The 144,179-nt window shown below is 33.8% G+C and overlaps 6 protein-coding genes and 1 long non-coding RNA gene across 9 annotated transcripts; 4 read left to right on the forward strand and 3 right to left on the reverse strand.

The window, feature by feature from the left end:
- Positions 1–2,161: 2,161 nt before the first annotated feature.
- On the forward strand, positions 2,162–10,226 carry LOC123677943 (golgin subfamily A member 1). Of its 2 annotated transcripts, none has more exons than XM_045614680.1 (7): positions 2,162–2,827; positions 3,015–3,232; positions 5,434–5,694; positions 5,910–6,155; positions 6,872–7,086; positions 7,141–7,369; positions 9,175–10,226. In XM_045614680.1, exons 1-7 carry the CDS (start codon positions 2,446–2,448, stop codon positions 9,553–9,555), a joined length of 1,932 nt encoding a protein of 643 aa, XP_045470636.1. In that variant the 5' UTR covers positions 2,162–2,445; the 3' UTR covers positions 9,556–10,226. The 2 variants fall into 2 exon arrangements, with proteins under 2 accessions (XP_045470636.1, XP_045470637.1); XM_045614681.1 differs by having other exon boundaries at positions 2,166–2,818.
- A 137-nt stretch (positions 10,227–10,363) lies between these two features.
- On the forward strand, positions 10,364–17,398 carry LOC123678019 (uncharacterized protein C05D11.1-like). Its single transcript, XM_045614785.1, has 14 exons — positions 10,364–10,479; positions 10,803–11,016; positions 11,085–11,326; positions 11,436–11,645; positions 11,747–11,869; positions 11,929–12,183; positions 12,239–12,505; positions 13,220–13,645; positions 14,420–14,837; positions 14,901–15,135; positions 15,306–15,489; positions 15,888–16,189; positions 16,929–17,081; positions 17,160–17,398. Exons 2-14 carry the CDS (start codon positions 10,845–10,847, stop codon positions 17,227–17,229), a joined length of 3,057 nt encoding a protein of 1,018 aa, XP_045470741.1. The 5' UTR covers positions 10,364–10,479; positions 10,803–10,844; the 3' UTR covers positions 17,230–17,398.
- Positions 17,399–33,686: 16,288 nt separating this feature from the next.
- Positions 33,687–94,734, forward strand: LOC123677690 (long-chain fatty acid transport protein 4-like). 2 transcript variants are annotated; one of them, XM_045614367.1, is made up of 10 exons: positions 33,687–33,925; positions 64,654–64,955; positions 79,809–79,959; positions 85,027–85,264; positions 88,671–88,908; positions 89,270–89,471; positions 89,527–89,719; positions 90,208–90,489; positions 91,718–92,029; positions 94,311–94,734. In XM_045614367.1, exons 1-10 carry the CDS (start codon positions 33,887–33,889, stop codon positions 94,463–94,465), a joined length of 2,112 nt encoding a protein of 703 aa, XP_045470323.1. In that variant the 5' UTR covers positions 33,687–33,886; the 3' UTR covers positions 94,466–94,734. The 2 variants fall into 2 exon arrangements, with proteins under 2 accessions (XP_045470323.1, XP_045470324.1); XM_045614368.1 differs by lacking the exon at positions 33,687–33,925 and adding an exon at positions 54,631–54,773.
- LOC123677691 lies at positions 92,471–95,463 on the reverse strand. The gene is made up of 3 exons (XR_006747122.1): positions 95,379–95,463; positions 95,179–95,321; positions 92,471–92,597 (listed from the first exon to the last, which is right to left on the reverse strand). It is a non-coding gene; the product is annotated as an uncharacterized LOC123677691 (long non-coding RNA).
- Positions 95,464–107,470: 12,007 nt separating this feature from the next.
- Positions 107,471–108,682, reverse strand: LOC123678641 (zinc finger MYM-type protein 1-like). The gene has a single exon (XM_045615774.1). It carries the CDS (start codon positions 108,680–108,682, stop codon positions 107,471–107,473), a length of 1,212 nt encoding a protein of 403 aa, XP_045471730.1.
- A 12,453-nt stretch (positions 108,683–121,135) lies between these two features.
- Positions 121,136–123,960, reverse strand: LOC123678333 (zinc finger MYM-type protein 1-like). Its single transcript, XM_045615316.1, has 2 exons — positions 121,667–123,960; positions 121,136–121,571 (listed from the first exon to the last, which is right to left on the reverse strand). The coding sequence occupies exons 1-2, from the start codon at positions 123,534–123,536 to the stop codon at positions 121,219–121,221; spliced, it is 2,223 nt and encodes a 740-aa protein (XP_045471272.1). The 5' UTR covers positions 123,537–123,960; the 3' UTR covers positions 121,136–121,218.
- A 13,339-nt stretch (positions 123,961–137,299) lies between these two features.
- LOC123677920 lies at positions 137,300–139,927 on the forward strand. The gene is made up of 2 exons (XM_045614659.1): positions 137,300–137,921; positions 138,761–139,927. Exons 1-2 carry the CDS (start codon positions 137,312–137,314, stop codon positions 139,519–139,521), a joined length of 1,371 nt encoding a protein of 456 aa, XP_045470615.1. The 5' UTR covers positions 137,300–137,311; the 3' UTR covers positions 139,522–139,927.
- Positions 139,928–144,179: the final 4,252 nt, after the last annotated feature.

Consider the following 144,179-nt stretch of genomic DNA (forward strand, 5'->3'; position numbering starts at 1 on the left):
CAAGCATTTCAATAAAAAACAGAAAACTCGAGTACAAATAGTACCTATATTTTTCATACAAGTTTAATCAATCATTCATGTCATGAACAGTTTCAATAAATAGTGACTTTAGAAAGTAATTTACACATCGGCTAATAAATTGGTTCCAATTTTGAAAGTTACAGTACAACTGTGATGTCAAAATTTTTCATATACTAAATGGATTCTTTGAATTTTATTTCTGTCTTATTATGATACGGCTCTTCCATTCACTAAGCTACACTATTTAAATTTATCAACCAGTTTTTTCTGTTTTCTTTACCAGTTTGGACACCACAGTTAAAATGATCCATAAGAGTGATTTAATAAGAATTTTGCAAGCAGGTTGGTATCCAGTGTCCATCAGTAATGCAACAATTTATGTAGAGCCTTTGGCGAAAAGGAATATGCCTATTTTAATGATCTTCAATGGGATCTTTTATGAGCGACTCTTAAATGAATAGATATCTCTTCATTGAATTTCCTGAAATGAGATAGCATTTCACTATAGTTTTACGTTATATAATCTGAATTTCAATTTATGAAATCATGACTGTATGCGTCCCTTCGTAATAATCGTAATTTCGAAAATTCAGGATCTTTCGGATACAAAAATGATGAAAATAATTTAAACTGGTCATTTCTATGATGAACCATAGCAATTTTTAGTGATATTTTTGTAACCAGAAATAAAGCCGCGACTAGACGTTCATGGCCTACTTCGATGTCAATAATTCCTGAATGGACTGTAATTGAATTGATTGGAAATACAGAGATATATCTTCGTAAAAATTCTCTATAAAATAAATGTCATCAAAAAAACGATTTTCTTATATGAAATGAATATATTCAAATCTGAAATATTCAGCCACACAAATTTGTCAATGAAATTCCAGTTACAACAATTGTTTTTCACTAAACAGAATACCAAATGAGAGATAATGGTAATTGATATATTTTCAACTGAATTTTGAACACCATCTGTTTTTAATGAGGACCCTTCGTCCCTCCGGAGTTCGGATATTCCATGATTCTTTGTATTTATTTTCAGCCGACAGTCACCAAAGAAGTTTTATGATTTTATTATGTTTAAGTAGGTTCGTTCTCCTAGATTCACGTAGAACCCCAATGAACAATGAATTGATTCATCGGAACATCCTTGAGTTTAGACATTCCCAACCGTCTCGGTTAGATTTTTTAAACTACTAAAACTTATCAAATGATTTCTTCCTACTAAAAACTTCCTGAAAATGCAATAATCTACTGAAAAATTGGATATTTACTAAATCTGGTCATACTGAGTTTCATTATATTTTGAGTATCTATGGACACTTTAGCTCAAATGATAGGTACACTGAAATTATCGTACAAAACGCTATTATCGTACATGCGGTATCGTACATAGTATTGAGCAGCAAATTATCGTACAAAACGATAATTATCGTACGAACGGCAACCCTGCCTGTATGGCTCATCGAAGCAAAACCACAGAATAGAGAGGTATTACCTCTCTATTCTGTGGCAAAACCTAGTGCCCGCTCAGTCACCTCTTTGGAGAAGGGGAGCGTAAGCATCCTTCACCATTTTGAGAGCCCTTACGTGCCCAATGAAGAGTCCTCCCCACAGATTACGGATGTTATCCGTAATCTGTGGTCCTCCCTCAAACCATTGTCCCTGCTCCCAGATTCTCAGAGCTCTTTTCACAACAAGATGCAAAGGAAGGAGACCATAGACAAACTAATCTACTACTAGTTATTACTAGTTTATCTATGAGGGAGATTATTATTAGTATTCTGTGAGGGAGACCTAGCAGGCACTCTATCGCTGCAGTAGGGGTTTATCTTAGAGCGCATGTAATACCTAGACACGTTTTCCTCTGGTATTTTGCTCCCACTCTAATCTATAGCTTTGGACAACATGAACAATTTTTTTTTGTTTTTCGACCTATTCAAATTTCAAACACAAATCACAAATATATCTGAATCTGGAAATCGGCCCTGAACACTGCTGACCATAGAGAAATGAAAATAATTTGTCTATGCTGCTGACTTTCCGAACTCGCCCATTATATAACTCATGTAATTTTCTCTGATTCTAGTAAATCGCCTTCTTTTCGTTTAACTGCACTCAATTGACATTTATTAGTTTTAATTGAAAGTATTTCAATTAAGATTTAATTTCCAAGAAAATAATGCTTATGTGGCATTTTTGATAACTCTATGAAAGAGACATTTGTCAAAGTGACATTTTACAGTCGTGTTGTTGAAAAGATGTTAAATTGAAAATTGAAGAAAATTTGGAGTATTTGGATGATTTAAAATGTCCCTGAGATGAAATTGATTCAGTTTTCCATACCTACTGAAAGTAATAACAAGATTGATATCAGTGCGTTGAAATAATGCGTTAAATAACTGAGTCGGTTTGAATATGTTTGCTTCGTTGAAAAATAAAATACGGGAAGAAACCGGGAATGATCTTTCCAAGCTAACAGCAAAAATAACTTCCTCTACTGTACAGAAGTTTGATTCCTTAAGAGGAAAATCATTCCAAGGTTCCCATTCTAGTATTAATTCTATATTGTCATCTGATGATCTTAAAGACGGAACAATAGATATAGAAGATGTGAAAAAAAGAGTTTCTAGAATCGAAGCAGATTTCAAGAGAAGACTAGATCAAAAAGAGAAAGAATGGTCTGAAATCATCAATGCCAAAGATAAACAGTTGGAGATTTTAGAAAAAGAAAAAGAGGAAGCCTATAAACAAATTGCAAATTTGAGAGACAAATTGAAAATTACCGAAGGTAATGAAGGTATTTAAAACTGGCACATCATAAAACATTCTTGGTATACCATATTCTTTTTTGTGTTTTGATAGATTCTTTGATTTATATTTTTCTTGATATAACGACAAGTTTTATAGCTGTATTTTGACAAATGGCTATTATAGGCTTTTTTATACAGAATTTATTTATGAAATTGAAAAAGCTTATTTTCTAGATTTCAAACAAAAGTTGGTAGAACATCAAGAAGATAAGGAACAGATAGAGAATTTTCAATCCCAGGAATTGTCAAAAATAAAACATTTAGTATTACTGCGTGATAAAGAATTGGCAGAAAAAAATGCTTCCCTTAAGGAAGCCCAATTGCAACTTGAAAAGATGAGAAGTGAAATGGCTAGACTGAGAAGACAGGAGGAGCATTTAAGTGATGTTCAGGTTTGTCTAATAATAAAATTTTGATTATAGATACTGCACTTTCTCCATTTTTCATCGAGAGTGTTGATATGGTTCCATATCAAATACTTTACATTCTGCTTTATAACGAATATATTTCAATATGCAAACTTTTTATGTAAATATCATCAATCGATTTCAATCAGTATTTATAGTAAATTTGAATACATTGGGTTGATATTTTCAATAGTTATTGGTAGGTAAAAAAATCATTCAATGTGAAAATGGATTCAATACATCAATTTACTATTTATGTTTTATCTATTCCAATTTTTTATCATGGAGATAATGTCTTTATTTAGGTAATATTTATCTTATCTATTTACATCAGCTCGTCAATATTGGGTTAAAACTACTAGAAATAGTATGTTTTGTTGTTTGAAGTATTTTTTTCTGAAATGCTCTCTAATAATGTTTTGATAGATAGAGAAATGAGCACAAATTCTATTTCATTTCAATTAACCATGACTTCAGATAAGAAAACAGAAATATTCAATGATAATTCTCTGAACAGACAATAATTTTTTCATTTACTAAATTAAATTGCAATACAGACATATTTTTTATATATATGAATCTGTCAAAAACTATAAAACTAAGATGAGGGCGTTTATGCATTTTACCTAAGAACTAACACTATGACTAGAAAGTTGGCCAACTTTTAACTAAGAACTAAGCTCTTAATTCTTCTTCTTCAACCATGACAGTGGCTACTATGGGTTCGCTTGACCATGTATCCAAAGCTCTTAGTTAAAATAAAAAAGTGCGCATCCACTCCATAGAATTTCAATATTGAGAAGTGACAGTTTCTACTCAATTCGTGATTATCGATGAAAAGTATTCGGTGTATCAGAAAAAAATTTGATTTAATTTTTAACAATCAATATCAACGTCAGATAGAAAGTAGTTTGAGCATGCCAGATTTCCATCACTATGAACTAACAAGATAGTGCATAAACGCCCCAGAATTCTTAGGTAGAGTTCTAGTAATTTCCTCCTCGGAATGGTGCATAAACCCACCATTACATTTTCAAGTTATTGTTTTGAGATGGTATCTAATAATGATGATTCTGGCATGAATCGAACATTTTGTTGATTCCCATAGTAAAGATTCGGTCAATTCATTTGCATATTCAGCTTCATTTGATGCTAATAAAAGAGAATCAGTTATTTTTAGTTCTATTAGATCCATTACCCTCATTTTCTTCAACCTATTAGAATTTTCCAAATGTGACATTCTTATTTATGCGATATAGTTTGCTTTGTACACCCTCACGCTCTCTGTTGTTCAAAATTGTCGCTTTTTTTATATAAAAAGTTAGTATAACAAACTTTCAATTTGCTTCTTAATGTTGCTGTATAGTATTTCATTATTATTTGACACACATGCCTTATCACAACCTATAGTATAATTTTTCATGTTTATGTTGTTGGTGTTGATTCAGAGAATTTTGATAATTTCAGATGTAAAAAAATACTTGTTTCTTTATTAAATTTCTAATGTTTGCGTACTTAAATAATTCTGAACTTTTTACTTTGACAGAACCACCTTAGAGAAGATAATAATGAGTTTATTAACATCTATTAATTACATTTCTTGTCGAAAAAAGTATGATTTATATTTTAGTGTTCATTACAAACTCTTCAATGGAATAATAAGTTTTAGATAGTAGCATTTCCAAATGCAGTTGTATTCAAGTTCTCAATTTCTTCTGGTAAGTGAATTTAAAATGTCATCAAGTTTCTTTATTATCAATTGAGACCTCATCTGAAATTGTCAATGAGTACTTGTTTGCACAAATAGGGTTATTATCGGTTAACTTATTCATTGTATTTTGTATTTTTCAATGAAATCAAAACAAAGACTTGTGCTTTGAAGTATAACTGATAACTTCTCTATCGTTATCAGATTTCATTGATCATCTAATAAGTTTCTGAATTACATAAATTAATAAATATATCAAAGAGTTATTAAAACGTCCAAGGCTAAGAGTTAAAAATCAACTTTTGACCACTTTGAACCATAGCAACACCCAAAAATTGTTTTAACACAATCAGGTTGTTATTTTAAATATTAGCACGTGACTTTTTTATTTCATGGGCTTCAGCATAACACAGGTATGTGCTTCCAGCTTTCAAATTATTATGCCCTTAAAAAAATTATTGTTTGATCAATTTTTTAGGATGACTTGGATGCTTTACGTCATTCAACTTCAAGGGATATGGCTTCTTTGGCATCTAATTTAACGGCAAGTGAAGAAGAAAGAAAACATTTAAAAGACCTTATTGTTATTTTGAAACAAAGGTTAGCTAATGAGACTTCTGCTGATGAACAGTTGATTTCTGAAAGAAAATTGCTAGAACAAAGGCTAGAAGAAGCACATGTACATTTAGCCGACATCAAAACATCGTGGAGTGATAAGATCACATCTTTAGAAACACAGGTAGAACTACTAATTTTATCATGTTATTCAATTAATACATGTTATCTCACTTAATTGGAAATTATTCGTTTCCCCCTCAATTCTTCTTTGATTTTGTTAAGAAGATATAGTAACGATAATCAACTGAAATTTGATTAGGAATTGGTTTGATCCAATTCATGCAGTAGTGATTACATTTAATTATCTTTAATTAAATAATATAATTTTCTTCAAAGGTTGGTAGGCTCAGTCGTCAAGCAGCTGAAGAGGGTACTGAAAGGAGAAGAGCTCTCCAAGAAAAAGAACTTCTATTTGAAAAAGTGCAACAATTGGAAGCTGAGCTAGAATATAATAAGTTGGATTTGAATAATAAAAATAGCAAAATTCTGAGGTTAAATGCTGATTTGGAAGAACTATCAGCAGAATTAAAAAGAGTCCGTGCTGAAAATGAGGAACATGTTTCATTTTTGAGGACTCAATTAGTGAGTCAACCATAATTTTCATGAGATATCTGTTTCTCTAAGTTTTCTTCTTAAAATATTGCTTCTGCATGGGCAAATTTTTATAATAGTGATAATAAGAAGTACTATTAAGTATTTTATTCTGTTTCAGTTATGTATTTTCAGCTTTAGTTACTATAACAAGTTATTTAAAAATATTGATTCATTTTAAATTCATTTAGTTCTTAGTTTGAATCAAAAATCAATTCAATCAGTTAAATGAGATTTTTGTTTAGTTCCTCAAATGGGTAAGTTAATAGAAGCTCATTTGGATTTGGTGAATTTATTAGATTGAAAATTCAAATATTATTTCTCTCCTTCAGTTTTCTTGACTTGAAAGATGTTGTTTTATTACAATTTTTTTTTTCAGATTTTATGAATGAAAGAAATCTTTATACTTTCTTATATAATTACTGTAAAACATTCCTTTTTTATAATAATTCTTATTTTCTTAGTTCTTCCAGTCAAGGTTCTTAATTGCACATTCCACTAAATTGTTTTTATTTCACAAATTTTGTTAATTTTTTCACATCCTATAAATTTATTTTTGTTCCTAATAAATTTTATTGAATAATTATATTGTTATTTTTTACATACCTGCAAACATTTTTTCCCTTCCTCTAGTTATAGTTATCATAATTTCAAAGATTTTTAGATGATTATGTTCTGCGGTTGAAAAATGCCATTTCATGTTTTAGATCAATTCAAACACAGAAGTGACAGTTGTGAAGAAGAACTTGGAGAATTCAGAGACCAAAGTTGAGAAGATTGAAGAAGATTTTTTGAAATTAAGGAAAACGATTGATGTAGAACATGAGTTGAATATATCCTTGAATGAAAAAATATCGAAATTAGAAGGAGAACTTCAAGAAGAGAAATTTAATTCTCTGAATGTTCAAAAAACTCTTTCAAGGTTAAAAAAGGAATTGGTTTCAAAGTTTCTGTCATTCATTGTTTTCTATTGTAGGGTTACTTCAGAAAAAAATGCAGCACTCGTGAGAAATGCAGAAATATCCCAGCAAATCGAATTGATAAAACAAGAAAAAAGGCGTCAAGATGCAGAATTCAATGAGTTATCAAATAAGATGAACCAATTAGAAGAAGAATATTCGAAAAATAAGGAAAGTGAAGCTTTAGAAAAGCAATTGAGAAATCAAATCAATGATTTAGAGGAACAAATATCGGATAAAAATAAAGTGAGTTATAAATGGATTTATTTATAATATATTTATAAAATCATGAAACGGTCAGGGGGTGAAGGATATTTTATTAATTGCATATAAAACAAAGTCTGTGGGTAAAAATTGAATGATTTAGTAAAAGGTATCAACTATTTGAATCAATATATATCAAAACTTCTTTACCACCTAGTTCTCTTATTGATTTTTATTATAGCCTTGTTTAGTGTCATATATCTTACAATATTTTGCTCTGGGGAGTCTGTGGTTCCTTCTTGAGAGTTTTTGTTGCACAGAAAAGAGTAATTCGTCTCATTTTTGTTTGAACCAACGCGCATCCTGTCGACTTATATTTGTCGCCAATAAATTACTGTCACTTCCACGTTCATACATATTCAAAAGTCTCATATACGCCAAGGATAATGAGACTTAACTGGGAAAAACTAGCTAGTAGTAGTAGTAGTGAGTTATGTGTTTTATGATCATAAAACACATAACTCACAGGTGCTTCTGGTTCCTAAACATCGGATTTAGTTTCAAACGTTCTCCACTTTATCAGGGCATTACATTGTTCAATCATTTGCCTTCCCATTTGAAATCTTTGAACAAACAACCATTCAAAAAATTCCTGTGAGTAATGTCAGTCTTAACTTGCGATTTCTCAATTATATTGGACCCAAGGTGTATAACAGGTTGCCATCGGAAATAAGAGCTTGCAAGAAGAACAAGTTCAAGAAACATGCAAAAAATTTATTTATGAAAACAGTTGGCAATTTGGGGGAATTTTTCAGTTGGACTGTTGGTGGTGAATTTGGACTAGACATTCTTGGTTGTGCTGTAGTATACTGCCTAAGACTCTTGAATCACATGTAGTGAAACTTTGAAATGTGAGAGTGAATGTCTGCACATACAGATGTTTTGACATCTAGGTGCATTCGTGGATATGTTTTTGGTGATTTGTGGGATATTGAGGTGGCGTGAGGACTGCGCCTCATAGAATTTTCATTTGTTTATGTTTTATGTATGTATTTGATTTGATTTGATTTGAAAAAAAAAAAGTAATAGTAAAGTTTATTCAATATCAAAATTTACATGTTATGTCAAATCATTCATTTTATAATATACTCGAACTTAAATATTCTTTTATGCTATAAAATGAACCATTAATTAAAAACTGTTCGATGGTTTGATCAAATTCATTCCGGAAGGATCAATAAATTATTACTATTTCAATACGATGTTGTGTATGTGGATACATGCGTGTGATAATGTTGGAGATGTAATATCTGACATCAACCAATTCCAACCCACAGATCGCTATTAAAACTATTATATAAAAATATCTACACGAAATTCTCCATCATATTCAAAATCCTATGTAACATAAAGTATTATACTTTATGTTACATTTTGACTGTGATGGAGAATTTTGTGTAACTTGAGAGATATTTTTATAGAATTGTTTTAATAGCGATCTGTTGTGTGTAATTGATTGATGTCAGATATTACATCTCCAACATTATCTACATACTCTCCACATACACAACATCGTATTGAATCAAGTCATGATTAAGGACAACCCCATTGTTTTAAATGTAAATTTAAAATAATTTATGTCCGAAACGTCGACAAGGTTCAACTGGGTTTGATTCACCTTTTGTAGAATAGTCCAATATAACCGTTATATTACTTACATTATAAAAATGGACATGAAAAATCCTCAAGATGTTGATTATTGGTTACAATTTTTATAAAAATAATAACTTCATCTTTGAATTTACAGCACCTTTTATAAGACTGATTTTTGATTAATTCATTTCCAGAACATTAAAACCTTAACATTGAGATTGGCTGACATGAAGAAAACCCTTCAGCAAGAATTGAGGACTCCTACAAATCATAATTATTTCACTGATGATACAAATACGGCAGCTATTTTAACTCCAACCCAAAGTTCTGTGAGAAATCATTCTCATAATATAAAAAGGGATGAAGAAGATGTCAATTTCAAATATTTGAAACATGTTGTGATCAAGTTTCTGACCAGTAAAGACTATGAAGCTCAACATTTAACCAAAGCAATATCTACTGTACTTAAATTTACACCAGAAGAAGAAAAGCTTATTAATGATACAATAGAGTGGAGGAGATCCTGGTTTGGAAGTAGACCTAAATTGTTACATAAATCCAAACCTATGAGCTGATGGTTATTGTGAATTTCTTGTAAAGATTTGATTTTGAAGTTTTTGGAAAATTATGCCAAATTAATGTATGTGCAAATGGAGCATTTAAAGAATTATTTGAATTGATTAAGAAGATGTATATATTATTATTTTTTTGTTATTTTACTATTAATGGCTGTTATTCTCTTTCTCATATCATTTTATTTATTTATAACTTATTGAAAATAATATAGCAACAATCCACTTATTCAAAGATAAAAGTTGTATAATTTTTATGGAGATGAAATTAGCTGAGATAAAACGCTGCCAATAAGACATTGTCAACAAAAAGATTAATGTGATTCAAACCGCAATCATTAACACTATAGTGAGAAGAAAATCAATTGATTGTAATTGTCAACATTCCATATGTAAAAAAAGTGTAATATAATAGATAGAATTTCTGAAATTTTGTTCATTTCATAAATGTTGATTTGATCAGTGTTTCCTAAGGAATAAGTTACCACAGTTTTTTTATATTTTGATTTCTTATGTTGAATATTTCAAAACAAATTGATATTGGTTTAGGTTGATTAACTTCATTCTACATTCTTGAAATTTTTCTACAATAGAGAGTTAAAAATTATATCCAATTTGTAAATCTTTATTTTCAAAGTGGTTATGACTATTATTAAAAAGATAATTCAATATAACTCGACAATTTTCTTGAAAATCCCCATCAAACCCCATTACAACCATAACAAAAAATATTTATTTCAGAACCAAATGATAACTATTAATGAATTTCGGTATATTTCATTTTGGAATATTATTTCACAGTTGAATTTAACTTTATTGAATTGGGGATATTGCCTTTTCACCGAATATGTCAACTGTCAACCTCTTAACCCAACACAAACATTTATCAGAAAATTCAAGATTCATTCAATTCACATTCAGTGATTGGTAAGCAATATTAAAAAAGTGCTCACTTAATAATAAATCTAAAGGATCTAAGATTCCGCTTTTTTTTTATATCCATAATTTTTATAGAATGATATAGAATCAACATCGAGGCTTTCAATCAATTAAAAATTGCAAGAACAGAATTAGTTTTAACTAAAAGTCTCAATTTTTAGGCCCTTTTGAAAAAACGCGTTTCTTACCCCTTGACCACATCCCCCCCCATAGTACTGTTTTGTCGATTAGTAGATAAGTTGAGTTGACAAATAATATTTACCAAAAAATTATGTTTGACTACTAAGGTTTTTTTTCCCCTCATATTACAGGTTGGATATACTTTTGTAATCTGGTTAATCTGTACTTTAACAATGCCGCCTGTTGACAAAACACCAAACGTCATCTCGAGTTCTTTTCAATTAGTTTACTCAACTAAGGCATACAATAAAATTCCTATATTTGAGTATGAATCTACCACAACAGGCTTGACTGTTGTTATCGCTGAAGTCGATGGGCCTATAGTAAACGGATTCTTCTGCATTGGTAGGTATTGCCCTATAAAAGGATTAATCTTAGATTAATATTAATAATGAATATTATTTTTCATTCAGCTACTGAAGCATTTGATGATGATGGTTTACCTCATACCCTAGAACATCTCATATTTTTGGGTAGTGAAGAATATCCATATAAAGGTGTTTTGGATTTGCTGGCTAACAGATGCTTTGCTTCTGGTACTAATGCTTGGACTGATGTTGATCATACATGTTATACAATGGAAACGGCAGGAAGCCAAGGATTTTTAGCTCTCATGCCTATTTATTTGGAACATATTCTTTATCCCACTTTGACTGTAAGTTCAATACCTTTTAATTAATGGTAAAAATCAATTATATATATTTTATGATATTGGGCTATATTCTATGCATTCAGTTACTTCAGGAAATATTTCTATAATTTAGAATGAAGGCTTTATAACAGAAGTCCATCATATAACACCTTCTGGAGAAGATGCTGGTGTAGTTTACTGTGAAATGCAGGGACGTGAGAATTCTGCTGAATCTAGACTTCATACAACATTATCTCGACTTATGTATCCAGGAAAATGTGGGTATTCATCAGAGACTGGAGGAATAATGAAAAATTTGAGAGAATCAACTTCCAATGAGAAGGTGATAATTCGAAATATTTTTCATGTAACAAATACATTTTTTCTCTCAATATTCAAAATTTGTATTGTTTACCTAATCTAGTCTGTATTTGTTTTTTTCAGATTAAAAATTACCATAAGGAGTTCTATCGACCAGAAAATTTGAAAATCATTATTACAGGTCGTGTTGAACATGAAACAATTTTCAAATCTCTATCTAAGCTAGAGGAAAAAATTATTTCTAAGGTTTGTGTTGAAATAGTTCGCTCATATATTCAGAACAAAAATGTGTTTAATTTTTTAAGGGAGATTTGGGTCCTTTCCAAAGACCCTGGCAATCACCAGTTTCACCTCTAGAGTCATCAACTGACATTGAGATAAAATATCCTGCTGATGATGAGAGTAACGGGTTATTCTGTATTGCTTGGAGGGGAGCATCAACTGTGAAAGATCAGTATACCGTCACAGCTACTTCTTTGATGTTGAAATATCTATCAGAATTTTCAGTGTCTCCCCTCCAGAAAGAAATGGTTGAAATTGAGGATCCTTATGCTAGTGAAGTAAGGTCTAGTGGAGAACACAGATCTTTGAAAAATTATTGTTGTAATTTTCCAGATAAATTATAACTTGTATCAAAACTCAGAAACTTGCAACTACCTCACCTTCCAGGATGTACCATTCATCAAATTAAAACACATAAAATCAAAACTATTTTCGATATTGAGCAACATTGTAGAGAATGAAAATATAGATATGGAAAGAATGGAGAGCATAATAAAGAGAAATAGACTAGAATGCACTAGTTACTTGGAGCGTGATCCGCACAGCTCTGTTGCATTTTTAATCATTGGTCATGTTCTTTATGGCAATACTAAAGAAGATGTGAGTTCGATTTAAGTTAACTTTTTGAATAGTGCTTTAAATTTTCATTTAAAACATGAAAAAAAGTTTTATATCATGTAAGAATCATGGATAGATCGATATTATTTTATGATAGTTTATTTTATATGGAATAAAAAATTTTATATTACTTCTGATAAGAATCGCAAATGTATCATATTTGATATTTTTACTGTCATATCCTTAAATATCTTAAATATCAGTTTTTCATTTATTTGGGTATTTTAATTTTTTTTTATTTGGATTTGGAATTTGTGTGGTATTATATAAAAACCAATTTCAAAAAGAACACCCTGTATACTATTACTTTTTTATTTCGGTTTGCCGTAGCTTCTTGATTATTTATGTATTAACTTCCTTGTCCTTTCTCTAGCGGTTTTCAAGTAATACTAAAATGATAAGTGCGTTTTCTCAAATGGAATTGCTTGCTTATCATAGGATGTAGTAATATTATACAGGGTGTTCAATTAGAAATATCAATGTTGTTTGTACTTTTTGATATAAGCCGCTACACCACAGCGCTAAAAATATTTGCGATCGATAGAGAAGTGGTTCCTACCTAACAAACCAAATTTTCAATAAAATCGTAATTTCTGTTCTCCTTAAATATATATCCCTGTATTTTTACAGGGTAATGAGTCACAACCCGTATATTTTGGATAAAGATATTTCATTTATGTTTCTTCCCTTTTACAGTTGGAACAACGAGTAAATCCCTTGATAGATTTTGATTCTCTGAAAAATGAACCCAAATCTTATTGGGTCTCCCTCTTGAAGAAATATTTCCTTGACAACAAATTTATAACAATTATTTGCAAACCTAGCAAAGAAGAGAAGCAAAAAATGGCTCAGGAGGAAAAGGAGAGGGTGGCTAAACAAGTGGAATTATTAGGCCAAGAAGGTTTAGAACTGAAGGGAAAAGAATTGGAAAAAGCCATTGAGTTCAATGAACGTGAACCCTCAGAAGATATGTTGGTGTCATTGACCATTCCCGAAATTACTTCTGTTAATTATCACAATATTGTGAGACTTAGGACTGATTCAAATGTTAAGAGGAGTCTAGATCTTTCGGAGACACCTGTTTTCACTTTCTTTGATGATGTGAATTCCAATTTTGTTTATGTGAGTATTGATAAAAAAATATTTTAGAAATACACTAACTTGACGTCAGGAGCTTTTAAGTGCTCGTCATTCATGCGCCTATTGCGCCCTAGGAGATCATAGAATTTCTGCCTATTCCAATTTGTTACGAAAACATTGGGTATTCTATTTTTGATACTTCGCTTGAGTTTCTCATAGTTTTAGAGATGATCAACTCGAAATGTGAAATGGGGTCTAATCGAATTTTTAATTATCTATTGCATATAAAGTATGATATATTTTATGTTGGTCAACTTGCCGATCAGTGTGTCCTTACACATATCTCGAATTTCATGATCTGCAAATGATTTTTGAATCTGTATTCAAGAAAAATCGGTAGGATTCGCTGTCAATCAAATATTGATATTTTTCTGATTGTTCTCTTGCATTTTTTTTAATTTTGGTTCCGCGGTTAAACGCGGTATTTTTAAATTCTCCCAAAAATAAAATTTCGAACTGGAACCATTAGTTAGATTTACCTATTACGAACTCAACAGAGGCATCGGAATCTTTTCTAATTTCATTAGCATAGGTTTTTTCATTCGAAAGTTTTACGGACCGGTCGGCCGGACATAATTAAATTTGAGTTGAACCATATCGTTTGAGACCACTCCTGGCTTCAAATTCGAAAAACTACAGACATTGTGATGGAATGATATACAAAGAGCTCTATTCAGGGGACAAAAGCTCAAAAATTGGCGTTCTGTTTCTGATTAGGAATAATTCAACCTAAAAATTTACTTTCTTTGTTTATAGATATATGCACTTCTAGACACTAAATACATACAGCCTGAAATTAGAAACTACCTTCCTTTATTCTTTGAAACACTTCTGGAATTACCAATCATGAAAGAAGGGCAGTTGATACCTTACGAAAAGGTAGTGGCTGAATTGTATAATGATACAGTTCAAAATTCAGCTCATTTGGGATCCACAAAGAGAGGTTTATTCAAATGTGGTTCAAATTCTACTACTGGTGTGATTATGTTACAAGTAGAATGTAGTCATTTTCAGAAAGGTCTTGAATGGTTGAAAGATATATTGTATAACACTGTTTTTACTGCTGATCGATTGAAAGTTACAGCCAAAAAAATGCTTAATTCTGTAGCTCAAGCTAAAAGAAGTGGCAATGATATGGTTTCTTATGCAGCTAAAGCTTTGTCCTTTTCCAAAGGTGATTTGATTTTGATTGATAACGAGAAATGTCGAATTTTATATTTCACAATGAATTTTTCAGATAGCAACATACTGAGGAATGGAGTAATTAATCAAAATAAATTTCTCTCTAGCCTTGTCGATAAACTTGATTCTCCTCAGGCTGATGAAATTGTGAAAAAATTCAATGCAATGAAGAATTTTTTGGCCGAATATAAGAATTTTTCTTTGTATCTGGCTGGTAACTTGAGAAATCTTCCTAACCCTGCACAAATTATCAAAGAGACATTCGTTCCCAGTCCTGAAATACCAAAATGGTGAGTAATTTTCAGAATTGGCAATTTGGCCTATTTATCTTTCATATTCTTCATTTTGCTAGTATGGGTTCTCCATTTTTTCAATGATATATAAAAATCATGTTGAATTCACTAAATTTTTGGGTATTAACTGTTATAATTCCACAACAGATATAAAATATATTTTTTAGTCTCACATACACTCAAGATTTTGAACTAATTAAATCAGGGGAAAGAGATATGCCTGGGTGCATTATAGGTATGGGATGTTTAGAATCATCATATTTCATACAATCTACAAGAACTATAACCAATCCAGAAGACCCCGATGTACCTGCTTTGAATTTGTTTTTACAATATCTGACGCAGGCTGAGGTGAGATGAAAAAAACACTGACATGAAATTGGGAGTTTTTGTACACTCTTTGTTCATTTATATTTAAAATGTATCCCTAAAAAAATTGATTTCTGTCTTAATCTGATATATTTCTCAAGCAAAATGCATATTTATAACAGTAAAGTAGTAAACTGTTCCATTCCTTTCACATAATAGCAATATAACTCCTTTTGTTGATGCCTTAGAGTAATTAACAACTTTCAGTTAGGCCCTGTGCCACACCTTGAAAAATGGACAATATGAAATTTTACCACAAACTCCCAATTTGCAAATTTGGCCAAAATCATTGTGCTCTGTTCTGTTGAACAAATGCACTAAATACTTCTGATCCTAGGCATGCAATCATTTATCTAATGTTTTTTATGATAAATTTGTAGGGTCCAATTTGGAAGCAGGTCAGAGGAAAAGGATTAGCTTATAGTTATTCAATGGTTGCTAAATATCAAGAAGGTTTACTTTATTTAGTATTTTATAGAGCTACAAATGTTGTTGGTGCTTACAAAGAAACTCATCAAATAGTAACTAAACAGTTGACATCTAAACAATGGGATGAAACTCTTTTGGATGCTGCAAAGAATTCTCTTATGTTTGAAATAATTTCGCAAGAGAAAACTATTGGAGATGTTGTCTACCTATCTGTTACTTCTCATTTGAGAGGAATAGACTATAATTATAATAGGTAAATAATATTTCTTCCAATTATAAATTATTGTGTTGTATAGATGTAGGTTATTGAGATAAAAAGAACTTGGCATAGATCCAAAATATAGCTAAATTCAAAAAAAGGCCCTATAAGCTGTTTAGGCTTCTAGATTCTTTCATGTCATTGGTGTGTCCGGATCTTCCATTTATTTAAGCAATGCCATGAGGTCATAACATGTTTTCTAGCATCGTTGCTGGATTTTTTACCATGAAACAATCAACAATTATTTGTAAAAATATTCTCAAGCTTTGAGTTTTTGAAAATTTCTTGGTTCAAGAAGTCATCATTATTTTTTACAATTAAAAAATTTGTTTTCGAAGAATGGAGTGAAAGTGTAAAAATTTGATGTGTCATTTTGTTTGTTACTTAAATTTGGCATTTTCATTTAATTCTTTCAAATTTTGTCTATAATAATATTTGAATAATAAAACACTATGCAGTGTCATGCTAATTCAATTTAAAAATTCAATTGTTGATTTTTAATATACTTGGAAAAAGGCCCCAGTCTGGCAACGACATTCAAAAAAGTATTTTGGCCAAAAATAAATATACACATCAACACATGGACAGGTACCTTATTTATGATTTTAACTTTGAACTCATCTAGAATTCACATTTTCCTACATCAAATTCAACTTAAAAGTTGTACTTGGTTTTACTAGAGCAAGGATATTCTTAAATTATTCAATGATGTAATTTCAAATATAATTTTTAGAAACCTCATAGATATGATAAAGAATGTAACAGTGGAAGATCTAAACAGAGTTGGTGAAAAATATGTGGCGCCTCTTTTTGATAGCAGAAAAGTAAATACCGCTGTTGTAACTGATCCATCAAGGATAAAAGAGATACATTCAGGACTTAAAGAGTAAGTTATCTACAATTTCTGGTATTTATTTATGGTTTATCAATTTTTCTGATTCATTATTTGGTTTGTTTTCTTTAGGTTTGAACTTGATTTGAACGTGTACCAATCATTGGAAGAAAGTTTTTTGAATGAAAAATGTTGTAAGTAATAAGAGGAAGAATGTTAATACATTCCAGAAGCCAGAAAATCAATTTTTTTTTCATTTGAACACTGTAATGTGATTAAACTTAATTATGTATTCACATTTGTACAAATATGCCATTATCCTGTTCATTAAAAGACTTGATAACCTCACAAATTATAATATTTGTATGTTGCCCATTTGTTATTTTTTAAATTTACAAATACATGTTTTTAACCCTCATCAGTTAGAATACAGTTAATTATTGCAGCATGGAGTTATTAAAATAGAGCAAATATAAAGCTAGTGCAGGTGGGCGATGTAAACACATTTTAATCAAGTTTATTAGGTGTGTAATGTTTCATATTAAGCTTGTTTTCTTCTTTTAGCTAATGTTGCCAAATATTATTGAAAACCTTTAAACGAGTTATTTGTCACGAACAAAGAAAAAAAACCACCTATACCTGCAAGTTTCTATATTTAAGCCTTGATTACCTTTGAAGCCATACGACCGGTTTTCATGATTCTTAAACGAATGAAATATGTATTCCTCATGGAAGATTTTGGAGCCAATAGTCAATTAATTCCTTTGGACAGAAGGTTTCGTGAGTTTGAAAAAAAGTAAATATTTGTTATTAAAGGAAAGCGATTCGGTATATATAGATGGCTGGCAATTTACCTTGTTTTTACCATATTTCATATAATACAAAACATGGGTAATTCAGACCCTCTTTTAGATTTGGTATCGTGCTTACTATGCATACTTTGAAAGTTAACGAGAAGTGATTACATTTAAATTTATTTGAGTTATTTCAAGATTTTATCGCAACATTAGATAAACTTCATGCCCTAACAGGGCATTTCGGGTCAGCTGATTTTGACAGCTATTTCATGTGGCCCATGTGGGGCAAATAAACCTGACGTTCTGAAGAAATCAACTTCATCTCTATTTGCCCTCATCGAACAACCAAAACCGAACAAAATGATGGCATTTTGAATAAAATTGAATCAGTAGATTGAAATAAGAATAACAGAAATAACAGAAGAAATGCTAAGCGAATTAACGGTTGCTTGCCCCACAGCATCCCCCCTACCAAGTCTGTGACGTCAACCCGAAATCCCTTTTTGTAAATAAAGGTTATTAGATGGGTATTTCTCTTTTGTGTACCGTATTATTTTATTGCTGGCCAATTTGACAGTTTCTAGCTAGGTTCGGCATTGCTTAGGTACCTGAAAGAATTCAATTTCGAATATTGAATCATGAATAAACTTTATTATTATTATTCCCGACTTTAGACTGTACGCGTAGGATAGAAAAATCTCATCGCCTCGCCGTCGACTTTCTCACTCCCTGCTAATTCATATTCATTCACTCAATCCTAGATATTTAAAATATCAGAAGGAAAGAACTCGGTCGTGTCCAGTCTATGTGGTCCCCCTGGTTCTCCTCGAACTTCTGGTCCTCTTACACGCGATCCTTGGACCTGACCGTCGCTTCCTAGGAATTTTCTCACCGTCCTTGCAGTACCTAAAAGAACAGCTTTTTTCATTATAATATTAGATATATACTCACTAGTCCTAGTCCTAGTTGATTGCTATTTCTCTTGAGATTTTTGAGTACTATTCCTGTTGTTGAGAATGTTGAAATGATAATTGGAATAGTTCTCGTTAACATAATTCCCCACTGCTGCTTTATCTGAAATTCGAGGTCCCTATATTTTGAAATTTTTTCGACCTTCTTTTGACGCATGTTGTTATTTGGTATTGCTATGTCGATAAGTATTGCTATCTTTTGATGTTTATCGACTAGCAGTATATCTGGCCTGTTGTGAGGGACTGTTTTATCAGTCAAAACTGTACGATCCCAGTACAGTTTATAGCGTTCGTTTTTCAGGATGGTTTCGGGTTGGTACTTGTAGTATGGCACTTTTTCAGAATGAATTAATATTAATTTGGTTGCCGATTCTTGGTGTAGTATCTTTCCTACTGCATCGTGTCTCTCTTTATATTCATTTCCTGCAAACATTTGACATCCTCCCGTGATATGTTGGATTGCCTCGTTCGTTGGACACCCATAACGGCATCAATCGTTAGTAATAGTTCGGTCCTTTATGATATGCTCGCAGTAATTTCTCGTTTAGATCTCGATCTTGGATGGCTAAAAGAAAAAGATCTTGGATGGCTAAAAGAAAGCCTTCCGTTTCTGGATACATCGCACCTGATGTGAGCCAATAGTTCGACGCTTCAATGTCGACATCATCCTGATTCACCTCGTTGAAATGTCGCCCATGTAGGGGCTTTTCTCTCCATCTTTGCAGTTTACTTGGATTGTCTAGGGATTGTATGGCAATTGCTCCTTGTGCAGTTGTAAATGTGTTGATTCGTCTGCTTCACAGTACTTTGTAGACCTCTGACGTGCCTGATTTCTCTTTGAAGTATGTTCATAGGCATTCCATTTGCCCATGTGCAAGTTTCATGATGTCTAGTAGATCTTTAGGATTTAGGAATATCTTGTCGGATGCTATGAACTTTGCCTTCTACCCTTTTTTTTTGTAGTTTATTTTGTTGTTCTTCCCTGGCTGGTTGCTGACTTTTAGGTTTTGGCTTCACATCTAGCACTGTTGCTATTGAAAATGCTGCACAGTATAATAAGGTGCAATGATTCGAGATTTTGGTAGTCAGGAAGAAACTTGGGTATAATCTCCTTGTTGGTCATGGCCAGAAGATGAGTTAGTTTCTTGGATGTCCTCAATCTTGGCAGAATCGGTCGCCTCAATGGATCTGTGCCCTCAAAATCTATGACGCATCTATCCATTGTGGCAGATTATCGCTCCAGTGGTTCTCCTTGGTCTTCTTCTGGATTTTCGACGGGTGCAGAATATACAGGGTGGCCACTTTCTCAATGGGATTGTATTGGTAACTTTTGAACCATAAGAGTTAGAAGGTCGGTCAAATGGAGAAAAAGTTGCATGCATAGAAGCATTATCAAGCAGTTCAAACAAATCGAGATTATCAGGGCCGGTTATTGAGATATCATAAGAAAAGTAAATTCAGTCATTTTGATTTTTCTTTTTTTCCCACATTACTTCAAATATTATCAAAAAATGTTACAGGAATTTTTTATTCGACAATAAATTGTTCTCAATTTGACGTAATCAGATTTCGAATCCAACGTTTCGTGCTCTCTGGGCCACCCTCAACCATGGGCGCCCGCAGAAATTTTTCTCAGGGGGGGCAAAAAATGAAAATTATTGAAAATTGATAAGGCGTTCATGATTGTCGTAAGCGATATCAGTATTCCGTTTCTTTTTATTTCTATATTTATATTCATAAGTGGGAGGAGGACTGTGCAAAATATAAATTATGAAGTTTTCCACTTCAACATTTTTTTTAAACATCAACAACATAGGGTGATGTAAAATAATACGGTAACTCTTTTCAATGGAACAATTTACAAAAAAATAAATATAGAAATATGGAGAACGAAATGAAATAATTATTATAATTGCTGATAAATAAAGAAAAAACAACGAGTAATAACGAAATAAAAAATATATACATATATGCTCGATAAAACTATGTTCATAAAAATAATAAAAGAATAATAATAAATCTTGAAATATATAGTGAATGACGCAAACAATGGAGTTTAAAACATTATACTAAAATATGATTCAAAATAGCACTCCAGAATGTAAAAACAACAAACAAGTATATTATCAAAATTAACAAATCATAAATTGCAAAAAACAACTCTTCTTCTTCTTCCGGTCCCATATACAACTTGTACGTTGGGGTCAATGTCCCATCTCTTCAATTAATGGCTGCCAAAGTTAGCATGTTGTTCTCCGCCATTCGGAATAACGTCTCTGCATCCTGCACTCCACACCAATCTCTAATATTTCGCAGCCAAGAGTGTTGTTTTCTCCAGGGGCCTCTCCTTCCCTCTATTTTACCCTGGATAATGAGTTTAGGGATAGAGTAACGGTCTCCTCGTAGGATATGTCCCAAGTAAGACACCTTTTTCTGCCTTACGATGTTCAGCAGTTGTCTTTCCACTCCGGCTCGTCTCAATACCTCCTGATTTGTCAGATGGTCAGTCCAAGGTATTCGTAACAATCTGCGCAACGTCCACATCTCAAATGCTTCTATGCGGTTAAGGGATTTGACTTTCAGAGACCATGTTTCTGACCCATATAGGAGCACTGGCCACACGTAGCAATGAACAACTCGCAGACGTAGTTCAAGTGGTAGCGTTCTCTGAAGCAGGAGATTCTTAAGTTTTGAAAAAGTTTCCTTTGCCATTCCAATCCTTAGCTTGACCTCCTCATCGCAGTCCCATTTTTCGTTAACCACGGCGCCCAAGTATTTAAATCGAACTACTCGTTCGATATCTTCGCCATTTAATGATAGAGTAGCGTCTTTTATATCTTTTCGGCTGACAATCATCATTTTCGTTTTCTTGATATTAATGTTCAAACCAAATGCAGTGCCTACCTCGTTAAGCTTGTTGAGTAGAATCTGCAGATCTTCTATGCTATTTGCTAGAATGGCGGTGTCGTCAGCGTATCGGATATTGGTAATAGGTTTTCATAAAAACAATATTAATTCTGAAGACAAAATACTTAATCGCTATACAACAGAGTAGGCATATTTATTCTGATCTAAAATTTAATTCTGCGCTGAAACTACGCTCTATAGCACGAGTAGTACTTACATGGAAATGTAAGGAGAAGAATAAGGCATTCTTTGACAGCAGGAGAAAATTTACATTGTCCGATAAGATCTTCAATTTTTATGTTTTCATCCATTTGTGATTTAGATAAATACTCATTCCAAATGTTCAATTCACTTTCTAAATTTTCAATGTTATACATATTGCCGACCTTAGATGCGAAAGATTCAATATCTAGTAATTTTGAATTCTTTGGCAAAAAATTGAAGAAAGAAAAAAGCATTACATGTTCTTTCGAGAATCTCGTTTCAAGGGCTGAAATCAAATGATCTCCATATGGAATGAATATAGATTTTTCGAAGTAATCTTCAGCTGAATCTGCTTCATAATTAGATCTGTATATTTGTCTACCGCAAATTCGTGGTTTTGCAATATCTATATTGAGACTCTGAGCAGCAGTTGATGCTTTGGAAAAAATTTCTGTGGAGCATGCATCATCTGAGCGATGTTTTCCACATATTTCTATAACTAAATTTATATGACGGTGAAAATCTACAAAATTAATAGAAACACCTTGTAGTGTATTTGCTATTGGTTCCAATATATTTGAATATTTACTTGCTTCAAACAAATCACAAAAGTGAAAGAGTTTATTGCAGCCCATAACTGAGCAGCTCTTTTTGTTGATGAAGAATTCATTGAGATTTCTCCAGATTTTATACCAAAAAGAGTTTTGAATATAGTATTGAAGTTTTCAGCGAAAACTCGCAAAGATTTATATTTAGCTGACCAACGAGTTTCACAAAACAAAGGAATATTTGGAATGCCAATGCTATTACGAATCTCAGTTATGTTGAATTTCAAAAGATCACTAAAATTTCCAGAGTTCTTGTTGCTCTCTCGTATAGGCATATCTTGAGTTCCGCAAAAAACTATTGTTTTTATAATCTGTAATTTTTTTTCTATTTTCTCCAATACTTTTTTTCTTACCTTCATCTATTAAAGACAATAGGAGAGTATATATAAGATGGATTTTTTTAAATTGACACGCATGGATTGCGTTCGGTTCCACGATTTGTCTTCATCCAAGAAGTGCTCAAAGCGTCTAAAAAAGTTTTCAATTCAAAAAATTTAAAATACCTATGCCGATTATGGATATGTGTATAGTATATTATGGATGTATTTATAGTAATTCCATTGAAAACTGGAAAATTGTTGTGAATCCATTACTTTCCTTCTTACCTTGCCCTTTGGATTGAGAAAGTAATATTGAGGGTGTTGTGCTGAAAAATGAGGTAATCAAAATCTCAGGGGGGGCCATGGCCCCCCTGGCCCCCCCTGCCCCCCCCCCTGCGGGCGCCCATGCCCTCAACCTCATTTTCTTCAATACGGACCTGTATATTTTATAACACTTTTCGAAATAACTTTTAACGCTGAATTCAACGATATATCATACAATGTCATTCAAAGTTGATTTTCAGGTGATTTTGACCCTTATCCAAATTTATTTGGGTCGGATCTGTATATTACACACTGGCGTAGCCAGGTTTCAGTTTCGGGGGGGGGGGGGGTTACATATTATAAAAAAAATCTTATGTTTTTCTTTTTAAATATATCAACTTTAAAAGAGCCAACCCATTCAGTCTATTTTCACTATTTTTATTTTTCAAGTATGTTTTGAGAAAAAAAGCATTTTCAAAATCACTTTTTGAAATTTAATTTATTTCTTTACATCGATTCCTATAAATATATTTAGGAAAAAAATACCGTCGTAGTATTTATACAACAGGTCAACAGAGTACTCAAATTCAAATTTATGAGTAGAAAGTTTATATGCAAAAAACCGGTAAAAATGATAGTTATCACTTTTTTTGCATTTTTTTCAATGTTTTATCATGAAATTTTGGTGGCAAACTTCAGATTCGAATTCTATACCCCAGAAACAGAGATAATAAATGGAAGAAATTAAAACTACCCCATCAACTGAGTTTTAGCAGAGATAGATATAATACGCTAATTTTGAACTATCGTTTGAGCCAGGTTTTTCGGACAAAAACTTTATGGAAGAAAACGTCAGAAGATTAAATTTTTTTTGTATTTTTTTTTAATGTTCCGTCACAGAATTTTGGTGCAAAACTAAGATTCGGATTCAGAACAAAAAAAAAAAGGTGTTTTTTTTAGAGCTATAGAACTTTAAATTGCAATGAAACAACGATGGATTATTCGATTGATATGAATTTTATTTATCCGCAAGATAATCTTGCATATGACCGCCACGGCTGGCTCGGATGTAGTCCAATCTGGACGCCCAATTTTCGATGACTTTTTTCAACATTTGTGGCCGTATATCGGCAATAACACTGCGAATGTTGTCTTCAAAATGGTCAAGGGTTTGTGGCTTATCCGCATAGACCAATGACTTTACTTAGACCCAAAGAAAGTAGTCTAGCGGTGTTAAATCACAAGATCTTGGAAGCCAATTCACAAAAAAAAATTCCAAAACGTGAAATTAGGCGGTCACCAAACGTGTCTTTCAATAAATCGATTGTGGCACGAGCTGTGTGACATGTTGGGCCGTCTTGTTGGAACCACAGCTCCTGGACATCATGGTTGTTCAATTCAGGAATGAAAAAGTTGGTAATCATGGCTCTATACCGATCACCATTGACTGTAACGTTCTGGCCATCATCGTTTTTGAAGAAGTACTGACCAATGATTCCACCAGCCCATAAAGCGCACCAAACAGTCAGTTTTTCTGGATATAACGGTGTTTCGACATACACTTGAGGATGAGCTTCACTCCAAATGCGGCAGTTTTGTTTGTTGACGTAGCCATTCAACCAGAAGTGCGCCTCATCGCTAATGGACGTAGTGCGCGATACGTATTCCGCACAGAACCATTATTTTCGAAATAAAATTGCACTATTTGCAAGCGTTGTTCAGGCGTTAGTCTATTCATGATGAATTGCCAAACCAAACTGAGAATAAATCACTCAACAGCTGTTAAATCGGTCGCCATCTTGAACAGTAATGCCAACTTAAAGTTATATACCTCGAAAAAAAACACCCTTTAAATAGAGAGGGTAATAACCCTCTGTATCTCAAAAACAGGTAATAGCAAAGCCAGCACTGTTTGAAAATATAAGAGTGTACTCGAACTAAGGGCGATGACAAAAAATTGGAAATTTCCACTTACGACTTTTTCAAATACAGGGTGAATTATGAACTGAACGAATTTCATTTTAAATAATGTTTGACTCAACTTGTATATAACAATAATTTTTATTGAGAATCATTCTAAAATTTTTACTTTATGGGTAAGCAATAATATTTCTTTCATTCAAGATTTTTCCGATGAGAAATGTTACTTTAAAGAAATACCATTTTCCAACTTCGACACCCTGTATTTCGAAAACTAGTTATAGGATTCAGTTGGACCCTGAGACATTCTTGTTCAGGAAGTCATATTCTACAAATTCTTTTCTTCATACCTATTCTAAAAATTCAGAAAAATTAAAAATTAAAAAAAAATAATTAAAATTGACAATTTTTCCATAATGCTGCTGACTGTTCCTTCCCAATTTTTTATTAGTGACAGTGTTCTGTATTTTCATATTTAACGAACTCATTGATATAATTCAGAAAATTATTGGGTCGTGAGCTCAAACAATCTGATCAACATCAATCTGATAAGTTCTTATTATGAAGAATCCAATTGTTCTAGTGAGAAAGCATAAATCATTTATAACTGTCAATTTGGGAATCGTTAGCAGAAAGATGAAACTTTCGCATCAGCTACATTGATACGCTCTAGATACCCAGATGTAGAAAAAAATTCACATAATTTCTTTTTATTTTATGGGGTTAACAAAGTTAAATAAAAACATGATGATCATTACTGATTGATTATTGATTCTTTTTTCATGTTGAAGCTACATAGTTAAATTTTTGAATAACTTACTCTATTATATGTATGTGTGCACCAGTAATAAAGAATTTTAATTGGTTTTATTGCAAATAACTGTTTCCTAGTTTATACTGAAAATATCTATAGCAAAAATAGCTTATATGTTTCATTTGCTATAAACAGTTCCCCCCTAGTTATAGTTCAACATTGAAAAAATGTTATGATGTTAAAATATCCAACACAATTTTACCTATACGCATGGGCGCCCGCAGGGGGGGGGGCAGGGGGGCCATGGCCCCCCCTGAGATTTTGAATGCCTCATTTTTCAGCACAACACCCTCAATATTACTTTCTCAATCCAAAGGGCAAGGAAAAAAGGAAAGTAATAGATTCACAACTATTTTCCGGTTTCAATGGAATTACATACTATACATATAATCCATAATCGGCAGAAGTATTTTTTGAATTGAAAACTTTCTTAGGCGCGTTGAGCACTTCTTGGGTGGAGAAAATTCATGGAACCGAAAGCACTCCATGCGTGTCAATTTGTTTATAAATTCATCTTATACACTGCGTCCGTAACCGTTAAAGTATGGAACAAAATTCATTTTTAGTTAAACAGACCATTTTAAGAAATAATCCTGAAACACGTCGATTTTTTATTTTAATTTACCGTATTTTAAAATAATAATCTAATATAAAGGGTGAATGACGTCAGCGTCATTTTTTTTGAAAGGAACACCCCAATTTGTCTCAATTTTCCGATTACTCTGGCTGAGGAGATTCCAAAAATGTATCACATATTGATTCCAATTGGTACAGGGTGGACAAAAATACAATAGTTTTGTGTGTGCTCATAAAGTGACGCGTAACATTCTTTATTAGTTAAATTAACACGACAATCATGGACGCCTTATCGTTTTTCAATAATTTTCATTTTGCCCCCCCTGAGAAAAATTTCTGCGGGCGCCAATGCCTATACGGCAAAATGATGATGATTTATCCATGTTAGTAGAATGTAGAATCAATAGCTAAAACTATAACCAGTGAGTTACATAACGTTATTGGATCGATTGAGTGAAGAAATTCTGAAAAAAACGTTCTCCTATGCAAAAAATTCTTTTACCAACGAAAACTATGGTCGTATTGAACGAATTGCGCTTCCAACTGCCTGAACACCCTCTGCTCTGATGGAGAAGTGATTGACGAGTTTGAAGACTATTTTGAAAGCTTATCTTTTTACAGAAAAGGTATTGGGGTACATACAGGGTGTCCCGTAAAGACCACGTCAAACCGAGGGAGAATGTAGATCAAAGGATAACCCACCTGCTATGACAAAATTCCCATTATAAAAGTCTTACCGTTTTCGAGATCTTTTTTTTTTTTGAAAATAATGAATTTTTGCCCCTTTCAATAGTCTTGTCCTTACGGTTGGTACAATTCTACATCTTTTTGGTTAATTTTTTCAGTAAAATATTGCTGAAGAATGATTTTAACGTCTGCATTAAAAACATCCTCCGAACATTTTAAAGGGGGGCTATGAGAAATAGTTTTATTGGAAATTTTGGTAGTGGATTATTTTGTTCATGAAGTTTAGCCCATCGTAGTGGAAAAAAAATGTACCGAGCTACTGCTGTACATTACACCAATAAATTGTCTATTTTATAGTGATTTCAAAGAGGTATCACACAATTCATTTGTTATTCAAAGAAAAAAGATATGGCTGTTTTTATCCAAATGGGTACGTTTCTGACAAAATCAAGTTTGTCAATTCTGTCAAGAAATCTTCGATATTGCATTACTTAGTGAACAATGGCAATTGTTTACGTGCGAAAATATTACTCGCATAATTATTCACCTCAAGGAAATTCAATTTTGCTGGCAAATTTTGCGAAAACATCATGCAGATCCAGATGTTTTCAATAAGATCATTTGGAGCGAATAGTCTCCCTGTACCAAGGATGGGTACATGAAGACCTAAATCCTCTGGACTTTTAATATTGGGGCTGCCTAAAAGACAAAGTATACGCAACACCCATACGTGATGAAGCCGAATTGCGGATGCGTTCTCTCAATTCGACTTCATCCCGCATGGGTGTTGCGTATACTTTATCTTTTAGGCAACCACAATAATATAAGTCCATAGGATTTAGGTCAGGTGAACGAGGAGGCCACAAAATTTCACCTTCTCTTCCAATCCACCGGTGGGGATAAGTTCTATTCAAATGAGCGGTAACTTCGAGTCCGTAATGTGTTGGGCATCCATCATGTTGAAACATGATGCCAGTGGCACATCTTCCAATAAAATGGGCAGCTGGTTGGTTGAAAATTCCAAATAATTGTTTGCGTTCGGTGATGGCGGCAGTTCAGTTAAATATTCCAGTCCATAATTGATCTTGAATCGATATTGTGATCTATCTTCTCTCACCTCGTGTGGATTTATAATATTCCAGCCATGCAAATTGTGGAGATTCATGTACCCATCCTTGGTACAGGAAGACTCGTCGCTCCTAATGATCTTATTAAAAAAATCGGGATCTGCATGATGTTTTCGCAAAATTTGCCGGCAAAATTGAATTTCCTTGAGGTGAATAATTATGCGAGTAATATTTTCGCACGTAAACAATTGCCATTGTTCACTAAGTAATGCAACATCGAAGATTTCTTAACAGAATTGACAAACTTGATTTTGTCAGAAACGTACCCATTTGGATAAAAACAGCCATATCTTTTTTCTTTGAATAACAAATGACTTGTGTGATACCTCTTTGAAATCAGTATAAAATAGACAATTTATTGGTGTAATGTGCAGCAGTAGCTCGGTACATTTTTTTCCAGTACGATGGGCTAAACTTCATGAACAAAATAATCCACTACCAAAATTTCCAATAAAAATATTTCTCATAGCCCCCCTTTAAAATGTTCAGAGGATGTTTTTAATGTAAAAGTTGAAATCATTCTTGAGCAATATTTTACTGAAAAAATTAACCAAAAAGATGTAAAATTGTACCAACCGTAAGGACAAAACTATTGAAAGGGGCAAAAATTCATTATTTTCAACAAAAAAAATCTCGAAAACGGTAAGACTTTTATAATGGGAATTTTGTCATAGCAGGTGGGTTATCATTTGATCTACATTCTCCCTCGGTTTGACGTGGTCTTTACGGGACACCCTGTATATCTTATTGTTCATCAATGATCTTCCAGAAAATTCGAGAAAGTTATTCATCGAAAAATCTAATTATCTGAAAGATGTTACCAAACTTTTGAGAGCGATCTTAATCGCTGATGATTTCTCATTAGCTGTTATAGCGGATACCATGGAGGAATAACAGGGTTTATGCGATCTCTTAGTGCAATGCTTCGTTCAATGGTGCAATTTTAATGCCATTATGATCAATGTGAATATAACGGAGTGCATAGTTTCTCATTGTCTAATGATGATAATAAGTTCATAAATTGACACTTCGATACTGTCATCTTATCACGGGAATGCACGAAATTCCTTGGGTTTCAAATTTTCAAGTCGATAGGTATTTGAAATGGGACGTACATATTGATTCGGTTTGTAAAAAACTATGTAGCTCATATTATGCGTTAAGTCGAGTTAAACATTTCCTTCCTCTGTATTCCCTTATAAGCATTTATTTTAGTTTAGTATACAGCCACCTTTCGTATAAAATCTTGCTCTGCGGAAATTCCTCCGATGTTGGTAGAGTCTTTTCAATTCAAAAGAGGATTTTGCGTTTGATGTCCAATATGTAGCTTCGCGGTCCTCTTATAGACCTATATCCTCAAAATATAGCATTTTAACAGTGGCATGTATTTTCATCTTCAGATGCAATGTTTATGTGAAGGAGAATGAGAGTAATATTGTTAAATTGTCAAGCTTTCATTTCCACAACACGAGAAATAGAGAATACTAGGGGTAATCACACCCCACAAGATTTCCAAAAAATGAAATTTCAGAATTCTCTCAAAGGCGAAGAACGAAAATTTTTTCATAATATGAAGCAATAATTTTTTCATTTAATTTAAAATCGACACGAAAGCAAAAAATCGGACCCTTTAATGGTTTATGACTTTATTATTGCTTTCAAGATGATTACTTTCATTGCTCTACAAGCACGTCTATGTTCGAGGTTTATTATTTTCCTTTATCTACCCGCTTTTTCGGCGCCCCCCTTGTTTAGCCATCTGTGATTCTGCATTCGTCATCGATACACTTATACGCTTAGACTATATAAGTCTGATATATAGTCTAAGCTTATCCGTTGTTTTAGGTTTTTTGTATCATTTTCGTCAAAAAATTATATTTAATTTTATATTAAATTATTTAATACTGCAGTTATCAAAGAACTGAACTGAGTTATTCGCATCGAATAATTGTCTGTGTTGAGTTATACAATTTAATGTGTTTCATTCAAATTGCAAATTATTTTCAAGACATCAGTTTTAAATCGACTAAACAGGGTGTTTCTAAATTGGAGGTACAAACGGAAATGACAGATTCCTCGGATCATTCCTATAACATGGTTCCGCAAACGATTCGTTTTCGAGATAGAGATATTTGAAGTTCAAGTTTTTTCTCATAGCACCTTCCCTTTACAAGATATTTAATTTAAATTTGGCATAGATATTCCAATTTGAAGTTTTCATCATGTGATTACATACGCTTCTTTCCACCAGAACTTTTTTTTGGTGAACCACTGGTCGTTTAGAAAATATTAAAAAGAGACTCTGGTCCAGTACTACACTTTTTGGTTGGTTCTTGCCAAACAATTCTTCAGTAATATAATTCAAATTATTATAAGATTCAGTAAACTGTGATGAATAAAATTGATTATTAGTTTTGGTACTTATTTACCCAATCTGATGTAGGAAAGATTAATAAAGATTCCATAAACTGTTATGAGCATCACAACAAACTAACAAAGTAGGACAGGTAAGAACAATCGAATCGGTAATAAAAAAAATGCCTTTATTTCGAGTAATTTTTGGTTCAAACTTCGGTTTAAAACCTTTTTTTTTCACATTACAAATATGAGTAAATGTTGTCGTTAACAAAATTTATTTCGATTACATCGATTGAGCACTATTGACTCACCCTGTATACATATACGTAAGAACATTCAAAAGAACTGAAATTTTTATGGTACCAACCTACAGTCTGTGTCTGGTTTTCATGCTGAGCCCTTGTTCTTCTAATCTACTTTCTCATTGATACGTATTGATAGCAAATAAATCGACAGATGTTGAAGATAAAGATAAACAAAGAAAACTATAATATATATATATATATATATATATATATATATATAAAATATAATATAATATATATAATATATATAATATAATATAATATAAATATATAATATAATATAATAATATATATAATATAATATCCAGGCGAACGATGCAGAATTTGAGGATTTCTACGTTTATGAAATGTCTCAGATCGGTGGCTCTACTTCTTACGGAAGACGAAGAAAAAGATTCACAGGATGGTACTCCCAAGAAAAAACAGAAGACGAAGACTATTAAAACTACTACTGCAAAGAAGAAAAATGAAAGAAAATATCCGAATCTGATATTTGAACAACTTCAATTGATAAGACAATTGAAAATAACCCTGAACACATAGAAGTAGATAACACGAATAATGTGACATCAATAACTGCTTCGGGAACAACTCAAAAAACAACCCAACAACAAATAAATAATAATCCAACTAAAAATATAAACAAATACTTTTATCTAAAAATGGATGAAATTAAATTCACAAAATACTCCAATTTATGGCCATCGATCTAGGGTCCATCAGCCTTTTAATTTACATTTTTTATTATAATTAAACATAATACACTTTATATCGTACAATGATTATTTAATTGGCATTTTACATTTTCTAACATACCTTATATTCCTACCAAATTTCATCAAAATAGGAGTAATAGACCTCGAAATATTGAGATTCTGGGTATTTAACGCTTGTGTATGAGCAAGCAAACCGTACATCCGAAAAAGCTGAAATTTGTATGAAACCATTCCGATCCGAATGTCAACCAATTTTACTAAAATATCGATTGAGAACAGTGGCGACGCCAGCTTTCAAAAAAAGGGTGGCCAAGTGGGGGCCGGTTGGGGGGGGGGGGTTTTAGTGAATCGAAATCATAGTTCTGCCTATCCTGTAATTATTTTAACCTTTGTATGTCAAATTCTAGGAAATTTCAAGGATCCCCCTGGCGTCGCCACTGATTAAAAATATGGCTATATGGGACCATATAGCCTTAGAATATAGAATGTTATTATTCTATACTCTAAGATCCAAACTGATCACCCATTGTTATGGGTAATTCAAATACTTATATCTGTTAATATAAGTATTTGAATTAAAATAATAATTTAAGAAGTTTCGGAGTAATTAAATTCTAAATAGACCCTTCTGAACAACTAACAAGTTGTAATTGGGTACTAGGCAAAGAAAGGCCATTCAACTGAAAACAACCATTGGTCAGGTCATGTACATTTATATGTATATTTCGGTGCATACAATGTATGCAGTGAAATATTTAGCTCCTTCATCAGGATGCAAAAAAAAATTTTACGTGAAAATAAGATTAAACCCTGAAATGTCGGTGAAGCAGACAATTAGCACTTACTTCTTATCTATCTCGGTTGTTGAAATGGACAGCAAGATATAAATATAAGAATTTAATCCATTCATACATAACCATTAGTCATTACATATTTGAAAATATTTCAATATTACATTTTACTTCTCTCGTGACCGATCTTACTTATACATTTCATTTTATTGTAAAGCTAGATCGGTCACTAGAGAAATAAAATGTGATATCGAAATATTTTTAAATAATGACTTATGTATAGATGGATTAAATCCTTATATTTATATCTTGCTGTCCATTTCAACAACCGAGTCAAAAGTAAGTACTAAAGTACTAAATGTCTTGAAATTGTCGGCTTCACCGTCATTTGAGGCTTATTTTCACGTAAAAATTTTAATAGAGTAGATTTTATTATTTTTCAGCATCCTGATGAAGGAGCAAATTGGAATCACCGACATATATAGATGTACTTGACCAATGCTTGTTTTTAGTTGAATGATCCTTCTTTGCCTAATACCCAATTAAATAACTTATTACTTTGGAATTTAAGGCAATAGGTACTCCTTGTAGATATAACTTCTAAACAACATTACCTACTGAATTTCCACCTGCGATTAGTTGCAATGGCCAAGTCGGAAAAACGTTCGATTGGTATTTTTCAATTTGATTTCAATGTTGCTTTTCTGCTGATTTGAGATATTCTCTGAGTAAGAAGAAAATAATACCTAAACAAAGAGCAAGTGCACAATTTGCACTGTCGTAATGATTTCAAATTATAGAATAAAAATGGACACATAACAAACATGCCTGATTCACGTCATTGTTATTCTCAATTTTTTTAAAGATCGTAAAAGTACGAAAAAAAAAATGTAACTCCGATGCTCCAAATTGTTACAAGAAAAAAAAATTAAATAAAAAAAATAAATAAATAAGTTCCATCATTTATTTCGGATCAAAACCAATATCGAAATCTAACCAAAAACTCTCTCCACAATAATTATCAAATTATCCCGCAAAATTTTATCCGATTGGCGAAGATATCATCGTACCTATTAGAAAGCGAAAACCGCATTACCGTCAGTTCAAATACCTATCGCACACTAAGAATTCGAGACATCTTCTGTGCGAGGAAATTTCTCTCATCAGCTTGCAAACATGCACCGATATAAATCTCAGCAACCGTTCAAATATCTCCCAGAACATCGAAATATGAAAGGAGAACGGTTTTGGAGGAAATGGTGGAGGGGTTCCACTTAGTCCGCCGTTTCAACTTGCACTCAACATCCTGATAGTTCACGAATAGGTGTTGGAAAACTCATGTCCTGCTCTGTTTTTCCATCATTATTTCGCGTCGGTATTTAAGGGCTGGAAGAATCACGTGTTTAAACCTAATCGAATTCCGAAATATGTCTTGTGATTTTTTCGGTTGTGTTTAGTGATATAATTCTGTTGATTTGAGTTCTTTAGTTTGAAATGGGTGACAGAGATTTAATTACCAATGGTTTGCAAAAGGTAAGAACAAATCTACGAACTCCCTAACTAATTTTTTCATTACTATGCTTTATTTTCATCTGAAGTAAGACGAATGAACTCGAACTATATCGACTAAGGAAATTTAAATTTTATTGAGGTAAAATTTTAATCAGATAAATTTTTGTCAATTCAACATGGAAAATGAATGAAACCATTATATTTTATAGATTATCGATGCGTTACATGACGTGAATGAATATAATTTCGAATATCTGAAATATTTAGTTCTTCTACTTCAATATACTAGCTGTACAAGGTGTACATTTTCTTAATTTCTAAGTAGAAGTCTATATATATTTGATTACAATTATACAATGAACACAAAAAGAATTAAATCTAAAAATAAATGAAAAATATCTAAATTGAAGTAGTCCCATCAAAAAACGAAGTCGAAAAACTCAATATCGCTGAAACGGATGACATTTTTGAAAATCCGAAAACGGGATGCTTTTCAACAAATATGCTGCATTGAAAAATTCTCCTCTATATCTCTTCTACGGCAATTTATTCATAGTTATGATCGGAAAAGAACTGAAAAAAATTTTTGCAATTTTTCGTATGTCTCGAACAGAAACCTAAATATAGCGAAATATTTGAAACAGTAATTTTTCAGAAACGTTCTGTAACTCGAGAACGAGTCAAGATATCTATGATCTGCTTTCTGATATCTTATTATTCCGAAAAAATAGATCGGGGTTCTCAATGATTCTAAGACTTCTAAGATGCTTTCAGTGAGCATCAAAAACGTATATTTTCATATCAAATATATAAACTTTTATTAAATACATCCGATTCAATTACACTGTCAACTTTGTATTTGGATAAGGTAACAGCTAACTATGTATTTAGATCTGCGGTTTAGAAGAAGATTATTTTATAGATTCATTCAATCTTTTTCTTTACGGATCACAAAAAACCTTAAAAGAGCTCCAAATTCAAACTTGTAACATTTTATTATTTCGGATAATAAACCACATATCAGAACATGAAGAGACGAAATCTTCATGAAAGAATTGTACACTGTAGTGCACTCTCTCAAAAGAGTAGTTAAACACATTTTTTCATCTCTGTTATCATGGAAGTAAATTTCAAACTTTCAAACATCTAATTTTGAAATGATATAAAGTTTCAGTCTCCGAAAAACTATGATTTTGTTTTGTAAAGAACTTATTTAAATTTGAGTTCTATCCTTTGAATATCAATTAATTAAGTATTCCATAGCAATGAGGGATTGTTTTATTATCTTGCTGAAATTTTAACTCCTCTATTATTCTTACTTACTATTTTGCATTGATCTTTCTAACTTCAATTCAATATTTCATTTTTGAAGTATTAAGCGCAGGAATTAACACAAGGAACACGAAATCTCGAAATGTGAAATATGTATGATGAATCCGAATAATTTTTTTAACGTTATGTTATACTTGATTTGAATAGTAAAATAAATTAAATAATTCAAACTGGAATTCTTATGAAAAAGTAAATTGATATTTAGCTTGAATACTATATGAAATTATCATTCTCTCATTTAGATGAACTAACTGACAACAATAAAATTATAATTGATATGTCATACAGTACTGTGGCATACAAGTGCGCAATAAGCGCATGGAGCAAGGAGCGATTAAAAACTCCTGAAAACAAGTCTTAATAACAGGTTTATTGTATTTGTATAATATTACAAATTCAATAAACCTAAAACTTTAAGACTTGGCATTTTATAAACCATATATACCTAATAATCGGTGTCAGAGGCTTAAATTGTAGGTATGTTTTGTTTTAGCTTTATATGAATTGAAATAACTACCAAAAGTTTTCTACGAGATATTTGATATATATAAACATAAATATTTTTATCGTAGAAACGTGTTGCGGGATTTTGGCCCTTAATATCAGTTCGGTGAAAAAGTGTTGGGATGAGTAACACTTGGTGGGAAACACATCTTTGTTTGTAACCAATTACCCTCATTATTTCTTTTATACATAAAAATATTTAAATGTGAAAATTTAGGTTTAATATGTGTATTCAAATTCATTGTTGAAATAATCTATTGAATAAACATGTACACTTACAGGTATACTAACTTTTTGAATAAGACTATTGGTCAGTAGGATTGTATGTTCAAAAAAAATATATATATTCGCTTATTCAAAATAAAAAAATGGAAATATTGAAAATTTCTTATAATGCATAAATACATCCTACTAAAGAATAACTCAACTAATTTGAAATATCTAGTAATAAATATTATACCGCGGGTTTTGAACCTGAGTTTATTTGTTTTCAATACACAATCGAGTATAAAATATTCCGTAATTGAGGTACACATGGTTTAAGATATTAGGTATAAATTACCTACACCATTATACATCTTCAATTACGTTGTATTGTTTCCAACAAAAAATTGTTTGAATTCAATGTTATGATTCTATTTTATTTTTTCCAAAAATGAACCTTTGGAACAAGGTATCCTTTGTTTAATATCCCATTGAGTTTCCACAGCTTATGTTCCGGAATGTTTAGAATTCAATATTCGAAAAAAATCTGTGGTCTTTCCGACTGCGTCAAATTTTTTTTTAACTATTGCGAGAGGTATATATTTATTTGAAATGGAAACTAAAATCAATTGTCAAGGAATCAAAATTAAAAATTTAATTACTTGAGACCTTGACAACTAGCAATCATGAAATTAAAGGCAGGTTACCTACGATGATACTGAATAAAACATTTTACCTCTCTAACTGTTCGCAGTCATGAATTTTTCGGATTTTAGAATGAATAGGCTGATCATAAGGTAAGCCTATTCATTATTTCATAATTCATAATTATTTCATAATGAATATAAATTCATTATTAGATGAAGGAAAGTGAGATTTTAGGGAGAAATAATAAATCATTATGTGAAAAATTCAAGAAAAAGCAGACTTCAGTAGCTTTTGGGCGCTCGACATTCATGAGCCTATTTGGAGTCCACAGGTTTGGCTACGTTTACCCATACATTGTATGAGATGTGATTTATGTTATTATTATCCGACTATGGTTTCCGTAAATAAATTTTGTTTTCTTGTTGATTTCAAAACCGCAGATTCGATCGAGATAAAAATTTGCGTTTGGATTTAACTATACCTAACGATAATTTCAAGCTACGTTGATCGCGTACTTAAAATCAAAAATATTCGAAAAGAATGTCGAAAAAATATTATTCACTATTTATATGTCAGAAAACCAAAAGAGATTGAATTTTGATTAATGATATGAAATAACAAAATTCATTACAAAATTATAATTTGAAAGGAAATACTCAATACTTCTGTAATAACAGATCCGATCGTGTTTGAATTTTGCTTTATATACAGGTGTCCCGTAAAGACCACGTCGATTCGAGGGAGAATGTAGATCAAAGGATAACACACCTGCTATGACAAAATTCCCATTATAAAAGTCTTACCGTTTTCGAGATATTTTTTTTTGTTGAAAATATTGAATTTTTGCGCCTTTCAATAGTTTTGTCCTTACGGTTGGTACATTTTTCCATCTTTTTGGTTAATTTTTTCAGTAAAATATTGCTGAAGAATGATTTTAACGTTTACGTTAAAAACATCCCCCGAACATTTTGAAGGGGGGCTATGAGAAATATTTTTATTGGAGATTTTGGTAGTGGATTATTTTGTTCATGAAGTTTAGCCCATCGTAGTGGAAAAAAAAATGTACCGAGCTACTGCTGCACATTACACCAATAAATTGTCTATTTTATAGTGATTTCAAAGAGGTATCACACAAGTCATTTGTTATTCAAAGAAAAAAGATATGGCTGTTTTTATCCAAATGTGTAAGTTTCTGACAAAATCAAGTTTGTCATTTCTGTTAAGAAATCTTCGATATTGCATTACTCAGTGAACAATGGCAATTGTTCACGTGCGAAAATATTATTCGCATAATTATTCACCTCAACGAAATTCAATTTTGCCGGCAAATTTTGCGAAAACATCATGCAGATCCAGATTTTTTCAATAAGATCATTTGGAGCGAAGAGTCTCCCTGTAGCAGGGATGGGTACATGAAGACCTAAATCCTCTGGACTTTTAATATTGGGGCTGCCTAAAAGACAAAGTATACGCAACACCCATATGTGATGAAGCCGAATTGCGGATGCGTTCTCTCAATTCGGCTTCATCACGCATGTATACTTTGTCTTTTAGGCAGCCCCATTAATAAAAGTCTATAGGATTTAGGTCAGGTGAACGAGGAGGCCACAGAATTTCACCTTCTCTTCCAATCCACCGGTGGGGATAAGTTCTATTTAAATGAGCGGTAACTTCGAGTCCGTAATGTGTTGGGCATCCATCATGTTGAAACACTTGAAACCACAGACTACGTCGCAGCGCCAGTGGCACATCTTCCAATAAAATCGGCAGCTGGTTGGTTGAAAATTCCAAATAATTGTTTGCGTTCAGTGATGGCGGCAGTTCGATCGGGCCCAAAATTGCACCATTAAATATTCCAGTCCATAAATTGATCTTGAATCGATATTGTGATATATCTTCTCTCACCTCGTGTGGATTTATGATATTCCAGCCATGCAAATTGTGGAGATTCATGTACCCATCCTTGGTACAGGAAGACTCGTCGCTCCTAATGATCATATTAAAAAAATCTAGATCTGCATAATGTTTTCGCAAAATTTGCCGGCAAAATTGAATTTCGTTGAGGTGAATAATTATGCGAGTAATATTTTCGCACGTAAACAATTGCCATTGTTCACTAAGTAAAGCAATATCGAAGATTTCTTAACAGAATTGATAAACTTGATTTTGTCAGAAACGTACCCATTTGGATAAAAACAGCCATATCTTTTTTCTTCGAATAACAAATGACTTGTGTGATACCTCTTTGAAATCACTATAAAATAGACAATTTATTGGTGTAATGTGCAGCAGTACCTCGGCACATTTTTTTTCCACTACGATGGGCTAAACTTCATGAACAAATTAATCCACTACCAAAATTTCCAATAAAAATTTTTCTCATAGCCCCCCTTTAAAATGTTCGGAGGATGTTTTTAATGTAAACGTTAAAATCATTCTTCAGCAATATTTTACTGAAAAAATTAACCAAAAAGATGTAAAATTGTACCAACCGTAAGGACAAAACTATTGAAAAGGGCAAAAATTCATTATTTTCAAAAAAAAAAAAATATCTCGAAAACGGTAAGACTTTTATTATGGGAATTTTGTCATAGCAGGTGGGTTATCCTTTGATCTACATTCTCCCTCGGTTTGACGTGGTCTTTACGGGACACCCTGTATATACATATAGATAATAAATATTACCACAGACATCGTTCAAAATTTCGTGTGGATAGCGTGGTGAAAGACGATACCACTTTACTTTTTCAAACGGGAATGCCCAATTTTTATATCATATCTTCATGAAATTCTGAGTTCGAAATACCCCACTTGTCATTATTCATCTGTGGTACTTTTTAGCGTAGGCCACTTTTTTCTAATAATTTCATGGTAATAATGGTTTAAACTGAAGATCATATCTTGAAAACCGTTCGAGATAATTGTACGATTAGTTTTTTGTCGAATTCCCGAATTTTCAAGTTTTATGCAAATCACCCTACACGTGGTCCGAAAGACACTGCAATTTAAAAAAAATGACCTGAATATTTTTTGGCTGTCGGAAACTCTAATGAGTATTATCTAGACATGTTGTGCCTAAAATGAGAAATTTTCGAAATGTTTCGCATTTCATATTTTGAACTGGGGCTCTGGCATCGAAATATTCGGAAGAAATCATTTTGACAAAATGAAATGGAGACTACGTGAAAAAACAAGAACATAGTCTGAATTCTCTTAAAGAGTTCGAATTGACTTAATATTTTCAGCTGGAAATGTTTCATCAATAATTATCGCTCATATGATCTGTTCAGATGCCTACTGTTTTCAAATCAACCTGCATCCTATTTCAATCTTATTGAAATAATAAAAAAGTTTGCAGATCATATGAGCGACAAATATTTTTGAGAGTTTTTCAGCTGGAAATTAGCAGTAATTTCGAATTCTTCAAAATAAAAAATCAGACTATGTCTTTTTCTACGTGATCTCTATTTCATTTTGTCAAATCGATTTTTAACGAATATTTTGATGATTCCTTTGATTTGGCTTATATCATCAATTGATATTACTAGTGGGGAATTTCGAAATCAGAATTTAGTGAAGATTATGATTATTATATGTATAAAAATTGGGCATTCCCTGTCAAAAAAACAGAGTGCTATCGTCTTTCACCACTTTCGGACCAGCCTGTAGAGTCAAAAATAATTTAAGGTTATGCGATGAGTACCTACACTGTTGATTCCGTCAAAATTTGAATCATTCTCAAGGCACAAAATTGACTCTTGTCTATAACTCTTCTTATCGACCGATCGAGCACTATTAAGTCACCCTTGTATACCTCTTCATTATACATAACTGTATTACTATAGTTTCCAAGGACGCAATTGGCGGATTGGTGCCGTTCGTTCAAAAGCTCCTACACGGCCGTTCTTTCCTCATATTTAAAAACTAAAGCGCTATTCGCATGAAAATGGGCTGAAATATTAGTTGCTGAACAGCATTTATCCTAACTACTTCTTTTAAAACCTGATCCATGAATTTCAAATAAATATTTCAGCAGTTATGATTAAAAATTTTGATTCGCATTTCGAATAACCTCGCTGAGTGATTTATATATATATATATATATATATGATTGATAGATATTTCATAATAAGACAGGGAGTGAATTAGGTAGAATGTGTATTGGTGTCAACAGTCTGAAAAGTGAGAATCTTCGATTATTGAGAAAATGTTTGCAGGCCCATATCTTCAAGTGGATAGCTGATCTGTTATTGATAATCGAAATGTGGCTGAGGCATTACTGTTAGTGGTGTTAGTGTTGGCATCTATTATTTAGAAAAAATATTGTTCAACTAAGCATTTGAGGATTTATGTACACGAACTTTTTGTCTGAAACTCACTCTGTCAATAGGTAGTCCAAAAACCTAAAGGGTCCGATTTAGGATTTGTTGATGATTCGATAATAAGATATGAAAAATCCCGAGAATAGCATCTTTGCACATGTTATAAATTTAAAGATATCCAAACCAATCAAAATTGGATAAGAATTGAAGAAGTTAAGGCTGTTACAAGGGCACAAACCGACAGATGAATAGACACAGTTCCGAAGTTGTCCAGGATAGTGTGAAATGCATTTTGCTAGTGTATATTTCTAGATTGGAGGCCAAAAATTCCTTCATCACAAAAGTAATCACAATGCTTGTTTTAACTCATTTTCATAAATTCATATTTAAAATCCAAATCTTATAACATAATAATATAGGATCATACTACGGAATTTTATTTTTTTCTTCAGTGCTGTACCAAACTTTCATTCTTAGAAAAAAGTGGGTTTCTCTTTTGTATCGTAATCGAATAATTCAATAGGTGCTTATAATTTGTACAACACCACGAGATTGTGCAAAACATCTCGTCTAAATGTACTTCATTTTAAGATACTGGTGTATCAAGACGAGAGGTAATTGTAGTTTTTCTGATCAATTATGCAAATCAAAGATGTGATTCAATCCCTTTACTTTGAATTGTTGACCTTCATTATAGAAAGCAAAAATAGCATTACCTAGTGTAAAAATTATTATTTGTATTGACACTCATATTAACTATTCTGCATATATCCAGTGGCGGATTCAAGATTTCTACAAGGGGGAGGGTTGATTGCGCAGAGTACCGAATTCACATGAAAGTAATACAGAAAGAAGTCTTTTTTCTTTTTTCAACATGAGTTGCGTCGGACGAAGACGAAGCATCATCACCTCTTTGGGTGATGTGCATCATCTTCGTACGAGAGAGGGTGGGTGCCAGCGCTGCTCTTGGGTCCGCTACTGTCTGCATCAATGAAACATCATAAGATAATGACACGCATTACGAGGAAGGGCCAGTGGATTGTATTTTGGAGAGATTAAGTTCATCAATTTTAACGACGATGACAACATGAATATTTCTTCACCTTATATGTTGAAGCCAGAATGGTCTCCAATATCCGATAACGGATTGGCACTATCAAGAAGAAGAATATGTTGAAGATATCCTTTTGTAGATCGCTATGTTCATCTTGGACGACTTCAATCAATCTTCGTTTTGGGTCACTAGCTCACTCGTTAAATAAAGTCTCTTCAATAGATTTCACATTTGAGCTTCGTGATATATACTTATGGAGTTCCCGACATTGCTTTTTGGATTACCCATAAATGTTGAAATCTCTTAGGGTGAGATCAATATGTACTGATTTTGGTACCTTTTTCTTGAGACCGTGATCCTCTTGAGTTGAAGGATATTTCTTGCTTGTAGGAGTGTTAAGGGAAGGAAATACTTTATCGGCGTTAACCAGGGCCAGTAGGAGTAATTTTGGCACCTGAATGAATAAAATGAAGAATTTGAATGTCCTTGCAATTGCGCTGCCAATTTCATTTCTCTAGCGTTTTTGCTAATCTTCTAGAGTTTCTTTCTTTTTCCTGACCTTCCTTACCTACAATGAATTCATAATAATAATACTTTACGTGCCTGCTTTAGCAGAAAAGTTAAATCGAATAAAACAAAATGTATGTCTATGTGTTTATTTACTTTATCGCTGTAGGTATATCAACTAGTTTTTGATTTCTTCGACGCCGATAAATATATTATATCTGAATTTCACATCCATATGACACTGCTTATGATCGAAGAATGATTTAATTTTCCAAATGTTGAATGTGTAAACATTGGCTTCCAAATAATTTGAAATAGAAGGTGGTGTTGTTTTTCATCTTTGAGTAATACATATTATCCCTCTTTCAATGAGGGGAATAGAAAATTCTGTTTATATTGGTTGGTCTGCCATGTGTTTTTTATTATACAGGCCGCTTAGTGGAGGCGGTTTGGAAATTCTTATTGCAGGGAATGTTGACAAACGTAGCGGAGAGTAACAATGTTTTTTTTAAGGATCAAGGATTAAATATGAAAAGGCGGCCAGTAAACTAGGCCGACTTGACCATATTCACCGTCGCCATATTGTTGTGCGACAATACCAACTACCCAGTGTTCCCAACGGAGAAATATTGAGTTTACTAGAAAAATACCGCTTATATCAAAAATACTATCAGCCATAGAGATTATTCTTCCACTAACTATTTCCAAAAATAGAGCGAAACCTTCATTTATACTCTCGGCCACAGTTAATTTGTATATTTCACTAATGTTTTTTTTCCAAAAGGTGAAATTTTTGCGAAATATTGTCCCAAACAAGCCAATCTGGAGTAGCAGCCAGAAAAGGTACTCCGGAATTCACACATAAACCACAATTATGAACTTTATATTGTGGAATTTTCCTAGTAAACTCAATATTTCTCCGTTGGGAACACTGGGTAGTTGGTATTGTCGCACAACAATATGGCGACGGTGAATATGGTCAATTGCCGCTCCTATTTCAGGAGTTTCAGGCGCCCCAATACGTTCTATTAGTGTGACGTCACACACCGCCATTTTGGTTCTCCTGTCAGTGTTTGGAATCCAAACAAATAAATTGCCATTCAATTTAGTACGGTGTTGTTGAAGGAATTGGCTTATTTTCATAAATAAGAGTATTTGAGGAACGATTTCAGTATTAATTGATAGACAGAAGGAACGAGGTTAATACCAGTGAGTTTGAATCCTGTATCATTCCCCAGATTTTGTAAAAAGCCGTGATTATTAGTTGAACTTCAAGTTCGAACTTACTGGCATTAATCTCGTTCCTTCTGTCTATCAATTAAGAGTAAAAACTTCCTTAAATAATCTTATTTACCAAAATAAGTCAATTTCTTCAACGACAACGTACTAATTTGAATGATAATTTGTTTGTTTTTGGAGTCCGAACACTGACTAAAATGGCGGTGTGTGATGTCATCACTAATAGAGCGTATTTAGAGGCGCCCGAAACGGTCGCTTCTCTGTTCCGCCCCTAACGCCGGCCCTGGCGTTATCACTCACTTAGATATCCATTCAAAAGTTCTCTTGTGAGTGTGATTATGTTAAAATTATAGATGAGTATGTAAAAACTATAACGAATTATAAGACTATAGTAACAACCCTTTTCCTATAATTATTTCATTTAGAGAATATAAGGCATGCAAAAGAGCGAACATATTTTAATTTTTTCAAAGGTTTCGATTGTTTCTAGTTCTATATAACCAGATAATTGCATAAAACAATTTTTTTTCGAATAACTTGAACTTGAATAACTTGATATTCAATTAACCTTGATTTTGAGAAAAATTATATTATTAACTACCTACTATCATTTGCATTAAGTCTTTTTGTCAGGTTTAGTATATATTTATGAATTTCTCTCTCGTGAATTGTGGGAATTGGGGAGCTCATATTTAATGATCTGAACTTTCTCCTAGATGCTATTCTCAACTTCATTCCAGATGATTGCTATTAATTAACCTTGGCCTGTCTCTTCCGGGTTATTCAAGTTGTTGTCATTGATTTTTTCCTGATCTATTATTGAATTTCAACAAAAAACTGTCAGGTGCTTGTAACGTAGGAACGTAGGATATCACATGAACAAAAGTATGTAATTTTCGAATTTTGAGCCGAGAGTGGTCTCAAACGAAGTTCGATTGACTGATGAATAATTTGACCGTCAGAAATCTTGTATGGGATGTGCTCGAGATGGGGAATTTTCATAGAAGGTTCTGAGTTAAAAAATATTTATTGATTTAATGGATCCATTTTCTTTCCTAATTCATCACCAGACACACTCATGGAGTTTTTCGTTAAGAAAATTAATGGATAAAATACGTCTAATGGTTTTGGGGTTATATCCATAGGAAATTTTGTTTCCTCAATAATTGGAAAACTCAAATAAAGAAAAATTGGCTTTCGGTGAATTTGCTCGAATTGTTATAGCTTAGCTGCATCTAATGAAGAACTTAACTAAGGTCAGTGACTTTCTGTCCTATACATAAATCCTATTATTCAGTTGAAAATTCGATATTTCTTTCCTTATAAATTAAGTAAATTGAATTAAAAATCTACATGGGTAATTGATGGAATGCAAATTTTAAGAATAAATCGAGCATATTATCAATATCTGAACATTCAATATCGAGAAGGGCTGAGAACTGAATTATAATATAACTGCAAGAGGTGCGATGCACCGGAGTTCAGGGGAGCCTCAGGGTCCCATTTCGAAAAAAAATGGTCGATTCTTCGGCACCCCCAAGCCACATAATTCTTAATTGTAGCATTGTACTCGATCTAGTGATTTTTATATTTCAACTTAATGAAAACTTTGGCCATTGTTTGTAATATTATTCGTGATTCTGTATGTTTTGATCTAAAATATCTTTCTGTTTTATTAAGAACAAACGATGCTGCTATATTTACCACTAATTTCTCAGAAGTGAGGATTACGAAATTGTAACCATGGAACAAATGAACTTAGTAAAGAAAAACGGAAATAAGAACTAAACAACGTGGTAATCACCCAAAAACCATCATATTATGGTTATTTAAGGTTTGATTCAGTGAAATGAAATTTTCTGAGTGTAGTATAATCGCAACCACATTCCACAAACAATAGCAATGTCAAAGCTTTTATCAAATTTTAAATGTATCTCAGTTTGTTTTCATATTTTTTGAATGACAAAAATTCCAGATTCCAGATTTAGATATAAAGAGATTGATATTTTATGAGGCATCAAAACAATACGGTTGTTATTTCTGTGTTTCTTGGAATAATCTATCCTAATAAACACAATTAAAGTTCAGAAGTAATTAAGCTAATGTAATTCCCAAATCAATTGTCAGAAGCGAATTAACAACTTCTGCTTTCAATAACAGATAGAAGGTAGAGATTACAGTAGTTATAATGATGATTAATTTCCAATCCTTCTCAACATCAATAACATTACCTAACATAAAAATATAATTGAATACGTTTAGGTATGTATCTGGTAATGTGTTACCACAAGGCAAAGATATAAAAAATAAACAATTATTCGTGAATTATAAAAACCATAAATCGCACACAGTTCTATCAACAAGAAAATAATATTTCATTCATAATTCATGTCATTATTACCAACCTGAAGGAATCTGATGATTTCAATATAAGCCGAAGAATTAAATCAGACACAGTGGAACTTCTTTCTCTTTTGCAGTTAGGCTATAAGCCTTTTACTGCTCAATCTCAATAATATTCACTTCTGGTGAGCTATTTTGATCTGCTATATCAGGTGGCACTATGCCACTCAAAAGGTTTGTGTAATCATTAAACAATCTCTGCGCCAGTCGAAGTTTGGCTTCAACACACTTCCTAGGGAAGGACCATCTTCGGTCTTTTATGCTTTCTAGGGGCTTTTTAATCATAGTCGCAAGCCTTCCTTATAAGAGAGTTTGCGTGATTTTTCATTTTACTGCAGGTCTTCACGATCATGTCTTTTAACTGGCCGTCTAGAAATGGTATTTGCAGGTCTACATATATCCGTACGTTGCTGACAAACCTTGGTGCATTTACGGCTCGTCCTAGGCTCGTATTCTGGGTATCCTCAATCCGGACAAGTCTAAATGGCCGAATAATGGAATTATAGAGAAGAAACTTGTTGAAAAGAGACATTTTGCTGGTTTTGCAAAGTAGCGGTTGCAACGCTGGCGCTGGTGTCTTTTTCTTTGTCACAGCTGATGTGACGTGTTGTTTCAAGTAAGCTTCTTGTCAAGTATCACTCCCAGATACTAGACCTCGTTTTTCCAATCTATCCTCCAGCGAACATTAAAACGTGTCCTTGGGGATCTTTCTTCTTTCCTCTGAAAAGAACGGCTTTGCTTTTCTCAGGGTCTCAATTCTCCATCGAGCAAACCAAGATTGAAGTCTGTAGACGTTTTGGGACACCACGAACTGGCAAGAATAGCAGTATCGTCAGCGTACAGTGCCATGGAGGTTTTCTCCGTTTTCGGCATGTCGGATACATATTTGTCTTGTAAACCAATAAGGTAGACAGCAGAGATCCTTGTCGAACTCCGGCTGAAAGAGACATTTCTGGATATAGAACTCCGTCAACTCTGGCTTTAAACTTGCGACGATGCAGGTAAGAGGTAGAACCTAGCCTCCGTTACTTGTTTGCGGTTATATCCATCCGTGATTTGTTCCACTACTCGGAGCACTTGTGGAGTATTGGCATTGATAACCGAACTGTTCCAACTGTATGATCTTCTTTTCTTCCGTTATCGCCTACAATTTTTTCAACATGACCGCTTCCGTAATATTGCCTATGAACGAGAGAAGACAGATCGGATGGTAGTTCTGCGAGAATTTAGCATCTTTGCCAACCTTGTGGATTGAAACCACGCGGTCCAGATTGTTTCAGCTCATTAAAAAAAGTATGAAATTAAAGACGTGTGTACAGGACAACGTCTGTCGGGTCCGCTAGTTAGTGTATATATTCATTGTCTAGAGTCTAGACCATTAATTGTACTCTCTTTTCAAAAGTTTTCTAAACCGTGGATATTCCCAACTTATTGGAAAATCAGCTTTGTAACTTCCTACATAAATCTGATGATAGGGATCAAGTAGAGAATGATAGAGGTATTGCGATCATTGGATCGCAATGATTGCATTGATACCGAAATCACTAGACAGTCTTGTCATTAGTTGCCTTTTTTGGCAGCACAGTCCAGTTTTGGCAGATGAGCAGCACGAACGGGAACGTCTAAAATCGACAAACTCATTTTAGTTTGAGCGCGCGTTAAAGATGGACACTAGTAAAGAGAAAATACGCTATAATTTATAGTTTTTGTTCGAGAAAGGCGAAAATGCAAGCCAGGCGACTGCAGATGTAAATAGTGTTTATGGTCCTGATACTGTAACAAATAATACAGGGCAACAATGCTAATGAAACTGACAGTGACTATGAGGGGACGTCATCAGTTCCCCAATACTTCAATCAAAATGAATTAAATGAACTCACTAGGGATCTCAATTTATCGAAAAAAGCTTCTGAAGTACTGGCTTCTAGGCTGAACGAAAAAAGTTATTGGAACAAGGAACCTTTTACCGTACAAGAGAAAAAGATCTGCTACTATTCTTTTCTCAAGAAGACAATCTAGTATTTTGTCATGAAATTAGTGGACTCATGAAAGAAATGGAACTTTCTTAATATATTCGAGATGATTGGCGCCTATTTATCGACAGTTCAAAGCGAAGTTTAAAATGTGTCCTTCAATATAATGGGAATAAATATGGTTCAATACCACTAGCTAAACGAAACTGCAAGAAGAATATAATACCAGAAGATAAGTATCACGATCACGAACATCAATGGATGATTTGTGTAGACTTAAAAATTATGAACTTTCTTCTAGGGCTGCAAAGTGGGAAATATCCGTGTTTATTGTGCCTCTGGGATAGTAGGGACAAAACACAAATATTGACCTCAGAGAGAAAACATGGAAGTTGGGGAAAATAATGTCATTAACGACGCTTGGTTGAAAGAGAAAAAATTATACATCCTCCGTTAAGTTGGGCTTAATGAAGTAATTTGTAAACGCTCTTGATAAGAATGGGTCATGTTATGAATTTATAGGGATAAAAATGCATCAGTTGAGCACAGAAAAACTCAAAACAGGGATATTTGACGGCCCACAAATAAGACAATTAATTAAGGATCCTGGTTTCATAAATTCAATGTATAAAGTTGAACGAGAAGCTGTGACATCATTTGTTGAAGTTTTAGAAAACATTTTTATAGGCAAACATAAGGCTCAAAACTATGTTGAAAGGGTTTAATAGTTTCAAATCCTTAGTGTGCAATATGTCTATTAAAATACACTATTTACACAGCCACTTGGCCGTTTTCCACAAAATTTAGGAGACATGAGTGAGAAATAAGGTGAAAAATTTCACCAAGATATTAAAGTTATGGGGGACCGCTACCAAGGAAGATGGGACATGCTCATGATGGCAGATTAGTGCTGAGGTATAATAGGGGACTATTTAAAAAACATTCAAGAATGTCGTGGAAAAGAAGCTTTTGAAGTGTTGAGTCACTATTTGATTTCTTCAATGTTTTTGTTTGTTTGTAAGTACGACATTATATTGGATTTTGTATAACTAAAACAAAAATTTCGTATCTACTTTTGTTTACTAACCTTTCGGATTTGAGTTAAAATAATGTAACTAATATTTCTTTAAAATTGTATATCTTAAAAAAATTTAACACCTAGGTAAAAATGATCCGAGGTTCAGCTCAATAAACCTCGACACTAAAACAGCTGTTCCCCTGTGAATCACGCGCAATTTTTGTTTCGTCGATTTCGTTCCGATAATTTTGATGTTGAAGATGCACAACCCACTGGAAGCCCAATTGTCGAAAATGTCGATAAAATCATAGACATTGTTCGATTGCCCAAGAGCTGAAGATTTCACAAAAAACCGTTCGGAATCATTTGCATAAGGCTCGTCTCAAGAAGAAGCTCGATGTATTAGTACTACACGAGTTAACGACAATTCTGGCTCCAGACTTCTACTTGAACAAAAAAATAAAAAGGAACTTGGTATTTTTGTAGAGTGTGATACACTGTTGAATTCATTTTTTTCTTTATCAACCATGAGGAGAACCGATATGGCGTCTATACGAAAAAAAAATAACTAACGCGTCTCTGAAACAATGGAAAACAGAACAAATCTGATGACCATCAGATATAGATAATGGCTAAAAACCAAATTTTGTGAAATTATCTCCAGAAACAAATGGATACAGAAAAAGAGAAAATCTCGATTTTTAGTTATATATCTCGGCAACCATTGGATATATTTTGGATTTGTCCGATATAGGATATTGGAGAAGTCCGATCCTGTGCAATATTTTTCTCGGAATTTTTTTTGCAACCTTTAATATTATATACCCATAAATCTGATAGAAAATGATATCTCGTGACTAGAGTCACGTTGGCATCTTTGATATTATTGAACTCTTCTTCTGAATAGGAAAGGATAAGAAACTGGTTAGTCTAAGTGCGGTTCTTTTATAGGTAGTTCTTTCTGAACCGATTTCATCATTCCTTTTTGAAACAGTTGTTTAATTCGAATATATAACGTGTCTACACTGTGTCCGTAAAGTATGGAACAAATTCATTTTTAGCTAAACAGACCATTTTAGGGAATAATCCTGAAACACGTCGAATTTTTATTTTAATTTACTGTATTTTAAAAGAATAATCTGATATATAGGGTGAATTACTTTCGAGTAATGACGTTACCGTCATTTTTTTTAATGGAACACCCCCATTTTTCTCAATTTTCTGTTTACTCTAGCTGAGCTGATTCCATAAATGTATCACATGTTGATTCCAATTGGTACAGGGTGGACAAAAATACAATAGTTTTGTGTGTACTCATAAAGTAACGCGTAACATTCTTTATTAGTTAAATTAACAATATTATCAAAAATACTTATTGTCTAGCGGCAATAAACAAATAATGACATCTCACAAAAAACTAGACGACTTGGTTTTTTTTGGAATTGATAACAAATAATTTCTTTCATATTCCTCCTGCAAGACCACAAGTACCAAACATGTTTGGAAACAGCTCATTATTATTATACACCTCTTCACTCGACGTAGTTCGCAAATCGAATATTGTCTATGCTCTTATGAATATTTTACCCATTCAAGGCATATTTACCATAGACTAACTAGTTTGTCTATGATATTTACTAAATAAATTATTTGTCAAACTCTTTCAAACTAGTTTGACACACGTACAGTTTGAATTTTCAACCTGTAACCATTTTCCAGTTTGACTTGAATTATTTTTCAGAAAGATTGACTTGAGTTTGACTCAATTTCAAATCAACCTCAAGTCAATCTCAAACATTCAAGTCAAACTTGTGCAACTCTAAAAATTACTGACTTGGCGAAGATTAAATTATGTAAAACAACAATTTCAAGTATCATGTAAAATTTTATATTGATCGCTCCACCAGAATCAGGGATAACTCAAGAAGAATATCGAAAAAAATAATGAATATTTCCGATTCGACCGATTTGAGATAATGAGTGTACATATGAAATAACAATTTCAAGCTGCGTGCAAAATTTCATGTTGGGTGCATCTTCAGAATCATATAAAATTCAATCAGAATATTGTAAAAGGGAATAATATTTTAGTGACAACAGGCCCCACCGATTTCAAATTCAGCTTGTAGATGAAAATGAAAATTTCAATATTTTTTTAATGACAGACTAAACTACCTTAAAATTCAATTTGTATATGTAAAATGATCACTTGTAGCTCTATTTTTATTCCGTGAGAAATAATATAAATTCTGAAACAATCGTTACAATTCATAAAATAATTAGGTTGACGATCTCTTTTCGTGCCATGCATATTAAAAAATGCGAGCCTTCATTGCATATGCGATCCGCTATGTTCTTTCCAAAACTTTTTTTTGCCGTTATTTGATTCTTTTTAACCCAGATCGAGGATGTGGGGCATGTCTTGGATGTTGATAATTGGATAAAGATTTTAATTGAAATAAAAATTCAGTCGATCAGCTGTCAACGCTAATTAATTTTCATTTCAAGATATAGAGCTCACAAAATACAATTACCACAAATTATTAATTCATACAAAGTGTTAAAATTTTTCTTTTTTAAATTAAATTATAAAAAAACACTGAAAGGTTCATTGAGAACTTTTCAGTCGATTTCTATGAAATTTTGTAGGGATGCCTAAAGTATTTAGAGGTTAATAAGACTTCCACAAGATTTGAAATGATGAAGGCCAATGGCGTTCAGGGGGCACCTTAACATATGTTTTCAACCGAAAAATGTAGGCCGTTGACTTTGAATCCATATATGATCTGCTGTCTGAAATCTTATTATTTCGAAGAAAGAGATCGTGCGTCTTTGAAAATTTTTTCCTGAAGTCTTATACATAGTTTTCGAGATGATTTCAGTGAGAATCGAATTTGAGACATCCGGTACCTATAACAAGAACATGTCTTCTCTGTAAAAAGAATTACATAGATGAATTTGTATGCATATTTTTATCTTATTGTCCTAAAACCTTCCGCTGATGTTGATAAATTTCAATAAATTCAGAGAAACATTTTTACGTCCATTCAAGGTGAGAAAATGTCAACGATCTAAGTGATTCCTCGGAGAAAGCGGAAATTCATAAACCTGATCTTGAATATTTCGACCTGAGCCGAATAATTTATTTCATTTTTACGTAACCATCCTTCAACAAATAATAATGTTTCGAGTTCAATGAGTTGATATCAGTGTTTGAAAGTTTCAATAATATGTTGATTTCTTAGATATTTCTTGGGTTGACTATATTCAAATTATTGTTATTGTTGCGTTGTTGAAACGTGTATCGTTCCATCTTTAGTAATGTCGTAGTTTTTATTTGACAAATGTCAAAAGATAAAAGCTTCAAAAGAGACAGTTGCCCAGATAGGGCTGAACTTTTCAAAATGAAACCCCTAATTGGAAAACCTTGTTTTATATCCAAATTATATGATTATATATTATATTATATTACTCCAAATCATGAAATCATGATTTTTGAATTTGTCTACTAGGAATGGAATCAATATTTTTATTGAAATTCGCAAATGTTGTCTTTTTGCGTTACCTTACTCAACATTAATTCTGACCTTCTAGTTTGTTTTTGCATCTTGGCATTTTTTTCACCCTCCCTGTAAATAATAAATTCGAATCAAACCAGTTCATTCTCCGAAAGATAATTTGTAATTAATTGGGTTATTTCATCAGAATTTTTTTTTATTTCATTTTGATTATATGGGAATTTTTTATTATTATTTATTATTGAGAAGGCAAATTTCATATAGGCATAACTTCGGAACGATCAAACGTATTGTGTTCATTAACGAACATAACTGAGATATTCGGACCCTGTAAATCGAAGTTGAAATGTACAGGATGAATACGAAGTTTTCATCAGTTTGTCGGAACCTAGATAAAATTCAATCAACAGACACCCAGGAAAATTATAGCCGGCTCTTCTCCTGCCTAGAACAAAAGAAAGAAGAAGAAGAACCAAAAATCACTCAGCATTATCAGATTTTTAAATAATGCTTCAATAATTTCATATCACCTCTCAACAATATAATATTAAAATATAAATATAAATTCGAAAGAGAATAATAAAATCAATAAAATTTAAATAGAATTATATTCAAATGAATAAACACCCACCAAATAATTCTGAGAAACCTAAGAAAATTGAAATCAGATAGCAACGATTTCACGAATAACAGAAAACGCATTCTGCATCCATTGTGTGGAAATAATAGAAATTAAGGTCACATTGGTGAACAATTGTGTTGGAGACAACTCAGCCATGACTTTTTATCATCTACTGACATCGATTTCTTCGTTAACTTTCATTTTGTGGATAAGAATAATGCGACTTTATGAATTCAATTAGAAGTCAGTTGCATGAAACCAAAAAGCGGAACTTATTACATTATTTGTATAATATATAGGTTTGAAGCAAATGAGAGAAATTCTCTAATTAACGATATTTACTAAATAATTTATATCCTGAACTGCATGCTCCTACAAAAACGCAAAACAAAGATGTCTCCAATATTTTTGCGCTTCATCATATCGGTTTATAAAATTTAAATTCACAATTAAACTAGCTTGAACACTGCATAATATGATTCACACTATTCAAATCAATTATTTTTGAGCGCTGTCTTTATATTTCATATTTTAAGCCAAGAATGTTCTCAAACGATAATGTTTGAGTCCCTTAAGACGAATTGTCCTCAAATTCGATTTTGTTTAGGAATTGTTTTTATTCAGGAGAATCATTCCTTCAGAACCCTTCATCAAAATAAACTAACCGACAACAATTATAAGTTTTAAACCTCATGCATATTTCACTCTAGTTCGAAAAAGTTTATTATCTTCACAATAATTTTCATATCTTTCAATTATTTTGATATTATTATTTTAACGTTACTACTCTATACTACTTATTGTAGCATCTTGAAATAGAAAAATAAATTTCCTCGAAAAATCTGAAAGTTAATCAAAGGTAAATAATCAGTTCAAATCTGCCAATTTGAAGAGATCGATGCTTTTAGCATCGATCATATAGGAAAACTGTTCAAAATAGGATTATCAAAAACAGAAATTTTTAATGCTGATAGGTGCCTACTTGTTTAGTATGCAAATGGCTTTGGAATATGAATAATGAAATATTAGTAAAATTCATCTGAGGAAATTAAACTTTCTTTCAATTGTATTAATGTATTTTCTTCCTTGACGCTAAATATTCAATATTCGAAATGATGAGGAATTGTCAGTCATCAATTTTAGACTGTCAATAATTTTCTGTTGTTTTCTCATTTGAATGAGATAAACGCCCTTTCAAAATGAAACTCCTTTCAAAGCTAATGAAATAATCATTCGAAATATTTTTCAATATTGAATAATTCAGAACGAAAGGAAAATGTTTCTAAATCTTATCACTAGTAGTGGTTGTCACGGAAGGGAAATCATCTGTATTTCAATCAAAATGATTAGGTAAATATGTCAGATACGATTGACATGATTCACAAGTCCTATTGAAAAATTGTTATGTGTTTAGGTCCCTAATTCAAAATTCAAGTTCAAATGAGTGAAGTGCAAAAAAGAAGTAACAGGAAAACTACGAATTTGTCCATTTCAGTGGTGAAAAAGAAAAGATTGAAGAGATAATGTGAGTTGAAATTTTTTGAAAATTCATATGAATATATATTTTTAAATTTTATGTTGTGGTTTATAACGAACTATAAAATACAACTCATAACACATAAATTTTGACAAGTGGTAGTATAGTACTAAACAAAATATTCTTCACATATTGAAAATATATATTTTATTGAATAACATATTTTCAATTATAAAAGTTTTGTGGATCAAAATAATATTCTTACGAATTAATAGTTTAACTAATTTTCAAACAGAATATCTTGAATTTGCCAAAGAATTTTCAACCAAACCATGTTTAAGACATGAAATCAATTTTTTTTCATAAGTGATTTCCAAGGTCACTTCCTTCATATACTTTTCTATATTCACCGATATGAAGTAATAATCACGTACAAAAAAAACATGCAATACACTTCCATTTCCAAAGTAATTTGTCTTAATGTCTACCTGACTACGATATAATGTGTCATTAAAACCAACTTGAGATGAAATTCCACATTGCTAATAGCTGTTATGATTTCAGAAGGTTATCGAATTCGAACTTCGAAGTGAATAAAACATCGAGTTTGACGATGATCTAGGTACTCTTTAGATCAAAGATAAACATTATCTATTGATAGAAACTATTGAAACAAGTCAAAATAAGATATCTAGAAGTACTGGTGTGTCCAGAAATTATATATTATTTAAGAATTTTCAAGCGATATGAACTCGAAATTGGCTTAACTGCCATTCACTGAAATCCACTGAAATAACTTCTAAGGTATAGCTTAAATGAAAAAAATGTTTTTTAAATTGAGATTTCTTAGTCTTTAGGGGGACATAGAATTCAGACATTTAATGTGACCTTGGAGTTTGTTTTCAAGATTGTTCAAGGTCAAGATGATTTTTTACAGGGAATATACATTTTTCTTTGCAGAATCTCATTCTTCGTAAAAAACTAGCAATATTTTATGTTTTTCGTTTTTGCCATAAAGTAAATAGTTGTGGTTATCGTTATATGATGTTTTTTTATGCTAAAAATTTATAAGAGATAAATAATGGTTTAACGTCTGTATATTAATAACATATTGAATTAATTTCACGACATTCAGACAATTTTTCAATTCTGGAAAAAGTACCTCCCACAGCGGGACTCGAACCCGCAACCTCCGAATGCGTCGGACTAGTAATTCGGAGGTTGCGGGTTCGAGTCCCGCTCGGGGAGTACTTTTTCCAGAATTGAAAATTGTCTGAATGCCGTGAAATTAATTTAATATAGAATTTATAATGAAAATCATGTATTCACAAACTACTGAGCATATTTGAAGAAGTGAGTATTCACGGAGGGAAATAATAAATCAAAAATAATTCTTTTAATTGAATGATGCGAACAAAAATGAACTCAATAGAATATTTGACCTATCAAATATTCAAGTTTTCCTTGATTAGTAATGCACGAATATGAATCTGTTCAAATTTTCAGAAGATTGATAAAAATTTCAATTAAGCAGAAAATATTGTAAGGAGAAATGAATGAATGGAAAAAATAATAGAGAATATTCACTATTATGTTTACCAATACAGGGTGGCCATTTGAAAACGAAACAGAAGAGATTACAGACGAAATAAAGTTTTTCGATAGAAATGCTCGGACAGGTCGATTTCTGTTTCGAGGGGGACAACTTAAGATGTAGGTTACGGACGCATAGCGCCTCAACCCTTGCTGCTACAACCCCCACCCCCAATTTTTGAATAGGGAAGATGGGGTGAGTGATACCTCAATTTAAAGGTATTTTTATACTGATTTCAGCACAGTAATTGTTTTTTCATTTTATGCATTAGTTCTCGAAATATTCATGCGTTAGTTAGTTAGGAAGGAAGCCACAGTCATGGTTGTTTTGAAGCTCAAAATGTCGATTTTTCACAAAACACTACAAGTGCCATGAAAACACCACTTAATTTCAAATACTTAGTTAAGAATATTTCGAGAACTAATGCATAAAATGAAAAAACAATTACTGTGCTGAAATCAGTATAAAAATACCTTTCAAATGAGGTATCACTCACCCCATCTTCCCTATTCAAAAATTGGGGGTGGGGGTTGTAGCAGCAAGGGTTGAAGCGCTATGCGTCCGTAACCTACATCTTAAGTTGTCCCCCTCGAAACAGAAATCGACCTGTCCGAGCATTTCTATCGAAAAACTTTATTTCGTCTGTAATCTCGTCTGTTTCGTTTTCAAATGGCCACCCTGTATAACCAATGCTTGCTGGTAACAATTTCAGAATTCGGCGTGCGAACACAGTTTCAACTCAAGAATCAGAAAACAAGCTACTTTTTATTTTTGAATATCTGCATTCGATATCCCTGATGACTGAGAAACTTTCATTCGGAACTTTTTTGATCCAGGTTCTTCCCAAGGAGTTATTTCAGTGGACCCTTTAATATCGATCACCCTGAATGAAGAACGTATCATATCCTATAGAAACTCAAATAAATTGTGTTTTGAATAGTCCTCTCCATACTCTTATAAGCATCCTATAGAAATGACACCAAAATTCGATTTGGGCGCCATAGGAAACGAAGTGGAACTGCAAAGTCACCACCCACATTTAAAACTTTTTCTAGTGTGGGCATATCAGTATATTTTTCTAGAAAGCTTACATGTAGCATAGCACTTATGAATATAAAACGTTTTTGATTGAAAAACCACATAAGAAAATACATTAAATATTTCGATATGAAACGTTCTTATATCTCAGCTCTTATCGGAAATTGCAAAAAAAGATAACATTTTTTTAATTGCTTTCTAAGTAAAGCAAGTATGAAAAGATGAAGAAAAACTCCCAAAAATTGAATGAAGAACGTTACGTATTCATCACCAGAACAAACATTTCAATTGTGCAGAAAAAACACCTTAAGTATTTAACATTATTAAAAAATGCTTTAGGAAATGTAGAAATTGTTTTTGTCGCTGTGTTCGCTGGGTTGAGCATTATTTATCTTTTAGTTTAGTTCGATGACTCCAGTTGTTATAGAAGAAAAATTCAGTGGTAGTCAAGGGTATCACTTCCTGAAGGCACTGCACTGGTGCACGGCTGATTTGGAAATAATTGTACTTATATCTGCTAGTTCAGTGAATCGTTTAAATGGGGATAATTTACTACTGAAATAATGATGCCATAAATATCGATGGAAAGTTATTATTACTATCAAAACATGGAATATTTCTGTATTTTCACAGTATTATACATCCGTTACAATTGCTTTTTACTCTATATATTCTTACTGTTACATTGGAGACTAATGAATGTGGAAAATTAAGGATATCGAAATTTCCAGAGAAAAATGCTTTAGGTATTTCATCAAAACGTCTCTAAAGAAGGCTAATGCTTTTCATCAATTCCATCTATTGAATAATTATATGCCAAAATCTCTTGTACAGGGTTTTTCAATAAGATGTTTCATTTTGGAAAGCCCTCTATCTGGGCAGCTGTCATATTTTGGAATTTGACAAGTGGAAACTAAGCCATTACTAAAAATTTTACGATATACGTTTCAACAACGCACTGAAATAATTAAAATTCATAAGAAAAATGGTGAAAATTTTACATTCACAGTTTGAAAAAAAAGAGCCCTTTTGGGTAATCGCGAAGTACCTACCTCTCAAGAACAACCAAGAAAACCTATACTTATTGGCTGTGGTGGCTATTTGGCAGATATACCTTCCGTTTTACAATGAAATAAATGAGATTTGGTTTATGCAATATACATATCAAAAGAAAACCTCTTGTTGGAAATTCGTTTATGAATACTACTGAGAGACATAAATATAACGTTGCTTGAATGTATTCAAGCCGAAGCTTGAATACATTTAAGCAACTTTTATCATAAAGTTTTGAACGAATTCAAAACTTTATGATAAAAGTCAAGCTCAGTGAAATGTCATTGAATTATCGAAATGTAGTGCTTGGTTATCGTCTCGCCTTGCTCTCTCGTGATGTTTCGCCAATTACGTCTCGCGAATCGGTGTATAATCGAATATCGTCTATTCTCATATGATATTACAACTATTGCCCTCAAAAAATTTCAACCAATCATATTAACGCATATGGTACAAATCACTTAACAACGAACCAATATTTTTTAATATCAATGCAGCGTGAAAATATCCAGGTATTTGTACGTGTGCTTTAGGTGGATAATAGTGGAATGGAGTTTGTTTTGTGAATTAGGGACTAGGCCATGGGCGCCCGCAGGGGGGGGCAGCCCCCCCCCCCCTGAGATTTAGATTTCCCCATTTTTCAGCACAACACCCTCTATATTACTTTCTCAATCCAAAGGACATGGAAAGAAGGAAAGTAATGGATTCTCAACAATTTTCTGGTTTTCAATGACAATCATGGACGCCTTATCGTTTTTCAATAATTTTCATTTTGCCCCCCCTGAGAAAAATTTCTGCGGGCGCCCATGGACTAGGCCCTACCTACTCCTGCGGGATCAAGTCGCGTGTTTGATTCTGGTTAATTTGGCGTTGCGTATCATTATTATTTTATGTGCTGAATCGATCACATTCATGTGATTCCATATTGACGGTAATCATTGAAGAGTGCGCCGGCATCAAAGGGTTTGTTGCGTAATTTAGAGAAGATTTTTCTCGAAAGCTGCCAATCATTTCATTCTCGATTGTTCTACATACGACGAGATAGTATCTACTCTAAAATTTGACTTTATTTTATTTTGAAACATCTACGCGACCCGGGAACATATTTGCACACTCAAGTTATGGTCAAACGTTGTCCATACCTGTTTTAAACCATCGAAAACATTCGGGATGATTGTCAAAGAGATTTTTTATATCACAGTAAGTATTTGGACAATGAATTGAACGAATTTTTTTCGGGAAATAGTCCATCATATACCCCTCGTGCTTGCCAACTGATCGAATATTCGGCAAGCACTCGGGATATAACTACTGAATATTCATGACCGTTAGATTTTTGTGATATTTTTATCCATATATATCTACTTTGAACGCGAAAAACTTAGCAGTTTCTAACCTTTTGCAATAAAATTTATATCAGCAATATGCAACAGACTCAAAATGGAATGCAATCACCATAAAACCGGTAATAAAAGCATTAACAAAAGATTAGGTAAAAGATTATTTTATGCAGTCAAATTCCTTCATGAGACAGTGACATTAATATGAAAGCAATGTGTAAAAGTTACAGAGTATTGATGTTTGTTTAGTAGGTATAACCTGTGACGAAAAGACAGTCTTTCGGTGGAAAATTCGAAGGTACTGCCTCCCATCACAACCAGTTATTTCCTTGTGTGAAGTAAGTAATAGTAATTTTATGAACGATTTGAGTGTTAAACGATTCATTTCGAATAGTTCGCTGTTTAGGGAGGTTTTTAGTGATTCAATTTCGATATAGAAGCAGAAGTATTTTATAGGAAAGTGAGTGAAATGTAGAAAATAGGATAATATTGGAAAAAGGATACCTACCCAATATTTACATGATTAACAACAAGAACAAGAACAAACGCTATTTATTGACCAAAGGTCAATTGGCATTACATGATTAATCATTTCAAGCAGTGTGCAAAATTTTGAAATCAAAAATATAGAAAATTCAGACAGAATATTGAAAAACTTCTAAGTAGATCAACAATTCTAAGCTTTATATGAACTGTGTTGACCTTGTCATCTGAATGGTGAATCAAAAATTCAAGCAGAATATCGAAATAAATTACTCAGAATTTTCTCATTCTCATCATCTGATTTTCTTAATAATTTTCTCCGTTTCAGTATCGTAATGAGTTCATTACAGTACTAAAAACAGTGCTGTGATGGACTCATTACATTTTTCGTTTTTTGGTTGTCAACACAGACTACCCTATTAAATTTCAACTCACGTCAATTGTCAATATAATATATCTAATTTGGATAGAGTGAATTGATTTTCAACATTATTATCAATTTATCTTAATTCTGGTAGTGTTAAACCGATTTCGTCAGGCATAATTCACGATTTTTTTTGCATAATTACAAGTTATTTCAAATTTTGAAACATAAGATTCAAATTCAAATTCCGTAATCTGTCAATTTTCCTAACAGTCACACCAACTGCCAATATATTATACAAAAGTTACTAGGATGTATAATCTGAATTTTTCGTTGAATTTCGACAGTATTTCACAAAACTCGACTGAAATAGAGAAAAGATTGTCTAATACTCGTTGCAGAAGGCAATTCCAACACTCATTGCATTCGTGTTGGAATATGATCCAATTCTGCAACTTGTTTTAGAATATACCTACCATTAGATCCGTGTATAAAATTCTTCTTCTTCTTCCAATGCATATCCACTAATGTATTTTTGCGATAACATTTTCCATTGCTTCTCTATTTCTTGCGGTATGGGTATGTATTGAGGATTGTATATCGTGTAATCCTGTCCACTGTCTGATGTTTTACCCTCAATCAGTAGGTGCAAAAATTGATACTTGTTGTTTCGTATAACGTGCCCTAGGTACGCTGTTTTTCTCTTCTTAATTAATCCAAATAATTCACGTTATTTGCCGACACGTTTCAGAATTTTTTCGTTCGTTAATCTAGCCGTGCAAGGCACCTTGAGGATTTTGCGATGCATCCACATCTCGAAAGCCACCAACTTGTACATTGTATGGAATTAGTGATGCCAAAATTCGAACTTTGAAAAATTCAAGAATATTGGAAAAGAATTAAAATTTTTCGTTGTCAAATTTTGTGTTTATCGCGTTATTACAACCATAGGATGAAAAAAAAACTTAAGCAAAATTTTTAACTAATAATATTTCACAACAGATCAGACTTAGTTGAGATTCTGCAAGTAAATATAAAATAACACTTCTTAACTTATTATAAGATTTCTTATCGACTGCGTCATCTGAATTATACAAAAAAAAATTAGGAGAATACTGACGTCAAATCAAGAACTTTTGAACGCTCGCCATTGTCTCATAGTGATGAGGAAGGGGCTTTCCTATTGATCAGCAGTATAGTAAGGTGTTATTGGACTAATTGTGTCCATAAATCAATTATAATGAAATGATTAAGCGAGACATATTAATAACTCAGCTTTTCACGGCTACATTCAAATAATAATAATATTTTCATTTCAAATTACCTACTTGGGTGATAGAGGATACTACCATAGGAATGTCATTGAAAATGTTCATATTTCACTTCATCTTGTTTAGTCATTAACCATTTCGCTAAGTTATTTCGTTTTGATTTGGAGCGTTATTTTAAAAAATAATTATTGATATCTGTAATGAGTATGAATAAATATAAATAAAAATGAGGTGAATGAATTTGTAGGGATACTGCAAATATTGTGTTAAAATGTTTTATTACTTTCTCTATGAACGCAAAATATTCCAAAATATATAAAAATATCTTATATCGGGTGTCCCAAGGTGAGTGGCCTATTAGATTATTATGGAAACTATTGATGGTAAAGATTTCAAATTTTGTGGATAGATATTTGGCCAGTTAAGGTACATTTTTAAAATAATTTCACATTTCCAGTGTTGCCGGATGTACGACAATTTGGCAACAACTTTGTTATTTTAAATGGGACATCCGGTATTTCTATTTTTTTATGATACTCCATAAAATATTAAATCTATTCACTCTTACTTTTCCATCCCTATCTTCAACGGTTTTTGAGTTATTAATTATTTTTCGAAATTTTAGATCAAATTGGCGTATTACGAAAATGACTCTAGTTCGCTCAATATTTGAGATTTAAGTCAGAAATTTTGCAAGTCGTTAGATATTGATCTGATCTGTGTCACTGCTTTTGAATTATGGTTGTCAATAATACAGGACGGACCAAAAAAAATCATCATTTACCAAGTTACAAAATAGTAAAAAAGTCTGTGTAAGTGAATAGAAAAATTGTAGAATGTGTTGTACTGATTCCAAAAATTGAAAAATATACTAGGTGTCTAATTTGAAAAAATAAACTTTTTCACAATTTTGTAACTTGGCAAATGATGATTTTTTTTGGTCCGTCCTGTATTATTGACAACCATAATTCAAAAGCAGTGACCCAGATCAGATCAATATCTAACGACTTGCAAAATTTCTGACTTAAATCTCAAATATTGAGCGAACTAGAGTCATTTTCGTAATACGCCAATTTGATCTAAAATTTCGAAAAATAATTAATAACTCAAAAACCGTTGAAGATAGGGATGGAAAAGTAAGAGTGAATAGATTTAATATTTTATGGAGTATCATAAAAAAATAGAAATACCGGATGTCCCATTTAAAATAACAAAGTTGTTGCCAAATTGTCGTACATCCGGCAACACTGGAAATGTGAAATTATTTTAAAAATGTACCTTAACTGGCCAAATATCTATCCACAAAATTTGAAATCTTTACCATCAATAGTTTCCATAATAATCTAATAGGCCACTCACCTTGGGACACCCGATATATAAACACCAATATAAAAAATTCAAATTACTACCTGAATCTGAAAAAAAAATTGGAAATAAATCATTTCAAATCATAGTGGCCAAACTTTGAATTCTTGATTCAATATATTATTTTGTTAGAGCTTGAAGTATTATTGATGATAACCGAAGATAACATTCCAAAAAAACTGTCTTGAAATTGTTAGTTTCGAAATGCGTAGAATCCTAACAAAATCGAATGAAAATTTCGTGTGCCCGCTGTTCGCCCACCAGAGCTCTTGTCGGAACTAAATGTGCCATTTGAATAAAATTTGGTGACAACATCCATTGTTGTTATATATAGGTAGTACCGCATTGATCATTCTAGTTCAAAGGCCGCCAACCTGAAATTTTCTCGCAAATGAGCTGTTTTAGGCCTGTCAACGTAGTTTTTGGCTCATAACTTTCAAAAGGTTGGTGTTGAACAAGAAATTAATTGAAGCTTTGCAAAGTAGATAAAATTTTCTACAATTTGTACTCAACTGCAGCTCTTTAAACGTTCCAATAGGTTTTGGGAAATTAGACTTAAATAACAATTTGGGGGATTACATTGGGCAACCGAGCATTTTCGAACTCATTTCAAGTTCATCATCATACATGTCTGATGATGAACTTGAAATACATACGTACATACTTTCGAAAATGCGAATTTTTGGTAGCAAAGTCTGGAAACTTGTTTTAATCTTTCACGGCAACACCTTCCCGTAAATTTCCAGGACAGCCAGGAACTCAATTGCTCTACTGACTCCAGTATGAAATTTTGGGTGAAGTTGAAGATATCGGCGAAATGCACCGCTTTTGAGTTAGTACAGTGACTTTATATTATATACTTTATATATATAGTATATAAAGTCACTATAGTTAGACGCATCATACAGCGTCATCTATTGACCATACATTGAAAAAACTCCAAGCCAAGAGAAGGCCCAGAAAAACGGTTTCGGCGTTGTATGGGACTTTGCTATTAGTATTTATTGATTGAAAGTTTCTTCATTCATTTTCTCTAGGTCGCTACTCGCTTTGCAGGTCAATAGAGTAATGTAAATTCTTCGAACAAGCGCGCAACCTTTTTCTGATTTTTCCCATTATTGCGCTTTTCAATTCAATCTAGAAAATTGATTCAATTCTCCTCAGAGTAATGAAAGTATTTGATTATTATCAGAAAAACAGTTTCAATATTCGCAAAGCCATCTAGGAGTCGATGGCCATACTAAAATATTTATGGAAAGATCACTTTACTAACCTTCTATCATCCGTGAGAACCACATACGATATTCTAGACAACGATGGCGCCACCGGCATCGATCGTTAACTGCGCTCCAATGGACGATCGGCGAGTTCTGTCGCCTTGCCAGAGAACGACCTAACCTAAAAATCGCCTTATTTTCAGACTGATAAGTCGCCAGACATCGAAAGCGGGAAAGTGGTGGATTTGGACAGCCAGCCAGGTAAGGAGTCTGCCGCCGCCACGTTAAGAAGCATCAGAAACCGACCAGTACGCGTGTTGCTGCGGCGTGTGGCGGTCATGGCTGTTATTGTAGCGATCCTAGTGTGCCTGGGGGCTGTTGTTTGGTACTTTATGGGATGGATGTCGCTGGTGCAGCTGATATTAGTGGCCCTTATCGCCTATTTAGCTTCGGGAAAGTACCGGTGGTTCTATGTGGCTGCTAGAACGGCGCCCAGGGACCTTAGGTAAGTTGAAAAGCGTTTCTGAACGTCTCAGGTGCTGGCTAATATTGGTGTTTAGTTGGGTCAAGGTTGTCGACCCTTTCACGTGTGTGGAAACATTTGATGTTACCTACTTCGGAGCCGTATTGCTGAGTTAGCTCTGGCTTTCCGGATAATTCTTGTTTAATTTCCATAGGCGTTTCGGATTCAGGAGGGTTTCTCTATTGAGGCACGCCCTTATAGGTATTAGGGTTCAATTTGCCTTATCTGGTTTATTAATTCTCCCATAAACTTATAGAATCCATAGAAATAAGGATGTGTATAGACTATTTACCTATACAAAGGCAGAACAAAATTCCTGCTTTGCCTAATTTACATTATTCGGGTTTTTCCAAATTTTTTAACTGCGGGTTCTTGAATTTTCTTTGAGGGAGCCTCCGTTTTTCCTCTCAGGCATCCTTTCAATTTCATATGAAATCATATATTGAATTTAAAATCACCAATTTATTCAATTTGACGTTTTGTCGATTTCATCAGAAATCGCTCTGAATTATTTGAAAGTATTAAACTCTATAGTAAAAAGACGATGCACTTCTTGAAGTCGAATTTTAGTTGCTATTTGTATTTTCAAAACTAATTGAGAGCGCCTATTCGATTTCAATAAAATTGGTGCTTCGCAATTTTCCAATTTACTACACAGAGTGGTATTTCCACTGAGAAAATATTTTTGTGTCAAAAATATGTCCGGTATGCCGGTCCTGGTGATGGCCCTGTCTATACACACTTCATTTCATTTTGAAATAGAAAATCCATCAGTAGGTAGTATGCATCTATCTGGGGATCAATTTCGAAAAATTCTTCACTAGAAAAGTAGATTTAAGTAGTACGAGTACATAATGTGAAATAAAAGTCTTAAAGAAATTACGATCAGAGTCTTGATTTTTCTGGAATAATAAAAATGAACCATTATGTAGTGTTTTCGTTCGAGCTCATGGAATTAATTATACGAAATGCCTAAGATGTACATTTTAATTTAGTAGGTCTAGATGCAATTCGACATATGAGATATGAGTTTTAAATTGGATGGATTCATATAATTTGAATAATAGAACTAGTCATTATTTTTGTTCTGTTTATATCTATAAATAATACATACTGAAGTTGTTTTATTTAACTTTGTTTAATTTGAATAATTATTCTAAAAATGAAATGAGTTAATATTCAAGTCACATCAAGACCTACAGGAAATATTTTTCCTGAATTTTGGACAATCCTAATGCATCAACATACCTACATGTCAGTATTCAACTGCAAATTATTCGAAAACTGGCAATATCGGAACAGGAACACCTCTTTATGTAAAACGATTCAATATTCAATGAAATGTGAAAATTCTAATGAATTATTAATATTCAACTACTTAAGTATGTCAAATAATTATAGAAGTTATCCATTTGAGCAGTAGTTTCCCAAAAATGCATTCTGGATATACCTAATTTCAGAGATTGATTACGCTAACTTGCCATTCGTTGTCAGTTCTTATCGTTTACCACAAAATATAAAAAACAAAATACATATAATTTACATTACCAGAAATGTAATTACTATGACAGCAAGAAACTAATCAATAACATACTCTTACCTATTTAGGAGTATACAATGAAAATTGTTCGTGTTTCACTTGATTTCTTATTTTTGATAATACAATGAAGATGAATTTTTTTTTTTTTGTGAAGTTTTACTCGATAAATTATTTTTCATGAGTTTATCGTAAAGTTTAAACAAAAGCAGCAGTAAATATTCCGTTCGCCTGCCGCTGAAAGAATTCTCTGGAAACTAAATAAATTACTTGTATGAAATTTTGTTCATAAGTAAATGATAAATTTACCTCCTTAGTTTGAGAATCCATAAATTTATGGGATTCCGGATGAATGATTAACATATTACATATGTTCATTATACTCAGAAAATATATTTCATGTGTTGAAATAATATGTCATCAACAAAAAATAATTCTGGAAAAAAAAACGAACGCAATGATATCTTCTGCGAAATAAAGGAAATATAAAGACAAAGGAATTTTGAATTCAAGTACGACTAAAGTCCTTTATTTGATGTAGGTTTCAGTTTTCATTGTTGTACTCTTTTTGTTCACGAGTATTCTGTGAAATAACGAAAATCTAAAAAAAACAAAAGAAATATTAATTAAAATACGATGGCATTGCCATTTTCAATGTTGGGATCTCTTTTCATTGTTGTATCTTTTCAGTATTTTGTGAAATAAAGGAAATATAAAAAAAAGAAAGAATGATCAATTAAAATACGACCAAATTGCTTTATTCAATGTTGGGTTAAGTTTTAATTGTATTATTTTTTGTTCAGAAGTTTTTTGTGAAATAATCAGATCTAATGAAGGTTTCAAATAGGCACACGGATTTTTAATTCGCTATTAAGATTCTACCTACATTACAAGTATTGTAAATCTTAATCAATAAATAGAAGAACTCAGAGTTTTCATATTTATATATTGATGGACATTTTTTGAAATGAAATAAAATAAAATTATTTTCAGAAATGTTTTAATGTTAATATGTTTATTTAGTGTCGAACTGTAAAATTAACCTGAAGAAGCCACAGTGTTGGCGAAACAATTGTTAACATTATAATATTCGTGGAAAGTAATTTGTTTTATTTCATTTCAATGTTTACGGTTGGAACTTGGGTTAGCTAACCAAAGTTTCTACAGGTTGGCAACTAATGATACAATTCATTGTAACAACTCTAACAATGATCATTTTGTCATCTACACATACTCATCTTTAATGCTAGCACGAGGTTACACTATTGACGTGCGAGATTCATCCAATTGGGACCCGTATTTGTGTGAACACATCTCAATTAATGAATCGTATCCTTTTCATGGATGGGCAAATTAATGGGGAAAAAATGTACGAAAAAGTGTTCCTTTCCGATGTTTAGAAGTTGATGCCTAGACTAAAAATAAGTATAATTATGAAGAAAAAATATACTGCAGATGAATTCATATCATCCTTTAAAATATTATTGCTCCGACCACCTTTCGTCAAAATATAATGCGTTTTAGATTTGATTCTCAAAACTTTAGGTTCCTTTGCTTAGAATTTTTCATTTTAATATTTCACAGAAAATTGGAATACATGAACGCAAATATATTTTTGCCATTTTTTATGACATAGAAGTCCGCGTTGAACAACGATCCACATTATATCTTCCAAGCCATCCTTTACAAACGTACGTAAATGAATAAATTTTCATTCGAAAAATAATAAAATTCTGATTACGTCTAATTTATAAACAGTTGTCCTTGCGATAACTAAAACAATAATATCATGGCTAACACCATAACATGGCAAGCAGCCAAAAAGAGAAAATCTTCAAATCTTTCTCCGGAAATTAGTAAAAAACCCAACAATTGAAATCAGTAATAGATTTTATTACCTAGACACAAACACAAATAATATTGATTCTTCACAAAGACCCCCGAATATACCGAAACCACCAGTCATTTTCAATGAGAGAGAAGTTGAAGTTATCAACTGTTGTTAGCAACGAACAATATTATTCGAAAACACTCTGCAATTATTGTATCATGATATTAACAGGCTAGATTTCTATGTGATGAAGAAATTATTTTTCATACATATCAAACCACACAAGAACAACTACAGGGTAGTTATCCGGAATCTTCATTTCAGCGTCTTAACAGACGACATGAAAACAGAAATAGACGAGTTAGGACATAAAATCCGAAATATCAGCAACATAAGAGACCAAATGAAAAATCTACTTCACTCTTTTATGTTGACTTAGAACCGGGAGAAAACAATAAAGAAATATACCAAATGTAATTCATACTAAATCAAAAAATAAGTATCGAGCGAAAACAGGAAATCAGGTATTAAGAATACGGAATTCAAAAACATACTGCAAAAGACCATAAATGTGTGTTAAATGTGGTCAACAATTCTAAAACTTGCACAAAGCCTGAATCCACTCCAGTAAAGTGTGCATTATGTTAAAGAAATCACCCGTAAATAAAGGATGTCAAGATGACAAATCTACAAATTTTTAACACATGCGAAAAACAACAAGACAGACAACCAAACATTTCAGAAACATACTCACCATTAGGGCAGTATCTGGTCATAACAACAACTAAACCAAAAAGATCTTAGGACATAGGAATGATGATTCGAATAGACTAACGTTGTGGTATTTGGATTTTGTTATAGAGGCCAAACAATGTGCAATATTTCTGGGAATATACTATATACCTCGACCAGAACTTGAAGTGATCCTCGCATGTCCATTCTGTATGCAAAAAACAAATTAGCTCCTTCTATGCAATAAGTAAAGTTAGAAATTCTATTCCCCTACAGTCACTTATGAATGTTTATTACAGTCTAGTGTATAGCCTCATTTTAGAACAGTCAACAATCCAATGTAAAAACCTATAGGCCCATAAGCTTCTCACTAACTTTGGGAAAACTGTTCGAAAAGTTGAAGAAGGTCATGGACCTAAACAGGCTACTTCCCGAACATAAACTGGGTTTTAGGGAGAACCACTCAGCAATACAACAAATACATCGTGTAGTGAACACTATATCAACAAGCTTAGAAGAAACAATAATGTACTGGTGTATATTTGGATTCATCTCAAGCTTTCGACAAAGTTTGGTATAGTAGTCTACTCTTCAAATGGAAAAAACTTCTTCCCCAACCGTTTTAACTAATCTTGAAGTCATATTTGACGGATCTATACTTCACTGTAAAATATGTGATGATATATCAAGCCCTAATAAAATAAAAGCAGGGGTTCCACAAGTAAGAATGCTGGGTCCATTGCTCCAATGTCAGATGTATAGATAAGGCTAATAAGAAAATCCAAACATCTTATAAGCCTCCTTTGCAGATGATATAGCGACATTTACATCTCATGAAAATGCAGATATAGCCTCAGGAAAACTCCAAAATCACCTGACTGAGCTGGGAAAATGCTATCCTGAATGGCGACTTACCATCAATGGAACTAATTACAAGTCACATTCACCAATAAAAGAAACGTTTGTCCTCCAGTCAGAGTAAATGGAAATTATTAACCAATTTAAATAGATGCAAAATACCTTGGCATCTAGACCAACGCCTAACTGGAAACCACCGAGGAAACCACACATCCTAGCCAAAAAAACACAAATAAACATGATTATCTATCTATCTATCAAACATGAAAATCCGACAGACAGGCTTATAGAAGGAAAATCCAAGTTGTCCCTTCAGAATAAGGTACTATAAAGCAATAGTTAAACCGATATGGACATATGGTATCCAATTCTGGGAATGTACTAAAAAATTCAATATTTTAATAATGCAGAGACTTCAATCCGAAATACTTAGCTCTATAGTAGATGAGCCATGTTATGTATCCAACTAGACCATACATAATGATTTAATGATACCATCAATGATGAAATTAAAATACGTTCAATTAGCGTATCAACAGACTCGTAGACCAACTGGCTCAGAACCCCTTCACCAACAGAAGATTGACCATTTGACTTTGAATTAAAGTATTGTACAGGTGTGTCGATATGTATTGACAACTTCTTCATGTTAATTTATAAGTAAATACATTTACTTTATATTTAAGAAAAGTAAATTGTAATGGTGTCAAAAAATATTTTTAAAGACATCTAACTCACTACTTGTTTAAAAAAAAAAATTCAAATCGATTATAGATACATTCTAGTAGATTCAATATACAGTATAGAATTTGGTTACTCGTCGTTAGAGTGAGATAATGTTATTATCTGATTAAAAATATATATATTAGCAGTTGGATATCTAAATAGAAATGGCATTATACCTCTACGTTCGAACTCACGAATGGTTCCCATTCTCAAACAAACAAAATGTATCGATCACATGAGATATAATCTCAGCTCAAATTTCAAGAACATTGTATGTAATTGTTATCATTTTCATTACCTGAATATTATATTTTTTAGGAACTTGGGTTGAATAAAGGTGATATGGAACTTGAAATGAAAATATATATATTTTGATGAAAAACGATAATATGGTTATAATAAAACATCTATCGATATCATCTTGGTCATGTTCGATAGAGGTTTCATTGATAGTAATTATAAATTAAGACCTAGTCAAATGTTCAATTCAAATATTGGTTTCTGAGTTGTCTATTTAGTTTATTTATGTGATATACTTTCTATAATTTTTTATTAGGTATGATTATGTGATTAGGTCAGATCCAATTGATTTTTATGACTTTCCATAGTCTCGGTGCGCTAACGCGTTTTCAAAATAAAATTCCCATTGAACAATGCATTTTATGTCTTCAATAAATTTCACGAACATAAAGTAGGCACTTAGGTTTCCGAAGTTTATTGAAATTAAACAATAATCGAGCTAATAAAATACCGACCTTAAAAATTGATTCATTCATAATTAGCTCACAATGATTTCTTTGATGCATCCTCAATCAATATGAAATATGAGGAAGATTTAAATCTTAATACTAAATAGAATGCTTTTTTGTACCAATTATTCGATTTTTGTTTGTTTATGTCATATGCAGCTAACGAGCAAGTTGGTCTCAGATCCAATTAGGATTACATAATATAATCTTTGGCTTTCTACTGTTATTTCCGTATAGAATGAGGAAGAGTCATTCAACAGGTTGAACGTTGTTTTCCGCGTTCTTCGTTATGCCTGCGAGTTCTTAGCGATAGGTTCATTTGAATCAATCTATAGCTTTATTAGTATTGTGAGTTGTGACACTTACATTAGAATTCTGATTAGTTTTTGGTTCATTTAAGATTTGATAGGAAAAAAATGAGTCATTGTGTCATGAGCTTTCAAAACCTTATTCATTTTTCCCTTTCACTCTTGAAATGTACAGGATATCCCAAATTCGATGCTCATCTCGAGAACTATAACACTTACAGAAGAAATCTTCAAGGACCCCGATCTCTTTTCGTGATGAGATATCGAAAAGCAGATTATAGATATCTTGATTCGTTTTCGAGTTCCTGAAAAATAACTGTCTCAAATATTTTGCTATATCTTGGTTTCTGTTCTAGATATTCGAAAAATTCTTAAACGGTGTTTTCAGAAATTTTTGTAATTTATATGATACTCATAAAAAATCATAAAAATTACCTAATTATCTTCTCAGAGATATAGAGGAGGGTTGGTATTTCTTAAATGGGTGAATTCTTCAACGCAGCTTGGTTGAAAAGCATTTCGTAATCGGTTTTTCGAAAATGTTATCCGTTTCAAAGATATTGAGTTTTTTGACTTAATTTTTCTGATGGGATACCTTATATAAGATTGCCTAAACGCACGAAATCGTAAAGGAACTGAATCACATTAAAGAATTAATTCAAATAACAGACACGAAAATAACAGAATTTGTTTTTGTAACAGAAAATAGTATACATACAGCTTTATATTCTTCACAGAAGTAATTTATACTTTAGAGTTTGAAGATTCTACACCGAAAATATAGTGAAATGTAACAACGAACGAAGTCTCTTTTGTTTTCTCTATGCAAGCTAAACAAGTTCATCTTTATTGGTTACGAAGTTCGAAATGTTCAAAGTTCTATATTAATTCACTTTTGGTGTCATGATTCAAGGTCTACTCTTAAATTCGAGATCATCTGGTTATAAATCGCAGTTGTACATGATCTATTCTGCTTCCTTTATTTTTGAATGGAAAAATCAAGGTTATTATGAATGGATTTGTTATTTATTACGTCTTTCATTTTTACGGAGCATTTTGCCCCAATGCCTATAATTTTTCGAATTTTCGAGCCGAACGGAAAAACATACAAACGGAATTTGTTTAGGTCTGAAATTTCTTCCTCGATAACTCTTGAAGTATTCATATTAAGTATTGGGTTTGCTCAAGTAACCCCTCCTTTTTTATACGTAGAATTGAATGAAATAATGAAAAATATAGGTTCTAATTTGAAAATCTTGAGTTTCGATGAATTTGAGTTATCCAAGTTCATGATCTTCTGATAAACACCTTGTACATTTTTTATTCGAACCGAAACAGTCTTATAATTTTACGTATTTGCAGAATCGAAAATGAAGAAGATTTTCTCAAAAAAACTTTTTCTGCAGAAATATTCGAAAACATGTGAGTCCACGTCGTCTTCATTTTTTTCATAGGAATCACATTAACTCATGAAGCGTCGAGTTTTTACCCAAAGAATGGCATATGCCTGAAATTGTCACCAAAAATGCTATCTAATGATGCTATAATATACTGGGTGTGACTTTTGAAATGAGGAAGTAAAAGTATGATTCTGGTAAAACCAGAGGTTGTAAAGATCTGAAAATATTTTAGGGAGAAAGATCATTGTTCAAACCCCAAAATGCAAATTTTCAGCACAAAATTATAATTAGTTTTCCATAAACATATAATAAGCCATCGGCCTATATATAGCTTTGAAGATATTTTCAACATTGTCAATAACGAGTTGAGGAATAGAGCGTTCATTTTCTAAGTTTAATTGGTTCGTTTTTCGGCATTTCATATGCTTTTATATTTTGAAATGCTCATGTTCATTTGTTCTTTTTTTGTAGAAAGAAATATTGATTTGTATTTTGTAATTGTGAAGTTGTTTATATTCGTCTTAATTTCGATTCATTTGTTATATTTCGATGTACTTTCTTTTTATCAATTGAATTTATGTTTGTTCCATGAAAACTGACTTTTGATTGGAAAATTGTTACGAATGAAATTGTTAACGTTGATGAGGTGGGGTTTTCAAGCGTAGGGCCCAGAAAATCTTCGATTCGCCGCTACCTATACTGAATGATGAATTACTTCCTTTAGTGTGAAGTTTCTTCATTTCGAATTCATAGCTGCTCATGGCATATTGTGAAAATCCATTATATCTTTCTCAGTTATTCCATTACCAAAGCAACTTTCTTCGTAAGGAAACTTTGATTTTTGACTCAGCAGTCACCTGTTTGAATCCTGTACCGGGTTTTTCACCATAATTTGACCCCCCCTTTAACTACTAGTTACTAAAAGAGGTATAAAAAAATGTTTTCTCCAAAAGTTTCACGAAATCGAATAATGTTTTTTAAAATGATTTCACAAAACGAAATATGTACAGAATGGGCAACATATTGATTGCAACATTCTTTCAACACAGTTGTCATTGAATAACTCCACAGTATTTTTTAAGTTTATTTGTAGTTTTCGAACGAATAAACTTATTATTCTTTCGAATGGAACACCCTGTATATTTTTCTTTATTTGACTAGCTGTTTTTCCCCTGACTTCGAATATATATCATTTGTTTGGACTATCTCTCTTATTCTGAGTACCACAGAGTTTCATATTTTAAGAACCACCTGGCATGCTCAGTACTCAGTTTTCAAGTGGTATGCTGGGATAACTCAAAATGCTATTTTTTGAGTAATCTCATTGGCAACGATATGACTTACGTTTTCCACTATAAATTGGAATTGGATGATTTGGATGCAACTCCATGTAGCTTTCTTATTTTTATTGTTCTCCACATAAAGTGAAAATATTTCAAATTTTTCCGCCTCTGTGTAGTGCATATTCGATGAATAGTTTCATCGATATGTCATATAGTTGCAACATGATAACTCAAAAAAGGGCATTTCGAGATATCGCAGCCTTCTACTTGAAAACTGATTACTTAGCTTGCCAGGAGGTTCTTAAAATTTAAAACTCTGTTGTACTCAAATTAAGAGAGATACGCCCAACATATGTTATATATTTGAAATCAGAGGAAAAAGAGCTAGTCAAATATAGAAGAATATACAAGGTGTTCCATTTGAAAAAATGAAGTTGCAATCAATATGTTGCGCAGTTTGTATGTATTTCGTTTTGTGAAATCATTTTGAAAAACAATAGTAGATTTCTGAAACTTTTGTAGAAAACATTTTTTTGTACCTCTTCTAGTCACAAAGTTAAAGGGGGGGTCAAATTATGGTGAAAAATCCGGTACATATTCAGTTAGATTTTTGTACCTTTCGCTTCTCCTTTACAACAGTTGTTTAATCCGTTTCATTTTTATGTACACCGACCTTTACAGACTTCAGAGTATTTTCTGTCTTCTCTTGTTCATTTGTTGCCAATAAATTAATTCCATGTGATTTTACGTTCGGTGGAATCGGTAGTTTTAATCTATTTTTATTGAGCTCACCAGCTATATTATCATATTATTGCCGATATCGGGATTTTCGGATCACCATTAATCGCTTCCGAACTTTTATCATTCATATTTACCGTTCTCAGAGGTGTAATAATGAGTACATCATGCGAATGCTCAACAACTGTAGAAACATATTGTTTATTTTAATTTTTTTGAACACGTTCTTGTTTTACTTCGAAATATTTTAATCGTTGTGTTATTCAATTCAAAAATTTCATTCTTTTCATTTGATGATTCCAATAATTGAACAAGAAAGTTGATTTTCATGTCGAACATTTCCCATGAAGTCCAATTACTGACACATATTCAGCTTTTTGCCCCATATTTTGATAGGACTCGCAACAGTTCACATGAAATCCGTTTATAAATTTTACGGTTTCCATCTTCTTTGTCCAAGATTTATGCATAATTTCATCGCAAACGGTGCAGATCACCACACTTCATTCTTGAGCATGCATAGCTTTTCTCAATTTCAATTCCATCAAAAATATTATTATTCATATACTTTTGAGAGTTCACTTCTGACACGATATCACTCTCGTCCTCCATAATATTGAATATGAATATTAGGTAGTAATACTTGGAACTTTCAATGGTAATACCATAATTGATTGAATCTTCTCGATATATATCTCATTTCCTTCCATATCGAAAATTGCTTGAATTCGATAAGTAAGAAAAATTGAGAACATAGAATATTTTAAAATGTGGAACAGTTTTATATATACAACGAAATCAAATAAGAAATAGATGTACATGAAGCAAAATTAAATCAATTCATGGATGAGTTAGAACGCAAATAGTTTAATTCCCCCTGATAGTTGAGGAAGTTATCATTCATAATTCTCTAAATGACACTTATAATGTACCAAATAATAAATAATAATGAAAAATTTCCTTTATGTGTATAATGCTCAGTTAACTTCAACGAGTTCGATGAAATACGAACTATTTTCAATTTAACTCTTAATAGTAGATATTGTGGAAATTGATGATATATCACACATCCATGGATGTGTGATATAATTCGATTGATATGCACATCAATCGAATTGATTTACAATTTCAAAACTTTAAGACTTTGTGGGGTAGAAAATATTTCAGTTTTTTCAGAATTATACACACAGGGATTTTTTTGTTTAAGGACTGGAATTAATTTCCCTACGCCTCTACTTTAATTCCTCAAATTTTCTACTGTTTTTTATTTAGGAGAGTTTTCACCCTTCTGCATTGCACTTTTTTCTTCTATTTGGTTCTTTGAAAGAGGTATTTCCTCTTGTCTTTCTTTCCTATTGGGATTTGTATTATCTTTCTTAATTCACTATACTTGTGATCTTTTAGCGTCTTCTTTATTTGTTTGTTAACTATTTCCTCAATAGTTTCCATTTTTCTGATTTGTTAGTTGCTTATATACCATGAGGCGCCTACCACTGTTCTGATTACTGTATTTAGTTTTCTTCGTAACCGATCTTTTTTATTGTCTTTGTATTATACTAGGTTCCTTCTTCATATACATGTATTAGCACTTTATTTTTTATCTTCAGCTTATTTCCTAAGGAAAGTTTACTTTCTGGGTTGAGCTGCAGGTATAGAGTCTCTCGGGCAATTGCCTTTCTCTTTTCTGTTTTCTTCTATCTGTTCATTAAAGTTCATTCTTTCAGCCATTCTGCTTCCTTTTTCCAATTTACCGTGTGATTTTCCACTTTGATGTTTCCTACTTTGTCCTTCCTCCAAAGTAGAATGCAACTGTTTCATCGTATTCATTTTGAATCTTGAAGTATTCCATCAGTTTATCTAAGTCTATCTGTAACTGCCTAGTTATTGATTTCCGTGTTCTAATGTAATGGTAAAACTGCCATGTATAGGTCGAACAAATGCGGTCCTATCACCGATCCTTGGGGAATTTCTTCTTCAATTTCTCTAATCGTTAACCTGCTACTATCTATATTCATTCATTTTTTCCAGATATTATTTTATTAACCTCGTTAGTTTGGTTGGAAATTTCATCACCTTCATTTTGTATATCAGTTCTTGGTGCCATCCAAACGGGTAATTTTTTTTACTTCTACGAGATTTGTTAACCTTCACTAAATTCCCTATCACTTTACTTATTGGCGATAATAGGCTTAAGGGTCGATAGTTTGTTGGATCTTTCTTCTCTTTTCCTTTCTTCCAAATTAATATTGTATCCGCCGTTTTCTATTTGCTTGGATAATATCCTGTTTTTAGTATGGATATGGCCATTTCAACAATTTCACCTTGAGCTTCTTCTGGTTAGTTTTCAACTGCTTCTATTTCTTTGTAATCATTGTTTGTTAAATTTCCATTATTTGAACTCTTTGATTGAATTGGTCGTTGTTGATTTTTGGATTTGGCTTCAATTGATGGTCCAGTAATTCTGCAAACATTTCTGCCTCTTCTTCATTTGTAATGATTACTTAATTTCCCTTCTACAGCTTTGGTATCTTCGCTCTCGTTTTTCTTCCAGTTAGTGGTGACGTCATGTTCCACAATGATTGGTCTTCCGTAGCTAGTTCTTCCAGCTTCTTATCCCAGTCTTCGTTGAACACTTGTCTGACTCTGTTTTTCACTTCGTTGGTCAATTTATTTAGTATTGTTTTATCACCGGGGTTCAATGTGCGTCTTTACCGTGATCCGATGAGAGATTCATCTTGGTTTCTATTTTATAATTCGCTGTTACATTTTTCATTAATGCTATGTCCAATATGTCCATCGTAGCTGTGACTTCGTTGAAATGAGTGGGATCTTCTGGACCTAGTACTAATAGATTACATTTGTTTCCTATATCTCTCAGTTTTTTCCATGGACATTTTTCTCTTAGTTTTCTGGGATTTCTACTCCTTTTTTCTTAGCTTCCTTCTTTTTGGCTTCCATATTTTTGCTATTTTCCGTAATTTTAGTCCAAGCATTCTCTTTAGGTATTGGAGCCTCTTTATATTTAGGTTATTCGGGTTTTCGGCACATCTTATATACCTAAGTTAAAAGTAACGCCTCCATAGTTTGCACATGTCGGTTGTGTTGTAGTTGGTTTCGGGCACTCCGCTGTGTTGTATCCTTCTTCGCATTTCATGCATTTGTAGGATGCATGGCAGAATCTTTGAGAATGTCCGTACAATTGACATCGGTAGCATTGAATTAGTTCCGACCTTATCTTTAGACTCTCAACTCGTATGGATATTACGCAACAACACTCTTTTTGTTTGGTGAATATTCCCTTATATGCTTTGTCTATTTCGACAAGCACGAGGGGAATGGGATGTTTCTTGCCTTTCATTCTCGTTATCTTTGTAACTGTTTAACCCTGATCAGCTAAGTCCTTCTTTTTTTTTCGGTGAATTTCAAAAGTACACTTTGGAGGGCAACTTTTAGGTTCTTTTCACTTTTCAGACCAAAAGTGTGAAATTCTTCGTCGCCTTCTTTCAAGATTTTATAGTGTTCTGTAATCTTCGCTCTTAGGTTCAATTTGCACCCCTTGGGAGACTAGTTTTACTTTTTTGCATTCAACTTGTTTTTTTTGTTGACGTGATTATGTACAACTATTTCATTCCTCAGAATCAAGTGTGCGATTATTTCACTTTTCATATTTTGTGTATTCTTCTCATTTTCACTCGTAGTTTTCGACTCTACCTCTTCTTGACTATCATTTGTATTTTTCTTCGTATCTTCGTAAATTTTTTCATTTTCTTTCTCAATTTCCATCCTCATTAAGTATGTCGAAGCAGTTTGATGTTTTCACTGCTTCTGTATTCTCTTCTTGGGGGTTTTGAGGTTGTCTTGCGCGGTTTTTTGAAAGCTGATTCGCCTACTGCTTCTTCGAGTTAATTTTCTTCTTTCCTCACATTTCTTTGTAATTGCTAACAAATGTCTACTGTATTTTTGAGCAGATAACTGCTCAACGTAACAAAATTTTGTATCGTTTTATTCATTGCGGATAACCAGTTTATTTCACTTTATATCGTTCAGAATCTTAATTCACTCGTCCTTATAGCAGATAAGGATCGATCACTACTGTAATCACCACACTTTCACTCTGGAATGGAGCTTATACGCCTATGCGCAGCAGTCCACTTCGTCCTAATACTTTCACGAGTAATCGCCAGTCGCCACTGAATGGGCATTATACAGGGTGATTCTCCGCGATGACTTATAAGACGTTTATGGAAAACTAATCATTATTTTATGCTGAAAAATTGCATCTTTGAGGTTTGAGATAATGATCTTTCTTCCTAAAATATTTTCTGACCTCTAAAACTTCCGGTTATACCAAAAACCTACTACTACCTTCTTATTTCAAATGGCACACCCAGTATATTATTGCATCATTAGATAGCTTGTTTGATGAAAATTTCAGCAATATGATATAACTTGGGTGAAAAATTAGTTAATGGGATTCTTCTGAGGAAATGGTGGCCACAAGGATTCACATTTTTTTGAATATTGTAGAAAAAGTTTTTTCGGGAAAACCTTTTTAATTTTCAATTCTGCCTGATTAGGTAATTATTACTAGTATATACTAGTAGAAAGTAGCTTTTAGGAGTAATTTTTTATGAATTTATAGAAAACCATTTCAATAATCACTTTTATTTTAGGGCCCTGTACCGCTTCATCCGGCTACAGTTACAGATCAAAAGTTATGCCAGAAAGAACTTAACACTGGCTGACATCTTCAGAGAGAACGTGAAAAAGCATCCGAGCAAAACTGCGATCTGTTTCGAGGATCAAGAGTGGGATTTCGCAAAGGTAATCTTGAATTTGCATATTTACTTTCTCAACTGCTTGTTATTGTTGTAAGTCAATAGCCTGAGTCAGTAAACGATCAAACGTTTCGGTTATCTATAGGTCAAAAAGACCGGAACTATCTATAATCGAAACTACTGACGTAAATAATGGAGCAAAGGATTCGATATCAGCGATATGTATACAATATAGGGCGATCGGTGAATAACTTTTGTAAATTTTGGACTAGAAGAATGCTTCAAATTTTGACGGAATCGACATACTCAGCACATAAGCTTAGATTATTTTTGACTGGACAGGCTGGACCGGAAGAGATGAAACACGATACCATTCTGTATTTTTGAATAAGAATTCCCAGTTTTTTTATCATAGTCATAATTTTCATGAAATCCTTATTTCGAAATTTCCCACTTGTCATCATTGATCTGTGGTTTCTTGATGTAGGTAATTTTATTCGAAAAATTTCATGGTTTAAACTAAAGATCATATCTTGAAAACTGTTCGTGATAATTGTACACTTTTTTTATTGCATTCCCGAATAGTATTCTGCAGATTTGCGGATCACTATACAGATAGTCCGAAAGAAACTGCAATTTTTGAAATATTACGTTTAAAAATTACAATAAGTCAACTTATTCAAATGGCATGCCCTGATTTTTTCTCTGTCTTATATCTGGTGAAGAGTCTTCGCAAAAATATCCAGGGCATACCATTATTTAGAACCAGCCTATAGAATCAGCAATAATTTAAGCTTATTCGCTGAATACTGTTGATTCCGTAAAAATCTGAATCATTCTTGGACCAAAATTTACCAGAAATATCGACCGATCGAGCACTATTGACTCACATGCATATATGTTTTCCAATAAGAGGTTTCATTTTAAATAGTCCACTATTTGTGCAGATGTCACTTTCAAATTTGACAAAGAAACGATAAACCTTTCAACCAGGCATAATGTTTGGATCCTACACAATTCCATAACGTGGTGAACTGTAAAATTTCAGAGAGGTTAAGATTGTTATTTACTCGATTCCTAAAATTTATTAGGTATTGGAAATACTATATCAAAATGAAACCATTAAATTGGTTCTACAATCAAAAGTTCCCTCCTTTTTTGCTAGAATAGTACCCTTTTTCCATAAGAAAAGTACACTTTCCAGGAAGAAAAAGTATCCGATAGAAACCAAATCCGATTAGAAATGCGATCTTCTTTTATCATCCATTGTAAAAAGAAATTAGTTGTGGAAGTTCCAGGTGATTAAAAAACGTAAATAATTCGACAATTTGTTATTCTCTCTTAGATAAGGATATCTTAAGAGCTGGTGTCGTTCACTAAAGTGAAAACAAAAGTTTAGTTGATAATAAGAAAATGTGGAGTCGTTATGCCAATTAACATACCATATATTTATTCAGATTCCTAGTCACGTTCTGTGATCGTCATTTCTGTTATTATGAAATTCTCAAGATTTGGAATTCAATAACAGCAATGATTACTGTCACCTAAAGCTGAGTATGTTTGTTTTAATGCAATAATCAATTCTTACAATTCGACGATGAATAAATCGTAATTGAAATTTACTGCGAATTACCCGATATTTATCATCGTTGTTGTAAGAAAGTCTAAATTCATGTTTAAATTAATGATTGTTTATGTTACTGTACTTTGATTTCCGTGAATCTACTATAATTACATCAAACTGGGAAATGAGCAAAATTATTCAAGAATGAATATCATTGAATACCTTATAATACGATTCCAGTTTTTGATGCGTGAATAGGAGAGGAAATCAATTGTCTTCGATTCCTCTATCCCTATTTCATGAAAACCTTAAATTCCAATGATTACCTGATAGGGTCGGTTAGGTAATATTGGCAGATTATACTGATTGGAATGTCAATATGTCGATGAGTGAGATTGATATAAATTTACGATCCGAGAGAGAAAAGAAAATAATTGATCAGAAATGCGCTTATTGTGCTAGAAAAGTCGTTGATTTTGTTCTTTGTTCAAAATGTAATTAAAATTTTTCATCCGTTGTGTATTAATGTAATTAATACACAACAACAATTAATACTAACAATGAAAATGCTCAGTGTAAACATATTCCATGTGAGAAACAGCAGCGTTTGAGAAAGTTGTAACGGAAAACGAATTATTGGATATGGAAAATGATTTCTTGAAGAAAGTACTCCAAGAAAATTAGGAAGCAAATAGAGTACTGAAGTTATTCAACAAATTATTAACTGAAGAAGTTGGTTTTTTGAAAATAAATACGTAAACAAAAGTAATCAGAGTCAAGATGTTGCACTTAAACATCTAAAAACAAAATCGATTGAGTTGTGACAATAAATATTAATCTATGATAATAAATGAAGAGTTGTTGCAACGCATAAGCGATATTTTATTACATGATCTTTGATTTTGACATGTACGCATGCGCATTGAGTCAGATATTAAGCATTGTCTAAATCTGAAATACGGGGCCTCCCTTACTTCATTTAAATACAAGCAACCAACTTTCATTTGAGCAACCTTTATTTCGTCAGATATCTGTTTATGTCGAATATATGCAGTCATTATTCAACAAAAACAAACCTATAAATATTTGTAGCTGTATAGGTAAACAAAATAATGAAGTAAACTTTTTGAGAAATTTTAAATTTTATATCTTGATTTTGAGCATCTGTGGGAACCATTTTGATAGAGGAATAAAAAATTGTTCTCAAGAAAGAATTTTACAATAATTTTGTAGGATTCTCTACAACAGATCATATTTAATTTGAAGATTCTATTCAAAGAATAAGAAATATAATACTGATATATCCTGAATTTTATTAGAAATGTGAATTTAAATATAATATTGTGGTATTGTTATAGAATTTCTTTTTTGCATTTAGGCTATTAGCCTCATTATAATTTATCTCTGGTGAGATATTTTGATCTGCTCTAGCAGGTGGCAATATGCACTCAGAAGGTTTGTTATATTATTATACAGTCTCTGTGCCGGTCGAAGTTAAGCTTTAACACACTTTTCATCTTCGGTCTTTTATGCTTTCTTGGGGCTTTCTCATCATAGTCGCAAGCCTTCCTTATAAGAGGTTTTGCATGATTTTTCATTTTACTGATGGACTTCACGCTCAGGTCTATTAAATGGTCGTCTGGGAATGGTATTTGCAGATCTTCATATATCCGTACGTTGACGACGAACCATGTTGCATTTACGGCTCGCCTCAGAATCGTTTTCTGCACGACTTGAAGTCTCTGCTGATGGATCTTTGCGGCGTATCCCTAAGCCGGGCATGCGTAAGTCATAACCGGCCGAATGGTGGACTTAGAGAGAAGAAACTTGTTGAAAAAAGACATTTTGCTGTTTTGCAAAGTAGCGTTTGCAACTCTGCCGTTGCTGTCTTTCCCTTTGGCACAGCTGATATGACGTGTTGTTTTCAAGTAAGCTTCTTGTCAAGTATTAGTCCCACATACTTGGCCTCGTTTTCCGGCTGGAAAAGACCTCTCTGAAGACAGTACTCCGTCAACTCTGGCTCTGAACGTGCGAGAATGCAGGTAACAGGCTACAAGTTGGAACATGGAGAGTGGGAAACCGGCCGCAACCAGCTTTTATAGCTGTACTTTGTGCCATATTATATCAAAAGCTTTGGGCGCATCCAAGAACATAACCTCTGTGACTTGTTTGCAGTTATATCCATCCATGATTTGTACCACAGTGGAGAGTTGTATTCGAAAACCGAACTGTTCCAACTGTATGATCAGGGCTGTGTGTGTTCTGAGCTCTACGCCTCGATCTGTGCTTCACCCTGATAAGCTCCTTGATATTCTCTAGGATAGACTTCTCGCGTCGAAGCGTCCAATGATGTTTTGATGTTCTTCCAGTTCCTTGGGGTCATATATGAGTTTAATCGGACTCATATTTGTCATTATTTGGTCCTTGAAAACCTGCAAAGTAGATGAGTCAACATTTCAATCATTCAAACCCAACAAGTAATCAAAAAAGGTATGGTTGTTCATCTCAAGATTTAAATAATCTGTCCAAAAACAAGATATAAAAAGTATATATCACCTGATAGCGATTCAGAGATTGGTCAAATATCACTGTTTTATTGAAAACGACGCAAATCAAGCAGGTTTCAAGAGCTTTATGGTAGGAGTTCCTTCAACAACTAAAGAGGAATTATACAAGAATAAAGTCTGGTTTCTCTTTTTCTAGATTCAATTTTATGAGAGGACAATATGTTTCAGAACCTCAACCGAATTCAAAATCGTCAACTTAACTAATGACGGTCAAAAACTAAAAAACTCAGCTTTAGAACACAATACTCAGTATTTATCAAGCAAATTCAATCCTCTAAAGGTTTAAAGATAACAATTATTCACCAAAACGTTCAGTCCATTGGCAATTGTGTAAATAGATAAGAAGAATTTATTCAAGATTTTCTTGACTGCTTATGACATACAGGCTTGCTTAGGTCATGAGTTCGTATGCTTAGTGTTGCTTAAAATTTGAAACTCTGGTGGTACTCAGAATAAGAAAGATAGGCCAAACATATGTTATATATTCGAAATCAGGGGAAAAAGAACTAGTCAAATATAGAAAAATATACTGGGTGTTCCATTTGAAAAAATTGAGTTGCTATCAATATGTTGCCCACTCTATATATATTTTGTTTTGTGAAATAATTTTAAAAAACACTAGTCGATTTCGTGGAACTTTTGTAGAAAATATTTTTTTTACCTCTTTTATTAACAAAGTTAAAGGGGGGGGGGGTCAAATTATAGTGAAAAACCCGGTACATAGATAATTTAAAGCTTCATGCAAATTTTTTTCCTCATATTGTCTTTAGAAAGATAAAAAATTCAAGTTGAATATTGAAAAAGTTAGGAATACATTAATTTGAAGTCGGGAGCTGCGGTGTTAGCAGTTCTGTGGTCTTCAAGGGACCAATTGTCACATGAATAAACGATCGCTCTAAAGATTCTTACTTCTTGTCAGAACTTTCCCTATTTCTGTTAACTCGCATCAATAATTAATCTAGAAATTTTATTTTTTTTTCAGTTGGAAGAGTATAGCAATAAAATCGCCAACGTGTTCAAAAGCCATGGCTACAAAAAAGGCGACGTGGTTGCTCTTTTCATGGAAAACAAACCTGAGTATATCGGAGTTTGGCTGGGCTTGTCCAAATTAGGTGTTATTGTACCTTTTATCAACACTAACTTGAGGCTCTCTACGTTGGTCCATTCCATAACGATAGCCAAGTCACAAGCTGTCATTTTCGGAAGCGAGTTATCAGATGGTGAGTCATAAAAAGATTTAATTTTCTTAATAATAATACAGATGAACTGAACGAAAAATTAAATGAACATATAAAGCTTCTATTTCTATAAAAAAGTCGATTCAAAACGAATTTCCATTCTGAATAATTACAACTTTGTGTACTGAATTCCTAACCAGAATTTCAATTTCCTTTTCCTGAATTTGAATTTACTATTCTGAAATCCAATTTTTCTTCTCTGAATGTTACTTTTCTATTCTGAAATATATGTTCATTTTTCTAAACTACAATTGGAATAATGAATCACATCCCATATATACCTACAATGAGTTCTGTGATACCCAGAGACGCATGATAACGAGCGCCCAAAAACTCTTGACGCCAATTCAGTGATTTCCTCGATTTTTCTTATATTATCAACCATTCTTCATTATAGCTGATCTATCTCAGTCTTCCATTGCATAATCATTACAATCCAATATACGAAACAAATTATTTCCTCAAAGCAAATTTTAGCTATCTTAACATTTACACCGTTTTATACCCATCCATTTCACCATTAGTCTCATGAATCACCTTATGTCAATTCTATTCTCACCTGGCTGGTTAATTCTAGATATTAACCTTCCACCTATATTGTTTCAACTGTTGTGTTGTCTATACGAATAATGTATTTTCAAGGCCTGAACGAATTAAAAAGAAATCTCGAAATATTTTAGGAATTGTAATGAGTTGTTTCATTACGTCAATAATTAAGAATTCTTAATATGTCCAACATTAATTGTGTCCATCTCAAAGTGAAATAACGAATATTTTAATTAATGGGAATGGTGAAATTTTGTTAATTAGATTTAATATATTTTTTTTAATAGCGCATTTACATGGGGCAGATAATAACAATGCTCATTATGCATGAAGGTTTATTATTTTTGTCAAACGTACAATAACAACATCATATTTTGACTGACAAGATCATCGAAAAGTTCTACTTTTTCTCCGCCAAAGGAAAAAGTGTTTATATGGCAACTATAAATTACTTTGCCGCCCACCGGAGGGAACAATGCAGCCTAGCAATGATAACTATCAACAATTATACTTCATGCCTCAAATTAATTTATCATGACGATCGTTAATATAAATTTTATTTGATGGTGGATTTCCAGATTTTTATGAACTTCAAAACGTTAAAAAAATAACATATTTTATGCCCCACTTTTTCTTTATCAGGTCTTCAAGATGCTACTTTATTTACGGATTATCTAATAACACTTCGGACAATCAGTAGAGTGTATTGACTTTTTATCATTGTTCCATAGTTTTGTCTTTGAATTAAATGCGACAATTCTTCTCAAATTTGAATACAATACAAGAAAGTGTTCCAGACTATAAATATTTATGAATCCTACTTATTATATGGCAGAGATAACATTGAAATGCATCATGTTGAATGTTTTATATTCCATAATTACTATTAAATATGTACTGATTGCAATAGATCAGAAATTGTTATTCTTTCAATTCAATTTTTTTGTAATTGAAATGAAAAAATTTCCGAGAACCATTGACTTGATATTAGGGAGTTTTCAAGCTCTCATTCATTCATACCCCTATTAAGATCTTGAAGACCACATAACTGCATATACGGGGTGTTTTCAAGCTCTCATTCATTCATACCCCTATTAAGATCTTGAAGACCACATAACTGCATATACGGGGGTGTCTACTTTTTGAAGGGTCAAATTTCAAGAGGAGATCATATAAGTTTTTTGCAACAAAAATGTCAAATAACACATGTTCAATTTAACATTTCTTGAGTTCACGAAATACTTCAAATTTATCCATAAAATCCATTACATTTCAGTTATCCTTGTAGCCACATCAAATTTGACTACATTTCAGGGAAATGGCATTAAATTCGCTATAAGATAAGAAGTTCTGTGTGCCAAAAAATTCTCATTGAGTGATAAGAAGATGAATATCACGATTCTGAAGTAAACAAAATCGGTCATATTTTCCAATGGTTTTATCGATTAAAAATTAAGGATTGTGGACATGTTTTCTTTTCACCAAAAACTACTGCATTTAGTGTGCTTTCGAATGACATATCAACTTTTATGCTAGCTGCTCGTCCTCTGCCATAATATTATGGCTAATAAGAACGAACAACAAAAATTTGAAATATTCCGAACCTAAATTTGCTCTATCTTGAAGCTCTTTATGATTGAATATTAAAATAATTCTCTTGGAAATCATGAATTTATCTGTTGTGAATCGAAATAAATCAAACGAATAAACTAAATTTCAATAATACAGATTTTATGGAAAAATGTATTATTATTCCAACACTTCCAACTAACATTGAAGAAATTTCCTACGATAATTCCTGTGATTATTTCACATATACACAACTAAATGACTGCCTCCGTAGTGCAGTGGACTGATGAGTCGACTATGGTGCCAAAGGTACCGGATTCGAATCCTGGCTAGGTCATGGATGTTGTACATGTCTGGTGATGGTTAGGTTAGAGGCTAATGACCGTAACAGTCGATGCCTTCAACGAAAGAAAAAACAGACAAAATTAAATTAAATTTTATTTTGTATGGAATGAATGAATTTAGTCGAATGAGATTTTGAAAGTGAATCTTTCTACTGATTTTTTGATAATAATTAAGATCTACTGGGTGTTCAAAATGACATAATTCATTGATGACTTATTCAAACCTTAATATCGGTCTTATTCTAAATAGGATGCCTTCCCCGTATTTTATTTTTTTATTATTTTTCATTATCTTCAAAAAATAAATAAAGGAAAATAAAATTTTGGGTATGCCATTTGGAATGAGCCCAATATAAAATTTCGAGTCTGTCATCAATGAATCGACTCATTTTGAACACTCTAGAGTTCTCAATGATTATCAAAAAGTACTTACCTTCGTTTATTCAGTATTCACTTTTAAAATCTCTTCTTCTTCATTCTGATACCTATCCGTTCCGGATGCTGGCTAACATGATGGCTATACGGACCTTATCGACAATTGCTCGAAACAAATTGTCGAAGAATTGATCATGGATATGATCATGAATTTTGTTTTTAACACGTTCAATTACAATTCATATCTTTCGCCAACTTGTGCTACCTTGTCCACCAGATTCTGAAGCTCATCTTTTTCATTCGATATAAGAACGGTGTTGTCTGCGTATTTTATATTATTAATACATTCGCCATTAATAATAAAATCATCCTTGTTGTCTTCAAAAGCCTCGCTGAAGATGTATTCGGAGTGTATTTTGAATAAAAGCTGAGACAACACGCATCCTTATCGAACTCCTCTTCTGACTAGACTGCCTCGGATTCCTCGTTCCCAATTCTCACTGAAGAGGTCTGGTTCCAATAAATATTGGCAATAATTGTATTTTTCGTTGCAGCCATTTCCGAAATATTGGATAAGGTAGAGTCTAAGACTGCTCTGTATCAGGTGAATGGAGGAAATAACAACAAATCGAGTTCTGACCAGAGATTTAAACCTCTCGATGATTATTTGAAAGATAGTCCAAGTTCTGCTTTACCAACTCCAGAAAACCTAAACCACCATAGCAACCTTGTATACATATATACTTCTGGTACAACCGGCCTTCCAAAAGCAGCGGTGATTAGCAACTCTAGGTAAATATTGTTTTCTCTATAGTTTTCTTCATGAATAAAATATGTTAACCTAATGGGCATTCTAATTTTTTTATAAATGCGACTTTTTGCTGATAATATACATATTATGTATGAAACATATGACCATGAAGGATAGGGCAATAATATAACAAGAATGGAAGGATATAAATGAATCGCGGTCGAAATGCGGGATGATTAAAAAAAAAAAAAGATGAAAAGGTGAAGTTATGCGTCTTTTGAATCGAATTTATTTCAAATTAATTTGAAAAAATTTGAAATAAATTTGATTCAAAAGACGCATAACTTCTCCATTTCATCAATGAAATCATTAGTCTAGTGAATAACATTCCCAAATTTTTAGGTACATTTTTATCGCTGCAGCAATCCATTGGCTGGCTGGTTTCAAGAATACCGATCGTTTTTATACACCTCTTCCTTTGTATCACACTGCTGGCGGTTGCATGAGTGTCGGGCAAATGATAATCTATGGTTCGACTTTGATAATCAGGAAAAAATTTTCAGCTTCATCGTACTTCACTGATTGTCAAAAATACAAAGCTACAGTAAGTTTTCACGAAGATTCTTTACTTGTGATGCCAAAACTTTGATTTTTTGTAGGTCGCTCAATACATAGGAGAAATGTGCAGGTATATCTTGGCAGTACCTCCAAAATCTGCCGATAAAGAACATAGTTTAAGGATGATTTTTGGCAACGGACTTAGACCTCAGATCTGGGTAGAATTTGTAGACAGGTTCAATATATCGAACGTGGCCGAATTCTATGGCGCCACTGAAGGAAATGCCAATATTGGTGAGTATGATACTGCAAAACCACAATACGTTGGAAATTGCTCAGAAAAAATCTCATTTCGCCTTGCACCCAAAACAAAAAGCTTTTGATGTGCTTCGCTGTCATTTTTATTAATTTCGTTTATTCTGTTTGTATTCCTAAATAATCTAGCTTTAGTATAAAATCAAAGTTAATCCGATGAAACTGAAGAGATTTTTTTATACGTATACGTTTTTACTTTTACGTATGATAAAATCTTTCCTATTCAGAGGACCAAAAGGTCCAAAAAGGTTCCGTCCTCTTTTTTTCTGAATGATAAGAGACCAGAAAGCAGATCTTAGATATCTTGATTCGTTCTCGAGTTACAGGGCTTTTCTGAAAAATCACTGTTTCAAATATTTCGCTATTAACGTTATCGATCATTTTAGTACCTTTTTCTTTATGCTCTTTTGATAGGTTATGTCAGTGTCTGTCTGAAATCTTTGTTCATTCGAATATTTTTTTCGCAGTCAACATCGATAACACAGTTGGCGCTATTGGCTTCGTGTCCAGGATTATACCCTCAGTCTATCCTATATCCATCATCAAGGTCGACCAAAACACCGGTGAGCCTATAAGGGATCACAGAGGTCTCTGTATGCCATGCGAACCAAATGAGCCAGGAGTCTTCATAGGAAGGATAATAGCCAACAATCCTTCCAGAGCTTTCCTTGGTTATGTGGATAAGAAGGCATCTGACAAGAAGGTGGTTAATGATGTTTTTTACCATGGCGACAAAGCATTTCTGTCAGGTAAGTTTTAATTTGGGGATAAAGATCAGACACAGGTTTCCCAACACCGAGATATTAAAGAGTACCTTCCTACCTTCCAGATTTAAGAAACTTACCTGAGAGAGCTTCCAAGAAGGTTGTGAATCAGATGTTGGTTATGAATGTGTTTTATTTGGCGGAGCAATTTTTTTGTTTCGATATTGTTGTTTGATATGTTGTAGTTGACAATATTGCTGACATATTCTCCAGGTTTGTATCCGGACGGTACTTGTAGTACGGCACTTTTTCAGAATGTCCCACATAATATGGTTACCAATTCTTAGTAGAGTATCTTCCCTAATGCAAGATGTCACTCTTTATATTAATTTCCTGCAAACATTTGATATGCGCTCGAGATATGTTGGATTATTTAGTTGATTGGACACCGGTAACGTTATTGATCGTCACCGATAGTCGAATCCTTTATGATTTGTTTGCAATAGTTTCCAGTTGAAATCGCTCGATCTGGAACGGTTAGGAGAAATCCTTCCGGATCATTCTACCTGTTGTGAGTTCGACGTTTTAATGTAAATATGATCCTGACTCCGATCTTTGCATGATATTAAATATGGTCTTTATGTAGTTGTAAAGGTGTTGATTCGTCTGCTTCACACAATGTTTCATAGATCTTTGATGTACTTGCTTGGTATCGGAATTATCTTCGTAGGCGAAAGCCTACGAAAATATATCTGCCCATGAGCATGTTCCATGATGTCCAGCAGACCACAGCAGTGTTGTTTTTTAGGATGGAGATTATTTGCTTTTGTCATCAACATTCTCATTTCACATTGAATTTTCTATGTGTGTTTTGCTCCATGGAACTATATCGAAAGAGTATGTTAGAAATAAACATGCATAAGTATTGAAGCCTCTCGTTATGTTCTTGCTGTTGAGGTTTGTTTTTAAAATTTTTAGGGTTATCCTAATAAACTCAGTAGTTAAGTCTTTCTTCATTTTTTGATTGGTCGGTTCTGTTTCATTTCAAGGTATTTGTAAAGATCGTCCGACTTCATTGCTTATATTTCCTGTCCGTTTGCAAGAGAAATCGATTGGTACTGAATTCTTCCTCGTACTAAGCTGATCATACGACACTTGTCTAATCCGCATACCATACCTACATCCTTTGAAAAATTTTCCACTAATTTGACCATAATTTCTAGGCGGTTCTGATGGCAATAAAATTATTATTATTACCATCTTTCTTTTTCAGGCGATATTGTTGTAGCTGATGAATTTGGATATCTTTACTTCAAAGACAGGACCGGTGATACTTTCAGGTGGAAAGGGGAGAATGTCTCAACTTCGGAAGTAGAGGGGGTGCTGAGCAACATACTGGATTATAAGGATGTGGTGGTGTATGGAGTCGAGGTTAGAAACCAAGAAGGTCGCGCTGGAATGGCAGCAGTCTTAGATCCAGATGACAACGTTGATCTAAATACGTTGGCAGAAGGATGTCGGAAGAGTCTACCATCCTATGCCAGGCCGATATTTATTAGGATACTGAAGAAAATGGACATGACAGGTAAAAAATCGTCGAATGTGTTTCCGATGATTAGTTTTAGATGCAGTTGCTGTCAGAAATAGTCAAAAAGATCAATTCCAATATAATACTTTCCAGCACTTTGGCCTTCGGAATTAACTAGATGGTTGATTCGGTATTCTTTTAAGTTACGAGTTGAATATATTTGAATCGTAGGAAGGAAGTTGATCGTAAAAATTGTTATGAGGTTTATTTTATTATTTTTTTCAATTTGGCATATTTGTTTAACTCCATAGTTAGGTAGGTATGTTTTTCAGTTCTTTCAGGTTTGCTTTTTTGCAACGGATAATATTATGCAACAAGAAATATTTCTTTCAGTTTGATTGGGAAACAGAATTTATTATGTCGGATCGATGAAAATGTCACATTATTCGCCGAAAAAGCCAGATATGAGAAAAAATGGCTTTTGCACACCATAACTTTCCAACTCACTTTTTGAACTAATTTTTGTGTATAAACTTTACAAATCTTATCGAATAACCACAATGTTCCCTTTATATGGCTCCAGCCCACTCTTCAGTCTTCACAACTCTGTGTCACTCGTTTCAGTCTGTGAAATAATGTATTTTGAAGATGTTTTGATGATTATTCTCTAGAATAATATATATTTTGTAGATCAATGACCAATATCTAGTAATTTTTGGACAGTATACCTTCAACATATTTGTGATGGGGATTTTTTGAATAATATATTTAACAATTATCGCGAATGTAAAGGGTTTTCTGTTAAGAGGTTTCATTTTGATATTGAAAAAAACGAGTATATTTTAAGAGAAATCAATGGATGTTCATTTTATTATAGAGAGGAAGATACACCATTAACGATGGAAAACGATATCAGCCAAATGGCCTCCATTCCTCTGTTCATGAAATTTTGCAAAACAAATTCGTACATTTGCGGCATATTCTCGATAACTTCAAGAATTCTCTCTTCAAGGTGTTGAATCGATTGTGCCGGATTGGCATAGACCTCATCTTTGACGTGGCCTCAAAGAAAAAAAAGGTGACCTCTTCGAGAAAAAACACAACTAGGAAGCTTTACTTGCAAAATGGCGATTATTCCGTTCCTTGTGTGGAACATAGCGTCGTCTTGTTGAAAAAAAAACGTCCCCTTCGATATTATCCAATTCCGGCCATAAAAAACCGTTAATTATAGTTCGGTAGCGCAATCCATTCACCTTAGTAGCTGCACCAGCCCCAATTTAGAATAAGTAAGGTTTAATCACACCACCAGCCCAAAAAAACCACCAAAAAGTGACAACACCTAGATGACAATCATTCTTGGATTTTCCGAGCCCCAAATGCGTCAATTCTGCTTATTGACGTAGCCTCCGAGATAAATAAAAATGGGCCTTACTGCAAAATTTTCACCTTTTTTGTTATTTTAACCCCTCTTAGAAAACAATTCCCTGATTGGAAAATGAACAATTATTTTTGAAATATCGGAGAATCCTGGAATTTAAAACAACATGGAAGAATGGGATTTGAAAAACATAAAACTGAAACAATGAAGCTTACCTAGATGACAATCATTCTTGGATTTTTCAAGCTCCAAATGTGTCAATTCTGCTTATTAACGTAGCCTGCGAGGTAAATGAAAATGGGCCTCACCACTGAAGATGATTTTTCGATGAAAATCATTTTGATGCATTTCAAGGACCTAATCAGTTAGATACGACGATATTGCTCGTTATCGATTAAATTGAGTTCTTGTGTTAACTGAACTTCAAAATCGTTAATACCTAAGTCTTTACTCAAAATACTGTGGAATGTCTAATTGCCAAGATTGACGAGGAATCGAACAATCTGTGTTTTGGTCAACACTACGGTCTATAACAGAAATTTTCTCAGTTGTTCTTAAACACGGATTAATTCTTTTCACTTGCTTCTGGTCGAGAAAGTGCTTCATGACGACCCAAAAGCGCTTTTGTTTTGAGTTATGTAACTGCAAAAATTTTCACCTTCTTTGTAGTGAATTTTAACAAAAAGAAAGCGTTGTTGAAGCGTGTATAGTTTCATTTTAACGTCAACATGACACTTGTCAACTGTCAAAAGATAATAGCTTCAAAAGTGACAGCTGCACAGATAGCGGGCTGATCACAATGTAATCCCTTGTTGGAAAACCCTTTATAGGAATTCATTTTCGAATAATTAATTCAAAAGTATATTCCTTCGATTAGCTATAACTTCTTGAAGATGACAATCTTTCGAAAAAAACTACATGAATTTTCTATTTTGTATGCTAAAATGATTATTTTTCCAGGCACTTACAAGTTGAAGAAAGTGGATCTTCAGAAAGAAGGGTTCGACCCATCACAAACGACTGATAATATCTACTACCTGGACAGTTCGGGTTTCTATTCCTTGCTAACCAAAGATATTTACAATAAAATCGATAGCGGTTCAATTCGGGTTTAATATTAGGTGTATAGTGTACTTACACTGGAATTATTGTGATCAAGTAAATTGACTGAGAAACTGCGATGCGAATCTGTATGTGTGGATAGTAAATCAATCTTTACTAATTTTAAGGTTTTATACTGGATGATAAGCATATTTTATATAGGTGCATATTTTTCTATAACATTGCTGTTTTGTTATTTCATTTCTAGAAAATATTGCTGTAAACATAAGTTGAAAGAAATGGAAGTAAATATATTGATAGTTAATTATATGATCAATTGGTATTCACTTGATTCAATTTTTTTTCCTTATAATAATAGTAATGTTATACAGTGCTGGCAAGTTGTTATTCGAGAGGCAAACAGGTAACCCAAATTTGTACAATGACTTCCCTATGACTTTCCAGGACTTCCTTTGATTTTCCATGTTTATAATCATCTAACCTTAGGTTCGGTTGATTTGAGATTATCTTTGTTTTTGGAACAATTAAAGATTTTTGATGGAAAAAGATGAAAAATAAATAGTGAAACATTTTTTAAAATAACCTTCTAATACGCGATTTTTCCTGCAACTTGGAAAAAAATACCGATACCTAGTTTCGTGAAGGCTTATTTGAACAGAGAACATTGGCGTAATTAGAGTTGACCTATGAGGGGGTTTACCCTCACTTAGAAAACGCAAAATCTTCAAATTTTTCATTTATAATTTTTTTTCAAATTATTACTTACAATTTCTTTTATTTCTTCTAATCATCGAGGGATAAACAGGTACCCCAAATTTGCACAATGAATTCCCTCGACTTCCTATGATTTTCCATGGTATAATTATTAACCTTAGTTTCGGTTAATATCAGATTATACATATATTTGTTCTGAAGAATCAAGGATTTTAGAAGAAAATAAAAGAAAAAAAAAAAGTAAAAAATTACCTTCAAAAATAACCTTTTAAAGCGTGGTTTTTCTTACAACTTGGAAAAAATATTGATACCTACTACCTAGTTCCGAGAAGGCTTATTTGAAGAGAGAACATTCACGTTACTAAAGTCGAATCATGATAGGAATTTTTCCCACTGGCGGATCGACTATTTTCGTGGCCCTACTATTGAAAACTTTCGGGGCCTCCCTCAACTTTTACAATTTCTTTAGAAATAATTTTTCAGAATCAGAATTCAGTTTTTATAGGACAAACATAAATTTAATTGATAAAATTCAAGGTATTTTACTGATACTGAAATTAAAAATCGATATCACTTCTGATATATCAGTAGTGTTATCGCATTTTCATTCTGTAAATATTTCACCTCTACTCTGTCAGTTTGAATGATAGAATGGATTTCGTTATCAATAGTGTTTTCTCCCACAGTGGCAGTAGAGGAGCACATACATTCGTTTTTCATTTTCTGAAAACCATCATTTCTCCAATTTTCTTCAGGTCGTTGCGAAGAACCAGATTCACACAGTTTGTTGACATTTTCTATTGTTTGATATTTTTAGATTCTTTTGGAGCAAAAAAATTGGTCAGTTTTGCATGCTTAGTTTTCTGCTGTTTTTTACTTTCCTTGAGCTTCCGTTTCGAATAGCTGCTTAGATAACGTCGGTCGGTCAGACATGGTGTCACAAATACGAGAATTACTGCACCTGTGATGATACGAAAGTATTTAATTTTGATATTCTACTTCAGAATGTCACACAAGTATTATTTAATAGTGAAAAAACTCTATGAAATTTTCTCCCCTCTTAGAAAACAATTCCCTGATTGGAAAATGAACAATTGTTTTCGAAATATCGGAGAATCCTGGAATGAAAGAATGGGATTTGAAAAACATAAAACTGAAACAATGAAGCTTACCTTGTATTGTTCAGAAAAAAAAATGATATCACTTGCATTAGAAGTCCAAAACGAAAATGCTCATTTACACCAGCACTGTTCAGATAAATATGCTAAATATTTATAACTAAGAATTGCCAAACAATTGTCTTGCAATTCGCATCCCTTCCTCCATACAATGTCGACACTCACATTTACCTAGATTTCAAAGGGATGCCAACAACTTTATTACCACTATTGAGGGAATTTATTGCAAACAGATAAAAATAATTGGAAGGAACATGCAGAAGCGGAACCTTTTTGATTTGATATAATTTTTTTTCTGGCAGCTGAATTTTTGCTCTGGGTCTGGTTGGGTTTCGTGTGATTGTGGCAATTTACACGTTATACTTCTTTATTGCATTTTTTATCATTTTTACTTGTAGAACAACTTGAACTTGAAGAATTTTCATCCTGAAGAAAAGTTGATTCGATCAGAGGCCCCTGTGGAACTCGGGGCCTTAAGTTTCAGCGTAGAAAATTATTACTTAAAATTTTTTTATTTCTTCTGATCAATGGAGAGTTGTCCCTAATAACACTCCTCTCGTTACGCATATGACAGAAAAAAAGGGTCATATTTGCAACAAAGCGAAAAACTTATCAAACATATCGGTATGTAAGAAATAGGTGATCACAGTTATTATTCTTGTTGAGGCATATTTCCATATTTAGAGCATTTTATGTAAAATATGAAAATTTCAATATCTTTGCCTATATTAATGATAGAACGGTCAATGTGACTGACTATCTAGCCGCACATTTTCAGAGGGGAATATGTGCAATGGTTGATGATCTTTTCTTTTCTTCACAATTTCTTGTCCAAATCCGACATTCTGACGCCTTCCCTCTTTTTGACAAGCGCTGAGATCCTGGGTTCCATAAGTAAAAGACAATTTAAGCCCTGAAATCAGCCAGTTTCTATACTTTCTTCCCCTTTATGTGTAAGAGAATGCCTATGGAGGAGTCAGGAATTGACAAGAGTCATATCAATAGCTTGATAGAATAATAGCATATACAGGGTGTCCCAAATTCGATACCCCCTGAAAGCATCTCGAGAACTATAAGACTTGGAGAAAAATCTTCGAACTCTTTTTTTTTCTAATAATCAGAAAGCAGATCATTATTATTAGAACTGGGGTCGTTTTGCTTCGGTAAACTTTCCGGGAACTGCGACCATGCAGATCTTTTGTTCACTACCCTACTCATTCATAGAAACCCAGGGAGGTCGTCAACGACGTTAATAAAATTGACAACCTCCTTAGGGGCCTTGGCCGTCACCTCTCTGGTATCCAGGACCGGCTTACCCATGTGAATGGTTCTTAGGCCACCCAGCTCCGGACACTTGCATAACAAGTGTTCGGCCGTTTCTGCTTCCGATCCACAGAGTCTGCAAATCTTGTCTGCTGACTTTCCCATACGGTACAAATGATGTTTGTATCGACAGTGCCCCGTCAGCAGTCCCACCATCACCCGAAGCTCCGCTCGCGACAGCTTCAGGAGCTCTTTGGCGTAGGTAGGTGTGACACCAATACACGCCAACCTTTGCAGTTTCTGCAAACTGATGCGTGTGGTGACCTCCTCGGTTTTTGTCCATCATGCTAGAGATGCATAGGTGACAATAGGGCGTACCACCGCTGTGTATAACCACAGTACCATTTTCGGTTTCACTCCCCATGTCTTTCCAAAGAGTCTTTTGCATGCCCACATAGCCGCCGTGTCTCTGGAAAGAGTCTTATCTATATGTTTTCCCCAGTTCAGTCTGTCCAGGATAACACCTAGATATTTACACTCAGAGAAGTGCAGAGTCTGACCATTTAAGACCAGAGCTCTGAGGTCGAGATTCCTTCTTCTAGTGAACGGAATTATTGATGTTTTCGAGGGGTTGACAGTAAGCCCCTCTTCCCCGCACGAATTTTCAATAATTCTGAGAGCAAGTTGCATTCGGCTACTTATTGAGCCCCCATGCTTGCCTCTAACAGTCACCACTATGTCATCGGCGTAAGCCTGGACGTTAAAGCCGCCTGTTGTGACCCTCTCCAAGAGGCCATCCATGACCAAGCTCCACAGCAAGGGTGATAGAACCCCTCCCTGAGGGCATCCCCTGCACGTCAGCACAGTCACTTGGGTTTCTCCCAGATAGGCTGTAACGGTTCGTCCTTTCAACTTAGCTGATATCCACTCATCAGTGGAGGGTTCTATCCCTTTCCTTTTGGCTGCATTGCATATGGAGGTATGTAGGGTATTGTCAAAGGCCCCTCCGATATCACCGAACATTGCAAGCAGAATCTCCTTTGCGTTGAGGGTGCCTTCCACCTCTCTAAGAAGATGATGAAGGGCGTCTACAGTAAATCTACCCGCCCTATAAGCAAACTGTTCGCTGTGGAGCTTTAATCTTCCCCTTATATTATTATCCATTATTTTCTCCATGGTCTTCAGGAGAAAAGAGGTGAGGCATATGGGTCGACAGGATTTAGGCTGCGGGGAGCATTTCGACCCTCTTTGGGTATGAATACTACCCTCGCCTCCCTCCATGATTTCGGGATATAGCCCCTCGTAAAGCTGGCCTTAAAGAGCTCAGTTATCGGGGCTATCAACACCTTTCTGAAGCATGGCCGGAAAAATACCATCCATACCTGCTGATTTGAAGGGCTGAAAGCTCTTTATCGCTCATTCAATTCTTTCTGGTGTTAATAGTCTACCAGCTTTCTGAGAATCCCACCTGGTGGGGTTGTCTACTTCCCCAGCGGGGGCCCCATCTTCACTGGTAATCTGCCTGGAGCCAGGAAAGTGAGTCTCTAATAGAGCTCTTAGGCTCTCTTGAGGATCGTTCGTAAATTCCCCACATGGCTTCTTTATTTGGCAATTGGGTTGGAGTGATCCTTAGATAGTACCCTTTGAAGTCTAGCTGCTGGGGCTGTTTTATCTATTTCCTCGCAGAAGCTTCTCCAGGACTGCCTTTTGGCTTTCCTGACCTCTTTGTTGTAGTTGGTCAGGGCCAGTCTGTAGGCATTCCAGCTGCCTTCTCGCTCAGCCTTATTGAAGGCTTTTCTAGCAGTTTTATTGAGGTTTTCAAGATGATTGTTCCATCAGGGGACGTCTCTGGAGATCGTTTTCTTCCTGAGTAGACAACTGTTTTCAAATGCCCTCTTCAGACATGATGTGAAGTGAGCAGAGGCGTTCTCCAGATCCTCATTGGAACTGATGTTGTATTTCAGGCCCTTCAGATCAGAACTTAGGTGGGCTATGTAAAGTTCCCAGTCTGTCTTCCTGGGTATCCTGCACTCAGCATCAGCTGAAGCAGTTGCTTCAACGTTGAATTCTATTGCCATATGGTCTGACATGGATGGTTCTTCTGAGACCCTTCAGTTCTTGACCATCCCCGCAATGAAAGGTGTCGCCAGTGTAAGGTCAATTACTTCCCTTCTGATCGCATTCATGAAGGTTGGACTATTACCCACATTCACGATCTCTAGTAAAAAATAGAAAATCAAGCAAATCCTCACCTATATGATTTATATCTGTGCTGCCCCATACTTTGTGGTGTGCGTTCGCATCGCAGCCCAGAACCAGTTGTTTCTTCTCCATGCGGCACCATTCGATGAGGCGTTGTACTGCCTCCGGTGGTGGGCTGATGGCGTCTCCTGGAAAATATCCTGAGGCGATAACCAGCTGACTTTTGATGCTCTCAGTTCGCACCTCAACCAATGCCACAGCAAGATCCCTTGACAGGAACTCTGTAAGTGGAAGACAGGTTAGTCTCCTTCTGAGTATTATTAGGGCTCTTTGACTTACTGACTTATCACAGTATATCGTCTGATATACTTTGTTTGCTAGGCCTCTTACTTGTCCTCCATTGATCCAGGGCTCTTGTATCAGCCCTATATCAACATGCCTTCTAGATGTTCTCCAGCATGAGGCACTAGAGGCTGACTTCGAGTGCTGGAGGTTTATCTGAAGGCATGTCAGACATCTGTCCCTTATGAGGTTGTATGTCCGCTAGGCTTTTCGGAAGGAACCGCAGGTTTTTTTCCGTCAGACCCCCCCTTATCACGCCTTTGCGGACCAGCCCTCCCCCCAGAACTGGTGGTCGGTTTTGTTTCCTCTTCATTGCCTGGAGGCTTCACCACCTTCTCCTTTACCTCCCCTTTGGGATTTTCGGCGACCAGAGGTTGAGGCCTGAGGTGCTTCTCTCATCTCGGCCGTTGTCTTTGATCCCTTAAGGCGAAGATTTGTTGGCCGAATAAGTAGTTTATCCGCCAATTTTTCGCTCTTAACGATGCTCTATCAGCCGAGATGACAATCTCGAAGGACTCTCCAGCTGGAGGTTTTGAGCCATGCGTTCTGATTCTCTACCACCTTGAGAATTTCCTCGGTGGAGAGATCATGACTGTCGGGGAGATATCCGACCAGGATCTCCGGGTGAGGCAGTTCTGCCTCTTCGGCTATCCTCAGGTCAGCTCCCTCCCAGGGTTTGAGTTTAGGTCGTATGCTTTTCAGCCACTCCACAGTGGCTTTGTCAGAGCCTCATATGCAGTTGCTGGAACATAGGCGTTATGGCGTCCTCGTTCCCCAGCGCAATGATCTGTTCCATTAGCGATTTTTTGATGGCCTTTAGTTGGTCCATTTCCAAAATCACCTCTGGAAACTTTTTGTCCATTATCCCCACCTTCAGACCAGCGGTAACCTGGCTGTAGGTGGGCCCACCTGATGCAGGAACCTTGGGAGTTCCCGAGGGCTGAGCCCTGGAAGCTCCCGAGGATTGAACTTTGAAGGCACCCGAGGCCTGAGCCCCGGCAACTCCTGAGGACCGTGCGACTTTTGAAGCCTCACATTTGGCACTCTTAAGCTCCTTGCCTTTAGGAGTGCTGTCCTCCGACATAGTTCTCTTGGTCCCTCGGCCTGTTGTCTGCCTTGGACCAATTGGTTTGGAGGCTTCTTTCCTGGCATCGTCAGGAGCCATCCCTTTCTTAATGAGGAACTCCATCCCCCTTCTGGCAGCCCGGAGATCTAGGTCTCCTGAACGCCAGCTTTTCAAGGCCAGCTACGACCTCTTCATCGCTGCTCTTCAGCAGCATTTCCTCCGCCATGGGGTCAGGACTTGCGCCCTGCTCCTCAGGCTGAGCGAGGCTTTGTTCTTCCTCAATTAGCACATTAGGGCTAGTGCTACGCCCTTCTTTTGTTTTTGCTGTTTGGTCCATACGAAGTCCCACGTGCAGCTAGGGAATTTCAGTCACCAGAGGAAGAGCCCCGCATGCCCCTGGAAGGCCAATTAAACCAGAGGTCGCCCGGTATCTGGAGTTCGCATATTCAGGACTAGATCCTCCGACTAGCCACGCAGACTTCGGCATACGCTGTTCCACCTTGTCTTGGGGAAAGTTTTAATTGTGTCTCTCATACACTCGGTTCAGGCGGTTAAGCCAAATCCCCCGGCATGTGTCCTCTGCTCGCGAGACATGACCACAGACATCAGATTCCACATGTCGGTATATCAGGCATGAAGGATCTGATCCCTTGCATACCTGGCATCGTTTACCCCGTGCAATACCCCAAGCCACGACACTACAGCAGGGTATGGGGAGTCGCATCGCATTGGTCAGTGTCAGTCGATTACTGTCCAACTCTCGCCCCGAGGAGGCTGCGGTGAACCATGCCAGCACAGACCTTGGCAAGCCTGGGGTCGACTAATCCCCCGAGAGCAGATCATAGATATCTTGATTTGTTTACCAGTTACAGGGCCTTTCTGAAAAATGACTGTTTTAAATATTTCGCTATATCTTGGTTTCTGTTCGAGATATTCAAAAAATTCTGAAATGTTTTTTAGTAATATTTATGGTTTATATGGTCGTAATAGATCATATAAAATAATTACTGTTTTAGAGATATAGAGCAAGGTCTTGGTATGTGTCTTGTTTTAAGTCTTGTCATCTTTTTTTGTTTTGTTGTGTTTTCAAGGAGTGGTACATAGAATTGACTAAGTTGTTTTACGTCTTGTCTATCGTTTACGGTTTTTTCTGAGTTGGATTGTATGTGTACCATCTCTCATATTTCTGTCTGTTTTCGTTTTGGTGCTATTGTTATTATTTTTGTCTCGTCATAGTCGAATTCATGTGTTGCTGTACAGACTACAAGGGCGTAGAAATGTGAGTACTGGGGGTAATAACCCAATTAATAATACAATTCATATATCGCTAGTTATATAATAGTTACTCATGGTACGAGTGTGCTATGTTGAAAATAAGTCACTTGAAAATTTATACCTTATCTTGTGAAATTTGTTCATGTTCAAGATTTTTAATGTGTTTAAATTTTTCAGCCTTGATAAAGGTCCGATTTGAGACCGAAACGTCGGTGTTTTTGATGTAAGGAGGAACATTGATTAATATACAATATCCAAATACCTGCAAGAGTTTTTCATTATTAATTTCTATAATCTATTATGAGTATCATACAAACTAAAAAATCGCTGAACAAATCGTAAGAATTTTTCAAATATTCGAATAGAAACCAAGATATAGCGAAATATTTGAAACATTTTTCGTAATTCGAGAACGAATCAGTATCTATGATCTGCTTTCTGATATCTTTGAAGATTTTTTCTCTGAGAGCAGGTTCACATGACAGCGCTCAACGCGCGTTTACAAGAACATGCATTTTACTCAAAGGGTACATATGCTAATGCGCGTTTTTATGGACGCTGCGAATAATATGTATGTAGTCGTATACGCGCGTTGTCAAAACACGGGTTAAGCACTTTAATGGAAATCTGCTCTATTTCTTGAAAAACTTTCAGTGAGCATCGAATTTAGGACATCCTGTACAGGTTTTAAACTGTTGGTTTTTTTATTAATGAATATATTTCCTATGTTGTTGTCAAAAGTTCTCAAAAAGACGCCCTCAATTTATTCTCTCGGTGTAAGACCCGGTGATTACCCAATATTAATTTTTTGCATTCTGTTGACTTCTGGTCTCTGCCTAGGGCAGCAAATTGAGTCTCTAAAGGTCGATTCATATTATCCGACAAGTATCGTTTCAGACACCAAGCGAATCGATTGTCAGAACGGAGAGTGTTCAGATTTCAAGGAGCGTTTCCGTTTGATTTAGGCAGTGGATAAATTGAGGTGCGAAAAAATGTTAAAACTTTCACCTGAAAAACTATGTGCTATTGCATTATTACTGGATGAAGATTAAATATGAGAAAAGTCAGTACGAAGATTTAGTGTACACCCAATATCAAAAACAGAACCATCTTGTTTCAATTTGTCGGCAATTGCCCTCCAAATTTTTTCCTTTTCATTAGTATCATGATACAATATGTGATTTAGAATTTAGATTATATACAATTTCCTGCTCATGCACTAAATATATTAATTTTTCGGAATCCATTACCAACGAAAATTACGTGTTCCAGAACTACTGTCTGCTAATTCACATTATCCGTTCAGATACGTTCATACAGACTCCGCCCATACGACATTAGACAAAATATTCTCTCGAAGAATACTGAACGGAACGGATGGCGAATGACACGATCGGTTACGGACAATGTGAATTGTGAATTGCTTCATATGAAACGCATCAAATGATATTTGTCGTAAACGATTCGCTTGGTGTCTGAAGCGATACGTGTCGGATAATATGAATCGACCTTTAAATATTCTGATGAGTCAGGACATATCTAATGTATTAGCATTAGAATTATTAGTATCTATTGAAATTATAATTATTACTTTATATAAGATGAAAAAAAAAAGAATTTGTAGCATTCTCACTAGGAAGAGAATATATTTTATCGTATCCAGGCTCATCCCAATCCCCTAAAATCCTTTGTCACCGGAACGACGTGATAGCGGCTTGGTAATTGTGAGGAGAAAACGATGGTGTCGCTCCTCAACTCCCGCTTCAACCACCGGAGTGCCATTAAAGCCACCCTGGTCTTTGATGGTCCAGAGGAGTCTGTTCATTCGAAGCGGTTAACGCACTCCGGTAGGAAAACAATGCGGTTTACCCCGGAGTCTCACTAAACACCGTGACCCGTCCATTATCCCGAATAAATTCTCAACTTTCTTTACTTCTGGCGAATAATTTAAGGGTAGAAATCCTATGTGGTATACCGAATCTGTGTATTTGAACCACGGGCGTAGCCAGGTTTCAGTTTCGGGGGGTGGGGAGGGGTTTGTTTAAGACAAGGACGTATACAGAAAGGATAATGGAAGAAATAAGAATTTTTTTCTTAGAAATAAATGAGTGTTTGGATTGTGCCCACATGTATATACATGGTATAGCAAAAATATCTAACTCGTTCTCTATATATGCCACTGGTTCAAGAAAATAAAGCAAATAAAAGTGCTCGACATAACCTTAATCATATTTATTATAAAATATATATCTAACCATATAAAAAAACAAAAAATCAAGAACATTCGATTTTATTTACATATCATAAAATGAGTCTTCTGTTTTTCTTTTTGAATATATCAACTACTTCTTCGGCATTTACATCTATTCCATAGTGGATATTCATGAGAGCCAACCCATTCAGTCTACTTTCACTTGTTGTATTTCTCAAGTATGTTTTGAGTCTTCTTAGACTTGAGAAAGTCCTTTCTGGGGTAGCAGAAGAAACAGGTATAGTTGTCAATATTTTTAATAATGTGTATACAGGGTGAGTCTTTGACTTGTACATATATTTTAACCGAAGATTCTTGAGGTCAAAAGAAACACTTTTTTCATTTACCATTTTTTCCGATTCGGCCCTGTTAAAAAGATATAGCCATTTTAAATTTTCATAATGAGCTAATTCACCCCTGAAAACCGGAACACTGAAGTTTTCGCAAGTATGAGATATACAATTTGAACCTTGGAAATAAGCTACTAGATTGGAAAAGCATCATAAACTCACTTTAACATTCCATTTGTTGAACAAAGTAGTATTTATAATACAATAAATGAGTTATCCCAATTTCATTGACGATAAAGATTAAATGTTTTTCTGTTGATTTTCTATTTCATTTTCGATAATCACAACGAATTGAGCTTGCTACCACCCATATTAGCTTAGCTCTGATATTCATAATTTATATCCATTCATTTATTATATCGCATTTATAATATATCGTTGTTTATTTCATTTCGTACAATTTAACCTCACATTCTCAAATAAATAATATTCATCTGAGTTCTAACACAGACTAACTAGTAATCTGTGCTAGTAGTCTGTGGTTTTAAGTTTGAACCTCAAATTTCGAGTGTTGCAAATTTAAACACAGCAGTTCGAATAATCTATGTTCTAACCTAAAATATTTATTTACAGTGAGATTACACTGTTGTTATTATGATATTTGATATTATGTTACATAGCATGAAATGAAAATCATCGAAGATTTGAAGAATCCCAACAGAATATTGAAGTTCCATACATATTTTCGAGAAATTTAAAAACAATTTCCAAAATAATTGTGTGGATACAAAATAAATAAATGTGCATTCTGATAGAAAGTAATTCCTTTATGAAATGAAGCATTTGATTTGCTCCAACTATCTCATAAAAATAAAGATCTGCTTCAATATTTTTGGAGCCATCAGTGTGAAAATATGGAAATGAAGTTTTATGGCTCTGTAATCAATGGAAAATGTTAGACTCCACTTGTAATCAAATTTGTTCTATAATATGTACCTACATTATAGTCAACTCTACTACTTGATTCATCTTGATTTTGCCATTGAAAATAAATGAGAAGTATTCAATATAAATATCCACAGTTGAATATCTTGTTTCTTTCAACTCACCTATTTGTTTTCATATTAAAACAATTATGGCACTCTTGGAAGTATGTCAATCATATGCTCTAGGATGAATTTATGGAATAGGAAAAGAATAAAAGTATTTAATCTCAATCACATGAAAATTTGTCTAGTATGTACTTAGTGGTATGTTTCGGTGTGAGTTTGAATGACCCTCGAAGAATACAGTATTGTTCGATACCAGCAGTCTTTAGTGGGATATTGACTGTTGTCATTATAATGGGACTATTTTGTGAAAACTTTTTTAAACATGGGCTTTATGGGAAATCTGGACTTTTCAAAATAGAATGTTGATTTTAATGAAGTATCTTCTTATTATAAGAGCTGTGTCAAAGCTCAGTAATTTGTAATCAAATAGAAGAGTTGAGGTGAGCTCATTCAAATAACTTCATTTTCAAACTAAGTTGGCTAGTACTTCAATTCTAAAATCTGAGACATGACGTCATAGTAAATATTCATTTCTGTGGATTTTTTTCCACAACAGAACAGAGTTGCATTTAGCCAAAGTACCCAATTTTTCGAATTTCACAGATAATTTTTTTTTTTTAAGATCAAGTTACTCGAAAACGGCGCTTTGTAGGAGAAAATATGAAGAATACTTTTATTTTTCAAATTAGCCAAATATTGTTCAATGAACGTTCAAATTACTTTTAAGAGTTGGGTTCTTCGAATTTCTGGTATTTTTATGTGATGTAATGTTCATAATGAAGAAACTGAAAGATGTGTAGGGAATCTTGTGTTCGGAGAAGATGTATCACATCAAGGAAAAGCTATATTCCAAAAATCATTTCCTTCAATAGAACCATTTACGAGATATAGCTGAAAATCACATTTTTTTATCGATTTTCAACAGCCTGTATCTTTGTAACCGGGCCGAATCAGAAAAAACTGTAAAGGAAAAAAGTGTTTCTTTTGACCTCAGGAATCTTCGGTTGAAATATATGTACAAGTCAAAGACTCACCCTGTATATTCGGATAAAGGTTCTTATCACACTTGTCCAAGGATTCCAGAGCAGATTTTGAAGCAGGGAAGGAGGTGCACATACTTGCCTCCCACACTTCAAATTCTGCCTGGACAACGGTTATACTTCGTTCGGAAAGCACTGACGAATACATACACAATGCCTGTTCAACTCCAGAACTGCTCGCAAAATTTGAAGGTTCACTCCAGATAGATCACAAACGATTTTGCGGTGTTTCGTAAACCTTTCAATTAATTGATTAATCGTGTGGTCTAGAAACGGGATAAATATATTTATTTTATAATATGTGCAAATATCCGACGCAAGAGTGTTGGAGCGGTTTATCTGTCTTCCGACTATTCTTGGCATTTGCAGTATACCACCATTTTCTTCAAGCAACACTTACTGCTTCATAAAGATGGAGGAACTCTTTGTCAACGTTCCTTCTTAAAAGTTGCAATGCGTTAATTATATTATCTACATGGTTCAATGCTGTTATGAGGTCCGTGTTAGATGATTGTAGTTGTTTCGATAATGGCAATGTATAACTCATGACTTTCTGAATAATCACCAGGCACATAAAAAAATTCGAAGATCTGAGTGTGTTGACCATTTGAAGAGTTTGTTCCGCGGTTTCTTTATTACGGCTAGATTGTAGTTCCTCTAGAGCATTCACAATCGCTGAACAAATTTCCATGAATCTGATTACAGCTTCATGCTTGTAAACCCACCGTGTTTCGCACATTGCTAATAAGCTTTTTTGATGATCTGTCGGCATGAGCTCCCGAATTTTGTCTTTCAAAATGGCAGTGCGTTGAGCAGAATGTCTGAAGTACGAACCAACAGACTGCACGATTCCAATGCAATTTCTCACATCTTTTTCTGAGCATGAATCGGCAATAGAAAGATTGAGTGAGTGAGCACTACAATGTACATAAAGAGCAAGGGGGCATTCTTGACGAATGTAGGCCTGGGCACCCTGCAAATATCCACTCATAGCTGCAGCACCATCATAACCTTGACCAACCATATGACAACATTCAAGTCCATGATTTTTAAGAGCTGTTATTATGAGATTGGCAAGGCCGGATCCTGTCATGTCAACAGTTGGAATGAACTCAAGGAACATCTCCTTAACTTTATGATGTTTAACATCTTTTGCATCAACATATCTCAAGCACAGCGAAACTTGCTCCATTCGACCAATGTCAGTCGTCTCGTCAGCAAGAATAGCAAAAAATTTAGCTTCCTTCACTCCATTTATTATCTTATGTTGAATAATTTCACCACATATTCCAATTATTTCATTTTGGATCTGGGGACTTGTATGAAAAGCATTCCTTCGAGAAGTGGCCAAATGCTCCGAAAGATCTTTATCTCCAGATTCAGCTGCGTAACGCAACAGTGCTCGAAAATTATCGTCATTCTGAAGTGGTTGTTCAGAATCTGGTGTGATATCGATACGTCCCGAATCAGTTTTTCCTCTTAAGGGTATACCTTGTTTACCGCAAAAAAATAGTCCTCTCACGATTGGGATTAATTTCTTTCGATTTTCTTGTCTCTTTCTTTCAGAAGACAGCTGCTCAGAAGCCCGAGAAGACATTACTTTTAGGAAGTTATCCGCCAGTTCCGTATCCCGTTTGTGGTATGCTAATTTTGCATGAGTTTCGAATATTTCAAGTGCATTTTTCCACTTACAAAAAGCTTCAGTTACAAGTTGGCCGACACGCTGATGGCCTCCCTTACCTTCATCAAGCGAACATTTCATTACGACGCAAATTCTACAGAATGCTCCACTTTTATATTCAGAATATGACAACCATGGAAATCTTTCCATCCATTTCATTTGAAAGGCTCTTTTAAAAGTTGTAATTTCAAATAATCATCCATGATATTATCTTGATTCGCATGAAAACCGACGTCTAATCTAGCTACAGAATGAAAAGATGACGTAACGGGTGGACTAGTGCTACTGTTTGCCAGTTCCAGGCTTAAAGTATGCTCAGTAGAAGTGGTCTTGATACTAGAGAATGGCAGCATCACCACCGATTCGCTCTCGACTTTTAATGCTTCAACTGAAGTCGAAGGCTCGTTTGACATCACAATATCATTGTCGGCATGAGAACTAGTTGTTGGTCTTTCTTCTTTACAGGAAGCCCCTCGATCACACCACTTCTTCCAGTAGTCCATACCTTTGAGCTTATCACCTTTTCTTTTGGATTTTTCCATTTTATCGTTCCCTCAAATAAAAATATAAAACAAATGACTATGACCGTTAGTTCAGTCAGTAGGTGCTTTTCCCAGGAAAGTTTTGGGGAAGTTTTGATTTCTTCGATTTTATATGTTTTTTGGGGTGCTTAATCCGAATCTGGGCTTTTCCACGTATCGTGACGGACAATTGAAAAAAAAAGATAAAAACTTTCATTTTTCCGCGGTTTTTTTTGCATACCCGGAAAATATAATTTTATTGGAATGACCTTTCCATACAAATATAAAGCATATACAAAATCATACAAATTGTTTTCATTGAGTCTCAGAACGTATCAATTTTTCGTGAATGACCTTTCCATATAAAAACAAAGTAAACAAATTTCCTACAAATTTCTCCCATCAAGGTTTTTCGTCCGATAAACCGTTCTGGCACAAACGATAGTTGAAAATTTTATCTGTCTCTACAGAAACCCAGTTTTTCCACTCCAAAACCTTAATTTATCATTATGGATTTGTCTTCTACCCAGTAATTTCTTCTTCTTATACAATCCAGATGGGTTTAAACTATAAAGCCTTCATTCACTTTAGAGAAAAAGCATTTTAAAGATCATTGTTTGAAATTTAGTTTATTTCTTTACATCGATTCCTATGAATATTTTCAGGAAATAAAAACCATCGTAGTATTTATACAATAGAGTACTCAAATTCAAATTTCTGTGTGGAACGTTTAAATGCGAAAAAACCGGCAAAATGAAAATTTTCACCTTTTTGGCATTTTTTTCAATCTTTCATCATGAAATTTTGGTGGCCAACCTCAGATTCGAATTCTGTAATCTGTACCACACAAAACAAAATAAAATGAATTGAAGAAATCAAAACTACCCCAACAACTGATAGATAGATAAAATATGCTAATTTTCAACTATCGTTTGTGACAAGTTTATCGTACAAAATACTTAATGGCAGAAAACGCCAAAAGATCAAATTTTTTTGAACCTGAGATTCGGATTCAGCGCCCAAAAAATACATAAGATCGAAGAATTCAAAACTACCCCATAACTTTCCCTTGAGGGGCGCATATGGGCACAAATTGACAGGACTAAGTAGAGGTAATTCAATTCAGATTTCAGATTACAAATGAATTAAACTGAGAGTGATAATTTCATTCACTTTTTACAAATTCCATTAAAAAAATATTTTCGAGATTTTGAGAAAAAAATAAGTTTCAAAGTAAACGATCTGAAGTAGTATCTACATATGTTGAATTAGATACTCGAATAAAATTCGTTAAATTGTGAATTTTCAGCTTTTAAAATACCAGATCTTCACGGAAAACTACAGTACTCCAGTTTCCATACAGCGAGGTTGATGTTATTTCGCCAGGAACTAACTTCAGGTATAATTCCATACGCAGGTATATTCTCAATCTCAACGAAGAAGTATTTTAGGAAGATTGTTTTGATGTATGTACTATTCTAGGTCTACGGAAGGTTCTTGCTGTTCCAAATCTCGAAGGATATTTTTTCTTTTTAATTTTCCAATCTCGAGGGAGGTTCTTCTTCGTGATTTTTCTATTCCAATGGAGGTGCTTTGGGAAAATGAACAACGATATTAGAATACCTACATTAACTTGAATTTAACCTGTTCCTCGAATTTCTATCTTCTGGTATACAGGGTGTTCCTAAATTGGAGAAATAAATGAAAATGATAGATTTCACTGATCATTTTGAGGAAAAAAGTCCTATAAATATAAGTTCGCAAATGCCTTGATTTCGAGATGAAGGGTGTTGAAATTTGATTTTTTCAAAATTTTTTTTCTCATAGCACTTTCTCTGCACAAGATATTCAACTTAAATTTGGCTTAGATATTCCAATTTGAAGTTTTCATCATGTGATATGCTAATTTTGAATGCAAATCTACAGGGTAATATTTTATCTGGAACGGTGCCCGTTTCTTTCCTCCAGAACTTCTTTTTGGTGGACTAATGGTAGTTTAGAAAAATGTAAAAGGAAAATTTAGAAAAAAATCTCTAGTAGTCCTCAGGAAAATGTAAATTATTTTAAAGATCTAGTAAGTAAGCTGTGATGCAAATTGATTATGAGTTTTGTACTTATTATTTACACAATCTGCAGTGAAAATTAATAAAGATTCTATAAACAGGTTTAATCATCACAAACAAGTAGGACTATAAAATACACCTTGTATCTCGAAACAAAACGTTTGAGGGCTCCTGTTTATAGGACTTTTTTCCTTAAAATTACATGTTTTTTTGTTCTGAATGAAAAAAATAGACTTCGCAAAAAATGTAGTTTTCAAACAAACTGAAATCATCTAGTAAAAAATAATTTGATACACTATTTCTTCAATAATTTCTACTGTCAGGAAAAATCTTAAACATTTGTATGCGACATCCAGGGCCCCCGCAAGGGACATCAACGCCCGCGTGCGAAACATATTTTGGCGCCCCTTAAAGGGGGGAGGTGGAGAAAAACACTGCTGGATAATCGGAAGATTTTTTATTGAGTTTTATTGATAATTTAGTGTAGAATGGGAAAATCAATCAGCAACCTTCATTGCCTTAAGAACTTGATGGTGCCAGTTGTTACATAATACATTTCAAATAAGCTGTATTCTTCTATAAATTATTCATAAAGGCATAAACATTTAATTAGGATCAATCCAAAAATTGAATGTATGTTTTTCTAGATTTGGCTTCTGCAAATTCTTTTATATTATCATTAGTTGTTGACATTGAGCGGGTGAACGTGTGTTGTTGAGTGCTCCGATTAAGTGAGGGAATTCAGTGAGTTATTGATGAATTTCGATAAAGATTGATATTGTTGAAAACAGAATAAAACTGGTCATCATAGACACTAATATTTTTGGAAAAGAAGCTAACTGAATAGTTTATAAAACGGATAATTGTTTATACATTCTCGATATCGAGTCTTTTTTGCTTAGGTCTAGACGGCCAGCGTACGTTCGACAGGTGTAGTATGTTCGCTGCATGAATCGTTATCGGGACGAGAAAACAGAATAATCTGACCTTCCATATCGCACCAAATTTCCCGATTCCAACTTTTCCGTGGCCTACCTTCTGTGCTACAAGTCTTCCTTAAAGGCCCAAGGAAGTGAAGTGAGTCTCCCCTTACGTCCTCATTTTTTGTTTCGGTTTGTGTCCCTGCTATGGTAGTTGCCTAATACAGAACTATTACATAAAATTTTTTCTATCAATTGAACATAATGGATGATAAAACCGTACAAAATATTTTAGAAAAAATTGAGAACAGTAAAACTGAAATTAAAAGCAGCATACAAGCTTCGGAATCTAATATATTACTTGAACTTGAAAACTTGAAATTCAAGATTCGTACACTTGAGCGGGAGAATGTGTCTCTGAGGGATAAAGTAGACCGACTGGAAAGAAAATCTAACGAAAATAACATCGTGGTTTTTGGATGGACAGAGCCCAATGATGATATTACTTCGGATTTCATTTGCAATGAGCTGAATAACCTGCTAGGGGTAGAAATTGGTAGAAGCGATATAAATAATTTTTATTGCCTAGGAAAAAAGTCGAATCGCCCAGTAAAAATTGAGTTTGTTTCCTATCTCAAGAAAATTGGGGTTATCAGACATTGCAAAAAATTGAGGGGCAGTGGTATTGCCATCAGAGACGATCTGACGGAACAGCAGCGGAACGAGTATCGAGTGCTTAGGGGATATTTGATCGAGCAAAGAGAAAAAGGAGAAACTTGTCATATTAGAGGAAATAAACTTGTAGTCAACAATAAAGAGTATACACTCCACGATTTAGAAGAAGCTCGAAAACATCCCACTGTCCGCCGGACTAACAGCAACCCGGCGACCCCGACTCAGTCCCTAATACATAAACCGGAAGAAGTACGAACTCGGGCTCAACCTCCTGAAAATATCGAGGAGATCTCGGTTCTCGACCGATTGCAAAGCACACCAGTGGCTGAAAACACTGCTAGAAAAATTGTAAAGCCAGAAAGAGTAACCAGATTGCGCTTGAACGTACAAAGAAAGGATTTGAAATAGTTGATTTTGTTGTATTTTGTCCTGTTGTTTATTTTGTTGCGTTGGGCTATTAAGTTGTTTGGCTTTTTCTGTGGGTTTTCTGCTACAAAATGGATCCATACATTAGAGAATATAAGAACGAACCAATCATTGCTAAGATTATACCTGACATAGATCATTTTTTGCCACCTATACAAACACCACTTAATATCTTACATCTTAATATTAGAAGTGCGATGAAAAATATGGACGAATTTGTTTTGTTTCTGAATAAACTTGCGCTCGATATTCAAATTATTGTACTCACCGAAACGTATTTCGTCTATGACCTGAATTTGCTGCAGATTGAAGGGTATACCATTTTGTACAATGAGGGTTCACTCAATAAGAACGATGGAGTGTTGGTTTATATTAGGAATGAAATCAGTTTTTCACACGAAATAAAGAAACTAGGAAATATAAACATTCTGGAAGTTTCAACACAGTTTGGATCTAAGAAAGCTATTTTAACAGCCGTCTATAGACCCCCAAGTACATGTCCAAAAAAATTCAACATTGATTTACAGCAATATATTCAAACGGTTGAAAGGAGCGATATGCATGTTATAACAGGAGATATAAATATAGATCTTATGTCGAATTCAGATTTTTCTGAGGAATACAAGAATATCTTGAACACATACGGATATGAATCGCACATAAATGACTACACTCGACCAGAAAGTAAAACTTGCATAGATCATTTCTATGTGAAAGAAAATGTTTCTATTCCAATTCAATCGTACGTCTTTCAACATATTATTACCGATCACTATCCTATTGCATTAACTGTGGACTTGGATGCAACATCAACGAGACAGCCCAATTCCGATTCTAGAAATAAAAAATATATAGATTACGCAGCACTAAAGACAAACTTGAGAGAGGAGAGGTGGGAAAAATTTTATTCTGTCCATAATATAGATGAAATGGCTGATGAATTTGTTGACAGAATAAGTGCATATATCGAAAAAACAACTAAAAATATAAGGTTAAAAAAACAAAAAAATATTAAAAAGAAGTGGATTACTTCCGCGCTCCTCACATCGATAAATAGAAAACAGCACCTGTATAAAAATTTACAAAAGGATCCGAATAATTCACTTCTGAAGACAGAATACCACGTTTATAAAGGTAAGTTGGCAAAGTTAATCAAAGTTGCGAAGAAGAATTATGCACGAAAGCTAATAAAGGACAATGTTAACCAGTCCAAGGCACTCTGGGACAGTGTAAATAACATATGCAATCGTTCGAAGCCTGAGACAAAGATTGAAAAGATTGTATCGGCAGATGGAACAATGGTGGAGTCTGGGAAACGGATCTGTGACAGTTTTAATGCATACTACTCTAACTTAGGTCAGACGTATGCAGAAAAAATAAGTGTTCCGGAAAACTATAGAGAACATGAAAAAACAGTAAGAAGCACCTTGTTTCTCACCCCTGCGAACATCGAGGAGGTCCACGAGACGATTGTGAAACTGCGGCAGGGAACAGCACCGGGATATGATGGCATAAGAGCGGAGACTCTAAAGAATATATCTGACGAGATAAAGGCACCTCTGACTCACCTAATAAACTGTTGCTTTGATGAAGGATATTTCCCGAAAAGTTTAAAAACAGGTATTATAAAACCTCTATTCAAAAAAGGTAGTAGATTGGAAATGAAGAACTACAGGCCAATATCGTTGATCAGCAATATAGCAAAAGTTATGGAAAAAATATTGAAAAGGAGGATTATAAAATATTGCACGAAACATAAAATTATCTCACAATTTCAATATGGCTTTGTAGAAGAAAAATCAACCGAAGATGCAATCAGACACCTGACATCCTGTATTTACAACTCACTAGATAAGAAAAAACAATCCTTATGTATATTTATCGATCTCTCTAAGGCCTTTGATACAGTCTCCCATGAAAAACTACTCAATAAATTGGAAAAATACGGTTTCAGAGGTAAAATTTACAACATGATGAGAAGTTATTTGATGGATCGGGAACAAAAAGTAAGTGTAAATGGAGAGTTAAGTGAAGCAATGTATGTAAATTACGGGGTGCCTCAGGGCACGGTTCTTGGACCCCTTTTATTCACACTGTATATAAACAGTTTGTTGAGTGTCAGAGTAAGAGGCAGAGTTCTCTGTTTTGCAGACGACGTGGCGTTGTTTTGTGAGTCAGATTCTTGGAACACCCTGAAAGCTGAGGCCGAGAAGGACTTCAGTAATCTGGATATGTGGTTCAGGTACAATAAATTGACGATAAATTTGGAGAAAACGAGATATTTACCATTCGCATCGTACTCGAGTGGATTACCACATATTGGACCCCTGATGGTCACACCGAACTTACATATCCCGGAAGCGGACTCCATCAAATATTTGGGTATAACGATCGATAGACACCTTAAATGGGACATGCATATCAAAAGTATCGTCAACAAGCTAAGAGGCATTTTATATAAAATTAAATATTTAAAAGACTACCTCGACTTGAAACACCTGAAATTGCTGTACTTTGCATTAGTGCAGCCACAATTGTCGTATGGAATTATTGGTTGGGGCGGCGTGAATGATAATCATTTGGAGAACTTAAATGTAATGCAAAGATGGATACTTAGAATTATTTACGGTAAACCACTCATGTTCTCCAACGATAGTTTGTACAGGGAGTCCGGGATGCTTGATATAAGACAACTCTTCTGTCTCAGTATGCTAATAAATATGAAAAAGTCGAAAATTACTTCCGATCCAGTTGACCACTGTTATAACACCAGAAATAGATCAAGCTCCTTAAACATACCCCGTTGTGAAAAGAATATAGGACAGCGCTGCTGTAACTACCTTGCTCCGAAAGTTTTCAATCAGCTACCCTCGTACATAAAGAAACTCAACAGTTTAAGTTTGTTCAGAAAGATGTCAAGGAAGTGGATAGTATCTATCGGAAGATCAGGATTGATTGCTCTGATCAGCCAAAGGCTGTTCTAGGTGGAACTACAGGAAGCAGAAATATTTCTCGTTTTGTTGTGTATTTTGAGTTTGTTCGTTCACTTGTCAATAAAGGATAGTTAAATCTAGGTTGATTATATCACGTACAAGCAATAGCTTTCGTAGCTAAAGCTTCTGTGATTAACACTTTATTCACTCCTTTATTTGTTATAATACATGATTTTATTATTATGTGAGCATTTATGTTCTCCACTCATGTTTTGTATTTTCTTACTGTGTATATATGTTGTAATGTAGTCAGTGAATAAATTATTATTATATTATATTATATTAATTATTATTATTCAATCAATTTTATCGAGTATCTCTTGTTTTATATCTAAGATTGCCAAACCAGAAAATCTTTCTTATGACATGGTAGACTTCAAATCGTTTTTAATTGTTTTTGATTTAGTGAATGATCTCTCACCAGAAGCAACAGACACAGATAAAGTGAGAAGGATTCTTAAGGCAATACTAAGATTCGGTAGAGAAGAAGTTAGATTATTTTCAATAATAATATCACAAATAAAACAAAAAACGTTATCTTAATCAGATATCACATCAAACCTACTATGTATTTAAGGAACTTAGTGTTCGATCAATTTTCAAAAAGAAATTTATTTTAATAGCGATTTTTGGATCTTGAGGTGCCTCATCCGTGTGTTCATAATCGAACAATTTTGGTTTATACTTTGGTCTTACAGTATACAGGGTGTTTCCTAAACATGCGGCAAAAATTCAGGGGGTTGTTCCTTGGACTATTTTAAGCATGTTTTGTCCTTGGATGATTTTTGAAAAACCTCTTTGTTTCGAAGATACAGGGCGAACAACATTTTTCATATTTTTAAAATTAATAATAGTTTAAATAAAAATGCGTACCGCACTGTGTTTACTAAGTAGGTACAATTTATTTTTAAATTTGTTTAACAACATTCCAATTACTAAAAACGGCCAGTTTTTTGACTAAAAATTGATAAGTGCAGATGGTAAAGGAATACAGATTAAACACGGTTTTCATTTGAATTCGTTTGCTGGGTGTAACTTAATAAGAAATGATCCTGGTGTTTTTGAAAGGGTTCGGCAGTCAATGAGGAGAAGATTGGATGCTTGTATGCTGGCTAGAGGTGGTAATTTTCAACAGTTTTTGTAGGTTGAGTTGAATTTTCATGTAATTTTTCATAATAAAATGTTATTATCTGAAATTTTGTTTCCCCTATATCTTCGAAACAAATAGGTTTTTAAAAATCATCAAAGGACAAAATATTCTTAGAATAGTCCAAGGAACAACCCCCTGAATTTTTGCTGCATGTTTAGGAAACACCCTGTATAATGGCGAAAAGCCTTGATCTATCTCAAGAGCAGCCGCTAATTTTTCCAGCTTCCGCAAGTTTTTCCTCGAAAACATAATAATCTCTATGATTTTTGAAATGATCAACAAAATCCTTCAAATAGTTTTGGCACACTTTAATGTCAATCGCTACACTTTGCATCATTTTGCTTACAATATTAATCTGGAATGAAACATCAAACCAAATAATTATACTTCGAATGAATTTAAAAGAATGAATATTTAATAAAAGAGAACTTGCTTCATGTCTAGTTTCTATGTTAAAAGTATCATTTTCTGCTGTTTCTAATAGGCTATCACATATTTGAATAAAATGAAACACTAGAGCATCAATTCTACCTGACCATCTAGTATCACTTAGGGATTTGAGAAGTAACTGAGGATCATGCTTTTTTATAACATTCCAATCTTTTTGTGGATGAAGATAAATATATATAAAGTTCTTGTACAATATCAAAAGAGTCCAGTGTTTCATTTCCAACCTTAGCAGTATCATTTTCAGTTAAATTTAAGCTGTGTGCAGCACATGGCGCCAAAAATGCCCTACGATTAGCATCGAGTATGCGTTTTTGTGAACCAATATGTTTTCCATGCATATTTGCCCTATTATCAGACCCTTGACCTCTCATGATTTCAATATCTAAATTTCATTTCATTTTGTATCTGATAGTCTAAATAATGGGTCATTCTTGCAAGAAAGAAGTTTGGAAAAAAAATTGTTAAAAAAATTTGAAAGAATCTTTTTCGAAAACCTTTGATCCATCGGTCCTTCATGCGGTCTATAAGAGGTTTTGGCGCCCTTTCAGAGTGGCGCCCGCGTGCGGTGCACGCGCGGTTGCGGGGGCCCTGGCGGCATCTGATTCAACTCAGAAGGAAACTCTGCAGAGCCAGGAAATTTTAGGTCTTCTTCAGGTGTACTAAGGTTTTCAGCATTCCAAGTAAGTATATCTTTTTATATTTTTCTTAAATTTTTATGTGTAGTTCATCGAGGGATACATCATCTTCGCTGTCTACATGGGCGTCGCTACGCGGGAGGGGTCTTGTTGTAATGTGGGTAATTAACTGGATAAAAGTATTGCACAAAAATTAGTTGAGGGTATAATTTCAGTATTGAAAAATAAAAGAGATGATATCGATACTTGCCTCCATTCAGAAATAAAAGATGTTCTCCAAAAATTGGATATCTCGATACAACTTAATCTTATAGTAAACTTAAGACAGACGAATACGGCAAATGTTATTACCAATGATCATGAGGAATATTATAGAATCAGCATTTTCATCACATTGTTAGATAATGTTTTACAGGATACCAATTTTAGATTCAAATCAATATAATTCTCTGCCATGTATTTATTTGAATACTGGCTACTGCATTATATTTTGTTTATTTAGAAGTCACGTACAGGCTCACGCCTCTGTGATTATATGTTTATACCCTGTAGCTTATAGAATAAACCATTTTATTATTATTATGGGGATCAATGGCTTGTTACCTACCTCTCTTTAATTGAAAAGATATCAAGTAGAAATGAAAACATTTGCTAATATAGCTAATATGGGAGTGCCTAACCTATGGCCCTATGGCAAAGATCACCGAGTTGCCATACCGATGATTCCATCAGTAGTACCGGAATGAAATAGCGCAACGATCTTAGAGGGGGCGCACCCTAAATTTGCTGAGAATACGCATATACAGGGTGGCCATTTGAAAACGAAACAGACGAGATTACAGACGAAATAAAGTTTTTCGATAGAAATGCTCGGACAGGTCGATTTCTGTTTTGAGGGGGACAACTTAAGATGTAGGTTACGGACGCATAGGGCTTCAACCCTTGCTGCTACAACCCCCACCCCCAATTTTTGAATAGGGAAGATGGGGTGAGTGATACCTCAATTTAAAGGTATTTTTATACTGATTTCAGCACAGTAATTGTTTTTTCATTTTATGCATTAGTTCTCGAAATATTCATGCGTTAGTTAGTTAGGAAGGAAGCCACAGTCATGGTTGTTTTGAAGCTCAAAATGTCGATTTTTCACAAAACACTACAAGTGCCATGAAAACACCACTTCATTTTCAAATACTTAGTTAAGAATATTTCGAGAACTAATGCATAAAATGAAAAAACAATTACTGTGCTGAAATCAGTATAAAAATACCTTTCAAATGAGGTATCACTCACCCCATCTTCCCTATTCAAAATTTGGGGGTGCGTCCGTAACCTACATCTTAAGTTGTCCCCCTCGAAACAGAAATCGACCTGTCCGAGCATTTCTATCGAAAAACTTTATTTCGTCTGTAATCTCGTCTGTTTCGTTTTCAAATGGCCACCCTGTATTACTATTATATTGTTGAGTGTGGCTGGTTTGAATTTTCCTATATTCAGCTATTAGATGCAAGTTCTAAACCACAACATGTGACCAGAGGTGGGATCCAATTTATTATTGATTGATATCCGTTAATAATCTTATTATTAACGTATCTACGGATAATAAATTAGTACGATCCCACCACATAAACTGTTGTTTCAAAGGTATCATAACTCATCATACTCAATAAAATATTGCTCAAGAATGAATCCATTACTTCACTCATCCTTCAAAAAAGGGATATACGTCATAAAGCAAAACTGATTCTCATCTTCACGCCTATTATATTTCCAGGTGTTTCATGATAAACTGGACAAATATACATATACAATAATCGTGTATATGACACCGGAAGAATAATTTTCGCCTTATGAGATACAGGGTGTGCAACGCCATTTATGTGCAATATTCTATTGAGTGTGGTTAGTTATGTATAACTTTTGAAGTTACGATTTCTGGTCAGATCAGAGTATTTTTTAGGGCTTAATTAAGAAAAGGTGAAGAACTAAAGAATGCTTACGATGCACCAAAACGAATCTCAGAAAAATTATCAGCCCTGAAAACTTTATCCAAATGTTCTGTTAGACGAAGGAAACGAAATAATTCGGAAATAATAAACTCTTCTGTGAAAATTGCAAAAGTTTACAAAAGAATATAAATATTAAAAGATTTCTCTCTGTTGTGAATTGAAGACTAGTCATAATACAAGTATTCATTTGGCCTTTCCCCACTCTTGCTTGTTACTTTCAACGTCAACAAATCGGCGTATTTCAAACATACCAGTGAAACAATCAACAAACCCTGTAAACAGCGAATGGCAAACAGAGCAATCCTGAAATTTTTTCATGGCATTTCCTAAGCTTTCCTTCCTACGGAATTCTAGATTGGCCAAATACGGGACATGTTGAAAGTTGTTGCTATCGGGTCAGGGCCGTAGCTAGAAATGAATTTAAGGTAGGGCAATGAAGGTTACAGGTAGGGCAGAAGTAAAAAATTGTACTCGATGTGATCTGATGAATCAATTTTCATCGTACCTACTTTTGAGTGTATGGTAGTATGTATATATAAAAATATTTATTTCTTCAGTTTATATTATTTCTTTCAACATGTTGTGATTAATATAATGATGATAAAAAACTTCCTCAAAACAGCTGAATCCTTCGATTTGTCATATTATTAAATATGCGAAGGACTTCATTCAGATCAACAGACTGAGTCCTTCTCTTTTCAAAGGCCAGAAATACCATGCCTGCCATTCTTTCGTGACTCATTGACAGCCTCTGAGGTCTATTGATTGCAGTTAAGGTTGAAAAAGTAGATTCACAAACAGCAGTGCTACATCCTATGGTCGCCACAGATGCAAAGAGTTCATATGTATCTTTGAAAGCCTCTCGCTGTCTGTACAAAACTTGCACTATGTCTTCTGTTTTATCCTCACGACGACTCAAATAAGCTTTAACCACTGTAGCCTCTTCATTTGATGGAATTGTTATACCTGAAAAGTTAATTTAAATTGTGAATTGAATATGAATAAACAAGCGTAATATTTTAGAAGCAGCAACATCATTTTGTTAATTGCCTTACACTCACCTAAATTTTTCAAAGGTTCCATTTTGTTCACATCCAACTCATCGAGACTCGCTACAGAATTTAACAGATCATCGTTGTCTGAAAACCTTCTCTGTAATTCAGCAACTAGTATGTCCAATGTTTCGAAATACTCAGATTTAAATGGTTGATCTTCTTCATTTTGTTTCGTTGAGGAACAGGAAGAGTCAAACATCAAGTAGTCATCCATGCGATTAGATCTTCTGACTTGCCTTTTTTGGGTGTGAGTCCTATTTTCAGAATCAATGCTTGTCATAGATTTAGCTTCTTCCAAAATTTGATGATACATTTCATCTGTTCTCAATTTTGTGATTTCATTTTGGACGCAATTTATGATTATTAGGGCGTCTTTCAATCCTGCGCTTCGGGCTTGTAAACTTGCATCTGCAGGCTGAAGCATGGATAGTATTTTTTTGGCCACAACCATAGCCATTCGGAATTCCAAATTAAGCATAATTTTTTTGATGCCGACACTCTTGGCAACGTCGTCACCATTGAATCTGTCATTTTTCATTTTATCTAAAGTTAGCAAAATCTCTGAATAATTATCGTTTACAACTTTTGTAACCGCCAAGTGTCCTGACCAACGTTGTTCGAGTAATCTGCCAATTATTTTTCCACCATACATTGCAGCTATTTTTCCATGATGAAAGAACTCATGTAACATGATGCATTGATCAAAAAATAAACGGATGAAAGTCATTTCAGAGATAGTCCTGATAACTATTAAATGTAAGCGGTGGTTATAACAGTGGACATAAGGAATTTTTCGGCCCAATTGATTCTCTATTCTAGTCGCAACTCCTGAAACTTTTCCGCTCATAACACTTGCTCCATCATAGCATTGGCTTAGCATACGGGAGAGATCAATGCCATTTTTCGTAAGAGTGTTTAAAGTTAATTCGGTAAATGTTGCTGCATCAAGATGTTCAGTTGTTGTAACTGTCAGCAACGACTCATTGACGATTCCATCCTTAACGTAACGTATTGCTATAGCAATATTTTCACGATTATTCTTATCCCTCGTTCCATCTTCCATTAGAGTGAACCAATTCACGTCAGATTCCTTGATATCTTTGACAATGGAGTTCTGTACTACTTGAACCATTGCTTGAATTATTTGGTTTTGAATTTCCGGTGAATGATATGTCGCATTTTGTGGTATATGGCTGAAAGCCTCCTTCAAATTCGGATCTTTCATGCACGTGTATTCAAATAAATTCTGAAATAATCCTTGTTCTTTTTTTTCCTCCAAAACATAATTTCCTCGCAAAGCTAACTCGTTGACAACTAAAAATTGTATAACTTCAACAATTGATTTCATGTAATACCGGTTTTTTTCTAAAACTTCATGATTTATCAAAGTTTCGACACTGCTACCTGTAGATATTCTGCGTAGTTTGTCTTGCCACATCGCCATGGCTTGTGTATGAGGAATTGATTTCTCATGTTTTGGAAACCCAGTTCTTGTATCACTGGCATTTTTCCAGTTTCTGAATCCTGTGGAAGTATAAGAACTTTGTTTGCTTCCATGGGGTAAAAATTGTTGACAAGGATAGCAAAAAGCAGCATCTCTCTCGACCGAATACTGCAACCATTTATATCGCTTAAACCAATCCGCAACAAAGGCCCTATTATTTTCTTTGGGATATATATTTAAAATAATTTGTTTTATCGGTTCTCCGATTCGTGCAATATCCGAAGGAATACCATAGTTAATTCTATTTCTACCAACCTGTTTTGCCAAACTAGTTTCCATAGAACTAGGAGTGGGTTTTGAGCAATGGGGTTCATCGTGATGAATTCCCTCTTCAACTCTTCGTTTTTTGGTAAAGAAAGTCCTTATATCCATCGCTAAATGAGTCAATCAACACTTCACTTCACTTCAATAAACAAACAATTATTTCGCTAAACTCTATTTTGGGTTATATGGGGATCCCCCTACCAAGGGGCGTATATTCCAGTACAGGTCCCATACATACTTCAAATGCCATCTATGTGCGGAATCAAGAAAATAAGCACATGAGGTGCTTCTGAAAATACAGCGTGCTGTATATATACAATGACCACGGTGCACTCTATTGATGTAGTTCGCAATCTCTAACAACTCGTGATTAATTCAGAATTGATTTGCGAGTGATAATTTTTTCCTCACGTCACATAATGAAATTTCCTTTGAATATTATTTAAATTGTTACTATTTTTTAAGGTAGGGCATTGAAAATTAAAGGTAGGGCATTGCCCCATAATGCCCCCCCCTGGCTACGGCCCTGTATCGGGTCGTCCAATCTAATTGAAATTTATTGCTTTTTCCAAATTGAACTTAGCGTTGTTTACCTGGAAAATAAAAGTGTCGCTGTCAACTATAGGAAATTGGAAGTCTTTATGAATAATAGATTGACGGGAAAATAATGGATTTAACGTGCCAGTGGACGTGAATCACATACCGATTTGAGCTTAGTGGGTTTTTTATTCTGTATTGCATTTTCAGTCTGAGAATGGAATACTCTCATTGCAGGTATATTACAGCTGGAATGCTTTGCGAGTCCAGATGTTGATGGTGTAAGAGGCGGAAAAATATATACATATAGAGGGGAAATAATTGTTGTATTTTTGGAATTAGTAAATTCATATTGTATTCGTATTCCGACTTATTTATTGTGAATTCTTAGTAAATAACACTTGGTTTTAACTTTTGCGATATGTACTAGTGGAATAAATTAAAGAATCGAAATAAAATTCGAAATTTTTAGCGGTTTTTCAAATAGCTGTATTTTCGATTACAATGGTCGTATCTCAATTTAAAAAAAATCTTTTTAAAGCTTGAAGTTTATGGTTTAGAGATCTCATGATGAAAAAATTTTTCAAGCAACGTGTACCGCTCAATCCTAATGAATACAGTTTTTATTTTTGACCTACAGACTTGGAAATTTTTTTTCCAACTTGACCACTATATGGATGGCATAACTTGTTTATTCAGCTTCAATATCCTCTTTCCGAAATTTCGATACGAGTTTTTCTCTCTGAAATATCCAGTTTTGAATTGAAAAGGACCTTTTTGTCTTTAACCATCAATATCTCACCAATCAATGATTGCACAGAAAATTTAAGGGATGTTTTGAGATCTTGAATGAATTCTCTACAAGAATCAGTTTTGGTATTCCCGGAAAAAATTCTTTTCGTTCTCTACATCAATTTGAAAAGTTGATAAAAAAAGGGCTTTTGGAGGCTTTTTGGATAATCAAGCACTAAATTGAAACTATAGAAAAAACCATGTGAATGTGCTCTTTACAGTTCAATATCACCACAAAAATTCCAGAAAATTTCAATTCAATCCATGGAGCGGTTTTCTTGTTGCATCCGATCGAATTTTCAAAAAATGAAAAGATCGCGATTTTCGATTCAAATGTTCATAATCTCCAACAAAACAAAGAAATTAAATTTTAAAGTTTTTTCTGCATTTTAAACAATAACAGAACAGAACAATAACATAATTTATTGAATAAATTTTTTGAAAATTGAAACTTTTAAAATTAATGTAGAGAACGAAAAGAATTTTTTTCCGGGAATACCAAAGCTAATTCTTGTAGAGAATTCATTCAAGATTTCAAAACATCCCCTATTTTTCTGTGCAAACATTGATTGGTGTGATATTGATGGTTGAAGACAAAAAGGTCCTTTTCAATTCAAAGTTCGATATTTCAGAGAGAAATGCCCGTATCGAAATTTCGAAAAAAGGATATTGAAGTTGAATAAACAAGTTATGTCATCCATAATAACATTGATTGATTGATTGATATAGTGGTCAAGTTGGAAAAAAAATTTCCAAATCTATAGGCCAAAAATAAAAACTGAAAAAATCTCGCAGAAATTTTAGACAGTGTATTTATTAGGATTGAGCGGTACACGTTGCTTGAAAAATGTTTTCATCATGAGATCTCTAAACTATAAACTTCAAGCTTCAAAAAGGTTTTTTTCGGATTGAGATACGACCATTGTTATCGAAAATACAGCCATTTGAAAAACCGCTTAAAATTTCGAATTTTATTTTGATACTTTAGTATTCATCATTTATCGTGAGTTATAGAGGCCATGAGATTGAGGCTGAGAATGGCATCCGTACTATTTAGGAACTTTGTATTGGATGGTGTCTTTCAGAAACGATTGGTTAAATTAGGATGTTTCATTTAAATTTTATGTATAAAGATTAAGTTTATTGAATTGTTTCACTCAAAAAGAAATAACCCTACTAAACACTCCAGGGTGCGCCCCTGGAGAGTTGAGATAAATATCTCAACTGTGAGATGAATAATTGGTTATAATTAGCACTTTGTTTTAGATCTGCAGAATATTTTGCGACTCCTCTAGAATAAGATGTACCAAACTATTCTGTTCTGATTAATTATAATTTCTGCAGCAATTCTTGGCGTTCGAAACGATCTATCTCATCAATTTTTCCCCGGCAGCAAAAAGCAGCAGCCCTTATTCCTGACAACTTTAGATATTTCGAAAGGAATAAATAACAATCTTGTCGAAATAAATTCCCTAATGATACAATCGGTTGAATTCTCTCCTAAATTAATTAGAACGGGAATCAAAGTATTAAGGAATAAGCCATCAGCGGCAAAGAGCCCAGAGATGTGCCTTTCGGAGAAAAACGAGTAACTTGGAGAAATGGGGGAAAATGGGAGGAGGAGTAAGAATGAATTATATTTCGTATTTTGTTATCTGGGGGCGTTAAAATGGTCCGAAGTATAAATCAACCCGGTAAGATGGCAGTTTTATCATTCCGTTATTAATTTCGGTCATGGAGTTGGTACTCCTATCCTAAACCTTTGGGCCATGGTTCAGCGAAAATATAGAGCAATTTGAATTGAACACACATGGAAATATGCTAGAAGATGCGTGTTAATAGAAAACACTACGCAATTATTTTATATCTATTACCTATAGATCATATGATCTAGTTCTTGCATGCTAGCCATAAGTCCTGGAAGAAACCTAAAAAATATCGTATATTAAATTTTCAACTAAAATCTTTGAAAAAGTTGATTGCACAGAAACAAACAATAATCATAGGATTTATTTTCAGATTAATTTCAAAACAACAAAATGAAAACAAGTCAAAAAACTCAACATTCATCTATAACAAGGTGGATTACAATTATAAGCTTGATAGAAATCTTTAATTTAAATACAGGGTGTCCCGTAAAGACCACGTCAAACGGAGGGAGAATGTAGATCAAAGGATAACCCACCTGCTATGACAAAATTTCCATTATAAAAGTCTTACCGTTTTCGAGATATATTTTTTTTTGAAAATAATGAATTTTTGCCCCTTTCAATAGTTTTGCCCTTACGGTTGGTACAATTTTACATCTTTCTGGTTAATTTTTTCAGTAAAATATTGCTGAAGAATGATTTCAACGTTTACATTAAAAACATCCTCCGAAAATTTTAAAGGGGGGCTATGAGAAATATTTTTATTGGAAATTTTGGTAATGGATTTTTTTGTTCATGAAGTTTAGCCCATCGTAGTGGAAAAAAATGTACCGAGCTACTGCTGCACATTACACCAATAAATTGTCTATTTTATAGTGATTTCAAAGAGGTATCACACAAGTCATTTGTTATTAAAAAAAAAAAAGATATGGCTATTTTCATCCAAATGGGTACGTTTCTGACAAATTCAGGTTTGTCAATTTTGTTAAGAAATCTTCGATGTTGCATTACTTAGTGAACAATGGCAATTGTTAACGTGCGAAAATATTACTCGCATAATGATTCACCTCAACGAAATTCAATTTTGCCGGCAAATTTGGAAAACATCATGCAGATCCAGATTTTTTTAATAAGATCATTTGGAGCGAAGAGTCTTCCTGTACCAAGGATGGGTACATGAAGACCTAAATTCTTATGGACTTTCAATATTGGGGCTGCCTAAAAGACAAAGTATACGCAACACCCATACATGATGAAGCCGAATTGCGGATGCGTTCTCTCAATTCGGCTTCATCATGTATGGGTGTTGCGTATACTTTGTCTTTTAGGCAGCCCCAATAATAAAAGTCTATAGGATTTAGGTCAGGTGAACGAGGAGGCCACAAAATTTCACCTCCTCTTCCAATCCACCGGTGGGGATAAGTTCTATTCAAATGAGCGGTAACTTCGAGTACGTAATGTGCATTGTGCTGCGCATTCATCATGTTGAAAACACAGACTACGTCGCAGCGCCAGTGGCACATCTTCTAATAAAATGGGCAGCTGGTTGGTTAAAAATTCCAAATAATTGTTTGCGTTCAGTGATGGCGGCAGTTCGATCGGGCCCAAAATTGCACCATTAAATATTCCAGTCCATAAATTGATCTTGAATCGATATTGTGATCTACCTTCTCTCACCTCGTGTGGATTTATGATATTCCAGCTATGCAAATTGTGGAGGTTCATGTACCCATCCTTGGTACAGGAAGACTCGTCGCTCCAAATGATCTTATTAAAAAAATCTGGATCTGCATGATGTTTTCCAAAATTTGCCGACAAAATTGAATTTCGTTGAGGTGAATAATTATGCGAGTAATATTTTCGCACGTTAACAATTGCCATTGTTCACTAAGTAATGCAACATCGAAGATTTCTTAACAAAATTGACAAACCTGAATTTGTCAGAAACGTACCCATTTGGATGAAAATAGCCATATCTAACAAATGACTTGTGTGATACCTCTTTGAAATCACTATAAAATAGACAATTTATTGGTGTAATGTGCAGCAGTAGCTCGGTACATTTTTTTCCCACTACGATGGGCTAAACTTCATGAACAAAAAAATCCATTACCAAAATTTCCAATAAAAATATTTCTCATAGCCCCCCTTTAAAATTTTCGGAGGATGTTTTTAATGAAAACGTTAAAATCATTCTTCAGCAATATTTTACTGAAAAAATTAACCAGAAAGATGTAAAATTGTACCAACCGTAAATGCAAAACTATTGAAAGGGGCAAAAATTCATTATTTTCAAAAAAAAAAATATCTCGAAAACGGTAAGACTTTTATAATGGAAATTTTGTCATAGCAGGTGGGTTATCCTTTGATCTACATTCTCCCTCCGTTTGACGTGGTCTTTACGGGACACCCTGTATATTAATATGGTTCACAATTTAACAGCATTGAAAATGTTGACCTACGTAATACATTATACTCTGGAATATTTACAATTGTTATATGATTTTTTCAAGTTATGTCATGTTTTGGGTGGTTGAAATATATTTGAGTGTTTGGTATAAGCTTGATTGTTATGATGAATTTTTCTATTTTTTTTTGTCAAAGAATCAGGGGGTTAGATTGAATACAGTCCGCGGGATCTCGCCTTTTCAATTATTTCAATAGTTGTAAGAGTTCTGTTATTATTTTTCATGAAATTAATTGAGTAAAGACCTTCATTATTATTATTATTTCTGATAGCCTCAGGAAGAAGGTTGTTCCATCTAATACACATATGTATATAGAGTGCTCCGTTCGGTATTTGAGTATTTATGAATGGGATAGAAATATGTAGGTATTCATGGACTTTCCTTGTTAAATTTGTATTTTATATACCTATTCCAAAATAATGAGGATGTTAACATAAAAAAGTAACATTCCATAGATGTACAGAGTTGACAATGTTATGATGTAATTTGATTTGAATAATCTTTTACAGGATGGGATGAATTTAACGTTGAACATTGTTTGATAACATGTTTCTGAATTATAAATATTTGTTCAGACTATGAACTAGAACCCTAAAAAACGATACGATAATATAAAGGAGCTTGAAAGTTTAAAAAATAAGTTGTTTTGATTATATTTAAATTCACTTGATTTTTGAGGGGCCTTGAGTGAATTAAGTAAATCACTGAGTTCAGCTTTGGTACCTAAGTACCTATCACAGAGTTGACCCCATATCAGTTTTTCATCTAAAGTCCTCCCAGAAGTCGTGTGCTTAAGCTGATTGGTATATAAATATTATTTGATCTAGTGGATTCGGGATAACCAATATTACATTTTTTTTTCGTAATTGAAAGACAATGATTTTCGAAGACACCAGTTACCAATGCGATGGTAGTTTTCAAGCCATTTGTTACCGATTCAAGACTGTGAGATGACAATACAACATAAGTGTCAGCATATAAGCAGGCATCTATTTCCAAATCTTTCTCTACCAGTTCTTGACAGTTCATATCCTTCAGATTTTCTGGAAGGTTATCATCATAGACTATAAATAGAATGGGTTCCATTATAGTGCTCTGAGGTATGCCAGTGTCTACAGTTATTTCAGATGATGACATTTTTTCTTCGTCCATCTTCAGCATCACCATTTGTTTCCTGTTTACAGGCGACTCTCAATCAGCTTGATGAGAATACCCCTGATTCATCTATCTTGAAGTTTCAGCATTTTTTTACATTAAGAGGAATTTCATCATATCTGAAGGAAAATGAATTCTGCATTCTCTTAACTGTAGATATCACCTCATTTTCACCTACATCGAACAAGTTTATTACATATTAAATTAATTTCATGGCATTCAGACAATTTTACAATTCTGGAAAAATTACCTTCCCGAGCGGTACTCGAACCCGCAACCTCCAAATTACTAGTCCGAGGTTGCGGGTTCGAGTTCCGCTCGGGGAGGTACTTATTCCAGAATTGAAAAATTGACCGAATGCCGTGAAATTAATTATTTCCTCCTATTCCATTCTATTTGTTAGATATAACTGAAAGTTAAATTTTTTTTTATGATTTTCAACAGCCCATATATTTTCAACCGAGCCGATTCGGAGAAAATGGTAAAGGCAAAAAGTATTTCCTTTGACGTCAGGAATTGCGAACTGCTAAATTCGAATTCAATTCTACTTATCGAACAATGAAATTCCACTCATAAGGCAATGTTTATTGATCACCCTGTATGACGGCGCCTATAATGGTTTTTAATTTTCTCTATGAATTAGTTATTTGAGGTAACGAATTCGTGAAAAAATCATTAATCACCCTGTACAGGCTGATCCAATATTTCCGCAAATAGAAAAAGTCCGGATCTGATTTTTTCGCGATTTCAGAAATATTGAGAGGCGATAGTAGAATGACTACACTGACAACATTTGAAATTATCCGGTCGATTTGTTAAAGAGTTATTGAACTGTGAAATTTCACTTATTAAGATTAACATCGTCCTGTATATAGGGCTTTCATTTATGTATCCATTTGTCGCATTCTTCCCGGGATATCCTGTATATAGCTAACTATATAAAATAATTCAAGTCAAAAATTTGTGTGTGAATATTAACGGCACGAGAAAACGAAAATGGGAGATTCCTTGGATACATAGATCAACAAAATCACATGTTTAGAAATTTTGAATGAGAAATAATTCGTTCATAAAAAAACAGGCAGGAATACCGACAAACTTAATTCCCATCAAACAGGTGCCGCTTCATAGTCATAAATATCCAGATTGACGCTGAAAGACACGTGCAATCAATTTGGCGCCTCGGTAAAATGTCCAATATGCCGCTCCTGGCGGTGTCCTTGCATGGACATTGTTATGTAATTTTGTATAGCCCAAGAGCTAAAGATTGCACATAACACCGTTTGAAACCATTTGTATAAGGCTGATCACAAAAAAGAGCTCGATGTATGGATATACCACACGATTTAACGTAAACAGAACCTCTTTTGAAATTTTTTCGACCTCATTTTGGCGCATGTTGTTGTTATTCGGAATTGCTACATCGATAAGTGTTGTTGTCTTTGAATCAAATAATTCAATATTATTGAAAAATAAACACTCATTATTATTGTTATCTATATTGCTCCAACTACAATTGATACATTTCTAGAAATACCCCTCAAAGTCGATGAACTCTGCCGATACCAAATTTGAATTTTCAGTTGAATTTTTTATGAGTGATAAGTTGCTAAAACGTGAAAAGTTGATAAACTCGATCATCATCGCAGCGTTCCAAACTTCATTGAAAGTAATGTATCAATATTTCCTCTTTCCCACTTTAATTATATTTCCATCTCACGAACTGTCGTCTATATTGGTTTTCGTAATTTCTTGATTGGTTCGCGTGAGAACTCCTCAAGGGTGGAATATTGAAAAAGTTGGTTTCGTGTCTTGATATAACGATAACGGCACGACAATGTTGATCTACATTATATTCTGCCTGATTGCTCTTTTGATTAGGGAAGATTTTCAAGAAATGGCCTATCACTGAACAATTGAACAGACTCGCAAAGAAATAGTTATTTGTGTATTAAGAGCGCAAAATGATATATTGTCGATTGAAAGATGCAGTTAGAGTTGCACAAGTTTGACTTGAATGTTTGAGATTGACTTGAAATTAAGCCAAACTCAAGTCAATCTTTCTGAAAAATATGGTAACAGGTTTGAAAATTCAAACTGTTCGTCATGAACTAGTTTGAAAGAGTTTGAAAAATAATTTATTTAATGGATATGAATGGGTAAAATATTTATGTTAAATATAGTAAATAGGTACAAAAAAAACCTACATTATTTCAAAATCAACAAAAAATACATTATTTTAATTTTTTTTTAACTTGTCACTTCAAAATTCTTCGTAAAAAGTGAAGTTCTTCTACTGAAGAACTTCACTTTTTACGGCAAGTGAAGTACTCTTCACTTGCTGTGAACAAGAAATCTGACAATAGAACCCCCTGCTAATAAAAATTACAATTACAATGAAAGCAACCGCATATTTTTAGCTACTTATAATGATAAAAGGAGCTGCCGTCCAAAAACTATTTTGACAATTTTGGATCCAACGTTTTATATTGTTACTACCATAAATATTACTTGATCCAGAAAGTGTAACTTCCTGCGGAAGTTCTTCTTCATACAATTTTTGTGGCTCTTCATCAAATGTCGTTAAATACATAGTTCTACCATTGGCATTATATACCGTTGTTCTTTATTTTTACATAATTTGCACTTTGCAATTCTCATTGTTTTGGAATCGCCTGCCGCAACATAAAAAAATCTGTATATTTATTTTTCTTTTGCCTCGTCTACAGATTTTTTCTCATAGTTTTTGCAGGGAGGGATCTTCAAAATCAGACTCCCCTTTGTTCTGGTACGTATTCCGAGCGGAGAGCTGCATAAGCTACATGAAAAAAGTTCAGGTTGAGACATTTCGAGTTCAGACACAACGCACAACACATGATATATGAACTATAACTAATTTGCGGAATGGCAGAGTACAGGTTCAGACATGTTGCGCAATGTGATATTTAACCTGTTTGAAGAAGTTTGATTTCAAGCCAAACCTAAAGATAGAGAAATCAAGTCAAGTCAAACTTTTTTAACATAAAAGTTTGATTTTCAAGTCAAGTCAAGTTTGTGAGTAAAATCACTAGTTTGACTTGAATGCATCTCTAGAGGTAGTTGCCGCGCGACAAAGAAAAGCAGCAATCTCTTGAAATTGGCAATAACTACATGACAGTCTACTATGCCATAATAGAAGCCAGATTGAGATTTGAGGCGATTTTCTTTGGATCAGGAAATTTACAATCAATATTTGTATTGCAGAGAAGGGCCACCAGACTTATTTTTGGTTTGAACAGAATACAATCATGTCGAGGTGTATTTAATAGTAATGGTATTTTTACTATTTATGATGTATATATATAACTACAGCATCAGAAATTTCAATCACACATATCCAAAGCATACCTTGGCAAGCACTCAGAAACAAGTAGAGTATAGATGTTTGAAATTATTCAATTCCTTGCCTTTGAACATTCAAAGGGAGGAAAATTTCAAGGAGTTTAAAAAGGAAATACATAAAATTTTGATAGAACTGGAACCTTACAAGCTGAAGGATTTCATTCAGTAGAATATTTTCTTCATTTGTTCTTTATTTGACACTATTTCGTTTGTTTGATTTTCTAATTGATCTTTTGAAATAAAGATTCTTTATTATTATTATTATTGCTGCAGTAACGCGAAGTGTTGAAGAAGTCGTCGAAATGTCGATACGTTTATGTACTCAACTTGTTTGCCTGTGTCCTTCGACTACGTAGGGAATTTTACGTGAGGATCTTGGCTTACGTTCCTATAAAATACTGCTCGTTCAAGAATTAAAGCTAAGAGATCATAGTTTATGTCGCATTTTTGATTTTAGGCTAATTTGAAAGTGGCCGAAGATGGGCATTTTACCGATGTGTTTAGTGATGAAGCTCATTTCTGGTTGAAAGTCAATGAGCCAAATTGCCTTATATGGAAGACAATCCTCAAGCCATTAACAAATCACCATTACATCCATTGAAATTGACTGTTTGGTGCAGTTTACATGCTGGCTGCTTATTTTTTCCAAATGAGGAAGGAGCTGCGATTACGGAGAATGTTAAGTCATCAAACCAGCAATTCTTGAAGCAATTCAAGCCACCATTGACGCAATACGGACAGATTTATTGGAAAAGTAGTGAAAAATCATACTGATCGAATGAACTGTTTGACTCGAAACCGCAATGGCCATATGCCAGAAATCATATCAAAAAAATAAATATCATGATTTTATCTATCAGATTAAAGGATTAAAAATTAATTCCAACAATATTTCTGTCCTGTATTATTATATATATTTCTCAAGCTGTTATTCATTACATTCATCGCGTCATTAACGATGACAAGGTATTTCTCTTATCCCTTCTACTTCAGCTTCAGCAGCAAGTAGAGTATCTTATGTAGTTTATAACAGTTAATTTGTTTTCGAAAAAATTATGTCTAGGGAGTTTTATTAAATGTAATACATATCTAAAATTTATTTTTCTCACACCAGACCTGCACCCTTGTTACTGATTTTCACTGAATATTCGTTATTGTTTTAGACCAGCCATACTCAACCTTTTTTTACCTTGGGCCACATAATTTTACTGTTTAATCTTGCGGGCCGCAGCAATTTACCTACCATACCTAACATGTAAACACGGTTGTTAATAATCGCGCATTATCACAACATTTTTTTTTTTTTTTTAATCGATTACAAAGTAGCCTAAGTGCTTTCTCAAGCTCTACTGGTCTATCTGTGTGCCAACTTTCATCGAAATCGACAAAGTTTTTTCTGCATTTTTACATATAATATTGTTAGGGAAGTGGGGATTATGCGAAGATAAAACTATACAGGGTGTTAGGAAAACGCTCCTGAATACGAAAACGATTTTAATATTGAACAAATTTTTTGGCAGGTACCATGATTTTTGAAGCCTTTCATTAGCATAATTCATGCAATAATGCTGATAAAACATTTCAAAAATCATGGTACAAACCAAAATAAATGCGATAAAAAAAATTAGTCAAATTTTATTGAAATCGCAAGTAGTATTCCCTATTTTCGATTTCAGGAGAGTTCTCCTTATACCTTTACATTGAAAAATAGACATTTATTAAAAAATTAATGTGATTTTTGACACTGTGACACATTTTGACTATTTTTGATAAATCAGGCACATAATTACTAGGTCGTCTAGGTGCGAATCAGTAAGCGAGACCTGTAGACATTTTCCGCATATTTCATTTTTGAATATGAAGATTCACATAGGTATGTTGATGCAAATAATATCATGACTAAGTGTGCACAATTTTTTGAGGTCTCATAGCTATCCGGTACTAATTTCCAGAATTCTTCATATTGTTCAGTGATCTTTTCTCTTTGAAAATTGCCTCCAGATTGGTATCATTTTTAAAATCGATCAGCTCATCAGATATTTTTATATAATAAAAACCCAATGATGCAAGATCTGTAGTAGTGGCAACTTCTAAGTGCCAAGGATTTTCAATCAACATAAGACATTTCTTCATTTTACGTAAATCTTGAAATCTTTTCTGGAATTCTTCGCTCAAAGAAAGTAAATACTTAGAAATGTGTAACAGATTTTCTGAGGACACATTAATTCCATTTTGTTCAGCTTCAATTAATGTTGGGAAATTATGAAGTTTTTTATTATTTATGATATTTCTTCCATGTACATATGGAGTTTGTCTTCGAAAGCAAACACTTTACATGCCATTTGAGAAATGAGTTTATGCTCTCCTTGTAACCGACGATTTAGTTCACCAAGTTTTTCTGTAATATCACAAAGAAACGCTGAAAGACACCACCAACTGGCTTGCTCAAGTTCTTCGTAAATTTTTATCATTTTGCTGTAGGAATAATATTATTTCGTACCTTAAAGCGTAAAATCACTCCACAACTTTAGTCCTACTCAGCCATCGTACTCCGGTATGTAGGAGTACATTGCCATACTCATTATTTAATACTTGTAACAAACTTTTGAATTTTCTATGGTTCAGTTCTCGTGCTCTAATGAAATTGACGATGTTTACAACGATTTTCATTACGGCGTCAATTTCTGACACAGTGGTACGTGCTGCGAGGTTTCTTGATGTATGATGCAGTGAAATGAAAGCAGATTTTTTAAATCATATTTCTTTTTTAAGAGTGAAATAAATCCAACATCAGATCCAATCATAGATGGGCATCCATCTATGCAAAACCATTTTTTTAATATCAATATTATTTTCATCCATAAGTGCAAATAATATCCATATAATCAATTCCTCTGGTTTGACCTTTCATGGGCGTTTGGTCTTTGAAGACATACCAGCCATTTTGATTCTCTCAAAAATATCGTAAAAACTTCCACAGTAATCCAAAACAATCGTTGCAAGCGCTTTATAACTTTTAACTGACTGACAAGTCACAGACGCGCATGCTCTAGCTGTCGCCGTTTCCCGCATGCGCGTGCAGGGACGGTTTTATTAAATCACTGTACCCGCGCGTATTTGCTAGGCGACCCTTGTGTGAGCCCCAGCTACATAGTAGGTATGAGTAGTACCTAATAGTGTTCTTTGGTACGCAATAAGAGAGATAACAAGATTCGAGCAGATGGTACGTACTGAGTAAGACGTGACCTTCTCCCTGCTAATTTGTTATATTATACTACAGTTTGCTTTTGTTGTTTAATTATACAGGGTGTTTCCTAAACATGCGGCAAAAATTCAGGGAATTGTTCCTTGGACTATTTTAAGCATGTTTTGTCCTTGGATGATTTTTGAAAAACCTCTTTGTTTCGAAGATACAGGGCGAACAACATTTTTCATATTTTTAAAATTAATAATAGTTTAAATAAAAATGCGTACCGCACTGTGTTCACTAAGTAGGTACAATTTATTTTTAAATTTGTTTAACAACATTCCAATTACTAAAAACGGCCAGTTTTTTGACTAAAAATTGATAAGTGCAGATGGTAAAGGAATACAGATTAAACACGGTTTTCATTTGAATTCGTTTTGTGATGTATTAGCAATTAACATTTTATCTTTGACTATTATGAATCGCTATAAGAGGTGGTCATTTTCAACAGTTTTTGTAGGTTGAGTTGAATTTTCATGTAATTTTTCATAATAAAATGTTATTATCTGAAATTTTGTTTCCCCTATATCTTCGAAACAAATAGGTTTTTCAAAAATCATCAAAGGACAAAATATTCTTAGAATAGTCCAAGGTACAACCCCCTGAATTTTTGCCGCATGTTTAGGAAACACCCTGTATAATTGTGTGTAGAAGATGAAGAGCAAGAATAAATCCGACATTAATACGGAATTATCGCAAAGATTGGATAAATTGGAGCAATTCGTCCAGGGCGGTATAACCGAACTGAAGAATAAAATAAATCCGGGAACAAGTCATGAGGGACATAATGAGGATATTCAGTCGATTGAATTATTTGAAAGTAAGGTAATGGAATCAATAAATGCATTTCGGAAAGAATTAAATGCCATTGAAAACAGAATAAAATTATGTGAAATCGACATTAATCAAGTAAAGGAAGACAGAATGCGGAATATGCTGGTACTATATGGGTTAAACGAGAAAGACAAGGAGAATCTAATACCTGATGTGGTAAACATATTTAGAAATAAATTGAAGATAACAGCTGCTCCTGGTGATTTCAAATATTGTTATCGTATTGGAAATAAGCGTATTGATCAGAAGAAACCAAGGCCTATATCCATTGTTTTCGTCAATAGATGGTTTAAAGAAGAAGTTTATCGTGCTAAGAAATGCTTAAAAGGAACCCCATTTGTGCTCAGTGAAATGTTGTCGACCAAAAATCGTGATTTGTTTATGAAAGTGCGATCGGTTGTAGGGTCGAAAAATTGTTGGACTTTGAAAGGTAATACCTATTTATGCACTTATAAATGAAAATAAAAAAATGATTAAGTCTGAAACAGATCTGTCAAATCTGACTTCAACATAACCTCAAATAAAGAGTTGTTTATTTTCATATGAGCTGCTTTGTAATAGAAATACGTTGATTTATTTGAAATATACTAGATATAATATTAAAGAATAGTCCAAGGGGCTGATTTATTGTTGTCTCATTTAAAATGTTTTTTCTTCTGATTATTTCATTGGGCTGTAATATTATTTGTTTTCTCATTAAAGTGGTATGGGAGAGGTTCGTTTGTTTGTATACAAACCTAGCTTGTTTTTCTTCAGAGTTCACCTATTTGCCATAGTAAATAATATTCATGAAATTAAATTTAAACTTGAGGTGTGCACATTTGAATGTTCGTTCTTTGATTCCACACATCAATGAAGTGAAAAATATCATTTTATCTCACAATTTAGATATTTTGTGTATTAGTGAGACCTGGCTGGATGCGAAAGTTTCAAATAATTTAGTTAACATCAAAGGTTATTTTTTTCACAGGATTGATAGATTGCGTCGTGGGGGAGGAGTGGGTGTCTATTTACGTGATAGTATTAGGTTTGAATCGAAAGTGTCTAGTAGAGATATTGAACAATTATGGTTGAAATTAATTTTAAAATCTCAAACTCTTGCTATTGGCGTGGTTTACCGACCTCCTAATTAAGACATAGGGAATTTTTTCGATAAATTAGAAACCACTATTACAGATATTATACCAACTGTGGATAACATTTTGTGTTTGGGTGACTTTAATGTCGATTTGCTGGATTGCGGCAGTAAAAAGTCCGAGTTTGTTACAGAAGTTTTGGAAAGTTTGGGACTTGTCCAAATGATTAAACAACCCACAAGAATTACTGATAAGACAGCAACATTGATCGATTATGCACTAGTATCAAATGTGAACTTGGTAAAGGAGGTTGGTACGAAACATGTCCCTGAGGTGAGTGACCATGAATTAGTATTCCTTAGTCTGAAAATTGGGCATGAACAGAAAAAAATTAGTTACAAAACAACTCGGAATTTCAAAAATTTTAATTATGCTCAATTTGACTCTGATCTTAGGAGTATACCTTGGAATACCATATATGAACTGGACGATGTAGACAGTAAAATAGGTTTTCTCTCTGACAGTATAAATGCACTTTTGGATATTCATGCTCCGTTCCAGACATTTAGAATAACTAAAACGTATGCTCCTTGGTTAACCAATTCCATTAAAGCAATGATGAAAGATAGGGATGAGGCTCTGAGTAAGTTTAAGAAAACAAAAAATCTACAACATTGGAAGGATTATAAGCAACTTCGTAACCTTGTCACTAGAATAGTGAAGCATGAAAAAAAAATTTTTTGTAAGATAAATATTGAAAAAAATAAATCCACGAAAAATATGTGGGGTAACATAAGAAAAATTTTTCATGACCATGATAAGAGGGATATTCAGCTGCCTAGTAACTTTGACAATGTGAATCTAATGAATGACCATTTCGTTAATTCTATTCCAGGTTCAACTCCCGATGAGAAAATTATTAATTATTATAAAACTAATGTTAAAGATAAATAGCAATCACAATTAGAGTTTGAAACGGTTGACGAGATTGAGGTACTTAAGATCATTACAAACATAAAAAACAAATCAGTGGGTCATGATGGAATTAATTCAACTACATTACAGCTTTGCTTACCCTTCTTGCTACCACATATTACACATATAGTTAATAAATGTCTGAAAAATGCAACTTTTCCTACTATATGGAAAAAGGCTCATGTTATTCCCGTACCAAAAACACCCAATCCTCAACAAGTCAACGATTTGAGACCGATTAGCATACTGCCTACTCTTTCGAAAATTTTAGAGAAGGCCATTCATATTCAGATTCTTAAGCACTTGGATAAAAACAACATCATACAACCTACACAGTCAGGATTCAGACCAGGACATAGCTGCTCCACTGCACTATTACATATCACAGATGATATATATAGAGTGTTGGATAACAACAAGTTGACAGTTCTCGTAATGCTTGATTACTCCAGAGCATTTGACACTTTGAATCATGAGGTTTTGCTCTCAATTCTTCATTTCAGTGGGTTCACTAAAGGAGCAATTAAACTTATTGCAAACTATTTGAGTGAAAGGTGTCAGGCTGTAAAGTGCTCTGGTAAGGTCTCGGATTTCATAGATATTTTTCAGGGAATTCCCCAGGGTTCCATTCTTGGACAACTTTTGTTTAGTATTTATATTTCTCAATTCCCATTCAGGTTCCTCTCTTGCCTTCAACATTACTATGCAGATGATACGCAGGTATATTTATCTTTTAGCTTAGATGAGGCGGAGCAAGCCATCGCAGCTCTTAACTACGACCTTTATAATATGTCAGTTTTTTCAAAATCACATTGCCTACAACTAAACGCAAACAAAACAAAGGCCATATTATTTGCTTCTCGGATTAACAGAGATGCATTTCTCAATAAACTCGGCAATGCAATCAAACTTGAATCTGATGTGGTACCTTTTACTGACAAAGTGAAGAACTTGAGACTCTGGATGGATCAAAATCTAAAATATTCGCATCATCTTAGCGTATCATTACAGAAAGCATATGCTACCTTGAGGATGGTTTTCCAGCATAGATCGGTGCTGTGTCGGAGAACAAAGTCAATGCTCTGTGATACTTTGGTACTTTCCCATGTAAACTACTGCGATGTGGTATATGACCCTCGTATAAGTTTTGTGGATGCGAAGCGGATCCAAAAGCTTCAAAATTGTTGCTTGAGGTTAATATTCGGGATAAGAAGGCGTCAACCAATTTCTCATACCCTGAGATTAAATGAATGGATTAATATGAAAAACCGAAGGTATGTGCATCGTGCTTGTCTATACCATAAAATTTTGAAAACTCGGAAGCCTCCTTACCTATATAACAAAATAACTTTTCGTACAGACGTTCATAACATCAACGTAAGATTTAAAAGCGCCCTCACTCCTCCTATGCACTCGACTGAAATGTTCAAGTCTTCTTTCACGTATCAGATTACTCGAGTTATGAACACCCTGCCTAGTAATGTCGTGCATTCTTCCTCAGCCAGGCTCAAATCTTATTTGTTTAAAAAGCTCATGAATGATCAGTAGGCATATATATATATATTGTAACGTTACAATTGCCCATGAGACTCTAAGGACTAATTTCTAGGGGTGGTTTGGCTCATTTGGCAACAAAACTCCTACCCAGGTTTTTACAAATTTAATCAAAATCAAAATATACAATGATCGATCCTTTTCACTCCAAACAAATAATAAAATAGAAACTTAACTTAAAACGATTTTAAATGAGCCACTCTGCCACTAGGATGGAACCTCTTCTGTATATTATCTTCAGCCTTCTGAACACCAATTCTTATCAGGAAGCTATAGTACTCCAGTCCTCATTCAACGAAGTTGGTGTGATAATGCCAGGTATTTCGCAGGAATTCTTTCAGATTCAGAGAGTAAAGTGGTCTAACATACGTACTATCCCAAATTCTGTATCTCAAGGAAGTAGTTCTTGATAATTTTCAATCCCAAGAAAGGTTCCTGTTCTAATCCCACGGGAGGTTTTCTTCGTTCTAATCCCACGGGAGGTTTTCTTCGTTCTAATCCCACGGGAGGTTTCTTCGTTCTAATCCCACGGGAGGTTTTCTTCGTTCTAATCCCACGGGAGGTGCTTTGAGAAAATGAACAAAAATGATATCAGAATATGTTAACTGAATTTACAACTCCTTCTCGGATTTCTAACCAAGAAATTACAAAGAAATCATTACATTTATTATCAAATAAACCTGAGAAGGAGTTTTGCTGACATTATTTGACACAAAAAGAACTCTACCAAACCTGAAATACGTTTCGACAAGATGGATGACTCTAAAAAAAAACTACTGTTTCAAATTAAATTGATTCATTCTGGTGGGATTATTACTTGTTGAATACTAATATTCATGTTAACACTTACCGAGAATTCCGACACAATTCTCGCCGATAAATAAGATTCCGAGTCTCAAATTGAATTAATAATGACTGAAATCTAAATCTACTACTAAATCTACTTATTCTTGCTGGAGTCTCAACCATCATTGAAAATCTTTCAGAAAATTCCCTCCAGGAACGCGCATCTGCGATCCGACCGAAAGTACACGATATGAAACGATTAATTGACAAATTACCGCGTCTTCAAAAATTCCAGTAGCGTAACATGGAATGAAGCGTGCAAAATCGTTGCACACACCTCTCACCAGGAAAAAGAAAAAAAAAATTTTTTTTTTCTTTATGTATGAATATCTCAAAAACAAAAATACTCGATGGCATCAGATCAAGCACAGCACGTCAAAAGAAAACATACTCCGACTTGTCAACTGGAGCAAATGATAAAAGTTATAATCAGTGTAATATATTACAAGGGAGATTTCCGCAAACGTACCATGTCTTACCCAAAACCTATCGAATGTAACTAATTTGAAATATGAAATGCCAAATATTATGACCAATTGCTGAAGGCAAGTTGAAAAAATATATATCGAACAAATAGTCAACCAAATTTAGAAACGACCTGAGCACTAAGGAAAAAGGAAATGAGGGAAAAAGTGAAACAGACTTCAGTTGCCTAAGGCTTCTCTCTAAAAAACGAAAGAGAGATGAGTGTAAAGGAGCTCAATGAGAACTTCTTTACACCCTAAATATTTAAATTACTCAGAGTTGAGTGAAAAGGTGAAACAGAAGTCGGTTGCTGAAGGCCTCTCTCTAAAAAACGAAAGAGGGATGAGGATACTTCACACTGATGTGAAATACCATCATCCTACCGATTCTGGAAAGTCATGCCCAAACGACCTATCGTCAAAAATCTCAATATAAATTTCAGCCACTGCTACTAAAAAGTAAACAGTGCTGTGGTTATAAAAATGAAAACTAAAAAAACCGTCTCAACTAAACAAAAGTGAATGAATTTAAAAGGTGCCGTCGCACAACAAGAAAAATCTTCCTGGCACCCGAGACGAAGGTGGACCAGAAAGGGGGGGCATGGAAGATTTTTAGTTTGAGTCCAAAATTTTCAAAAATGACTCCATCATTCTATGTTTCTTGCATAGAACGATGTCAAATCCGATAATGAAACTAAATTGAGGTAAATCCAAAATTAGTAAATATAACGTCAAATCCGGTAATGAAAAGGTAAGGTAAAATCGATATTTATCGACCACGAAAAAATGCGATAACATTCTACAAAGTAGGTAAAAGATAATTAACGCCGTCTGTGAAAAATCAGCCATAAATGGCTCAAAATAGTCAAATAATGTGTACAAAGATGTTCTGAACTGACGTGTATATGAATCAACTGAGCTCAAGGATTCACTTCCCTACCTCCCTCTCCATTGAAGTGATATAACTGAAAGTTCACAGCAACGTTAAGTTGGGCGCCAGCAAGTATATAACTTGCAACGATAACGATAAGATAAATGAAAATTGAAGGAAAAATAGGGAAACGGGATATTGCAACAGTACACAGAAAATAAGGAAAAAAAAACTGAATCTGTTCAGACCCAAAATAATAAATTTTTCCAAAGTATACTCTCAGTTACGCCAAAATCAATTTGCTCTGCATATCTAAAAGACACTTCAGTCAGATTAACAAAAAATTTAAAGGTAAATATAAGTAGTATCCATACTACACCGATAAGATAAATTGTAGCCACCATAAACTAATAGTGGTACAACGATAAGCGATAATAGTAGCCTCGCTACAAAGATACGATAATAGTAGCCACGCTACAAAGATACGATAATAGTAGCCACGCTACAAAGATACGATAATAGTAGCTATGCTACAAAGATAAACGATAATAATTGTCAAAAATAAAGAAAAACATATAATCTGTGTATCTGGAGCAAATTTAAGAAGTAAAGGTTAAAGGCAAAAAGGAATTATTCATCATTGTCATCAGTTTTGTCAAAGTCGGTAGAAACATCATCACGGGTCAGATCTAGTTTTATGTATTTGACATGGGAATTGCCAAGGTCAGTCCCGTTCAAGAAATCTGGATTATTCATTTTATCAGACAAAATAAACAAGAAAAACAATTATATGTAAATATACAGCTACGAAAAAATATATCACGACACGTGTGGTCAATCCGATACCAACGAAAAATATCAAAGACGAGACAAAAGAAAGAGAAAAAGTTAAACAAAGATAA

This window comes from Harmonia axyridis, chromosome 4 (genome assembly GCF_914767665.1).
Source record: "Harmonia axyridis chromosome 4, icHarAxyr1.1, whole genome shotgun sequence".
Lineage (NCBI taxonomy): Eukaryota > Metazoa > Arthropoda > Insecta > Coleoptera > Coccinellidae > Harmonia > Harmonia axyridis.

Coding starts and splice junctions, on each gene's coding strand:
- LOC123678333 (XM_045615316.1), bottom strand. CDS start 123,536: ATGGATATAAGGACTTTCTTTACCAAAAAACGAAGAGTTGAAGAGGGA. Junction 121,572..121,666: donor GGAACCTTTGAAAAATTTAG/GTGAGTGTAAGG, acceptor TTAACTTTTCAG/GTATAACAATTCCATCAAAT.
- LOC123677943 (XM_045614680.1), top strand. CDS start 2,446: ATGTTTGCTTCGTTGAAAAATAAAATACGGGAAGAAACCGGGAATGAT. Junction 3,233..5,433: donor AGCATTTAAGTGATGTTCAG/GTTTGTCTAATA, acceptor TCAATTTTTTAG/GATGACTTGGATGCTTTACG. Junction 5,695..5,909: donor TCACATCTTTAGAAACACAG/GTAGAACTACTA, acceptor TTTTCTTCAAAG/GTTGGTAGGCTCAGTCGTCA.
- LOC123677920 (XM_045614659.1), top strand. CDS start 137,312: ATGAAGAGCAAGAATAAATCCGACATTAATACGGAATTATCGCAAAGA. Junction 137,922..138,760: donor AAATTGTTGGACTTTGAAAG/GTAATACCTATT, acceptor AGTTTGTTACAG/AAGTTTTGGAAAGTTTGGGA.
- LOC123678641 (XM_045615774.1), bottom strand. CDS start 108,682: ATGTCTTCTCGGGCTTCTGAGCAGCTGTCTTCTGAAAGAAAGAGACAA.
- LOC123677690 (XM_045614367.1), top strand. CDS start 33,887: ATGGGTGACAGAGATTTAATTACCAATGGTTTGCAAAAG. Junction 89,720..90,207: donor TGAAGGAAATGCCAATATTG/GTGAGTATGATA, acceptor TTTTTTTCGCAG/TCAACATCGATAACACAGTT. Junction 92,030..94,310: donor GAAGAAAATGGACATGACAG/GTAAAAAATCGT, acceptor TTATTTTTCCAG/GCACTTACAAGTTGAAGAAA.
- LOC123678019 (XM_045614785.1), top strand. CDS start 10,845: ATGCCGCCTGTTGACAAAACACCAAACGTCATCTCGAGTTCTTTTCAA. Junction 11,017..11,084: donor AAACGGATTCTTCTGCATTG/GTAGGTATTGCC, acceptor TTTTTCATTCAG/CTACTGAAGCATTTGATGAT. Junction 12,184..12,238: donor AGGATCCTTATGCTAGTGAA/GTAAGGTCTAGT, acceptor GTAATTTTCCAG/ATAAATTATAACTTGTATCA.